Raw genomic sequence first — 125,164 nt, forward strand, 5'->3', positions numbered from 1 at the left:
TTTAGATGGGGGCAAAATCGTAATTTTAAACTGGGAACCAAATCGTAAATTGGCAGGACTCTAGCTGAGGGCAAGACCATAATTTTATTTTGAACTGGAGGCAAAATTGTATTTTTTAACTGAGGGCAAAATCGTAAATTTAAGCAAGGGGCAAAAACAAAATTTTATTTTGAATCGAGAGCGAAATCGTAATTTTAAACGTGGGATAAAATTGTAATTTGACATCACTTATAAATAACTATTATATAAAAGAAAATCAAAGTGGCGGCAAAAGTGACCAACCACTGTCGAAAACTATTCCCCTGTGACGTAAGAAACTTGTAAATGTAGTAGTTGAAAATAGTTTTAAAGTTACCAAAGGGGTTGTAGCCAAACCAGATGCGGATGGCGCTCTGGCGGTAGTGTAAAATTAGTGTAAATTTTGGAAAAATTTGACGTTTTTTCTATTTCGTTACCGCTTATTTATAAAACGTTATCGTTTAGCGTGAATCCTAAATCCGTCACTGAGCCAAACTAGGGTATGATGAAAAGATGTCTCTCCTTATGAGGTTGAGGGTTCTACGTCTGTAATAAATAAAAAGTGTAGATTTAAGAGTAGAATTAGTAAATGTGAATTAACGGTTATAAAAGAAAACACTAACATTATAATTAACTAGAAATAGGAGAATGCCAAACATCAACCATCTAAATATAAACAACTTGAAAGTTCAAACATTAGTAATACTAAACATAAACCAAGTTATAAAATCATTCTTCAAACATAAAACAAGTTTTTTTTTTCTTAAAAAACAATCCGACCAAGCTAGTTCAATCACAACAAAATCTAAAAACTAGACTAAGCTAGCGTATAGAACTTAAACCAATTAAACAATCCGACCAACGAGTTATTCCACACCACCCAACCTAAAATTTCATTCCTTTTAAGGGGGTAGGGGCGCCCATCACTCACCACACACTCATCACTCACAACATCCAATCAAGTTCCGCCACGTCATCGAGATTTATCCATCACTAGTGGTGAATTTTGGTGGAAATGTCCATCACTCACCACACAAACATCTACCACTGAAAAACAACTCACCACCACAAACATCACCACACGTGCTCACTATCACGCTTATATCATTCCACGAGTTATAAAGGAGGGTGGCGGTGGTGTTCAGGGCCGGCCCAATACTTATAAAAACCTAGGCTCGGGCCTAGGGCCTCCAAACTTTTAGGGCCTCCATTTAATCTAAAAATGATATATAATATATAATTGTTTTGATTATGTAGATCTACTAATTTTGCTAGTGTAGTGGTATTAGTCCTTCCCTAGTCTTGTAAAGACCCCAGCTCAAATCTCATAAGCAAAATATGTTTTTTTTTCCTTTTGGCGCATCCTTCTGGTGACATTAAACGAAAGACTCATAAGTAATATAATTGTTTTTCCTTTTGGCGCATCCTTTTAGTGACATTAAACGAAAGACTGAGATATATTAATTAAATAAAGTTGTGATACTGTAACTATTTCAAGTATTTTTATCAAATACAAAGCAAATTAAAAAATAAATTGGATTATATTATGTAAAAAATAGAAAATAGGGTATTAATGTCTAGGTATCTAAAAATCCGATTTTCTAATACTCGATCATAATACCGAAACACGGTTTGGTTGCCGAAATTGGGTATTAGAAAAACCCGATTTTGCACCTCTAATGTTAGTCAATAACGAAATTGGGCCTCAACATTATAGTTTGCTTAGGGACTCCGAAAACATAGGAACGGCTCTGATGGTATTTCACAGCGTTCCACGCGTAAACAATTCATCACCACAGGATGCAGCGTCCCCCCTAATAATTACTTGCAAATGATAAATTATGATAAATTATTGTAGTTTTCCAAACGTAGCTGAATTTGTTACAACTAGTTAGTTGCTCACGTGCAAGTCCCTTTTTTAATATGTGTTTGTATCTAACTAGTAGATGCCCTGCCCGTGTTGCGGGACGATGGCCGAATAATTCTCAACCAATTAAAAAAAGCCTAATATAATTTTGCTAGGAAAAAAAAAACGATGATAAGACCGTAATTTTGGACTCAGGGCAAAACTGTATTTTTTCAAGACTAATGAGCCAGTGTTAGGCAACTCCTTGACACGAAAAAAAATTAAATCGAGTAAACCAATTAAAAAAAAACTTTTATAGCTTTGAAAAAAAAACTAAAATGATGCGAATAACGTAATTTTTAACTGCGGGCGAAATCATAATTTTAATTCGGGGATAAATCGTAAACTAAGGGGGTGTTTGGGATTGCGTTTTCAACCTGATTATTTGATTATTGTGTTTTGAAATCGCAAAAAATCTATTTTGAGTGTTTGGTAAAAAATTAATAAAAAGTGATTTTTTACGTTTTATAGAGTTCAAAACGTGATAATCCATAAGTAAGTCACCCCTTGCTGCAGGAAAACGTGATAATCCAAAAACTGATTTTTTACGTTTTCACTTATTTATTTTTTTGAAATATATATACTTGCCAAACACTCAAATAGGTTGATTATCTGATTATTGTGATATCAAACAACATAATCAAATCCAAACAATGTTGATTATCTGATTATTGTGATATCAAACAAAATAATCAAATCCAAACACTATCTTTCTGCAGCACGTTTTGTTACAGCTAATTATCTGATTCTGATTATTCAAAACGCATAATTTATTTTCAAAACTCAACCCCAAACACCCCCTAAATGGACCAATGAGGAAGTGTCAGGAAGCTGCCGGCATAACAGTATTTTTACACTGGGGGCTAAATCGTAATTTAACCAGGAAAACAAACAAAAACGATGGAAAAAATGTAAATTTAAGTTGAGGGCAAAATCGTAACCTGGCTGTGAGGAAAAAAAACTAATGGCGAAAGTATCAATTTACGGGGCAAAATGGTAATTATTAGCCGATGGGAAAATTAGAATTTTTAGCCGGGAGTAAAAGCGCAAAATTATTTTTAAGCGTGGGCAAACACATAACTTTGAACTGATGGCAAAATCGTAAATTTAAGGGAAAAAAACTAATGGCAAAATTGTAAATTGAAACGGGTCAAAATCATAATTTTTTACCGGGGGCAAAATTGAAATATTTAGCTGGGAGCATAAGCGTAAATTTATTTTTACACGGGGGCGAAAACATAATTTTTAACTAATGATAAAATCGTAATTTTAAAAAGGGATAAAATCGTAAATTTGTTGGGCCAATAAGGGAATGCCAGGCAGCTGCCTGGCACTATTAAACTGCCGTCCATCTTGCCCAATAAAATGCATGAACTATTAAAATCTTAAGTCATCAACTTAACTTTGTAGTAGTTGATAATAATATGTTAAATACGTATTTAAACACAAATAAAATATTGTAAATGTTTATATCGAAGGTAGCTATTGTAAATAAGGATGGATTTAAGTGCATGTTTGGTCAAAAGTCAAACTTTGAACAATAGAAGTTTGACGTTGAAGATGCAAGTGCAATCAAGATCAACCGTTGAAAAAAACCTATATTTTGTCACAAAGTATATGCCTTGTACCTTTTATATATACACACCCAGAGAGAGATAAAGTTAAAGTTAGATTAACAACTCAATAATATTGTGTGGGTAATTAATTAATGGCACAACAAGGATGATGATCAATCTAATGCCAATGGTCTGATTTTGTATGATTGTGTGGTGTGTCTTTGTGAAGTAGAACAAGAAGACAGTGGGTCCAAAAGGCTCATCAACTGTGAGCATGGAGTCCAGTTTCATGATGGGTGCATTGAGTCATGGTTAAAAGACCACCCCACATGTCCCTTGTGTCGGAGTCATGTTCCACGACCAGTTTGTCTCCGGCTAAAGGCCTATTTGTTTAAGGTTAGAGATGATATGGTCTCTTACTGCAACAATGCTCTTGACAATGTGACTAGCTCCTTTGGAGATTGCGACGACTCATAAACATGGTTATTCCCTTAACCATCGACACGCTTATTGGTGTTTGATCAATTCTAAAAATCACATGCCTCTTAAAGAGGAGGTTTCAATATTTCATGTTCAGACAATGATTTAGAATTATTGGTGTAATAGTAGAGCTGTAGAGTAGGAGTAACATTTGTCATTAAAAAATATATATTACTTAGTTCCATATAATTAAGCGTATAATTTCATTTACTAGAGTTATTGTCGGTCGGTCTGTTGGATGACTAACAAGGTTGTTTAATGTCGGGTCATAGAAGATCCAGTCTTAATATCTGATGTGACAGGTTATTAACACACAACTAATAACAGAAAGGTAAATAATGTTGCGTAAATATAGTCTTTGTTTGTGTCGTGAATTATGATGATTTGGTTTAACATCTTTAAATTTGTTTTGAAAATGACGAGGGGTTTGTTTTATTATTTGAGAGTTATCGTTAATTTATATGGCATAATAATCTTATTAATGCATATTATAAAATTTTCACATATCATGTAACTATATCTTTTGCCTATATTCATTAGATATAATCATACCTATTATTTATGTAGTATATGTTAACTTAAAGAGTTAAGAAGGGTGTTTTTAGTAATGTATTTTCTAAACACTAGCCCATGAATAATTTTTTTTTATAAAGTCTGTATTTGGGCCTTGTCTATTGATTAAAAAAAGCCCAAAACCTTTATCTTGAATACGAATGTCGATTGATTTGGACTGAAAAGAGAAGCAAAAAACCAAGGATAAAAGAAACAAAAACTAAGGATATTACAGTCTTTTTCATTAAAATATACAAGATAAAATTTATAAAGTCAAAAATACAAAATATACTGACACCCATATGTTAGACTGAGGGGCTGTTTGTTTAAGACCCCTAATCTGAATTGGTCAGACATTTGTCTCTAAACGGTTAAACATTATATAGGCTCTTAATGGTTCATACATCTTACTGGTTCAGCACTTAATGGTTCAGACCTCTTACCGGTTCAGCACTTAACCATTCAAATGTTACCAAACAACCCCTGATAATCGTCCTTTAGGTTATTTAACAATCTTATGTGTTGTTAAAAGCTCGATTTCTAGTATCGATTCAAACTAATAACTAATAACAAATCTATCAACAATGATTTTTCAAAACACATGTACTTATTTTCCATACAAACTTTATATTGCAAAAATAACTCATACATCTACAATTAATAACAATAACTAATAACAAAGATAATAAATAACTCTTCTTCTTCTTCATCTAGTTCTGGATTTCCCGCAATTTAAATAACTCAACTGCTTTTTTATAGTCAATGTTCTTCATTGCCCTTCTCCCGTGCGAGAGAAAATTTACATCCCTCAATCGCATCTTTAATAGATAGAAAAACACGCTCTTTCCCAATTTTGTCTATAAAGTTTGTAACAATCAACTTCTCCATGACCTCGAGTCTTGGATTTACTATGACAACCTGTATAAGTATATAAATTAAACACTTGTTACTAAAAGTGTTGTGTTATTTTGAAAGGAGAATATGCATCATGAGTTGAGACTTGTTACTCACCTTGATTTCTTGAACTTCTAAACATCTACGAATTTCAACTAGAGTTTCGACACCGGTTATATCAATAGATGTAACACCTGAATATATCAACATATCAAGCGTTATCACGCAAAACATGGCTAAAGTTTAAGTATGTCGTAACACTATAAAAATACGTGTTTATTAAACATTGGATTCTTAAAGATTTAATTGATAACTTGTAAAACACTGGGTTGGATGAACCTTTTTAAATGGGTGTTAATAAAGTCACACCTAAGAATTTTATTTTCACAACCTTTATACAGGTCGTACAGGGTTATACGACCCATATAGAATAATCTGACTATTTTCACAACCTTTTTACAGGTTGTACCGGGTTATACGACTCGTATAGAATAATCTGACATGACAAATATTGTGTCGCATAATGTTATACGACTCGTATAATGTTATACGTCTCGTATAGATGGATAAAATATTACGTTGTATAACATTCTATTAGGATCGTATAACATTATATGGGTCATATAATGTTATACGGCTCGTATACATGGAGACAAAAAAAACATTCTCTGACATTGTTTTGTGCAACATTCTCCTATACGGCCCGTATAACTCTATACAGGTCATATAGATATAGTGGTGTGAAAATAAGATTTTAGGGGTGTTGGAATAGTGGGAGCCCTTTAAAAACATAACTTGGTAACATTTATTCAAGAACCTTTGAATCATACCTCCTAAATCTAGTAGAACATACTCAACATCATCTCCATGAGAATCTTTATTAGCCTTTTCATCTCTAACCCATCTCAAAACCCTTCAAAGATCCCAAAACCAAAAAAAAATATAGTTAGATATATAAATCATATTAATGTCAATTTTTAAACGTTCATATTATTTATAAAATGGGAATCAAGATTTATACCTTTCCCTAATGTAACCAGAATTTGCAAAGTAAATTGGGGAACCAAGTTGCAAAACTAGAGTCTTGGGAATGCTTATTGCACCGGGGTATTGCTCTACATCGCGATACAAACCCGTATCCGCTATATTACCAAGCTTGGAACTTGATGGTCTAGCTACATACAAAAGTGCTCTAATCAAAGCTAATCCCACCTAGATACAAAAGATAAAAACTTTTTATTTATAAACATATATAAAACATAACAACGAAATAGTTAAATACTTGTAAGAAGGAAAATTACCGACAACATGAGGCCAACATCCATGCTAATGAAGGCAACGCCAAGGAAAGCCGCCATGCAAATTACAAAATCAAATTTATCGGTTTTGAAAAGATGGTAGGCTTTGTCATATTCAATAAGACCAAGCATCGCTGACATAATAATCGCGGAAAGAGCAACAAGGGGAGTGTAACTAAAGAGGGGTGCCAAGAAGAACAATGTTAACATCATACATACTGCCATCACTACATTGGACATTTGTGATTTACACCCCGCGTTGTAATTCACTGCGGTTTTTGAAAACGGGCCTGCAAAGTGAGTTAAGGAACATGTTTTTATTTAGTCAATTTTTTTTATAAATTTTTTAGAAAATACTTTGTGGTTATGAAAAAAGTTAAGAAAGGAAAAAGGAACCTGTAGTTAAATAGCAAGAGGTTAAAGATCCAACAATGTTCATGAGACCAAAAGCAATCATCTCCTTGTTACCATCAATTTGTTGATTTACCATCAATGCAAAACTTCTTCCAATTGCTATTCCTTCCTACAATTATTAATCCCAAATTATCTTCAAATTAGTATCAATTCAAAATGATATGATCATTCGCTTGTAAGCTTTCCAACGGCTTGCTGGCTCTTTATATATAGATATAAAGTGGTTTGCCGTTAAAAAAAATGATATGATCATATGATCGACCGATAACACCACATATAAAAACGTCTAAATGAATCATAAAATGTATCATTTTGGTCACTTGATTTTAACTTGTTAAAAAAAACTTTAAAACAATAGTACAATATTGAAACTTGAATAGTAATTGACTTTGACAAGTGGTCTGCCAGTGATCCAAATTTGCCGTTAAAAAAATTGACTTTAATAAAAGAATAGTGTAGTTACCGCAAGTGCAATCAAGGCTGTTATGACTCCTGCTTCAATAGGTGCTGATATATACTTGGGATCAAAATCCAAATTTTTCAGAGAGGGGGGATTAATTCCTTTTTTCAAGGGACCCACCTAAACATTCCAATTAGATTAGCATTAATCTCTTAGATTAGCAAACTTAAGTTTTAACAGATTAATTTTTCAATTTTAATGCATTTTCTTGTAATGATTCCAAATTAACAAATAGTATTGATATTTAACAAGTATCATTAGCGGTTAGATTATTTTAAAGGAAAACTCTTTTCTTTGGATTACTAATATATCGAAATTTTGTAACATCGAGTGGGATAGTTGGTTTGATTTTAATGTCCATGATGTAATCCTTTAACTGTCGGGTCTCAGCTTCTTGCTGGCCTGCTTTCTATATTTTATATACAATTTTCGCCGTTCAAAAAAAGGCTAGATCATTTAATTTTGTTTTGTAACTCTCATAAACACAAAACCTTAAAGAAATTGCGAACAAAAAAACTTACTATCGCGATGCCATGTTCCTCTGCGTTTACTACAAATGCAAAGATGCATCCAACTGCGACAGCCACCATTGGAGCTATTGCAGATACCCAAAATAGCTTCGGTTTCCTTTGTTTCTGAAATACCATTTCACATTCATATATTATTATTAATTAATTAATTAATCATATATGCATTTGTTGCAACCATGACATATTCTTGTAGTAAATCCTCATAATTCATCTTTCTAATTATAAAATAAGTTTTTTTTTAAACAATTACAAGGATAAGTAGAATGATATATCATGTCACGTTACAAAAGGGGTGTTTGGCATTGAGTTTTAAGACAAGACGTGACTATTTGTTATAAAATAAACAAGATGTCACAAACTAAAAAAGAATTCAATGTTATCTTTTAGGAGCATGTCATATCATTAGCATTACTAGTTTAATGGGTCATATTGTCTGCCACTAAAAAGTGTCACAAACGATAAGCCACGTCTCTATAAAATTGTTGCATTGCGTAAACAGTTTAGCGACAATAAACCGCGACAAAATTGAGTGTTACTTACCACTTTTTTTGCAAGCTGGAGAAAGATCAAAAAGATTATACCAACAAGTGTACATTCCCATCTTATCTGTGAAACAAAATAAATAAAACTAGTATCAATGACCCGCATTTTGCAACATCACTGTTAAGCCGAACAAAAAGTACACGTAAAAATGATGAATTATGCACACGCGTTACAGCGTATTAACTCGCAAAAAATAGACCGAAAAGGTAAAACATAGAAAAAAATAACTAAGTCGGGTTAGGACCCATGAGTTTCGACGGAGCTGTTAAACCCTAAATAAAATAGACGTAAAGACGTTGAACCACATCCGCGCGTTGTAGCATGTTAACTCACAATTAACTCGAAATTTTTTATAACGAATTGTAAAACGATAAATTTGTAAAAGATGTAAAGTATAGGGACCAAAATTGAAAGTGGAAAAATGTTGAGGTTTAAAATAGAAAATGTTTGTGACAAATATGTAAAAGATGAAAACTATGAGGTTAAAAGTGTAAAATATGAAAACTATAAGAGTTATGTAAAAGATAAAAACTATTGGAGTTAAAAGTGTAAAAGATTAAAAAAAAAAGTGTTAAAAGTAAATAAAACTTAAAAGTGTAAAAAAAGTCGAACAAAACTGAATATTGTTTGTGTGAGAGGAGGTTTTTTTTTTTTTTTTTTTTTTTTGGCAAATTAATATATAAGTAATTTAAAACTTGTTTTCTACGCCAAGAACAAGCATACCAAAAATTATTTCATCAGACAAAAAAACAAACGAGAGAGTGTATGGGGCACCTGTGTGCCCCCATCTCTATCCATGTTTATTTTATTTTTTTGTCTGATGAAATAATTTAATATGTGTTGGGTGGTGGGGGGCGGGGGGATATTCTACGGTCCTCTCAACCGTCGAGGTGATCCCACCTCGCAGACCGCCACCCAGCAAGCCTGAGTCTGGGGGTAAATCCGCTACCGTAGGGATATTGGGAACGAGCAAGACTCCAACCCGCCACCTCCGGGTTAGAATGCGGGCTGGTGGCCATTGGACTGACACCCAATGCGGGCTGTTGGGTGTTATACCTCATGTTTGTATTTAAAGATTGCGCTTGTAACAGATACAACATCAGTATGTGTAGTAAAATGCTTTAAACCGAAAATGCCCTTCAGTTGTTGTAGGCAGATGATTGTTGCTGTCCCTCCCATAAAGCCAGTGATTGTAGAATGTGACAAAAAATCTACCAAAATTCCTAGCCTGTTTATATTGAAAAAAAAATTAGTTAGTTATAGAACATGAAAATAAATTTTGTTTGTTGATGAGCTCACCGGAAAACTCCGAGAATCAACTGAATTACGCCGGATATGAGTGTAGCGGTGAAGATTAGATTAAGATAGAGTTGTGGATTATCGGCTTCGTGCACTTTCTTTTCTATGGCGTCAGCTATGATCAACGAGCTTGAAGCTACCGTTCCGACTGCTAGATGCTTCGAGTTCCCAAAAATTGCGTAGATCAAAGGGGGAACGAAGCTCGAATCTGCATGTAAAATTTTAATTAAGCAATAGATATTGATGACGTATGTCTAGATCAAGTCAGAACTGTCCCCGAAAACTCTCAAAAAAAACTTAAGCCTCGGGCCACAAAAAAATTGGGCCCAAAATTGTGGTTAAGGGGAAATGAATTAACAAGATAAAACCTTGGTGGTGGAGCCGACTTAAACGTGACACCTTTATGTTACCTTTAGAAGGTTTTCCGCTCTACCACCAACATTTTTTGCATAATAAATGGATGCATATATTAAATATATAATTTAGTATATATATAAAAGCTTAAACCTTTCGGACCATTTGAAAATTTTGGCCCCGGACAACGACACTCGTTGGCCGGCCTAAGAGCCGGCCCTGTCAGGCTTAATATTTGAGCTTACGCCAAATGTGACAAGGCCCGTAAGCAGAACTAGAACTTCTTTATCAGAGGGGTCATAAAAGGGCAATCCTTTTTAACAGCTACAACTAAAGTGTCCAAATCATGTTTTTTTTTCTAGAAAAATCTCAGATTTTATGTACAAAAATCCAATGAATTTCCCTGATCGAGGGGTCAGCGGGCCCTCTGGTCCACCCCAGGGCCCATTGACCTAACCTAGCCCAGACACATCTCTACGTATAAAAGGCCTAACCGTCTAATAAGAGTGCAATACTACAAAACTGACATATTTCCAACAAAAGTTTTCTACACATGCATTTTGGTAGGAAAAAAAAAATCCAGTTTTGGTAGTAGTAATGGCTTCACTTCTACCACTTATACATTCTCTATACATGCATGAAAACTTGTTATACACTTATATATACATCGTCTCTGACCCCGTCTAACGTGTTTCTTTTATGTCGTGGTTCTAGATAAGAACCAGGAAGTGCGACAACAACCGACGCTTCAACAGATATGATTTCAATCAATATAACGCTAAATTTGGATCGAAAAAAAAAAATCAAACAATGTGGATCGAAAAAACTTACATAAACCGATAACCGGAGGAATATTAGCAAGCTTAGCATAACTAATCCCTTGAGGAATTGCAAGGCTAGCAATGGTGATCCCAGCAAGAAGATCATACATAAACAGCTTCCGGTTATAAACCGGAAGCCATTGAAAAACCGGTACAAAATATTGTACCGCCTTTTTCGCCTTCACGGGCAATGTCTTGCCCGTGAAGTCATGAAATGGGTCATCAGGAAACAAAGTTTCCTTCAAATCCGACTTGAAGGCGGTCGCAAAAGGCCTTGGGGCCGCAAAGTTCACCTTTCCGGCGTCGGCTTCTTCTCCTTTAGATGGCTCCATTGGGATCATATAATGTTGTGAATAGAGAGAGATGTGTTGTGTGTGAGTTTGTTTGTTGTGGATGTGGAAAATAGTGGATGAAAGGGAGTTAGGGAGGGGGGTATTTATAGAATGTTGGTAAAAGAAGGCGTAAAAAATGGTAAGAGTTTGGATAAAGAAGTGATTTTAGTTAGTTTGTAAGTTGAGAATAAAGGGCTAATTTTGACAGATTCAGACTGAGTTCTATATATAGTATTTATCCAAATTAGATAAATGGATAAATACAGATTTAATGGTAGATAGATAATATGAGAGAAAATAATATTTATTTAAAATAACGTTATTTTGTTAATATTAACCGGTAAATCATGAATGTGTTTACTAAAAACTAGGCCAGGATTAGTGGGTTGTAAATTGTAAGAGAATCCGTAGTAGGGTGGTATTTAAAAAAAATGAAAAAAAAAACGCCCGGAAACACCCCCACCCCCATTACGGTAGGCGTTATTTTTGAAAAAAATCAAAAATTTGATTCTGGCGTTTTAATAATAACGCTGAATATGCAAAGCATGTGGCCAATAGGAATGGCTCCAGGTTTGACTAGCCAATGAGCAACTAGTTTGCTTTTTTTTTGTTTAATGATTGGAAGGGGCATTATTAGGCATTATTCCTACTACGCCACTTTTGCAATAACCCCCCATGCTGACTGGGATAACATGTGTCGGATAATGCCCCATGGTGGGGGCATTATTTTTCTTAACCACTACGGGTGGTCTAAGCATTTTAAGTTTAAGCACATATTAGCATGTTAGTCTAACCTAGAGGTGCACAAACCGGTTAATTTTAATAATCGGTTCAGTTAACTAATTATATCGGTTAATTTGATTTTTTTGACTTTAACCGGTTTGGTTAATTAACTGGTTATTTCATTTAATAGCCTGTTTTCGTGGTTTTTTTTTACTGTTGTTTTTTGGTTAACAACCGGTTCCTACACTCAGGGCCGGTTTTGGGCCTGTGCGGGAGGTGCCATCGCACAGGGCCCAAAATATCTAGAGGCCCAAAATTGTTTAAAATATATAAATATATATATATATATATATATATATATAATTAATGTAGAAAGTATAAACAAATTCACCATGTGGTTCAGTGGATGCGGTTACTTTCTATTGAATCGGCAATCCAGGGTTCGAATCCCATGCTTGTCACTTTTGTATTCTTATTTTCTTTATGTAATGTTATGTTTTTCTTTGGCCTTAAGCGCTAATTATAAAACAAGGGGAAAGGCCCCATATAGTCACATTTAAATTTGGGCCTCAATAAATTTGTAAACTTCTTCAATTTTTTTCCTTCTCATTTAACCATTTACATAATAAACTTTACATGTTTTCTTGTTTAAATTTGTAGGTTTCTAATTTCTTATTTAACCATCTACAATATAAACTTAGAAGAACTCAATATCTTGCTCGATTTATCTTTTTTTTTTTGTATGAAAAGATTCGTGTTGCCAAATTAGTTTGGATATGTTTACACATATTACAGTTCTTTTTGCGTAAAAGATTCAAGTGTTAGTTATTTTTGCTTATCCGGAGAGTGTTGAAACTAATGTTATGTGTATTAATTTATTTGTAACATAAAACTAGGATTTATTGTTTTTAATCGATGCTAGCGTTCACTCTATGAACATGGATAATTATGGTACGTTGAAATACTTGATCTAGAACTTTACTTTCAAAATGCTAAAAAAGGCTCATGATTCGCTTAAGTAAGTAATTTTGTTCATTTTGCTACACTACTTTTGTTTTGTTTATTTTACAATAATTATCATCGTATTGTGGTTTTTTTTATATATGATCAATGAGTTTATATTATAGGAAAAGGGGCCCAAAGTTTTTGTCTCGCACGAGGCCCAAAAGTTTTTTATCTTTTTCGGAGACGGCCCTGTCACACCCCCAAAATCCCACCTGCGGAGTACTACCGCTTGGAGGCGTGACTGACCAGGATCCAGCCACCAATCATACTGAACAAGCATATAAGTAATTATAAAAGTTTAACCAATACGATTGGTGTTCCAAAACAAATAAGTTTAAGTTGTAAGCGGAAGCATAGGTTTAAAGTTGTAACATAAGTTCCAAAAGTTTCAAGTTTAACATAGTCTTGTAGCAATCCCTGTCCCACAACGATCCTCCTCCATGCAAGCTCCCACTGAGTACCTATGGTCCTGCAAAGCATGTAGTAACGAGTCAACAACTAGTTGAGTGAGTTCACGGGTGGGCGTTCGTTTTAGTTGTTTCGAAAACAGTTTACTTTATCTGGCATCCTGCCGTGGGGGTTACCCCATAGTTTTAAAAACGTGACCAGTTCGTTCCCAGTTACTCCGGCACTCCGGCCGTGGGGGCTACCCCATGTAGTTATCAGGCATTTCGGCCGTGGGGGCTACCCCATGTACATCATCTGGCTCTCCAGCCGTGGGGGCTACCCCATGTGTATACTAGACTCGTTACCGTATCGATTGCTGACTGTAGTCATGTTTATGTGCCCTGAAAACATCAATGTCTATCATCATTGACGTGCCCCAGATCCATTAGTTCACGCCCGTCCTCTGCGGCACGGTGTGAGGCTTGTCAGACCTAAATAGCGCTATCTAACTAATGACCCGCTCGCCATTGGCCCGGCGATTAGTCGATACAAAAAGGAGGGACTTCGTGATAGAGTTTTAGTCTAGTACGTTTATCCGTCCATCCGGACGAGGAATCACATTCCTGAACCACTGACGTCCTGCCCAAGGAGGACGAGGAACCCACGTTCCTTAACCCAGTTCCCAACCCAGGGAATCCCATGCTTTGTAGAGGGTGTGAACTCACCTCGGTTTGCTCGGCAGTTAATCACAGAAAGTCAATCAAGTCGCAAGTAGTCAATAACGTCCTATCACGGTTATCACGTATAATCAGATTCGAACCAAGTAGTGCACAAATGTTCAACACGTATGGCAGACACGTTTAATCAGTAGCAGTTCATAGGTAACAGTTAATCACATGTTCAAAGTCCAAACAGTTGGGCTCGTGATAACAGGCCCAAATAACTCATCAACAGTAGCACAGAAGTTCATAAGTCCGGCCCACTAACTAAGGCCCAAAGTGTGGTCTCGAGTCGCAACCGGACTCGCAAGCATGGTCTCGAGTCATGCTGTGTGTTGATCATGGATGGTTGCGAGTCGCAACCGGTGTCGCAACCGTAGTCTCGGTTCATCATGCTAAGGTCTCGAGTCGCAACGGGACTCGTAACCTGTGGTTTCGGCTTGTCCTGCTATGGTTGCGAGTCGCAACCGCGTGGTCTCGAGTCATCACGCTGTGGTTGCGAGTCGCAACTGCGTGATTGCGAGTCGGTAGCAGTCGTTTTCAAGTTCACGTGTTGATGCAGATGTAGTCAGATTAGTGGTACAATATAATCAGGCCCAAATCCGGAAATAACCAATAGCATTCCACTAACAGTTTTCCTAATCAGGTTATTGGTCAAAGATGGATCAAAATCACAAGGGTTTTCAATCTTCAACTATCATTCAAAGTGTTCTTCACATATTCAAACATGTGTTCATCAAGTTCATAACATATTAATCACTTATTCAACCAACACTATGAACAACAATCAAAATACAATTTACTATCATGCATCCTATATGACAAACATGTTCATTAGCCGATTTGTTTAGTATAAACACCCAACTTTTCGGATCCAAATCCAAGTGCAACCAATATCATCATTCACCTTTTAACATACAATGAACCCATTTTTACATTAAGCATTTATGCATAGTTCCACACATAACAAGAACATTCATGAACCGATTTCTTTTCAAAACATCATGCATAACTAAGTTAACTACCATATTATCACATAATCTCATCATACAAACATAACATGAACATACTAACACTAAGCATTCAACCATAATCTTTAAAAACACTAACCGGTTAATGGGTTTCGAGGGTGTGTGTAAAGCTTCCAACCGGGTGTGTGTGTGTGAGCCGATCCAAGTCCAAAGATCCAAGAATGATGAAGTGTTTGTGTTCTTAGGTTTAGAGAGAGAAGTAGGAGGGTGTGTGTGTGTTCTAATGTTCAACAAATGGTAAAAACTAACTAAGGTGGTGTATATATAGTCAAGTTCCAAGTGTGCACCCTTAGTGGGTTTCGAGTGGGGGTTCACGGCCCAAAGGCCCAACCGGCCACTAGGTTCTCGGCCCAAGTCCACTCGAGACCTCATGGTCTCGAGTCGGGTTCTTTGTTCTCGGGTTGGGTTCTCGGTTCACATAAAACACGTACACATATATATACAAATGCACACATAACAAAGCACTTATCACATAAAAAGGTTCACGTTATCATTTTAACTAGTCACATAACGTACAAGCAAGTTACAACGAAAGGTTCTAGATTTCGAGTTGTCACATCATCCCCAAGTTGAAAGAAATTTCGTCCCGAAATTTGATGGCACTCACTGAGGAAGCTAGTTAGGTTGCAAGGTTTTCCCGGTTTTCCTGGGGTGTCACATCCACCCCCCGTTGATCTGGAATTTCGTCCCGAAATTCCGTAGCTTCAGCCTCAGTAGCGTTTGTACTGTTCTCAAACAGTTGGGGATACTTTTGTTTCATCCGATCTTCGCGCTCCCAGGTAAACTCTGGGCCGCGACGTGAGTTCCAACGAACTCGTACAAGAGGTATTCTAGTGCTCTTGAGGACCTTAACATCCCGGTCCGTGATCTCGACAGGTTCTTCGACGAATTTCAACTGTTCGTCGATCGTAAGTTCCTTCAGAGGAACTACGTGCGTCTCATCTGACAGACACTTCTTCAGATTCGACACATGGAAAACGTTGTGAACTGCACCGAGTTCTGCTGGTAATTTCAGTCTGTAGGCCACCTTGCCTATTTTCTCAAGAATTTCAAAAGGTCCAACGTACCGTGGGTTGAGTTTGCCGCGTTTACCAAAACGAACCACACCCTTCCAGGGTGAGACTTTGAGTAATACCCGCTCCCCAACCTGGAGCTCAAGTGGTTTCCTGCCCTTATCGGCGTAGGCCTTCTGACGGTCACGAGCCGCCGCCATGCGTTGTCGTATTTGAGCAATCCGCTCAGTAGTGTCTACCACATGTTCTGGACCAGTGATCTGACTATCCCCCACTTCTGCCCAACAGAGGGGTGACCGGCATTTACGTCCGTACAATGCCTCAAACGGAGCAGCTTTAATGCTGGTGTGGTAGCTGTTATTATACGAGAATTCCACGAGTGGCAGATGCCTTTCCCAGCTGTTGCCAAAGTCGATTACACAAGCGCGAAGCATGTCTTCTAATGTCTGAATAGTTCGCTCGGACTGCCCGTCCGTCTGTGGGTGATACGCTGTGCTCATATCTAAACGTGAGCCAAAAGACTTGTGCATTGCCTGCCACAGTTCCGAAGTAAAACGTGCATCTCGATCAGAGATAATAGAAGTGGGCACCCCGTGCCTCGAAACAACTTCCTTGAGGTATATTTCCGCTAGAGTGGAGAATTTATCTGTTTCTTTGATTGCCAAGAAGTGTGCGGATTTTGTGAGTCGATCCACGATCACCCAGATAGTATCGTTCCCGCGCTGTGATCTAGGTAAGCCAGTAACGAAATCCATGGAAATTTGCTCCCATTTCCATTGTGGTATCTCTGGTTGCTGAAGTAGGCCTGAAGGTTTCTGATATTCTGTCTTGACTCGCGCACAAGTCAAACACTTGCTGACGTAGGTTGCTATGTGGGCCTTCATGCTAGGCCACCAATACGTAGTTTTAATATCGTGGTACATCTTGTCCGAACCAGGGTGTACCGAGTAGCGAGATTTGTGCGCTTCATCCATCACAAGTTCTCGTAAGTCGCCATAGAGTGGGACCCAACTGCGTCCTGTTACATAATAAGCACCGTCTTCCTTCTGTTCTAAGCGTTGCCTTGACCCGCGTAGAGCTTCAGCTCTAACGTTTTCTGGTTTCAGTGCTTCTATCTGAGCAGCTCGTATTTGCGAAGGTAGACTAGAATGTATCGTGAGTTGTAAAGCTCTTACGCGCTTAGGCGTAGTGTCCTTCCGACTCAGGGCGTCTGCCACAACATTGGCCTTGCCCGGGTGATACCTGATAGAGCACTCGTAGTCATTCAGCAGCTCGACCCATCGTCGCTGCCGCATATTCAGTTCCTTCTGCTTGAATATGTGTTCTAAACTTCTGTGGTCGGTGTAGATGGCGCACTTGGTTCCGTACAGGTAATGCCGCCATAACTTAAGTGCAAAAACAACAGCTCCCAGCTCTAAATCATGCGTAGTGTAGTTCTTCTCGTGAACTTTAAGTTGTCGTGAGGCGTAAGCTATGACTTTATCTCGTTGCATCAATACACAACCAAGACCTTGAATTGATGCATCACAGTAAACCACAAAATCTTCTGTGCCCTCTGGCAGTGAAAGGATAGGTGCACTACAAAGTCTATCCTTTAGATGCTGAAAAGCTAACTCTTGTGCATTTCCCCAATGATAAACAACGCCTTTCTGTGTTAACAACGTGAGGGGCTGCGCGATCTTAGAAAAATCCTTAATGAATCTCCTGTAATAACCTGCCAATCCCAAAAATTGGCGAATTTCCTTTGGTGTGCGAGGCGCAGGCCAGTTCTTAATAGATTCCACTTTGGATGGATCAACGTGAATCCCATCCTTGTTCACCACATGCCCTAGGAAATGGACTTCACGAAGCCAGAAGTCGCATTTCGAGAATTTTGCGTAAAGCTGTTCCTTCCGAAGGAGTTCCAAAATAAGTCGTAGATGTTGTTCGTGCTCTTCTTTGCTCTTAGAATAGATCAGGATGTCGTCGATGAAGACTATAACAAACTTGTCCAGATACGGTTTGCACACTCGATTCATCAAATCCATAAAAACTGCCGGTGCGTTCGTCAGCCCAAACGGCATGACCAGAAACTCATAGTGCCCATATCGAGTCCTAAAGGCCGTCTTAGAGACATCCTCTTCCCGAACTCTCAGCTGGTGATATCCCGATCTCAGATCGATCTTTGAATAGTAGCTCGACCCCTGCAACTGGTCGAACAAGTCGTCAATACGCGGTAGAGGATAACGATTCTTCACAGTCACTTTGTTGAGTTCGCGATAGTCGATACACATTCTGAAGGTACCATCCTTCTTCTTCACAAATAACACTGGAGCTCCCCAAGGCGATGAGCTAGGACGAATGAAACCCTTATCCAAGAGTTCTTGTAGTTGCGTGGAGAGTTCTTCCAACTCTGATGGCGCTAAACGATAAGGTGCACGGGCTACAGGCGCGGCTCCAGGAGCTAGATCAATCTGAAACTCGACTTGGCGATGGGGCGGAAGACCAGGTAATTCCTCAGGGAATACCTCAGGATAGTCGCGTACAACCGGAAAATCCTCTAGCTTCTTCTCCTTCTCTGTGGTATCAGTAACTAGAGCCAAAATCGCAGTGTGGCCCTTTCGTAAGCATTTCTGAGCCTTAAGAAGAGAGATGATGTTCTCAACAGCACTTCTCTTGTCGCCACGAATCATGAGAGGTTCACTACCTAAACCAGGAATACGAACGATCTTCTCGTTGCAAAGAATCTCTGCTCGGTGTTGGGATAACCAATCCATCCCAATGACAACGTCGAAACTACCCAAGACAATAGGAATAAGATCGATAGAGAAAGTCTGGTTAGCGAGAATAAGCTGGCAACCCTTGACTACGTGAGAGGCTTCCAAACTCTTACCATTAGCTAGCTCTACAGTGTGCTTGTCGCTCAGGGGTGTAGGAATACGCTTAAGCATCTTACTAACTTCTAGTGACACATAACTAGTATCGGCACCCGAATCAAATAAGACTGTAACATAAAAGTCGTCGAGAAGGAACTTACCCGTCACCACGTTGGGATCATTCCTTGCTTCACCTTGGCCAATCACGAACACACGTCCCCTAGCACCATTGTTGTTGTTCCCATTGTTACCATTCCCCTGATTATTGTTGTTGTTCTGGTTCAGTTGGGGACAATCCTTCTTGAAATGACCTTCAGCTCCACACTGAAAACACCCTTTGTTGTTACCCTGCTGCTGTCGCTGGTTCTGCTGAGGTTGCTGACGATTCTGATTGACGGGATATGCGCTCCTGCAATCTTTTGCAACATGACCAGGCTTGTTGCATCGATGACAGTTGCCCCTGGTGCATGGCCCACTGTGGTGTAGGCTACAACGATTGCACTTGGGGTGATTTCCTTTGTACCCACCATGACTTTGACCACCAGACGATTGCTGACTGGGGCTCTTGTGATCGTCCGTCTTTCTCTGCTGAGACTGAGTTTGCACCGAAGTTGAACCCCTGCTTGAAGTTCCATCCCATTTCCGTTTATCCCCACTAGAAGCACCAGAAGTAGTTGCAGCACCTATGCGCTTCGGTAACTTGTTCTGCTCCACCGCTTGGTCAGTGAGACGGTGAGCCAACTGTACAACCTGCTGGATAGTAGTCAAGTTCGCTGAAGTCACATGACTTTGGATCTCTGGCACCAAGCCCTTGAGATAGAGTTCAATTCGCTTGTAGGGAGGATCCACCATAGTAGGACACAACAAGGCAAGCTCATGCGATCTCTTAGTGTATGCCTCAATCTCCGACCCCGACATCTTGAGATTGTAGAACTCATCTTCCAGTTTGTGAATGTCGTCACGACTGCAGTATTCTTCCCTGATCATTTCCTTGAAAGTTTCCCATGGGGTGGCATTGGCAGCAACCAACCCTAACATCTGCACTTGAGCATTCCACCACGTGAGAGCCAAACCCTCGAGAGTACCAGTAGCATACTTCACCCTGCGCGCTTCAGGGCATTCACACATTTCGAACACAGACTCCAGTTTCTCAAACCAGTGTAGGAGACCTACTGCTCCCTCAGTTCCGCTAAAAGTAGTGGGTCGACAGTCCATAAAGGTCTTAAAAGTGCACACCGGTGCCTGAGCATACTGACCTAAGGTAGGTGAAAGAAAAGACAGAGTTTAACACAAAGGTTGGTTCACGAGAGTAGGATCCAAATGATCCTAGAACAATTTCGGACTGCAGGATATACCTCCTGCGTGTGCAGCTGCGAGCGCTGCGGCAACTCGCTCGTTGATCAAAGCCGTCAACTGGGCTTGTGTCATGTTAACGCGTCCAGACATGGTTCTTCATAATAAAAGCAATACGTGTGAGAGAGGTTCGCGAAAGCACGATAGTAGGACAGAGTAAGTACGCATGTGTTCAAACAACAGTAGTTATACTAGTCAAGCATACCATGAGCAATGTACTACGCAACTAACAAGTAGGCCATATACATACATTATATTACCTAGAACGTCGAGCCTTGCATGAGGAGCGAAGTGTCGTTGTGGACCGTTGAGCACTAAACCGGTTATAGTCTGGTTTTAACAAAAACGTTTCTCCTTTATTAAAACCAAGTTCACTATAACCAATGGCTCTGATACCAATCTGTCACACCCCCAAAATCCCACCTGCGGAGTACTACCGCTTGGAGGCGTGACTGACCAGGATCCAGCCACCAATCATACTGAACAAGCATATAAGTAATTATAAAAGTTTAACCAATACGATTGGTGTTCCAAAACAAATAAGTTTAAGTTGTAAGCGGAAGCATAGGTTTAAAGTTGTAACATAAGTTCCAAAAGTTTCAAGTTTAACATAGTCTTGTAGCAATCCCTGTCCCACAACGATCCTCCTCCATGCAAGCTCCCACTGAGTACCTATGGTCCTGCAAAGCATGTAGTAACGAGTCAACAACTAGTTGAGTGAGTTCACGGGTGGGCGTTCGTTTTAGTTGTTTCGAAAACAGTTTACTTTATCTGGCATCCTGCCGTGGGGGTTACCCCATAGTTTTAAAAACGTGACCAGTTCGTTCCCAGTTACTCCGGCACTCCGGCCGTGGGGGCTACCCCATGTAGTTATCAGGCATTTCGGCCGTGGGGGCTACCCCATGTACATCATCTGGCTCTCCAGCCGTGGGGGCTACCCCATGTGTATACTAGACTCGTTACCGTATCGATTGCTGACTGTAGTCATGTTTATGTGCCCTGAAAACATCAATGTCTATCATCATTGACGTGCCCCAGATCCATTAGTTCACGCCCGTCCTCTGCGGCACGGTGTGAGGCTTGTCAGACCTAAATAGCGCTATCTAACTAATGACCCGCTCGCCATTGGCCCGGCGATTAGTCGATACAAAAAGGAGGGACTTCGTGATAGAGTTTTAGTCTAGTACGTTTATCCGTCCATCCGGACGAGGAATCACATTCCTGAACCACTGACGTCCTGCCCAAGGAGGACGAGGAACCCACGTTCCTTAACCCAGTTCCCAACCCAGGGAATCCCATGCTTTGTAGAGGGTGTGAACTCACCTCGGTTTGCTCGGCAGTTAATCACAGAAAGTCAATCAAGTCGCAAGTAGTCAATAACGTCCTATCACGGTTATCACGTATAATCAGATTCGAACCAAGTAGTGCACAAATGTTCAACACGTATGGCAGACACGTTTAATCAGTAGCAGTTCATAGGTAACAGTTAATCACATGTTCAAAGTCCAAACAGTTGGGCTCGTGATAACAGGCCCAAATAACTCATCAACAGTAGCACAGAAGTTCATAAGTCCGGCCCACTAACTAAGGCCCAAAGTGTGGTCTCGAGTCGCAACCGGACTCGCAAGCATGGTCTCGAGTCATGCTGTGTGTTGATCATGGATGGTTGCGAGTCGCAACCGGTGTCGCAACCGTAGTCTCGGTTCATCATGCTAAGGTCTCGAGTCGCAACGGGACTCGTAACCTGTGGTTTCGGCTTGTCCTGCTATGGTTGCGAGTCGCAACCGCGTGGTCTCGAGTCATCACGCTGTGGTTGCGAGTCGCAACTGCGTGATTGCGAGTCGGTAGCAGTCGTTTTCAAGTTCACGTGTTGATGCAGATGTAGTCAGATTAGTGGTACAATATAATCAGGCCCAAATCCGGAAATAACCAATAGCATTCCACTAACAGTTTTCCTAATCAGGTTATTGGTCAAAGATGGATCAAAATCACAAGGGTTTTCAATCTTCAACTATCATTCAAAGTGTTCTTCACATATTCAAACATGTGTTCATCAAGTTCATAACATATTAATCACTTATTCAACCAACACTATGAACAACAATCAAAATACAATTTACTATCATGCATCCTATATGACAAACATGTTCATTAGCCGATTTGTTTAGTATAAACACCCAACTTTTCGGATCCAAATCCAAGTGCAACCAATATCATCATTCACCTTTTAACATACAATGAACCCATTTTTACATTAAGCATTTATGCATAGTTCCACACATAACAAGAACATTCATGAACCGATTTCTTTTCAAAACATCATGCATAACTAAGTTAACTACCATATTATCACATAATCTCATCATACAAACATAACATGAACATACTAACACTAAGCATTCAACCATAATCTTTAAAAACGCTAACCGGTTAATGGGTTTCGAGGGTGTGTGTAAAGCTTCCAACCGGGTGTGTGTGTGTGAGCCGATCCAAGTCCAAAGATCCAAGAATGATGAAGTGTTTGTGTTCTTAGGTTTAGAGAGAGAAGTAGGAGGGTGTGTGTGTGTTCTAATGTTCAACAAATGGTAAAAACTAACTAAGGTGGTGTATATATAGTCAAGTTCCAAGTGTGCACCCTTAGTGGGTTTCGAGTGGGGGTTCACGGCCCAAAGGCCCAACCGGCCACTAGGTTCTCGGCCCAAGTCCACTCGAGACCTCATGGTCTCGAGTCGGGTTCTTTGTTCTCGGGTTGGGTTCTCGGTTCACATAAAACACGTACACATATATATACAAATGCACACATAACAAAGCACTTATCACATAAAAAGGTTCACGTTATCATTTTAACTAGTCACATAACGTACAAGCAAGTTACAACGAAAGGTTCTAGATTTCGAGTTGTCACAGGCCCTGTCTACACTGAATATCAAATCATATATTCTAATTATGATAGAGAACGTTTGATATAATCTAGAAAAAAAAAACGATTTTTTTATGATAGAGAACATATAATCTAGAAAAAAAAAACAATTTTTCTTACTCGTTGTCCCTGGCATTATATGTATTGTGTTTCATGAAGGCATACGACAATGATGGATCTAAGGCCATAGCGGTAGCAACAAGAGACGCAATAGTAAAAACTATGGTGACGAGCTTCAATTGTTGTCAAAATAAACAAAACTTAATCAATATATTTGTATAATGCGTCCTACGAACATGACAAGCATGCGAATAAAAGAAACAAACTAATCACACGAGGATTGAAGAAAATTGGCGACTATTATTTATAGCAAAGATGTGTGAAGTGAAGAAGCGAAGAAGGTAGACACTAACCAGATAAAATAATAAAAACTTATAAGGTGTTATTTATAGTTGTGTAAGAAATCTAATTAAAAATATTTTCTAACTATCGGCTTGTATGATTACAAACATATAGTTTCCAGGGGCACAACATAGTGGGTGCGGTCGACCCTCCGAATTTTTCTTATATGCATAACATGTTGTGGGCCTCAACCAGATAAACAATCATATCGTTTGATCCATGACAAAAACCAATTCTATTATATGCATTAAATCTATTAAAATTACAAATTTTCTTCCAAACTTCAAATGATTAAATTATAACTTATTATTTTTTATAAATGTTACTTCATAATATTTTATGTTTTTTGAAAGAGCTGGTTGCACCTATATAAGAGACATTTTCATATCTATACATAGTATTTGTTTTGTCTTTGGGTTCATAACAATTACTGTCGCATTATAATCTATAGACTTTTTACACATGAGTTATTGACGTTATATTCTAGGGGCCCGAATTTTTTTTTCGCCCTGGCCCAAAATTTTTTCGAGAATTTCGAAGACAGCCCTAAATATACGTTTTCGACCCCCGTTAAGAAATCTCCAGTTTCGCCACCGATCGTTTCTATTCTCAATTGAGTGAAATGATGTTTTATAGCAAGTATGATGATTGGAATAAATTTTTAATCTTATGAAATTTTAAACACATGTAAATATCATCATCTAGTTTTTATAACCTTCTTTTTGTCATTAGAAGATTCTCATTACACCCAACATATATTGGCTTCATCAAAGATATCCAACTTATGGTTATATGATTTTAAATGCCTTGTTATTGGTATATGCTTATAGCCAAGGAGAATTATGAACCGGTGTGACAACTGATTTAACTTGAAGATACTTGTACAACGCCTCCATCCCGAATTCTCGTCCGAACCCGCTCATTTTATAGCCTCCGTAAGGGCAATCCGCATCGAACGCCAAGTAACAGTTAATCCAAACTATGCCTGCACGAATTGATCTCGAAACAGTGTTTGCTATGTTCAAGTCCTTGGTCACTATCCCCGCGGCTAAACCATAACGTGTTGAATTCGCCCTCGCAATCGCCTCCTCGATCGTCCTACAAATTTTGTACATAAAAAAAATAATTTTGTATTTAGGGATTTTTTTTAAGAGTGAAATTCAAGGATTGTCGAGTTTTGTCCTTTATGTTTTCATATCATACACGTTTTGTCCTTTAGGCCTAACCCAGTTAGTTTTTTCAGTTAAATTTAGTCATATGCTTTGTACATGAGAGCATTTTTGTCAATTTAAAGGTAAGTTTAGCGGCAGATTTACAGCTCAAAGCTTCTGCAACCTTTGAATTGACAAAAATGCCCTCATGTGCAAAGCACATGACCAAATTTAACTGAAAAACTAACTGGGTTAGGCCTAAAGGACAAAACGTGTATGATATGAAAACGTAAAGGACAAAATTCGTCAATTGCGCCTGAAAATAGGTATAAAGATAAAGGACAATCCTTGAAATTCACTCTTTTTTTAATTTATTTAGTTTTGAATTTGAGCTTACTTGAACTTGATGACACACATAACGGGGCCAAAGATTTCATCGGTTGCGATAAGCATGTCGTCCTGAAAACATAGAGGAAAATGTATGAAAACCGCTAATACAAGTACACTTACGCACATTTTGTAACGTGACTTAAGTTAGTTTACCTTAACATCGGTGAAGATTGTTGGCTCGATATAATATCCCTTTTCGCGACAAGGGTTTCCACCGGTTAACAATGTAGCACCTTGTCGTTTTCCGTGTTCGATATACGAAAGTACTTTCTCATATTGTGCCTTATCAGCCTACAAGTTAAAGTGTTAGCCTTGCAAGAGGTAACATAAGTTTAAAATATAATTTGGATTCAATGGAAGTTTTTAGTTACTTGTGGTCCTTGAACTGTTGAGGGCTCAAAAGGGTCACCAACAGTTAGCCCTTTCGAGTTTCTAGCAATCTTGGTCACAAACTCATCGTATATCCCTTCTTGAACGAAGATTCGCGAGCTACACACGCAAAATTCGCCCTAAAAGTGACAAATTTATCAATGTAATGCAATTTCGGCCCATTTACTTATCGACAAGTCTATGCATGTTGTTAGCGAAACCATAAAAACATTAGACATAAAAAGAAGAGTAAAATGCCATTTTCAGCCCTGACCCTGAGGTTTGGCCAGTTTTGTAACTTTCATCCAAAGGTTTGTTTTTCCGCATCTGAATCCAAAAGGTTTGAAATCTTGTCATTTTCATCCAGCTCGTTAACTTCATCCATTTTTCTCCGTTAAGCCAGGGATATTTCCGACTTTTTTGCTAACTTAAAGGGCGATTCGGTCTTTTTCACTTAATGTAAAAAGACCGAATACCCCTGAAAAAGACCAAATTGCCCTTTAAGTTAGCAAAACATACGGAAATATCCCTGACTTAACGGGGAAAATGGATGGAGTTAACGAGCCGGATGAAAATGGCAAGATTTCAAACCTTTTGGATCCAGATGCGGAAAAACAAACCTTTGGACGAAAGTCGCAAAACTGAACAAACCTTAGGGACGAAAATGGCATTTTACTCTAGATTTCATATACCTTGTTAGCGAAACCGCCCATAAGAGCAAGATTAACAGCCGAATCAACATCCACGTCATCAAAAACTATGAGGGGTGATTTGCCTCCGAGCTCAAGAGACACTGATTTCAAATTACTGGTAGCGGCGGCTTGCATTATGAGCCGCCCCACTTCACTCGACCCCGTGAAACTCACGCAGTCAATATCCATATGAGAGCTTATGGCGGCTCCAGCCGTCGTTCCATATCCCGTAACCACATTAATCACCCCATCCGGAACACCCGCCTAATTAATAACCAAAATCAGACTCACTCCATCCAAACAAAACAATTTTATTATGTAAACTCAAATACTCTCAAAGTCATACCAGTTTAGCTAAATGAGCACAATATAGAGCCGAAAGGGGCGACTGCTCGGCTGGTTTGACCACCATGGTGCACCCTGCAGCCATTGACGGGCCGACTTTGAAAAGGAACATCCCGACAGGGAAGTTCCATGGGATAATATGGCCAACAACGCCGATAGGTTCATATAACGTGTAGCCTTGCAGTTGGTTTGACAGTTTTAACGTCTTTCCGTAGATTTTATCAGCCGCGCCTGCATAATATCTGATAAACTACGGAGTAAGATCATCGTTTTCGAAAGTAAAATCATCAATAGAAGTTACAACCCTGAATATAGACCTGAGTACGCTGATTCCGAAAGGAACTTCTCTAGCCTTCCCTTGCGATAAAACTTTGCCGACATCAAGAGCGTCGAGTGCTGCTATTTCATCAAGGTGTTGTTCGACTAAATCCACAAATTTCATCATTATCCTTCCTCTCTCCTGTTATAAAACAAGTTAAACGCGCCAAGTTTGTTCAGTTTACTAAAATACGAGTAGAACAGGCCAATTGCGAGAACAACATGATGATGCACTTGTTACTTTTGCTTCAAGTGTAATACAGAAGACGGCATAGTTGTTAATAGCGACCATAGCGGTCGCTATAGCGCGCTTTATGGCGATGCGACTATGTGTCGCTAAGTTGGTCATGGCGATGAATAGCGATTTTAGCGACAGTTATTATTTTTTTTTAGAGAAAAATGTCCGGATAGTCCCTGCGGTTTCACATTTTTTCACCTATAGTCCCCAACTTTCTAAAACTACCTGAATAGTCCCCAACTTTTCATTTTTTGTTCCCGGATAGTCCCTGGGTCTAACTTCAGTTTGTTTTCTCTGTTAAGTGGGTGTGAAATGACAAAAATACCCTTTCCTTTAAAAGGCCAAACCACAGGGACTATCCGGGCATCTTCTACATTTTTAGAGAAAAACCCCACCACCACATTTTCCGGCGAACTTTTCCGGCGAAATTAATTTCCGGCGACTTTAAATCTTGAACGCGAGTTATTCCGGCACCGCCGCCTTTCCGCATGATGGTCGTTGTTATCGTAATAACATGTTATCGTAACGCAAATTGTTGCCGGAATCAACAACTCCGGCGTTAGGTTGAAACAGTACGAAATCCAAGGACACATCCTTAGGGTTTCGCTCGAACACGAAGAACGGATACGCGTTTATTAAAAACGGCGAACACGTTTTCGCCAGAGAAAATCCAAAACAGGAGACATTACTCCGTTTAAATCCGTCCGGAACGTTCCAGAAGACGGAGGATATGACGTTTCCATGACGGAAAGTGAGTGTGTTGTTGCAACGGTTATCTTCTGGTCTAGGTTAAACTTAACCAGAGCAGAATGAATGTTCTCCATCGCCGGAAGTAAGCAGCCGGAAAGTGACGTGTCATTTGACGTCAGCATTTCGTTTCCGATGGCAACGGAGGTGATTTTAGTCGCCGGAAGATAGGGTTTAACGTTGCATTGGATCCAGTTTTCAGCAGCGGATGGATCTTGTAGTTTTGTAAGGTATTCGTTGCCGATGACGAGGGTGAAAGCGATGCCAGTTTTGGCGAATGCTTTGAGGACGGTAGGGTTTGCATCGTAGAGTTTGAGTTTGTTTGCACCGGTGGATTTGACTAAGGGGACTGCTTGCTGTGGTGAGGGGAGGTTGTTGGCGATTTGGCCGTAGTTGATGCCGATTGCGGTTGCGAAGAGTGGTGAGATGGTGAGGAGGAGGAGGGCGGAGATGTGGAGGAGAAGGGTGGTGAAATGGTGGTGTTGTTCCATGAGTGATAAGTTTAGATAAGTTGAGTGTCACCGACTGGAAGTGAAAGTGATGATGGACCAGTTGAGTGTCACCAGTTTTTTTTATTCCCTTTGAGTTCGTTGTTCTCCTTTCATTCTACCACTGGTTCACTTATTTAAACCACTATTTGATTTAAAAGAACCATGATGCTGAAGATTTACAAATGTTTGAAATCGAAGTCTGACAAATGTTAGTTTCCAAGTTCCAACCATCATGCGGAAAGGCGGCGGTGCCGGAATAATTCGCGTTCAAGATTTAAAGTCGCCGGAAATTAATTTCGCCGGAAAAGTTCGCCGGAAAGTGTGGTGGTGGAGTTTTTCTCTAAAAATGTAGAAGATGCCCGGATAGTCCCTGTGGTTTGGCCTTTTAAAGGAAAGGGTATTTTTGTCATTTCACACCCACTTAACAGAGAAAACAAACTGAAGTTAGACCCAGGGACTATCCGGGAACAAAAAATGAAAAGTTGGGGACCATTCAAGTAGTTTTAGAAAGTTGGGGACTATAGGTGAAAAAATGCGAAACCACAGGGACTATCCGGGCATTTTTCTCTTTTTTTTATTTTTTTTTAAATTTTTTTAATGTTATAAAGGGTTATAGCTATAAAATAGCTAGATTTATAGGTTTTTGTTAAATATACATGTAAAATAGCATATATACAAGGGTATTTTGATGTAATATACATATAAAAATTTTCAAAATTCTTTTTCTAGTGTAATCGCTATTTATAAAATTGCCGTCGCTGTTCGCTACGTAGCCTAGCCATGCCTTGTCGCTATTCGCTATCGACAACTATGGAGACGGTTATGTAACCGCTTACCCACATAAAAGGTATTTAAAAAGTATGATGCATGTGTAAATCTACTGTAATGCATGGTAACATGTATGAACAATACAAAGCCTCATATATAGGCTGAAGGAAAGAAAAATTTACACAATGTCTAACAAACTGTAACAAACTCTATATACAAAAAGACTTAAATACCCTTTACACATTTGGTAACCTGTCTAATACCACTATCTCATTAAATTAAAGAGTAAACTTCCGTTTTGCTCCCTGTGGTTTGGTCACTTTAACGGTTTTGCCTCAAACCTTTAAAAATAGCCATTTTACTCCCTGATGTTTTGGTTTTGTTGCCAGTTTGCTCCCTGCGGGGAGCAAAATGGAAACACAAACAATTTGGAAAGAGTTATAGGCGGGGAGCAAACTGGCAAAAAAAAACCGAAACATCATGGAGCAAAATGGCTATTTTTAAAGGTTTGGAGCAAAACCGTTAAAGTGACCAAACCACAGGGAGCAAAAGGGAAGTTTACTCTAAATTAAATAAGACGTATAATTAAGTGTTTTATGCGGTTCTCACAATTCTGAAATAATAACGGTTTAAAAAGCGCGTCCCTGGGTATAAGTTTGATTTCGTAAATCTTCAATAAACCAAATCTGCTTGTGTTAGTAGACAGTTTAGTCCAATTTGAGTTTATTTTATTCAATTTTTACCAAAAATACGCAAAACCATTCATGTGCCTATAACATGTCATCATCTTCTAAAAGATTGGAGTAACAAACTCTAACAGACTATATGCAAAAAAGACTAAAATACCCTCTGCACATATGGTATCAGAATCTATCTTCTTTTTTTTTCAAAGCAACTTCAGAATCTATCTAATACCACTATCTCACTAAATTGTACCCTACATATTGGGGTGTTCATCGGGTTTTTTCTTAGGGTTTTTCTCTTGGAAAAATTGACCCGATAACCAACCCATTTTAAAGTTCGGGTTAGTCGGGTTTGTGTTATTTGGGTTCGGGTTACTTCGGGTCGGGTTATTTGGTTTTCGGGTTTAGATGTAAAATGAAAATAAATGTTTTTTTTAAATATCATCAAAATTCATATTTTTTACTTTAAAAATATCATTAAAGTTCAAAGATTAGTTGACAACATGCTATTATAATATTTAAAAGTCCTAAAACTTAGTGTTCCATCTTTAAAGAATCCAAATCTAAACACTTTTATAAGAAAAAAAAAAGTAAATCTTCGGGTTTTCTTTTTCGGGTTTCGGGTTTTTCCGGTCAGGCTGTTCGGGTTTTTGGCCTGGAAAAAGTGACCCGATAAGCGAACCATTTAAAGTTCGGGTTGGTCGGGTTCGGCTTTTTCAGGTATTCGCTAATTCGGGTTCGGGTGGCTTTGAATTCGGGTCGGGTTCTCAACATCTACCAAAAAAAGCGCATAAATATATAAGTTGAGTTTCATAAATCTTCAGTACGAAACACATCGTCGATCATGGTCAGATTGGAGCATATTCTATTCAATTTTATAAAAACACAAAATCATTCATGTGCATATAACAAAAAAGTAAATGTAAGACGTACGGAACCGGACATGCGAGGCCAGGGACCATGATCAAAAGCAGCACGTGCAGCTTCAACAGCCAAATCAACATCATCTTTATCTCCTTCAGCAATATCCGCTATCTTTTCTTCCGTTCTTGGATCAATCGTCTCGAACGTTTTCCCTTTTTCATCATAAACAAAACCAATATCTTATATATATATAAAACAAACAGAGATGCAACAATTAATCTGAAAAACATGCGGAACTAACAGCAACAAGTGTACCTGAAACAGAATCGACGAACTGGCCATTGATGAAGAGCTTAGTGAAGTGTATTTTGGGTGTGGTGAGTGAAGAGATTGAGTTGCCATTGGTGTGAATTTGAGCCATAGTGTTGTTGGTTTTTTTTGTGAGTGAGGATAATAATGGATATGATGGAAGTTTATAAAGGTGGATTAAGGGTTGAGGTTTTTCTGGTAGATGATTCCATCGGCCGTTCGATCATGATGCTCGTTTTTATCTTTTTTGTCGCCGAGTTATTTGGCAACAATGTCTTTTTAAAATATGGTTAACTTATTTTTTATGTTATTAAGATACTAAGATTAAAGGGCTCTTTGGAATGTAATATTAAGAGACTACCTGTTAATGGAATCATTTTTGAATTTTATCAATGAAAAGCTAGAAGAATGTGACATGTGATAATTTACCATTCAGACGTTACCTCTTAACCATTCAGACTTGAGGTTACCTCTTATTTATTCAGATGTTTTAAACTATTAAGAGGTAGCATCTGAATGGTCATTAAAAGGCTACCAAACAGCCTCTGAGATTAGTAAGACCACGCGCGGTGTGGGCGTGGAAATCTGGTGTGGAGGTCGGTTCACGCTCATCAAACCACCCGATGCTTGGCGTTATGAGTGGGGCGGGGATTCTTCACCGGCATGGGGGACAATTTGGTTGGTGATGTGTTAGGAGATTTGTGATTGGTAATTTTTTTAAACACTAGGTGCAGTGGCGAAGCTTGAGATTTCTGACCGGGGGGTCGAAAACGTATATACCCAAAAATTTCTATATAACCGGGGGGTCAAAATGTATATACCCAAAAATTTCTATACGAAAACTACATACTCTCCACTACTGAGCGGAAAGTTCGGGGGGTCGGTCGCCCCCTCCCGCCCCCACTATGCTACGCCTCTGACTAGGTGAGGCCCTTTCTATGCCCAACAACACCTTGTGTGTTTTTACCACGTCCATTTGCTTACGTGGCTACCATATGGTGTTTAATGCCCCCTTTAAGCCCCTTCACACCGTACAGTCTAAGTATTTTAAATCATTTTATAAGTTTATTAATACAATATTTCACACAGGGTAAGGTTCATGCGAGAACCACCTTTATTGCGAGAACCGTGAAAACCAATGTGAACACAACCAAAAATACCTAAGAAAACCTACCCCCCCCCCCCCAAAGCTAAAATGCTAAAAACTAAACCCTCAAAAAACCTAAAAAAATCTTTAAAAAATAATATTTTTCACATTAAAATCGTTACTAAAAGTAGCGAATTTTTTATAAAAAAAGATTTTTGTGTGTTTTTTAGGTATTTTTGGTTGTGTTCACATTGGTTCTCGCGGTTCTCACAATAAAGGATGGTTCCTAACAGATCCTTCACCTATATATATATATAGACTATGTGTAGTGGGCGTTAAGAAACTGTAGTGGGCGTTAAGAAAGTGACAGTTCACCCACATGGGGCGACAAACACCAGGTGTGTCACTATTAACGTGGGTGCCAAAGGAAGAGGGGTTATAGGTTTAACTAGCGTTAAAGGCAATTAAAACCACACCTGCCTAAGTATCAAATTTTAGGATATGCGTAGGGCTATTTCAATACAGAAACAACTTTAAGAAATGAATTAAGAGAACCAAAATAAACACTTTTATGTATTGCTAAGCATATATTGTGTCAATACCGAAACAACTTTAAGAAGTGAATTACGAGAACCAAAATAAACACTTCTATGTATTGCTAAGCATATATTGCGAGTGAGAGACAGATTAATGGTTTGGTGGTTACATAATCGCTTTATATATCATATTTAATAACGAACTATATGCGGTTATGTGTTTTTCACATTTATTTACTGAAGATTGATTGTGTATTGAATGTGACTATATATGTGTATAGATCAACCAAATAACTTCTTTACTAAATTATATATACATACAAATTTAAAGAGAATGTACAGTAACATAATTAATGTTATTGGTTAGTGTTATGGTAGCTTCTTTTTATGGTTTTTTGTTTTCTTTTTCTTTATATAGCTACATTGGTTGGTTTTTTGTTATTATAAATTATTTTTACATGCATCATTATGGTTTAGACCCTAGAGTTTCACCTAAAAAATACAATTCATGATATAAATATATCACTTATATTGCAACTAAAAGAAATAAAAAAATATATCAGTTATATATTATCAGGGGCGCAGTTTAAGTACGGCGGGAGGGGACGGCCGACCCCCCGAACTTTTTTTAAGCATAATGAACCGAACCAATACCATCCAAACAACACTATTACCGGCACCATATACTCTTTTGGAATTTTCTCGGCGTGACGATATATATAAGTTATAGCAAGCGTCGGTACGATAATAGTAGCGTGACGAATCGAATTGATACAGACCAAACAACATCAATTTGGTTTTCGTTTTATGGTTTTCGGTCAATATATAACACGTGTCGATATCCTCTTGGGCATATATCTTTTGGTTGCTATACCGAGTGTCGTTACCGTACTTAGTACTATAACAAACCAAACTGATACAGACCGGTAGCCCGCTGCGAAGCGCGGGAATTCCACTAGTTATTACCCAAATGATAACAAAGCCTAGAGTCGCCACAATTGCGGAATTTGCTCCTTGCAAATTTTTATTTGTTCGAGTATGCAAATAAATTGCGAATACGATCCAAGTAATAAAGGCCCAAGTTTCTTTTGGATCCCAACTCCAATATGATCCCCATGCTTCATTAGCCCATACTGCTCTTCAGTGGCGGATCTAGGATTCCGACCAAGGGGTAACGTTTTATAAATAAGCCGTAACGAAATAAAAAAAACGTCAAATTTTTCCAAAATTTACACTAATTTTTTCAATTTTTTTTCAGACCAAGGGGTGGCGGAAAGATATAGGTCCGCCCCTGCTGCTCTTGAAAGAATACCTATGGTTAAAAAGATAAATCCTCACGCGGGAGGGTGAGACTCTCTTATTAGCTACTAACTTGACAGATTCCTGGTCGAAGCGGGCTAAGCTGCTATAAAGAGCGAGAACCAGCTAAGTTGAAGATGATGGGAATTTTCCAATTCGATTGGGTACTTATCGCGGACCCTGGAGAATCTTCGTATTCTGTCTACATCATATGTATCTAGTAAAGGATTGAAAAACTGGGGTCTACCCTTCTCCCCTACGTACTGATTGAAGAGGAGGGGCCTTTTGGAATAAAACATAAGGAGCATAAAAAAAGGATAGCCTGATTCACGAGCTCAGGTAAAACAACATTCTAAAACCTCAAACAAACACAGCTGAGTTTATGAAAAAATATATATATAATTTCCATGTGTGTTTATTAAGATCTATAGCTATAATTATTTTTAAAAAAATAGAACTTATTTTCAAACTTTCACTACTATAGTTAATATTTTTTTTCCCACATGTGTGTGAGTGTGACTAAAGGAAGAATGGGTGAAAATACAATTAAGTGTGCGGCAATTATGTGAAGGTTAAAAGAACTAATTATAATAACCCGTGAATTTTAAAATACCTAAAGTAGATACAAATAAGCATAATCTCATAGTTTTACAAGAAACACAGGGGTATATCCAAATGGGCAAATGGCCGTTCTCTATGTTAAAGAAAGATTATTTCGGTTAATTATCTTATTGGCATCTTATAATTGGTATCAAAAGACATAAAAAACAAAGAACTATTAAACTTGTAAACATGTTTATAAACGTTTCTAGTTGTTGCTACAAATTTTAGTGGATTGAGCCTTGCGATGGTGTTGCATGAGTGTTAGCATTTTTAAGTTCGGATTGAAGCTATAACGTTTAAATAAACTCGATAGAAGGTATCTTCAATGCTAGAGCCGTGGAAGATACTTTCAATGGTTAAATTTGTATCAAGGGCATGTTTGGGTAAGCTTATTGAAACAACTTATTGACTTATTGGCTTCTTGGAAAAGTCAAGATTTTGTGACTTATTGACTTATTGGCTTTTCCCCCTCACATACACTCTCTTTGCCAAACATCATTTTAGAGCTTATGACTTTTCAAAAAGCCAATAAGTCATTAAGTTGTTTCAAAAAGCTTACCCAAACATGCCCTAAGTTTAAAAAGTAGATATCTTGTGTGCAATATATATTAGGAGAATAAAGTAAACGGTTGTCACTCTCTTATGTACAAATGGTAAAAGGCCTAACATTGTGGGACGAACCGGAGTGAATTGGAATAAAAAAAAAAGGTCCGACCTAGATACAGGTTATATCTCTCATCCAGTATAACCGGTCGAATTAAAATACAAGTAACGCAATGATAAATTTTTCTTGTATGTAAATAGTAAAAAGGTTTTTTCTTACTAAGAACGATTTGATGTTGGTTAGACCTATGTTTTAGTCTTCCGTTTCATTCAAACCATTATTTCTAAGAAAATAGTATCTATATTTTCTATAAAATGAGAAAACCAAGTGACATAAGAAAAGCTGAGGTGACAGCTATAGAGGTTGTTCAACAGTGTTTTTCTTATGTCATTATTGTATCATAAGTCTTAATTTAAAATACATTTAATTCAAACCTTTGTCCTTCATTTAAAAGTCAAAGTCTACATTTCATTCAAAATTAAAACCTCTGCTCTTCAGACTTTGTTCAAATCTCTGCTCTTCATAAGAAAAGCAGACCTTTGGCCAGATTCAAAATTCTGGCTCCAAATTTAAAATTCAAACCATATATAAAAAAAATTCAAACCATATATTCGAACCCTATAAATAACATATATGAATCTGGCTCCACATTCAAATTTCAATTCATTTCTCTTACTCATATTTGCGAGCATATCTCTCTCTCTCAAATGCATAGCTCTCATGATTCAGCCGGTTAATCTCCGATTACAGTTCTTTGTTCGAACATTTGTTGATTCTGTTTACACAATATCGTTCCAATATCATTGTTCCAACATCGTCGTTTCAATGAAGCTTTGTTTCACACATCAACGTTTCAACATCGATGTTGCGATATCATTGTTGCAACATCGCGAAAAGTTGCATGATCTACCTTCTTTGATGGGAGAGTTGAATTGTTCCAACATCGTTAAATGCCAATGAAGCTTTTCTTATGTCACTTGGTTTTCTTTTTTATAGAAAGTATAGATTGTTGCAACATCGTGAAAGTTATATGTGTTACTTTCTTTGATGGGAGAATTGCATTTTAGGTTTGTGGTTTATTTTTATTAAGTGTAGTTATACTAATTTAATTTGATGTGTGAAGAAACAAGTGTTGATAATGTTGATAGTTTTTATTAACAGTCACATTTTAAAGTATGTTAATATCTATATTGATATATTGATAGTATCTAATTAAATGCATATACATAAAAAGATATAAATGCAAAAACTATTTCTATAATCTCATGTCACCAAAATACGATTCTATTATAAGAGTTTCATGAACTTTTTTTATTCTTTCTTATTGTGAAATATTGGTTTTAGAATGAAACCTAAAGGTAATTATCCGGAACTGGTATAACATTAACAGGTTAGTGGTTAATTTTAAATGTCGATTTGTAACCGGTTATAAATGTTTAGTAGAGTAAATTGTCAAAATCGTCCATGAGGTTTGGGCATGTTTTTCAATTTCAACCAAAATAACTTTTTCGCACCATATTTTCCTTCACTTTTATGATTTTTTGCCATTTTCATTCAAGCATCAACTTTTTTTTTTTTGCCAAAATTGTCCCTAAGATTTGAGATTTTTTGTCATTTTCATCCAAATATTTGACAGAAAAAATAAAACAAATTAGAAGTTTGGATGAAAATGACAAAAAATCTCAAAAGTGAATGACTATTTAGTACAAAAAAGTTGTTTTGGATTAAACTGGCACACATACAAAACTAATGGACGATTTTGGCAATTTACTCTATTTAGTATAAGAACCAGTTATGAACCGGTTTCTTAATCGGTAAACCAAAAACAATCAAAAAGAAAAAGGCAAAAAATACGGTTAATTAACCAAACCGGTTAAAAAATTAACTAGACTAGTTAAAAAATAAACGGTTAACTTCAAAAAGTAAAATTAACCAATATAGTTGATTAACCGAATCGGTTATTGAAATTAACCAGTTTGCGCCTCTAAGGCTCTAACAGAATGATGATGAGCAGTTAAAATAAAGTGGTATTTGAGGCTGATTTATTTTAGCCCAATTATGAGGTGGAGGGCGTGGCCCAAGTTTGACAATATTTGAGCTATGTTTAGCCCAATTATAACCTAGAGCAATAGGCCTCATAATATGTTAATGAGAAAAAGAAATCAAATTCCCCTTTGCTCAATGCTCATTATGTCGTTCGAAGATTATCAATTATATTAGTGGGTGCTTAAAAATCGAAGAATAAGGTGTCTAATTAATATATTTATGAAAGATTAGAATAGACATGTTTTTAGAACTGTTTTGTTCAGATATGAAAATGCAATAATATTTCTAGATGAATTTGTTTCTCTTCTCTTCTCTGATGAGGCTAATTTTATTCTCATAGTACCATATAGAGAGTGAGGGTTCTTCAGGAGCCGAACCAAGCGGACCTTTGTTCATTGCTTGGCTCGTTTACAAACCAAACCAAACCGAGCCAATTGCTTCGTTTACAACCGAGCGAGCATTTTTTTGAGCGAGCGGCGTGCGATTTTGACAACCATAAATTTGGGATACTTCCTTCGATGTTTCCATTGTCGGGTGACAACCAAGACTGTCTTAGGATGAGGCTCAGGCTGAGGCCGGCGAGGCGATGAGCATACTGTAGAAAACAATTGTCTTTTTGTGGTGTAGGGTGCTAGCGGGAAACGATTGACGACGAGCGACTAATGAGAGAAAGAAAGCAAGACTGTCCGTTGCACGACTTAGGGTTGAAGAGATAATCATAATCCAGAAAGTTAATATGGGTTAAAGATAATTCAAGTTAGTTAGAGATAAAATTAGTTTGAATTATTTGTTTATTAGATAGGTTTATTTAAATTAGAGTTTGAGTTGGACTAGAAATAGTTTATGTTTAGTATAAATATAGGGTTATGTATTCAGTTTTATTTCTCGAGTTCAGTTTAATAATATAAAGAGTATGAGACGTGTTAGTCTCCAAATCGTTTGTGTTTGGTTTTGTGTGTTCGTTATTGGAAGCCTGGACCAACATTTACTATTAAACTTAGTGTTAATTTTTTATTGGGTTGATTGGGTTAGTTGAGGATAAATATAATTATATATATGCATATATTGGGCTAGACCTAATTGAGTGGTATGCATAATGTATATATATTGGGGCATTGGGCTAAATCTAATAGAGTGGTATGCATAAACGATAAATATAATTGTAATTTGTGTGTATAGATAAAATTATATATATAATAAATTATTTCGAGCCGAGCGCACGGACCCTCATTTGTGCTTGGCTCGTTTACAAACAGAAACAAACTGATCGGCTCGTTTACAACCGAATGGAAAATCGAACAAGTATTTTTTAAGCGAGTTGCAACTGATTTGAAGAACCCTATGTAGAGTATGCATGGAGTCTGTTAAACGAGAAGGTTTCTTTTGGTGTAATATTTCTTTTCTTCTTTTTTTTGGCCGTAGAACAAAATTTTTATATAAAAATATATCGTTACTTCATTGTTAAATATTGATAAAAATTAAAACTAACTTTTTAATATGTAAATGAAAGTTAATTATAAATCTCTTTTATTTAGTTTTAACTTTTTTAAAAGTGGTTTTAAGTAAACAATTATTTAACTAGTTTAATACCCGTCCGGTGGACGGGGTTTTTAATGTCATAGTAACACCAAGTATTCTTTTCTTTGCATTCACCCTAGACAAAACATTATATGTTTCAAATAGTGCGTTGGTATGAAAGACTGAAAGTAATTCAAACATCAATTCAAGCCAACCATTGACACATAACTAAAAATGATTCGTCTCAAACTAAACTATTTGACCCGTTGACAAACCCACCAAATCAACTATACTGTTATACTCTAAACCCATCAAAGATATGAAAGTCAAACCCAAAACTGAGACAACTGAATTCACACGATTTTCATCAACAAAGCTCTCTTCTTTAACCTTTAACTTAAATTATACTTATTATAAATAACATTCCTTACAATTATGTGAATCTCTCTTCGTCTTGCTCTTTTATGTAATACATATATTTGGCAGAAATTCCCATTATGTCCTCACTCGTTTCTTGAAATGCAGTTTAGTCTTGTATTTTGTAACTAAAGAATATATGTTTAGTTTTCATTAACTGTCTGACGACTCCTGTCACATTGCTAATTTCCATCACTGTTAGTTGTAACTTTTTTACTTCATCTCCGTTCACCCAACATGAGTGGCCGAATTTTGGTCATATGATGTACCCACTTGGCCGAATTTTGGCTAATGAAGCACTGGTGGGTAGCAGGGCCATTTTGAGTGTTGTTCCGTGGTGTTCCACAAACCTAACAAAATTAAAGTCATGACAATTCCTTTAAAGCTAACAATAAAACACATATTGTAAAGGAAAATGAATTGTTTTCATGCTTACCAGTAGGTTGTCCTTCACTAATATATATGTAGTTATAACTAATAGCTTTTTAGTTTTTCATGTAAATTAAATAAAAAGATAAAAAACCTTGCAGCAGCAACAACCAAAGGGATGGTCATCTAAATATGACCCAATCCCATAAGGCATAATTCCCGTGGTCAAAGCTGTTGACATGGTGTTATGAACACTCATCCAGGCCCAACTTATACTCATAAGACTAATGTTGGCCCAACTGGTAGCCTAGTTAAAGAGAAGAAATAGGCCCAACTAAGAATGAACTGCATAAGCAACCGATATAAGGCGTGGAAAGAAGAAAATAGGGCAGGTATGATTCTATGAATCTATGTGTGAAGTTCTAGTTTCCCATCTCCATTAATCTCTCTCTGTAATAAGTTTCTATTCCCATCTCATTCTGTAACCAATTTCTTAAGAAGTTAATGAAAATCTTAGTCGATTACTTAATAGTTTTGTGTTGGTTTGCATAGTTTTATTGAATCACTTCACATGGTTTTCTCAAACCCAACACAGTCAAAGCTAATTTCCCCCTCTCACCCGTGACTTTGTGTATCTTTTATATTTCCTCACCTATAAATAACTACATTGAAATAATATTTATATCATAACAAAAAGTCTTGAATTGTTGATTGTATGATAAGTGTTTTTTTTGGTAAAGTAATGCTGTACATAAGAAAAACATGGAACACACAACAATCGTAATGCTTTAAAACAAAAATACAACATAAACCAGTACTAAAAGCATCTCACTTTATATTTTTTTGTTGTTTTTTTTTTGTTTATGTGGATCTCACTTTATATTTTTTTGGTCTATGTGGAGATATTAGTCTCAATAAAAATAAACCCTTACGAGGGGGCTCTTTTTTAACATAGACGAATATACAATATACAATTAATATAACAAAAATAATTATAAAATGACATAACTATAACAATAGTATCGATACAATAATTTATGGCATTAGGGGCGACATGCTATATGTCTTCGCTAATGCTCCAGTTTATTGTAGTGACAGCCCCGAAGTGCCATCAAATCCAGCATAAAAGCTATATGATTGCTTCAAAGAGGCTTCAATGTTTGATAATCCAACATTATGTAGGTTAAATACACATTAGCAATTTAAATAGTATTAACATATCTTATTCAACTGTTTTAGATACGAAGCATAACAAATAAATAATTAAATTACATGAAGAAACGATAATGTACTTACAGAGCTTCGACTAATAACATACTGGGAAAGCTTTCCTTCACTTCCAGAATTTGTAAGTTGCATTTGTAACATCCAAATCGATAAGTTATAAGTCAAAACTTAAAAAATTTACCTGGTTTTTTTGGTGATGGAAATGGTGTATTTGCTACAGCCAAAAGGAGAAAAACATGAAATTCAAGCCAATATTTGGGAGTATAATCAGTGCTAATTGAACCAAGGTATAAATTATAAAAGAAATAATATGAAAAAAAATATTCGTCCTTGTTTTTAAATTTGATTTTTAAAACAAATCCAACTTAAGGTGAATTAATGGTAGCAACGGTAAAAAAAACATAACTGTGCTGATATTCGAACTTGAGTTTTCAAGGTGAACTTGACCTTATTTTTTTCTTTTAAAATCCCAGAAAACGAAATTCGACTTCTAGAGATGTAATAACTATGATAACTATCAAATAACCAGTGGCGATTGTTACCTTGAATCGCGATTAACATATAATCAATCGGTACTGGTTGCTTCGACGGAAATCGTGGCCCTTGTTCCATCCAGAACTCATTTTGTAGAAGCCTGTGATGGCGGTTGTTTAACAAACAGGAGGGACGATTTAACAGTATGCCTTCTAGCATGGAAACCATCGATGGCACCACTTGAGTCCAGAAAAGAAGATTATAGTGGAACGCGAATATATAATGAAACTGTTAGCATGAAAACAGGAGAGTGGGGATCCGAAAGAAGAGGCGGTTTTGACGAGTGGATTCAAATGAGGTAATTGTAGGCCACGTGGGGAAGGTAACCGCTGATAACATGGAGTGTGTAGGAACCCATTAACCCAGTTTTGTAGGGACGTGGACAGGAAAACATGCTAGCAAACAAAAAAAAAAAAAAAACCGTCCAAAACCACCGAAATAGCAGTTAAAATTCAGAGTTTAAATGGTTGAGATTTAATCTCAGCCTGATCTAATGGATGATATTGATTTAAAAGTTGGTTAGACTTAATGGGAACCATATATATATATAATTTAAAACATGTAATTGAAACCAAACATCCCCAACAACAACAAATAGTATTCCATGGCGGACAACACCATTCACAAGTAACCAAACCTTAGGTGCACTACCTAAAATAGAAATAGTACCCCACAATGACACGACACAAAACAATCCTCAATAATCATGTAAAGAAAGCATCATTTACCAAAAATCATTAATTTTGTAGGGTAAAGTTCTTGTACAAATAATCTTAACATACTAAACATATAAATTGAAGGAAAACTCAAAAAGACAAGGTGGCATTTTTGTAATTATCAATAACTATCAAAGTTACCCTACAAATATACCTAAAAAAACCTAACCACTCCCCCCACCCCAAAAAAAAAACCTAAACCCCCCACCCCCCAAAAACCTAAAAAAACCTACCCCCCCCCCAAAAAAAAAACCTAAAAAAAACCTAACCCCCCCCACCCCCAAAAACCTAGAAAAAACCTAACCCCCCCCCCCCCCCTCAAGCTAAAATGCTAAAAACTAAACCCCCAAAAAAACCTAAAAAAATCTAAAAAATAAAAAAAAACACACAAATTATTTTATTTTATTTTTTTAACATTTTTTATTAAAAAATTGCTACTTTTAGTAGCAGCAAAAAAAAAAATTTTTTTTTTTTTTGCTATTTTTTTTTTTTTGCTAACGAAATGTAGCGATTTTTTAATAAAAAATGTTAAAAAAAAAATTTGTGTTTTTTTAGGTATTTTTGGTTGTAACTTTGATAGTTGGTGGTAATTACAAAAGTGTCACCTTGTCTTTTTGGGTTTTCCTTCAATTTGTATGTTTAGTATGTTAAGATTATTTGTATTTGATCTTTTGCCTAATTTTGTAAACGGGTTTGATTTGGATTATATTTATCTTTAACATGTTGAAACCGGATGAAGCTTTTTTTAAATGTAACTTATAATCAACAAGGTAGAATTTATAATCAACATTTCAGAAATAAAATGTTTGATCCAACCCAACCTTATTCGACTATGCTAGAAGAATTACGCCTTTTACCTATCACCCAACATGCGCACAACGTCTACCCGTTTTGCCACCCAGTCATACATCTAATGTAACTCATTAAGCGGGTTGCTAAATATATGGGTCGTATTTGAACTGGGGCGGACCCACATTGAGTAGATCGGGGTCCACAGACCCCAATCTTTTTTAAAAAATTAGTAGATTCGGTATATTAATTTTTGTATGAACCCCATAAAAATATTAAGTTGGACCCCATAGTATCAAAAGCAAAGCTGTTGTGGTGGTTAATCCCTTGTTTGCTAACATATAGGTCATCGGTTCAAGTCTAATACCAGCTGATTTTTTGTTAAAATACACTTTTAAAATGTTAAAATGAATGAAAATTTACTCAATTTATGTCTTTGTGCTTAGACATGTGTTGTTTTGTTATTTATTTATCTTTTTTTAAAGGTTCCAAGCTCAATAAATCACCCCGACCCGACCCAAACGACGACCGACCCGAAAATTCTATCGTTTGGGTGTAAAAAATCCAAGTATCGAAAAAACTGGACCCCATTGAAAAAAAATCCTGGGTCCACCATTTTGAAGGTTGGTGGGTTAAGCCTGACATAAACTCAAAAATCATGTTATAGTTACACTATCACACACATGAGCCCGAACATGACACGCGCATTCGGTAGTTGACACGAACACAACCAATTTAACATCAAAACTTTCGTGTTAGATTTGAATTTTGTCACAATTCACACCCTTAAGCTTTGGACAACATTGTGATTATAATTTGTTACTCCCGGATACATTTTTGATATGTGCCCACTACTTCATGTTCATGCAAGCCACGATTTCCATTATAGTTCATGTTTTGTTTGTTTACTTTTGCAAGTGTCTGAATAATAGTGTTAGTGGGGTTTAACCATTTAGTCCGTGTTTTATTAATTCACTTTGTAATTAAGCCTATAAAAAGGCATATGTGTTAGTGTTTGATTATGAATGAAAAATTTAGAGAATTATCTCAAGTCTTGTTTCTTGCTAATTTCTTTTGAGCTTGATCCACTCAACGAATTATCTATCTATCAACCGATTGGTACATATCAATTTTTTGATAATCTTCATCACGAAAATTATTAAGATCAATTAGGATCTTCATTAGTTAGAATTGATTGTGCATTAACAAATTTCGCATGTAATTTAGGCATGATTAGCTACTTTGTGACCATGAGGTTACGGGTTCAAGCCACAGAAACATCCTCTTCCATTAAAATAGTAAGATAAGATCGCCTACATCAGATTGTGAAGCGATCTAGCCCTTCCCCGAACCCTGTGCAAACGCAAAACCCTAATGCACCGGGTAAGCGCCTTCCATTATATTGACCTTACGTCTATTAATCATATGTCACCGTATAGGACTTGCGACACCTTATTACTACTCATGAAATCTAAGGATTCAACTAGTGGGCCACCACAAAACAATGTCAATCTTGAATGTTTTTTTCATGAGATTTGGGCAATTAAGTGAGCTGTGCATGACTCATATTTCTCATTTCTTACCAATCATGATCAACTTTCACTCATAAAGCAAGAATTTGTTCTAAAGCCTTATATATCTTTATACAAAACTTTACTCACCCAACTTTCTTTCCTCCCATTGGTATGCTATATAAATAACACAACATATTCTTTTCTTCAAATTAATTTCACAACTTTTTCACCTAGAAAAAAAATGTGTTACCATAGTTTTTACTATTCCGGTGTGGAGAATCTTATCAAAACAAGGTGGTACATATCTCAACCACCAAGGACCGTGGCGGCAGAAGATGACGGCGGTGGTGGTGAACCTCAACCGACGTTGAAGCGGTGCTTGTGCTCTCCAACTCATCATCCAGGTTCGTTTCGATGCAGAAATCATCATGATGAATATGTTTGGGGTGGCCGTGTGATACGAGTTACCACAAGATCATGAAGTTGACATCACCTTTCGGGTGGGGCGAGGGAGGAATAAGTTTGGATTATTTCTGGTATGCGATATTTGCATTCGATTTCGATATGTTTTAAATCACATGGTATGTCTTCTCTAATGGGGCTGTGAACTTAAGCTTAAATTGAATAATTATTTATTATCACTTTCATATGTTATGTTATAAGTTTTATATTTCATTTCTAGACATTTATGTTTGGACAAATTGTATAAAAACCTAACATGGGTTTCTATTTCATGTAACAAGTCACATGCCTAGAACCCACTAATTAGTTAAGGGTTTTTTTTTTCTAATCAACATTCATAAACATTTTACCCAGTGACGGCCTTATAGTATTAATAGGGGTAGCACGGGCTACCCCTCAACCCCGTCTCCTTAGTGTAAAAATACCCTTTAACTCCATTTTCGTAGTGTAAAAATACCTCTCAACTACGTTTCTGTTATATAAAGGATACCCCTAATCCTAAAAAAAAATTAAGATACCCCTAACTTTTTGGGCTAGTTCCGCCACTGATTTTACCGGAAGGTGATTAGAGATTATGTAATTATGTTTAGCTCGAGGTGATATTATGTAAATATAGTTAGAGGTAACGGTGTTAATGTTGTTAATTAGTATATAACCTCTCCTCATTTTAAAACCCCAATTACAAGCAACACAAACAATTACAAATTACAATTACACACGCTTAACCATGTAATTAGCTTAGGTTAACCAACATATGAATATATAATCATTGTGTTCGGACATAACTTTTCGCTCAGTAATATATGTGGTTTCGTATAGAAATTTTTGGGTATATACGTTTTCGACCCCCCGTCGGAAATCTTAAGCTTCGCCACTAGTATGATAAATTACAAATCAATAATTTCATGAATCCTTATTGTTTACTACGAGTCGTCTTCTATTCAGTGGGTCATGGTTATGTACTTAGTGATATATTTTTCGCCACTTTTGGTTCAAGTTTTGTTTATTCAAACCGTAACACCTCGAATTTTCAAAACCTAAACTATAATATATAATACATTTTTTTATTTAAGTTTCATATTTTATTTTAGAGTAAAATACATGAATGTCTCTGTATTTATCAAAATTTTGGATTTAGTCCGTAGCTTTTCAAAAGCAAACGTATGTTCCCTGTGGTTTGCACTTCGTAATGCCTTTAGTCCCTATATTTTTCCAAAAAATACATAAACAAACTAACTTTGAACCCTCAAGTTGCATTTATATAAAAACTAGTTTCAGACTTTTTAAACTTACTTCAAGTTTAGCAAGAATTATAAAAAATACCAATAGCACAATTCTTCACTTTTTTAAACTCAATACGAAAATATGTATAATTTTTTGGGCAATAAACTTGGTAGGAGCTCGGAATTTTTAGGCTAAATAATTGGTTGGGACTGGCCTATATAATTTAGAAATTTCGAACAAAAAATAAAAAAATTACACCGCTAACAGAAACATTGACGGGGACGGATGCACCCCTTGCCCCTTAAAAGCTCCCCGTTGAAGGTAAATGAATAATTTTTTTAGTTTATTTCAAATATTGTAAAGTATTACTAATGGAATATTGTTCTGATTTCCCTAAGTGACATATAAGCTCTAGTCTGGTTGAGGTGTTACACAAAGGATGTTACAGCCATTAATAAAATCAAAATAGACTTTTGAGTTTCCAACTATTTTTATATTTATAAAAATTAAAATTCTTGCCTAACAAGAGTATAAATATATTCAATAAATAAATAATATTTGGCTTTTTCAGCTAAACAACCGTTAAGAGTGGTCCTTGTCGACAATGAGTCAGCATGGAATCGGAACATTGAATAAAGGAATTGGTCCTTGTTGACAATGAGTCGGCCTCTAATCTTCAAAGATTTATGTTCAAGATAACATGCAATACCACAAAAGTAGTAAAGTGGGTACCCTACCCGCGGGCTCACACCTGCGCCGGTCATGCGGCTAGTGTCTAGCGGGTAGGGTGGGTTTGAGTACTTACCGCATGTTGTTTTTTTGTTTGAATATTGGTACTGTTTTTCGGATTTTTTAAACCTATTTAACCCCTATAAATACATACACAATTCACACCAAATTTATAGAAATCAACCACACATTCTCACATACTCTTATCTCTATACACTCGTAAAAAATGGCATGAAAAGTGTGGACCGAAGATGAAGACATAACTTTGATCAATTTTTGGTTGGACGTGTTCGAAAACAGACGAGGAGCTGTTGCATTTAAAACAGTCTTATTTAAAGAATTTTGCCAGCATGTAGGTGAAACCAATCGTTCTTCGCAAGAAACTTTCTCAAGGTTTCATGGTATGTTCAGATAGGCTTGCAAATTTCATCAACTCTTCAACATCATGATGGCTCACGATGACGGTGTAACGGAGGCATAAGCGATTGCCTAGACTGTCGTAAATACCAAACTGATGAAACAATGGTTAACCGGGCAGGGTTAACACACTAGTCTCGTCAAGAAGGGTTAATCCCTTCCTCTCGAGGATCGCTGGCTGGGTCACCGGTGGATGATCTCCTGCACAAGGAAACAAACCGTGACTCGTAACAAGGAGGATGGGGTGGGGGGTGCTCCTTGTTACCACTCTCCGGCGTGAGAATCAGTAGTTTGCATGGGAAGCAAAGTAAGATAGTAGTAGTAGTGAGAGAGTTGTGAAGAGATACCTCTTACCTCGTTTGGGGTCGGTATTTATAGCCGAGGAGTGAAGGAGGAGATTGATGGATGGACTGACGACGAGCTGCACCCTTGCAGGTGTGTCAGACTTGTCGGTTGTGGAGGTTACGCCACGTCAGTCCATTGCTTACGTAGCTCTGACAGGGGACTGTCGCTGGTGCCACTTGCACCGTGGTCTCAGCCACTTGCACTGTGGTGTCAGTCCCACTTGTTGAATGCGTAGGATGCGGTGCAAGCCGCATCGCTGCATGCGGTAACGTCTGAGGTTACCGCGTCTCCTACTTGTGATCAAGAAATAAGCGAGATGCGGTATTGGCCGCATCGTCGTCTGCGGAGACTATTTGCCTGCATCCCTTGTCGTGACGAAAATGCCCATATGGTGCGGTGCCAGCCGCATCGATATGTTCATCTTCTTCTATGCTTAAGGTAAGGCTACTCATCCTCTGACCGATTGGATTCAAAGGATGTGACCGCACGGGTGCGGTTTATTTACTGGCGGGGGTTTGTTTGATGCGGGTGATGGTCGATTTGGGACCATACCCCTTCAAGTCCCCCCAGTCTAGTGTTGCTGCCTTGTGCAAGTTGCACGTGGGAGGAGCACTGGACTTATAGTGAGGGAAGGTAGTTGGCAGTCTGGAGAAAATTCTAGGCCAGATCAGGCTGGTAATCTGGTAGAGTCCTGTGACGCCTCTTCCGTACCGGTGAAAGAATTTCGTCTGATGCGAAATTCTCAGCCGTTTTATGTCACCAGGTGGGTTGCCACCTGTTGTTGTGTTGGAAGTCTCTTGGGGACCTTGTTAGTAATGCTGCACAAACTTGGAACCAACCTCTGAGACGGTGGTTCGAAGGTTTGCACATTCTTCCAACCTCTGAGAGGTGGTCCTTTCTTCAAACCATTCATGGAAATGGTGCATGAAGAAGAAAAGAAAAACTTTGAACCAAACTTGGAAGAAAGGACCACCTCTCAGAGGTTGGAAGAATGTGCAAACCTTCGAACCACCGTCTCAGAGGTTGGTTCGAAGTTTGTGCAGCATTACTAACAAGGTCCCCAAGAGACTTCCAACACAACAACAGGTGGCAACCCACCTGGTGACATAAAACGGCTGAGAATTTCGCATCAGACGAAATTCTTTCACCGGTACGGAAGAGGCGTCACAGGACTCTACCAGATCACCAGCCTGATCTGGCCTAGAATTTTCTCCAGACTGCCAACTACCTTCCCTCACTATAAGTCCAGTGCTCCTCCCACGTGCAACTTGCACAAGGCAGCAACACTAGACTGGGGGACTTGAAGGGGTATGGTCCCAAATCGACCATCACCCGCATCAAACAAACCCCCGCCAGTAAATAAACCGCACCCGTGCGGTCACATCCTTTGAATCCAATCGGTCAGAGGATGAGTAGCCTTACCTTAAGCATAGAAGAAGATGAACATATCGATGCGGCTGGCACCGCACCATATGGGCATTTTCGTCACGACAAGGGATGCAGGCAAATAGTCTCCGCAGACGACGATGCGGCCAATACCGCATCTCGCTTATTTCTTGATCACAAGTAGGAGACGCGGTAACCTCAGACGTTACCGCATGCAGCGATGCGGCTTGCACCGCATCCTACGCATTCAACAAGTGGGACTGACACCACAGTGCAAGTGGCTGAGACCACGGTGCAAGTGGCACCAGCGACAGTCCCCTGTCAGAGCTACGTAAGCAATGGACTGACGTGGCGTAACCTCCACAACCGACAAGTCTGACACACCTGCAAGGGTGCAGCTCGTCGTCAGTCCATCCATCAATCTCCTCCTTCACTCCTCGGCTATAAATACCGACCCCAAACGAGGTAAGAGGTATCTCTTCACAACTCTCTCACTACTACTACTATCTTACTTTGCTTCCCAAGCAAACTACTGATTCTCACGCCGGAGAGTGGTAACAAGGAGCACCCCCCACCCCATCCTCCTTGTTACGAGTCACGGTTTGTTTCCTTGTGCAGGAGATCATCCACCGGTGACCCAGCCAGCGATCCTCGAGAGGAAGGGATTAACCCTTCTTGACGAGACCAGTGTGTTAACCCTGCCCTGTTAACCATTGTTTCATCACAAACTAAAAGAAATGGAACATTTACTCATATTGTGTCTTGATAATTACTAACAAACCCATACGAAGGAAACCTCTAGAGTCCAACCTAGCAATGGTTAGGAACCAACCGAGTCCAAGATGGACGAAATTAATCAAGTTACTGGAGTACTCCACAGTTAGCAAAATAATAATTGCTCACTTACGACAACGTGGTTAAAAAGGAAGGTAATCGTGAATTCCTTCTTGGACCCAGTAACTAACCAAGGTAAATGACGGCAGTGGCGGACTCAGGAATTTTTTTCTGGGAGTGCGGATGAAGGATTCAACCATATTTTCAGTGGGCGCGATCGGGTTTTGCCTAAAAAATACACTAATTTTTTTTTCAAGAGGTGCGCCCGCCCACCCATTCGTAAAGGTAGGTCCGCCAATGAATGACGGCCATGTCCCTTAAAGACGCCTAGAAAAAGCGAAAGGGTATCCTTGCATTAAATTGTAAGATCCCACATTTAATGGATATGACCAAGAAGTCTCTTTAGGCCATCCGTAGTGTGAGGGTTTTTTCGCGTTTTTCCAAAAAAAAGGCCCCAAAACAACGTAGACTGTCCCCTGTACGTTTTTTTTTCAAAAAAATGCTTTTGGTGTTCTTTTTTCCACGCCTTGCTTCAATGGATTTGGCCAATGTTTTAAAAACTGGTTTTTAAATCAAATCGGATTAGCCTAAAAAATTGTTCAGCCGGTTGAACCAGGTTGTACGGGACGGTTCAACCGGGTTGACGAGCTAACTCTATAATTTCATAAATTACAACATCAACTCAAAAGTTAATCAAAAAATGCAGGATTACATATTAAAAGATGTTTCAAAAGTAAATCCATAATAAAAAAAAATACTACAAAAGATAATAGAAAATTATTCAATTTTTCAACAAGCTCTTTAAAATGAAAATGTGAGATATGTTTATGTCATTTGAGTGTTGAATACATCAACTATTTTCGTTTCATACAATATTAAATAAAAATTTTTAGTTACGAATAATCATAATATATAAAAATTACGTGATATAAGTAATAAAAATATAGTAACAATCCAAACTAAAATAACATTGGGCCGGTACCGGATTTTACCGCCGGTACAAACCTTATGTCGTTTCACTTATTTACCTGGGTGTTTCGTACCGGATTTACATTTGGAAACGGTAATACCGGTATAACCGGCCGGTATTGATGTATTGCAAAATACATCGGTATTCGCGTCAGTTTTAGTCGTTAGTTCATTAGTTTTAGTGTCGGTTTTAGGTAGGATGTATATACTTTTGATTTGTTTCGTGTTTTCCAGGTTTTTGCAGCAAAAGGAACAGATACGAGGTAAAATCTGGGCAGGAGAAGGTTTGGCACATAAACCGAGGAGGCGGGAGCTGAAACGGAGCGAAAAATACATTCCTGGAGCTTCCAGGCGGCCCGCGTGGGCTTTGAAACATTTCCAGGCGGCCCGCATCACCTTAAAATGGGAAAAGCTGAATTATTTAAGTTCAGGCGGCCCGCCTGAACTTAAGGTTACCACAAAGCGGGCCGCGAGCCATGTGTGATTGCATTCTGGTATTAAACCCTAGGGCGGCCCGCGTTATCTCTTCACTTTATCTCAAGCGGGCCGCATGAAGTCTCTATGTCGGCACAGAAGTTGCGTGCATGAAAATTTAGGGTTGTGAGGTTATATATTGATGGCTAAACGTCCACAGCTGAATGATTGACGAAGTTTGGACATCTTTGGACGATCATAGAGGCTGATTGAAGACGTTTGAAGGCACGGAACTGCTGGGAATCATTATTGAAGCGCAGAAGCATTCAGGATTGGAGTTCACGGGTTTTATAACCTTGTTTCTTTCGTTTTCGTTTGTTTCTTGTTATTTGATGATGAATTCTGTTTTTACCATGATTAATACTATGTTTTTCGACATGATTATTGGCTAAATTTCTGTTACTACCTAGACATGGTTGAATGATTGCTTAAGTTTGATTATTTTTGGATTTATGGAAGCTATGGATTGTTTATAAACTATAAACGGTTTGTTCTATCAATTAGATGTGTTTGCATGCTTGATATTGTTTAATGATTGATTATTGCTTCGCATGAATCTTGGTGACGGTCTTTATCACATAATAGAATCGTGCTAGGTTTTAGGTTTTGGTGACTGTCTATATCACGTAATAAATCTAGAATCTTTAGGGTTAAATCGGCCGATAAACCTTAGAAGTAATAATTGGTAATTTTATAAAATCAAGTGTTCTACTAATCATCAATAGCTGTAAGGTGCGAGATTATTGCTAGGTCTAAGTGATTAAACCGTGAGGTGGGTCTTTCTTAGGAAGTTAACCTTTTGGCTGCTGTCTAGCAAGTCTAGCTGAGAAAACAAACCTATCCTAGGTTTAGGTCTCGTAAGGGAGTGAGCCTCGTAGGATACTTTTATAAACCCAATTAGATGTCTTGTAAAGGAGTCTAATAACCGGTAAATTAACAACCTTTAGGGGATCTTAGCGCGCTCTTGAGAAGGATTAGGGGTCCTTTGATTTCCCGAGGGGTGAGAATCCCAAGATCCCGGTTCCATAGCAGACAACTTCCATTTATAATCAACACTAAAAGCAATCAGGATTCCTGTCTAGGTAGTTCCTTCATCATCTCTGAGTTCGGCTTTCGTGTGAGTTCGTGCTTTGTCTGTCCGTTCGTCTAGTTAATTTAGTTTAATTTTAATTACAATTTTAGGATTTTTAGAAACCCCCCCCCCCCCCAAAATTAATAAATAATTTAGTATGTCGTGTCAGTCTCAGTCTAGATAGAGTCGTAGCGTAATCAGTAGAGTCTCGTGGGTTCGATACTCGGACTTACTTTAGCTTTGCTACATCGATCGGTTTACTTGCCGGTTGCGTGTTTTAGGGTTTAGGTCGAGTCTTAGTTTTATAAATTTAAAGCTTAGAGAGTCTAGAATTAGGGTAATTTAGTTAGTTTTATTTGACCCATTTTCAGCACATCAGGTATTTACCGGTTTTTAAAACATTGGTTTTGGCCAATCACCGGTTTCTACGCTGGGGTTTGTCCAATAATATTTTTTTATAGTTTTTTATTTAATTCTATTACAGGTCTTTTAACATAGTGTCCTACAATACCTACATCCGCAATACACACATTTTAGAAAAACGTGTCATAATGCCCCGTTGCTGACTGGACTGCCACATGACGTAAAACGCCCAAGAATGGAGGCATTATTTATGTCTTCCACTACACATGGTCTTAGTACACTTGACCACCAAGTGACGGGTTAGGATCCTTTGGATGAAGGAACAACTGTGACTGGCAAACACCGTCGTTAACAACATTTATTTACTGCTTATACAAAAACCAAGTGGGGGAATAGTGCCAGGCAGCTGCCTGGCACTCCCCCATTGGACCAACACGTTATTGTTTTATATTCATTTTAAAATTACGTTTTTGCCCCCAGCTCAAAATAAAATTACGCTCTTTGTCCCCAACTCAAAATTACCATCTTGCCCCCAATTCAAAATTACGACTTTGCCTGGCACTCTCCCATTGGACCAACCAGTTTATTATTTTATATCCATTCTAAAATAACGTTTTTTCCCTCTTTAAAATTACGGTTTTGCCCCTAGCTCAAAATAAACTTACGCTTTTGTTCACAGCTCAAAATTACGATTTTTCCCTCCATTCAAAATAAAATTGTGGTTTTGCCCTCAGCTCAGAATTACCTTTTCGTCCCCAGTTTAAAATTAAATTTTGATTTTGCCCCCACTTAAAAATTACGATTTTTTCCTCTGTTCAAAAATGTGATTTTCCCAGTTTAAAAATTGTGATTTCGCCCTGAATTCAAAATTACGTTTTTTCCTTAGTTCAAAATAAAATTATGTTTTTGCCCCCAACTCAAAATTACGATTTTGCGCTCGTTCAAAATAAAATTGTGCTTTTGCCTCAAGCTTAAAATTATGATTGTGCCCTTAGTTCAAAATTATATTACGTTGTTACCTCAAATTAAAAATTATGAATTTGCCCCTGTGAAAATTTACAATTTTGCCCCAGGTTCAAATTTACAGTACTGCCATTACTTTAGCTTTTGTCAAATTACGATTTTACTCTAGTCAAAAAATACAACTTTCCCTCGGTTAAAAATTACAATATTGCCATTGTTTTAGTTTTTTTTATCAAAACTATAAAAGTGTTTTGTTTTAATTGGTTGACTCGATTTAATTGTTTTTCGTGTCAATCAGCTGAGTAACACTCGCTCATTATTCGACCATCGCCCCGCAACGCGGGCGGGGCATCAACTAGTTAAATACATGAGGAGCAAGACCGAGTATAAAAAAGGTACGAGGATATATTCTTTTTAAAAACGTACATGTGAAATATATTAGTTATTTATTTATTATAAAAGTAGTATTGTAATTACCGAACTTGTTTTACCGAACAGGAGACAGAAGGCATCACATGGAGAAGGCCAGTAATTTTTGTTTTGGTTTCCTGAACAAGACAAGAAACCTGTTTCACTTTTACATACTTTTTAAAAATTTATTTATCTTTTACTTTATGAACCTGAAAAGGTGTCTATATCTGAAAAATAGATTGGTCAAATTTAATGCTCTTCATCATCTTTTGAGAGACTGAAAAATATAAATAACTTTAATTCTAAATTTTCCATTCTGGATATGGTACTTAAATTTCCATTCTGCATTTGGTACTTAATTACTCCACCTAAATATATAAATTTAAGTTCGTTAATCAAGAATGTAAGATTACAAAAAAGAAAAAAACAGTTAGGAAGACAAAAATTAAATAAAATCCATATAAGATGAAGTTATTGGTTGTTTAAATTATTACCAGAGCATCAATTATTGCATATATATTAACTAATGAATATTAAATGGATCGTCTAGAACACGACACGATTATAACTATGTCTAGCGTAAAGGTTGATCTCTAAGCTCCTATTTACACCCCTATAATTTATTTCAAATCGTCATAATTATTTTTAAATAATCTATGGAATGATACATTGTGCATTTTACAAAAAAAAAAAAAAAAAAAAAGATTGTTGAAACAATTTCATATATATACGCATGACATGGGCCGGTGGTATAATTTCGAAGAAAAAAACTACAAATCATGACTTGATCTAGTGGTTAGTCACTTGGTTTTTCTCATTGAGGTCTCAAGTTCAATTTTCACTAGCATCAGTTTATAGGACAATGGTGGTGGCAATGAAGTTTAGAACTAGGCCTGTTTGGAGGTCGCCAGTTTGAAACCGAACCAAACCGGGTTTTACCGTAGTGGGCCTTAGCTATGGTTGTAAAAGTCGCTAGGCGGCTCCCTAGTCGGTCAACCGGGGAGTTGAGAGTATTCGGCCTAGGCGGAGAGTACACGGGGAGTACTCGGAGATGACAAATTATAAAAAAAATAGTTTTCGGAAATGAAATATAAGTCAAATAACATAAATTTACTAATATTTATAACAAAATACGTGAAATTGATATTCATTCTTTAATATGATAAGCATAGAAATTATGTTTTATTTAATTTGAAGTCAAACTCGGCCCGAATTGACCTAGTATATCCGATTTTGGTCAATGTTTATTGCATTTGATCGATTCCGAGTAATTAGTCGGAGTTGAAGAAAGTCGTCTCGGCAGCCTACCTTGTAGCGACTACTCGGGGAGTATTCGGTCTTGGAGACCTTGTTTTACAACCATGGCCTTAGGTCGGGTTTTCCCCGAAACTGGTGGCTCAGGTACGCATCCAACTTTGACAGTTATGGAAAAGGGGATGCATTTGCTTGATTGAGGGCATCCCAAAATACTTATCTGATGATTTAGTTAACCGTTAAAAAAATTGTAAATGAGAGATTTGGTTGTGATTTTTTACCAATCGAAGTAAAAAAGAAAAGGGAAATGGATGCGAAAACCTATCTATTCACTTCTTGATTCGTTTTCTAAATAAGCAAATGTTACTCAAATAATAATAGAAACAATCACAATTCACACTAAATATCTTCATCAAATTTAATCTAACACTCTAAACGGGTCGTGTTCACGGGTTGATGGGTCTAACCTGATCCGAACCCGAAAATTTTACACTAACCCAAACTCGACCCGAAAATCATGTCGAACACCTAAACCCGAACACGACCCGAATATTAATGGGTTGACCTGAACTTTTTTATTTTCTTTTGCATATTAATATATTAAAATTAAATTTTATAACAAAAAATACAAATGTATAAAAAATAATTACATTTTATTTAAAGAATCTTATATTAAGCTCTCTTTTAAGTTAGGTCGGTGGGTATGGGGGGCGTCATCGTCCACACCGTCACGGGTAAAGGGGGGCGCCATGGCCCTTCTGCTAGCACGTTAACGAGGACATTTGAGGTTTTTCAAAGTTGATGGGGGCGCTACGTTTAAAACAGGGGCTTTAAACCACACCATGAAAGTTAAAGGAAGTGGCTTGTGTGACGTGGCGCTGAGGTGGCGTGATAAAACCCCTAGAGGCTTTATACCGCACCCTCCAGCCTTATAGTTATCGCATAAAATACCCAGCTAATTTAACTTATAACATAAAAATACATTCTGAAAAATAAAATATAATATAAGTTGGTTAAACGGGTCAACCCGTCAACCCGATGGGTTTGACCTGAACCTGACCCTTTTAGCTAAACGGGTTCGTGGGTTCAACCTGAAACTAACCCGAACCCAATTAGACTAAACTCAAACCCACGAATTTCATGTTAGGTTCGTGTCAGGTTTTCGGATCGTGTCAGAGATTCACGCCCAAAGACCTAGGTTTAGACGTCTCGGGTTTAAATGACACACTCATACACACGAGGCGACGAGACGACAGGAATAAAAGAAATTCTCTCGGTTATAAAAAAAGAAGTTCATTCACAATGAAGGAGAAGTACAAGGAGTCGTTAAGGAACAAGAAGAAGAAACTCCATTCGTATCACTCCCTGATATCCCCAACAACCCAACATCTTTCACACAAACCTTCTTCTTCTCCATCATCGTACCAACAACATTCGACGACACTTCTTCTTTCTCATCATCACCAGACGAAGAACAATCCTCGGTTTCCAACCGAGAAGGCGAGCTGTCAGGTGTCTCAAACGGCGTCCCATTCCCATCACCTTCATAGATCGGATTCGAAATATAAATCAGTGAGCATCCGTTAACGGAATCCGTTAAACCACAACCCTTTTGGACGGTTTGTTGAGTCTCCGGCAAAGACTGATCAGGGAGGAGTTGTTTTTCTGTGTCATGTAAGGGATCTGAAACATGAGTGTGTTGAGGAGAGTTTGTTAAGGAGTTGTTTCCGGTGGTGGTGGTGGTGGGAGGAGTGAGTTGACGGCGGCGGTGGCGGTGGCGGTGGATGAGGGGGGAACAGTAGAGTTCAGCTAAGAGAAGTAAGACTAAGGCTAAGACCATGGCTAGAATGAGGACTAGAAAGATAGTTAACCACATTATGATGTATGAAGTGTTCTTCATGTTTGTGACCTTAGTGTGTGTGTGTGTGGGTGATTTGAAGGGAAAGAATGTGGTACTATCTATCTATGCAAGAATATATTAATGTGTGTTTGTGTTTGTTGTTTTTATTTTGGCGGGAAAGAGGGGACCATTGTGATGTTAGTTCTGGTTGATTCATGTCCTTATCATTTAGTTCTGGTTGCACCTGGTGATTTATGGTGACTAAGCGAGTAAGCGATGATAGCTAATTCGATCTTTGAATTGAGCAGGTTTTAAATTACCGCATAGTCGTACTTTTGGACGAGTGTTCATTGGATTTGGCCCTAGGTGAGGGTTTTTCCCGGTTCGGATGCGAGTTTATCCTGATATTTCAATTAGCTCATTTGAAGAATTCGTTGCACGTTAAAGAAACTGAGGTGTGTTAACTTATTGAATGGAACGGGAATTAGAGGGTTAATTTACATAATTTATTGTGAATTAAAAAAAAGGAAACATTTTTTAAAAGTAGTTTGAAAAGTGTGATATTGGTAGATTTGGCATACAAAATAATTGTGTTTGATTTGTAATATTTTCTTGCCATAATTTCGTTGTAAACTTAATCTATGTATCTGATGATATGTTTAAGAAACCTAACTCGTAAAAGAAAAAACAGAAGTAAATTCTCATTTTAGTCCCTGAGGTTTGATCAAAATTGTTAGTTTAGTTCAATTTAGTCCCTGAGGTTTGATCAAAATTGTCAGTTTAGTTCAAATAGTTTTTTTTCTTGCCATTTTAGTCAAAATAGTTTTGTTTTCTGCAATTTTAGTCCCTGACTTTTGTTTTTTTTTTTTTTGCCATTTTCATTCAACCCACTAACTCTGTTCAAAAAAATTTAGTTAACCAAGGTGAATTTTGGTCAAACCACATTTTTCATTCTTTTTATACAGATGCGGTGGTATGGGGATAGTGTTGTGCCGGTTTACAGTGAAGATGATCGCGGTGGTTGTTGGTTTTACGATGATGGCGGTGGTGTTGGTTGATGACGTGGGTGATGAAAAAGTGGCCGGTGGTGGTGGAAATGGTGGGTGGTGATGGTGGTAGGGTGGGGTGGGTGTGTGGTGACGGTGTAGGCAGGTGGTGGGGATGATAGAAGATTGTGATGGGGTAGGTGGTGGTGGTGGTTGTTGAAAATGGTAAAAAATGAAAAAAGTCAGGGACTAAAATGGAAGAAAACAAAACTATTTGAACTAAAATGACAAGAAAAAAAAAACTATTTGGACTAAAGTGACAATTTTGGTCAAACCTCCTCATAGACTAAAATTGCAATTTACTCGAGAAAAAACTTCATCTTTAGTCGTTCACCTTTGAAAACATAGTCAATTTCGAATTCATTATTCATACAACACTAGATTGAACTAAGTTTATACACTTCACGCTATTCAACATCAAAGCTACGTGTATGATACTACTCATTATTTTGTAACGTAACATATTTAACCGTTCATTTCACCTATCCGTGACATAGAATACTAAAGAAAAGAAAGAAACAAAACTAAGGTGCTTGAAAGTGTTGTCCACCATAAACATCTCAAGAAGTTAACAATAAAACTAAAGAAAGGGTTGTCATCAAAAAACACACCATGATGAACCAACCTTTCAAGAATGGTATATTGAGGAAGAATACCGCTACGGTAGAGCATGGTTGTCACCGACGCCGCTGGATCTTCCACAAGCACCGCCACTAGCCTGAATAACGATTGCGCCATCCAAATTGTTATAGACTGTCCGGTGCAATATATCTAAGGTCAGATATTAGTTAGAAGCATTTTGGAACAAAAGAAAAACACAAATTATGGAAAACGTACCATATTTGAAACTACAATCAAATGAACAAGATCAAAAAGTTTGTTTCTTTTTAATTGTTTTGGAGTTGGGCGGTTTTGGTGGAGTGGTTGAGTTGGTACATAATATGTCCACTAGAACTTCAAACCATATGTTTTTTTATGTGTCACATATCATAAGGTAATAATAAGTTTACACTTTGGCACCTCATACTTTAGCTGAATTTGTGAAATAAAATAAGATTGTTAAAAGATTTGCAAATAAGATACAAAGGTGTTCGTTAGTCGAAATGAACCAAGTCATTGATTCGAATTCGAACTATATAAGTAATATAACTTTTATTGTTATAAGAAAAAAAACATATATTTATTATTGTTAAAATGCCGACATGATTTGGTTAGGGATGTCTTTTTTGACATATTAAGGTGCACTGGTATTTCTGCGAAGAAAGAGGCACCCGTTAATTTCTTAACTGACCTATTGGAAGAGAGATCTACCCTTCGACCAGTCGACATTCTGGTCTTTGGATGGGTATGAAGAAAACATGTCTGTGTGGATCTAACATGGGTTTCCCCGCTTGTGGGCTTAGAGGGTAGTGCTTTCACGGTGGGTCAGGCTGCTATAAAAGTTGCTTCGGGTAAAGTGACCAAATACGAGAAAGCGTGCCTTGACAACCAGCACGTGTTTATCCCGTTTGCTTTTGATACTTTTGGTTTTCTGGCGCCAGAGACCGTGGACCTACTCAGTCGAGTTCAAAGGGTTATGCATAGTAATGTTACGACCTCGAAATCTATGGACGTAGTTTTTAAAAGACTTAGTTTTGCTATTCAAAAAGGGGTAGTGGCCTAGCTTGTTGCTCGTTTACCAACTAACTCGATGTAAATTCATGTTACTATTGTTGCTAAAAAAATGTTTTAAAAAAACTATTTTTAATATTTAATTAATTGTTTTTTCCCATAATACTCATATTTCAATTCTAAAGTTTTCAAATTTAAACAACCCAAAACTAGCCGTCAGTTGTAATAATCACTTGATACTTTATATATGCATAACACATATAGGATTTGTAAACGAATTGAATGAACACATAACACATATGACTACTTTTAACTTTAGTTTTGTTACAAAACAAATAACTGTAACTTCCGTTTACCAGCAAAGCCAAAGGAATCTATGAAAATGAAATGGGCCAAAAAAGATGTGCTTGAAAAGGGACCAAACGTTTGAATCTTGTAAAAGATTTGTACTGAAAGCCTTCTTTACTTTCATTCTTTCCCGCCACTTGGTACAAAAAAAAATAGTAATAGAAACTCTGTGCCGAAACCACATCTCTAGTGAAGCAAGGCACCAGGCAAAACAAATACAACCAAACAGATTACAATAGGCAATCTAAATTTTTAAGACAGGTTACAATATATATAATCCACAAAAAGGTTGTCGCTTTTATAACAGCAGCATCGCGCTCTTCTTCTTGCCCGAAAACACACTCATTCCTCATTTTCCATATGTCCGATGATCATGGGCGAAGGATAGTGGGGGCGGGAGGGGGCGGCCGACCCCCCGAACTTTTCGCTCAGTAGTGGAGAGTATGTAGTTTTCGTATAGAAATTTTTAGGTATATACATTTTCGACCCCCCGTTTTATAGAAATTTTTGGGTATGTACCTTTTCAACCCCTTGGTCGGAAATCTCAAGCTTCGCCACTGTCGATGATTCCATGTAGAGCTTCTCCTTTATGCCGATCCAGGTTGTACACCTTGTCAATCTCAAGAAAATCTTTCTCAACAAAGACGTATATTGGATTCTATCTACCATTTTTCAGTGTGTTCGGTACCGGTACCACCTTTCCCCAATTTTGGAGCCGGTTCGGTACCGAACGAGGACTGTGCTTATGCAATGACAGAAAACGTATTAAACGGTATAAACATCTGAGATAGTTATGGAACATGGGCAATTGTAAATTTAGAGACATTACTGAATATATTCCACATTTTGGTTTAACATTTAATCATTTAGTCACGCCAACATCTGAAATTCATTCAACTATATTCTTTTGCCAACCATCAAATGTCTGATAACCAGGGCATACATCTTAGAACAGCACGTAACTTATCCACGGTACTCAAATCAATAGCAGCTGGGCCGGCCGGACCTACAGCATTATTAGACTGGTGGGTATGGTTTGATGCTGCTAGGGGGCTTTATAGTGTCGCGTATGCACCACGCAAGTAAGAGCTTTATTAAACAAAATATAAAAAAAAGTGAGAAAATTTTGATTGGGTGAAAACAATGGACCTCACCTACAGACCACCTACTAGGGCCTCCACTTAAAAAATAATATGCTACCTATTAGGGTGAAGGGGGTGCTCACCTAATAGGTGAGTCCCCTCTCTTACGTCAAACCAATCCACGTGTGCCACGTCAACTCCCCTCTTAAACTCCCCTAACACCCCCATTTGATGGCGCCACTCCCCTCTTAACTCCCCTTATTTTTTTATTCAAAAAAAAAAAAAAAAAACAAAGAAAAGCTTTGGTTGGTTGAAAGTGGGCTGGCCCCACCACCTTTCCCCTCTCCTCCTTCGGTGAGCCGCCACCGGTTTCATCCCTCTCTCTCACTCACCGATTGAACGGCGCCACCCTACCGCTCGGCAAAACCAGTCCCCGAAATGGGTTGCCGCTTACGCCCCGTCCCCCCTTAACATTAGTGCAAATTATTGTTTTAGATTTGTAGCTTCACAGTAGGAAAATCTTTCACCAACAGTTAAATATAGAAAAAAAGGGACTCAGTTTATGGGTGGTGATATAACAGAATGGTCGTCAAGGTTAAAACATTAATTCTCACCATTACGACGAACGAGACCTTATCACACATTGTCATCATTATCCCACATTCTTTTCAATAAAATAATAAGAGTTAATTACTGTTTTCGTCCCTATGATTTGTCAAAAATCACTATCTCAATCCATTAGTTTAAAAATTGTGATTTCAGTCCCTGTGGTTTCAGTTTTGTAACCATTTCAGTCACTGGTTTCACTTTCATAACAATTTCAATCCATTATTTTGTTAAGTACAGGGACTGAAATGGTTACGAGGTGGACTGCAATGGTTACGAAAGTGAAACTACAGGGACTGAAATCGTAATTTTTAAACTAATGGACTAAAATAGTGATTTTTGACAAAACCCAGACGAAAACAGTAATTAACTCAAATAATAATGAATAATTAAAAAATGGCATAAAAAAAATAAAAGAAAATAACCAAGAGTTCATCAGACAATAATGAAAGAATACGAATGTTTATAATCACTCAACGATTGTCATTCGAACCATGAAAATAATTAGCATCATTTGAATCTCTCAGTTATCAAAACAACAGAACAAATCCAATAACAAAAACAGAAACAAAAAGCTCATCAGATAGGAGCGAAAGACTAATAAAAGATTTATAATCACGATAAATTGTCATTTGAACTATGCAATTCATCATCACTTGAGCTTATCAGATCTAATTTAGAAATTAAATCAAAAACTAAAAGACTAAAATCATCAAAACGAAAATCAATGGCCTCATAGAGAAGATTAGATTTAACAACACAGTATGATTCAGACATATGCTTGTCAATTATTTTGAATTTAATCATCGGCCAAACAAATCGAACAGATAAAAACCTAAATCGGAATTAGTACTCAGATCCGTTCGATTTAAAACAAAAACGATCGAAAAAGCCTTCGATTGAAACGAAAGAAAAAGATAAACCCTAAAAGTTTGTTGGGTTGAGATTTCTACAGACTGTGCGTTTGTATTTATAAGGGGAGGTTGTAGAGCTAGGGTTTTTATCTAGTGGTTAAGTTTACACCAAACAAGCCAAGCTCGAGGTCAATTAACTTATGAGAGCTCCAGTTTGATTCGAGCTTTATTTTCAAAGCTCGAACTCGGCTCATTGGTATTTTCTTAAGCTCAAGTTCGGCTCGTTTATAATCTATTAATATATATATTAAATAAAAAATTGAAAATAACAGACTTTTTAGGCTCGCGAGCTCGATAAGTGAAGCTCGGGCCCGTTTACTAAATAAGCTTATTTTTAAGTTCGGGCCGGCTCGTAAACAAGTTTAAATAAGCTCGGCTCGGCTCGCATTAAGGCTCTATAAGGCTCGACAAGTCTGACGAGCTTCAGATGCCAGACTCGAGCTTGAGCTTGATAAACAAACGAGTTTTTATTTTAGACTCAAGCTCGGCTCATTTCAAACTTTTTCTCAAGCCAATCTCGAGTAGTCCGCGAGCCGCTCGGCTCGTTTGCACCCCTGGTTATTATGATGATTCATTAAGCTAAAAAATTAGACCGTTAGAAAAGAAAACGGTTTTCCTTAATTTATTTTTTTAAATTGAAAATATTATGGTTCTGATGATTCGAAATCACACAATTTCAGTTTTACAAGAAAATATAATTCATAAATATTTTCAAGATTTGATTTAACATGTAGAGTGATTGTAAGAACTGAATAAAGATTTACGTATGTTAGATTTTTTACATCTTATGCAGTAAAATGTTTGGATAGTCCTATAATTTGCTAAAATTTCATATTAATCTCATTTTTTTATTAAATTACATGTAAGTTTCATGTGATTTGGCAAATTGTTACTCGATAGTACCTAACGTGGATGGTAGGGGTGTAAACGAGCCAAGACCAAGCCAGACTAAGCTCACGCTCGGCTCGTCACGCTTTTATAAAGCTCGAGCTTGGCTCGGTTTGAGCCTAGTATTTTGAGATCGAGCTCGGCTTAAAAGTAAAACCCAAGAGTTCGAGTTTGGCTTGCCACGAGATAATTTAAAAGCAATTTTGAACGAGCTAAAAGTTCAGCTTGGCTCAAGCCTACTATTTTTAGATCGAGCTCGGCTTGAAAGTAAAACCAAGAGTCGGATATCGCCTTGGCTCAAGATGATTTAAAAACAATTTTAAACGAGCTAAAAGCTTGGCTCGAGCTCGCTTTGATAGCTTCAACAAGTCAAAACTCGGATAGAGCTCCGTCAACCAAAGTTAAATAGTAGGTTCAATGTGTAGAGAAAAATCAATATAAAATTTGTTAGGGCTTGTTTAGGCTCGTGATTCTAATCAAGCTTTGTATGTAAAGCTTGAGCTCGATAACTAAATGAGTTATATTTCAGGCTCGTTCGTGCTTTTTAACGATCTGATCCCGAGTAGCTCTCGAGTCGCTTGGGATGAAAATTGCATCGATCACACCGTGGATGGTGTAGACGGATGTTTTGGGGCGTGATTGGGCCACTTCACACCCCAATATGTATGGTCTTATGGTTAAGGGATATATTTCTAGCAACCCACAAGTGAATTTCAATGTCTTCGGGGGGTTCGACAAGGTGATCCCTTGTCTCCTTTTATTTTTAATTTAGATTAGATACGGAGGCGCTTTCAAGCTTCTTGATTAGTGCCTCAAACGCTGGGATTATCAAAGGAATTAAACTACGAAATGGGGGCCCAAATTTAACACATCTTGTCTTTGCGGATGATGTTATGATTTTGAGGGAATGCTCGGTACAAAATGTTTCAAATATTAGACGACTAATGAGATGTTTCTATCCCGTTTCGAGTTTGAAAAACAATTTACAAAAATCACCTCTTTTGGGGGTTGGGACATCATCCAATGAAATTGCTCAAATGGCAAATCTTCTTAATTGCAAACATGGATCGCTACCATTCATTTATCTTGGGCTAAAAGTTGGGGCAAATATGAATATTGTAAATAACTGGGCACCAGTAATTGAAACTTTCACCTCGAGACTCTCACTTTGGAAAGCATCCACGCTTTCTATAGGTGGGAGAACAACACTTATAAAATCGGTTGTGGATTCACCACCCCTATATTACTTTTCATTATTTCAAGCTCCATGTTCGGTTATAAATAAACTTGAAAAACTTAGAAGGGATTTTCTTTGGGGTGGGAACGAAACAAGAAATAAAATGCATTAAGTTCGTTGGGACAAAGTCATTGAGCCAGTCGCAAACGGAGGTTTGGGTATGGGCTCGTTAAAAGATATGAATAGCGGGTTACTAGCAAAATGGGCATGGAGATACAAAGTGGAAGTGGGAATGCTATGGAGAAAGGTTATCTCCTGTATACACTTTGATCCAAACACATGGCAATTTCCTTCCTTCTAAGCGGGGTCTATCATGTGTCTGGAACAACATCATTAGAAAGGAGGCGTCACTTAGAAAAGATAATATCCCTCTTAATCGCCTCATTAAGGGTTCGGTGGGTAACAGGAGGGATGTTCAATTCTGGACCGACACTTGGGCTTCCAATCTCCCATTTCAATACCTTTTTCCGGCTTTGTTCTCACTTGAAAAATTCAAAGGATGCGTGGTTATTGACAGGATTAACTCTCTGGGTCAGATTACCAATATCGATTGGTGCGGGCATAGGCTTCCCACGTCAAATATGGAATTTACGGAGTTTAATGGTATCAACGTGATCCTGTCACAAATACATGTCACTAACCATGACGATTGTTGGGTATGGCAAGCGGATGACTTGGGGACTTTCACGGTCAAATCGCTTCGGAAGATCATCACATGTATTAATCTAACCCCAAGTGATTTTGTCTTTGAATGGAACAGGTGGATACCACGCAAGGTGAACATATTTGGTTGGAGGATGTCTCTGGACCGTCTACCCACTAGTGGCGCTGGAAAGAAGACACAAATCTATGTCCACGACCCTATATCCCTTATGCAATGAATCGGTTGAGACGGTGGACCACCTGTTTACATCATGTCTCATTAGCTCAATTGAATGGCAGATGGTCTCAACTTGGCTTTCAATCCCACCGCTTATGAATCGGTTGAGACGGTGGACCACCTGTGATCTACTCGGCTTGCACAATAGTATAACTGGGCAACAACCAAAGAAGAAGATGACACAAGCTATTTTGTTGATATCATGTTGGAGCATTTGGAAACTCCGCAATGAGGTTGTCTTCTCAAGCCGCAGGATCGATATTGCGAGGCTTTTAACGGACATAAAGGCTACGAGTTATATGTGGATAAAAAATAGAGCTAAATTGTATTCGGTAGAACGGGCTAATTGGCTTGCCTTTTTTTTTTTTTTTTTTTTTTTTTAATTATTGCTCATTATTCATTTCTCAATACGATTACAAACTAATGGTAGGTAGACGAGCAACAAGCTTGCCTTTGATTTCTTGTAAGTTGTTTGTTGTTGTAATATTGTTGGTTGCGTTTTCTAATAAAATTTACCGTTAAAAAAAAGCGACCCGTTTCATCTCGTGAATCCAACCAATAACAAGATGCCAACTCATTTGAATTTATTCCTTCTCATTTCAATATGTTGTGTTCCCGAGTTTCATTTAATGAAGGAAAAGAAAGAATTTGAAAGGATGTAAAAAATTGTGTTTCAGAGTTTTTTTTAAGGAATGAAATGGAGTTAAATGGAATGAAACTTAGGGGCATTTGGTTTGTGAAATATTTTGTATAGGAATTGGAATTAGAACGGATTTCTTTAAAAATTCTTAAAATGTTTGGTTTGGAATCTTAAAAAAACCTAATTGACAAAATTACCCCCAAAACCTCAAACCATAGAAAATCTTGGAATGCATTATCGTCTTTGATCACCATCCCTAGATTCATCCCCCATACTATCATTGTTGTAGTTACTATTTGGTAATTGGTTCGATTTTTATATTTCATTTATGTTTATACTCGATGTTTTTATATTATGTTTTGATTTGAATTTTTGAAAAAATCTTTTTGATATCTGTGCTCGTAAAGAATTAATGGAACATATGAGCAAAAGAATTAATTTGATTAAAAACCTATTCAATCATGATTTAAAATAAGAATTTGATTGTTCGTCTGAAACATTTTTTGGTTAAGAAAATATTAGTTTTTTCCCAAAAGGGTGTTGGTGGAAAATTTATTTACCAAAATAGGTGATGTGAAAAATAATTACCAAAATGGGGTTTTTTTCTATATTTCTTTATTTTTTTAACTAATCTATTATAATTCTTCTATTTTTATTTAATCAACCTATCACATTTATATTCTTTTCTTCCATCTAACTCATTATATAGATTTTTTTAACTAACTTATTAATTATTATATATATTTTTTTCATATGAAACCCATGTTAAAACAAACTGAGTGCTAATACCTCTCATCTACTGTTTTTTTTTTTTTTTGAGATTAATTTTTCATTTACTATTGTTCGTGTAGTTGAGTAACAATTCAAATGAAAACCCTTAATATAGTATTTCCTAAAGTTACATAAATTTTATTAACAATGGCTTGATGTAAACATGAACACATGCCTCGTTTACAAAAAAAGATAACCATGTTTGTGTTTTATTGTTTGTTCGATTAACGTTAAATAAATGAACATGAACTTGCTACTGTAGTGATTGTTTATATCTCTAAAATTAGAATGATTTAGCTCACATAAATGTAAAAGGAAATAAAAGAAAAAATGTTATGAAAAAAGAATTATATTTTGGTTGGTTAAAAAGTAAATACAATATAAAGAGTAATTGTTTGGAGAAAATAGATTAAAAACATACTAGGTTAATTGAAAAAAAAAAAGAAAAAATATAATAGATTAGTTAATAATAAAGAAATAAGAAATAACACTTATTTTAATAATTTTTTTAAAAATCACCCAGTTTGGTAAATATTTTTTCCACCCTCACCGATTTGGGAAAAAAATCATTGCAAAACATCTATTTTGGTAATTATTTTTCAAATCACTCATTTTGGTAAATAATTTTTCCATCTACACTCTTTTGGGAAAAAACTCAAGAAAATATGATTAGTTTGATTTTATTTAAGGGACATTAATGTCATTTTTCTAACATTCCATTGGAATTAAAACTTTCCTTAGGTAGGTTGAAGGATTCTTAATTTTGTATAAAGGAATTTGATAGAATTCTTTCCATTTAAAGGTCTAACCAAACAAGATTTTTGATGGAATCATCTCCGATTCCAATTCAGTTTCATAGAATTCGGCAAACCAAACAGACCCTTATATTTTTCCTTCATTTTAAATCCTTCCAAATTGAAGAGATTTAGAACAAAAAGTTTTTTAATACATAAAATCCTTGTTTTTTCATTTCCTTCAAATTCGAAAACACGATAGTTAATTAAAATTTTCTTTTCTACTTCTTTTTTTTCATTCCTTAATTCATTTTCTCTTCTTTTCTTTTGTTTATTGAACTCGGGAACACAACGAATAAAAATGGGACACCCATCTAGTTGAACTCACTCCATAACGTACAAAAATGGGACACCCATCTAGTTGAACTCATTCCACGTGTTGTTGTAGTCATTTAGGGTCGTTTTGATAATATCCGCATCTTAACATCCACTTTGCCATTTGCGTGTCTATAAAGAGCTTAAAATCAATAATTAATAAATTAAAACTGAAATGAAATATTAATACTACCATTTGAATGTAGCTTGTGTTGAATTAACCATTTTTTTTATTTAAATCAGTCCACTTCGAATTGAGTTGATCCTTTGTTCGTGTGGTTCCACCTAGTGGAGAAGTTTGATCTTTCCGACCGTGGAGTCGAAAACATATATACCAAAAATTTCTATAAAACCGGGGGGTCAAAACCGTGGGGTCGGCCGCCCCCTCCCGCCCTTGGTTCCACCAAGTTAGTGTTACAGTTTTCAAGAATTTGTCGCCAAAGCGATTTGGACTTTTGTTGATTTTCGACCCTTTTGTATTCGACACCAAGCCTTGCATAAGGCCACTTCCTCCGCCTCAACTTATTGTTTTCGCGGTGCTCGCTTCGTGTATACGACACCCGCTCTCAATCTCGTCATGAGTAGTGGCAGATCCAACCCTATTTTGTGGGTTCACATAAACCCACTCGGTTTGGAAAAAAAATTAGTAAGAACTTTGTATGATTTGAAAAAAATAGTGAGAATTTACCAAAACGAACCCACTGAAAGAAGTTTATGGATCCGCCACTGGTCATGAGACCGTTCCACTTTGAAGTTGTGGGTTTTTTACTTGATCCCTCCACTTTCTATGATATGATTGTGTAAACTTGTTCAAATACCATCTCAACACATATTAGTTTCATTTCACATCTTATGTGTCACATTATTTCATCATACATGTTACGTGTCGAACTTTTTTTTAAATAACAAAAGGTGTGTAATTTACACACAAAAAACGACAATCACAAGTCATGGGTGTCAAGTTGATAACAACTAACAATATGGGTATATGAATGTTATTATGGAAAACAACAAAACATGTCACCATACATAGTTTACCACACGCATTATAGACTAGTGGTATCTTAGGAGTGGGATAAGACTTATGACCATTAGGTCATGGGTTCGATTCCCATAAAGGGGTTTTCCCATATTTATTGAGTTTCCTCCTGAATTGGTGTATATGCATTATTGCCTAGTGGAGATGGATATGATCGGGTGGTTCTGCTGGTGGCACGATGATTCTCCAGTGGTCCGTCAGTGATCCAAATTTGCCGTTCAAAAAAAAATAAAATGTAGTGGACCCTTTCAATATCATCAACTACAACTTTCATGTTTCTTAAAGGAGAAAGAAGTTTTTGGCCTCTAATTTCTAATCAACATTCACACCCATTTTCAAAATTCTTTTTTTTTTTTTTGATGAGTTACTATATATATATATATATAGAATCTTGATTACAAGAGTATAATCAAGAAACTATATGTACAAAGAAAGAATCTTGATTTTTAACTCTTAAGGGTGTAACCAAGAAACTTTAAGAGGGAGATAACATGTTGGAAGGGAAAGCATATGTGAAGGATACAGATATGCCATTGAAGATGCAGGTTCATGCTATGGATTCTGCATCTCAAGCTCTTGATCTTTATGATGTTGTTGAATGTACCACCATTGCTGCATATATCAAGAAGGTAGCTTTTTTTTTTTTTTTTTTTTTTTGCTTACATGTGTACTTTTTGTGTCCAAAGGGACAGTGCTATAGCAGTATCCCGGTGACTTTCTTTAGAGAAGGTCGCTGGTTGGAGTCTCGTTCGTGACAAAATGTCATGTGCGAGTCAGGAGTTTTATCATAGTGGCCATTCGAGCGGTGGGTTTCCTCTGGAATTGCTGACAGGCCGGGTCACCAGCCTATCTGCAATCACGGGCGTGTGGCCTTTTGCCAATGGGTGTACCCGGGTGTAAGGATGACTGATGAGCATTTGGTACCCGTACCGTACCGTACCGTACATATCATTTTCGGTACTGGTACCGGTACCCATTTTTTCCGTTTTTCGGGACTCGCACCGGTATTTTGGTTGGTTTACCGGTTACTACCAGTAAATACCGGTACCGAATCGTACCGATTATTTTCCGTACTGGTACCTACTTTTCCCATTTTTCAGTACCAGTCTGGTACCATGCTTATCCCTACCTGGGTGGCCAGCCTTTGTTGAACGTTAAAAAAATTACTTTTTTTTGTGATTCCCATGTTTTTTTTTTTGTGCTGAATTTTGAGAAATAATGTGTGGATTTGATGAACTACAGGAATTTGATAGTGTTTATGGTGGTGGATGGCAATGTGTTGTGGGTACAAATTTTAGTAGCTTCTTCACTCACTCAAAGGGCTCATTCATCTATTTCTCATTGGAGACTCTCAACTTTCTCATCTTCAAAGGTGCTACATATTGATTTATCCAATCAAGAATTAGTGTGTTTATAGATTATTCCAAACAAATTGTAGAATTTTACTTTTGTACCATGTTTAAGTAACCATAACCTTCATTTCAGTTCGGTAGAAACAAACCTTTATCCAATATCTCATTCTTAAAAGGATAACTTTCTATAATTTGCACTTCTTTTAAATTACTTAAAGAGATTAGTTTGTGATAGATAAAATACAAGGCGCTATAACATGACCGTGTCAGTCTGTCAGGTTCGAATCCAGCTTCCTCTAGTTTTTGGCTTCAAGACATATGCCTTGCGCATAGTGGCGGAGCTTGAAAGAAAATCAGTGGCGGTTGGACACTCAAAATCCAAATCAGTGGGAGTGGGGGTCAGACTCTTTAATTTTAAATTCAGATTTTTTGGTAAAATTAACACTACGAGCGAAAAATCGAGAGGGGTTTGCGCCCCTGCTTGCGCAAGCTGCATTTTAAAAGACCGTATTGGTTAGCATGTACTGGTGGGTTCCGTGACTTTTCCGATAACAGGTCTCACAGTTAATAAAAAACAGGGAAATTGGTCTGTAATAATCTCACCTAGACCTTATTGCCACCAATAATCCCACCTCTGAATATTTTCCCCACCAGTCCCACCTTTCACCTATTTTTCCTACAATGGTCCCCCGTTAAAAAAACTTAATGGAGTTAAGCTTTTTTTCCAAATTACAAACAAATTTTTTAGGGCTTTTGATCAGAACGATAATTCGAGTCTATTGATGTAAAACTTACTTCGAAATGGTGCTCCAAGTGACTTAATTTTGGTTAATTGGAAATTTAAACACCCAAATTGAAGCGTCGTTTTCATCGTTTGGAGCACCGTTTCGAGGCAAGTTTTACATCAATGGACTCGTATCGTCGTTCTAATCAAAAACCCTAAAAAATCTGTTTGTAATTTGGAAAAAAAGTATAACTCCGTTAACTTTTTTTAACGGGGGACCATTGTAGGAAAAATAAGTGAAAGGTGAGACTGGTGGGGGGAATATTCTGAGGTGGGTTTATTAATGGCCAATAAGGTCTAGGTGAGATTATTACAGACCAATTTCCCTAAAAAACATGATCATGCCGGTTATTGCCATTTTAGCATGCTGAAAACACTACCTTGAACTAAAATTAGAATTTATCTACTGAACTTTTATACATCTACTAGGATTAAATATCATATAATCATATTACTGATGCACCACAACAACAATAACTTATCATTTTATATATGCTGCAAACACTATAATCATTTTCTCTTCATAACATCAATGTACATATCCTGTTTGTTTTCTACACAAGTTCCATAACCAAATCATCAATTAATCCACTCAAAACCATCTTCTCCATATCTAAAACAATTTCTTCAACTTCATTTACAGTACAACCATCTTTACAACCAGTAGTACCCCACGCTCCGCCGATACACAACCTCAAATCCCTTTCCAACAACCCGGAAACCGTATCTGCACCACAACTTTTCGTTGAAAACTTACTGTAACTTCTTAAACGTTCAAACCGTTTCAGAATCTCCCTCGTCGTCTCGTCCTCAGAAACGCAAACTCTTGATGGTAAAATGGTTTTTGGAGTCAATGGATTTTGTCTTTCGTTTTCGTGCTCCAAGAACTCGGTTATACAGTCCTGAAAAAGCTCGAAACTGGCTGGCTCGGGATTTTGTAAAGTTGTTATAGTTTTCAAGATTCTTGCGTTACGTTCGTTAGTGTCGAAAACGCCTTCATGTTCTTGATTGTTTCTAGTTTCAGATTGATCTATACGTGTAGTATCGTCTCTTGCAGCTTCACAGAGAGATTCTTGTCTCACATTGTCAATTTCTGTACAAGAACATACATCAAAATTTATGAATGGGGGCCTATTCATCGAATAACGAATTTTCGAATTACTCAAATCGAATTTTTCGAATAATTTTTGTTTTTGCTTGAATTCGATTAAGAAATGGTCAATTCGATTCGAATTCGTATTTGAATTAAAACGCATTCGAATCGAATTCAAATAAATCGTTTTCATTCAAACTCATTTAAAAATGTAAATTCGTTATGGGCTGTTTGGGCTTGGTAACGTGCTATTTTAGGATTTAGATTAAATTTATAGACTATTTATACAATAGCCCGAATTAAAGTTATACTAGTTCTTTTTCGTCGCGCGTTGCGGCGAAACCGAGCAAATGTTAATGTAAAACAAACATGTTGTTTAGAAAGCTAAACCATTAGAACGGTTTAGTTTATCATCGTACTGTTTTATGATACCAAATAAAGACCTTATTATAAGTACAATTTCGTTTTTAACAAAAACTTATAACGGAATGTCCGGGAAAAAATCAATCATAACTACGTACTTAAGTTTTAAGAAAAAGTTATAAACGTATAATATTAAAGAAGTATCAAATTAATCGATAATATATGTTCTAAAAAAGAAAACAGAATTATTAAAAAACGGTATAGGAAATATATGGTTTTAAAAAAGGAAAAATAATTAAAAATAGGTTATTAAAAGAAAAAATAATAAAAAACTATATATTATTATAAAATTAAAATTACTATTCATCATCCTTCACTAACAATATATATATAATATATATAATGTGTGTATTATATATAAATGTAATAAATAAAATATGTATAATTTAAATTCAAATTTCAAATCAAATCGAATTTAAACTCATAAATTCTACTCGGTTACTGGACTCAAATGCGAATTCTTGATAATCTAATATAATTCTTGGTGATCAAATCGAATTCAGTTGAATTTCGAATTTTTCGAATCCAAATTGAATTCTGAACACTAATTGGGGGGGGGGGGGGGGGTACCCTTCAACTACAAAACTAATATAGTATAAATCTTTAAGGTTATGTATGTGATATACCTTTAACTGTAACTTCAAAATCTTTAGTTTGTTCTTGATTGGGCGAATCGATTTGCAAAGCTTCATGAATCTACAAAGACATGTATCAAAGTTAGGATCAAATTTTACTTTTGAAACATTGTTTCTGGTATGCAAAGTTCGAAAGGACTCACTATGATCGGTTTTTCAATCTTTGTATTCTTCTTTTGGTTATTTGACTTGATGGTTGTTCGTTTTGAAACTTGATTCGGTTGAGCACTTATCTGAGGCTTCAAAGAACTGTTTTTCGACATTGAGTTTGTCGATTTTGCATTATCTACTGATTTTTTCATATTTTGTGATGCCATATTTTGAATCTTGTCTACTTTCTTCTCGACTTCTTGGTTTCTCTGCGGTTTTGTGGCAACAGGAACAGAAGCTTTCCGCTTAGTAGAAGGCGAATCCAGCTTTGATTTCGATGTCTTTCTGTTTTTGACACTTTTAGCTTCGGTTTTCGCCTTTTCTTGATGTAGCTTTCGGATTGGATTTTCATGAAATTTAACTTTCGGGTGATCGGGATATGACCCAACACGTTGGGGTCTCATTAAAACAATCGGCGATGCATCATCTTCAAATCTTTTACTAGTTCGTTTCATTTCGCGCTTGTTTCTTCTCAAAAGTCCTTTAGATTGCATCATTTTGACGATTTCATCTAACGGCATATGTTCTCGATCTGATTTCTGAACGAAAAGCTGTGGTTTCTTTGCATTTGGCAAATCTACATCGTAAACGGGCCTCATTTTGCTAGTAATATCCAACTGCTTTCCTGGTGGCTTTGCAGGAAACTCTTCTAGACCCATAAGTTTTGCGATCACGTTTGACCCTTTTGACTTTTCGTCTGTAGCGCGTGATGAAAAAGAGTCGAAAGAAGTGAATTCGTGAGTCGAATGCACCATTGAAGACGACGTGCTTGAGCTTGTTGAAGCGATGTCCGGAGACAACTGTGGTTTCCTTGTACCTGCAGAGCCAGAAAATCGATAAAACGGGCCGAAAAAAAAATGTTTTACTTATGATATTTTAAAAGAAGACCACACCTTCTTTGTTTGTGCTTGAAAAAGAACTTTCTTGATAAGACTTGTTTGGTGGCAAAAGATTTTGTTTCGAAAGGCCTTCGATAATCACTTCTCGAAGTTCTGCGAAACAATCTCGTGATGACCCATTTGCCAATTTTCGTTCTTTTTCATAACCCGAATCGTAAATTTCGAAACTTTCAAACCGATCCGAACCAATTCTGCTAAAAGGTTCTTCACTTGGTTTTTCTTGTTTCCTCTTGAAATTTGCCATGCATGAAACTTCTTGCAATTTCCCAAGCATCATGAGAGATTCTTGAAGATCAAGAGCCCCTTTTAGCAAATCTTTCGCGATATCTTTCGGTTGAGTTTTGAAACTAACCCCTTTCGACCACAAATCAATCGCTTCGTGTAGATTTTGCGCTCCGTTTTTCACCTCAACAAGAGACATCTTTTCTTTTTCTTTTTCGGTTCTTCGAGTGCTCATATTTGTAGGGCCGGTTTTCGAAATTCGGATTGTTTTGCCTTCAACTACACCTCTTGGATCTTCACAAGTGACAAATGATTTGTACACAACTGATCTCAGGCTTTCTTGAGGCATATTCTATCACTGGATTGAGAAAGTCAGAGACTTTATCAAAAATTATTAAAAATTATTAAAAATTATGAAAATTCCCATTTGGGTTACATTTGTCACTTAGAATTTTCAACCAAAAAAAAAGACAAAATTCAAAGAATTCAAACATTTTGTCCGGCTTAATCCCAAACAAGACAAAAGCTAAATTAAAGTACCATCAAATCATCAATTGCCGCCATTACAGAAACAAGAATCTAAATATACAAACAGTGACAGATCTAAACAAGAATCCAAAAGAAAACTTTAAACAAATTAAGTTAAATAAGCATATGGTCCAAGATTCCAAGAAGAACAATAAGTGTACCTTTTTGAGTGTTGTTTTGCTACCAGACAGCAGTAATCACCATCTAAATGTCATAAAGATTGCTAATTTGAAACACCCAGATGAAAAAGATTTGAAATTTATGGAAAAAAACACCATTAATGAACAAAAGATTAAGTTTTTACACATACCCAGATGAAAAAGATTTGAAATTTATGGGAAAAAACACCATTAATGAACAAAAGATTAAGTTTTTACACATGGGTACCTGTAAAAATCTTGAATCTTGAAATCAAGATTGAAGAGTATGCAGAATTATGGAACTAAAAAGGTTATATAAGTGTGTTAAGTTGGAGTGAAGAAATAAAAACTGAATCTTTAGAGGTGCCCATGAATCAAGATGATGTTAAGTGCATATTTGCAGGTGAAGCAAGCAACATATAATAAAAGGGGGGCAAAATATGAATATGAATATGAATATTAGGTGTGTTGAGTAATAATTGGGGTATTAAGGTAATGTTCTCATGAGTATCATCATGAATTCAGAGCCCTTACTTTCATGGGTATCCCAAGATATTATTCTTCTTTTTTAAAAGATATAAAAAAATGTTCAATCATCACTAGATCAAGTCATCAAGTGGTGGAAGGCTTGTATTTCTCTTAAAAGATGCAGTTTCAACTCTCATTCGATGTAGAGTGAGGTACTGGTGAGCAAGGATAGGAGACCCAGGGAAAACCTTGGTTTGATCCTTGAGGCAAACGGGTTTTACCGGTAATTTCATCGTCGTGCCTACAGGCAGGTGGGTTATCGGATTTTTCCCAGAATTGGTGGTGGACTCAGGTTCCGTTTGGTCCAATGGGTGTACCGGGGATTGATTCTGTTGGCTGTTCAAAAAGAAAAATATAAAAATGAAAAGATTAGGTAATTTTATAATCATGTTTTCATGTGATAAGATGATTACCGTTTGGCTCCTTGCATGTGATTGTAGAGGCCCTCTAGACATTATTAACGTAATTGTTCGGAAATCTAAAGGGATATTAATATATAGTATTGAGAACCCAATTGGCAATTGGGCATGGTCTCAAAACCGTTATAATTGTTTTTTATTTAATATAAAACGTTTAAAAGGTTAGGAAGTAGGAACAATTGGAATATGCACTTAAATTAACATACATTAAGGGGTTAGAGAGAGAGAGAAATAGTTAAAATAGTGTTTTAGTATCATATTTAAAGGAATATGTATTAGTGTTTAATTGTTTATTTAGCTTTTAAAGTTTTCTACTTATATGTATTAAACATCTTTAAAAATTATTTTTTCAATAATAGTTTTCTACTTAAATTTGATTATGTATTAACCATGTTTAAAAATTATATTTTCAATATAACATTTGGATTTTCTCTATTTACCTTCTATAAAATATCTATTGAGATATATCAAAGTTAGTCAAACTTAATCATCATTTTTGCAAACAAAGGATAATAAAATGAAACTAAAGTTGTTTTAAGTGTATAAAGATATAATTAGTGTATTATTGATTTTAATGTAATCATATCAACTTAATACGTTATACGTAGGTGGGTCTTCTTCTATAGCAACTCATAAATATATTAAAAATAATATTTTTTTAAACAAATTATATTAGTTACATTGTTTAACATCATATGATGGAGCAAAAAATAACGACCCAAATTCAAATTATCATCTTACTTTTTTGTAAAAAAAAAAAAGTGTATAAATATTTACCACAACTACGTTATATTTAATTATTTATTAAGCTTAAAAAAAATAAAATGTATATAGTCCAATATTTTATTATAAAATAAATCATGTTAGTAATCTCAAACTCTCAAAGTAATTCACATTTTCTAAGTAAACATAAAATGAAATAATGGTTTTAAATTCGAACAAAATCACAAGAGTCCTGTTTGGCTGGATTTAGCATCTTTTCGGGGTGGAGCTTTAAATGTTATTTAATCCTCGCCAGTCTTTTGTTTGCCTCTTGTCTGCTAGACATAAATTTTAAATCCTACTTCAATTTATGATATATACATTGGGTCCATAAGTTTTGAATTTGAAACTCATTTCGAAACCATCTTGGTACTATGTCACCTATCAATATAGATTAAGATATGTATGCATTTGTTTTGTATACTTGTATTATGTATTTAACAGGTTAGGTTACTATGAAAATAACCTAGTAGTGTTGTGTAATATGGCTTATAGTGGTATGAATAACAAGTTAGATTAAGATGTGTCAAGATTTTATGTGTTGTAACATTGAAGTCGAATAATTTCATGAAATTTTTAACTACCGTCAATTTAATCGATTAAAATCTTTTTTTGTTATATTATTTTTTAATAGTTTTGCATATTTGTAGTTTTAATAGTAAGTTAGGTCACTTACGATCTTATAGTTAAAGCATTGAAGTCGAATAATTTCATGAAATTCTATGTTGGATCACCATTAGCATAAGGCTAAGGGGTATGGGGGTCGTGAATATCCACATAGTACTATTATACATGCACTACACCGTCTCCTCAATGATTCACGGTTATTTCGCGTGGTTTAGTATGCGGCAACCACGTATGAGCCAAACCCTTTTTCTTTTTTATTTTTTGTTTTACCACTCTCTCTCTCTCTCCCCCTCTCTCTTTATATATATATTTATGGCTTTTTTCACATTTTATTTTTGTAGATTTCATTTTGAGAGGGAGCCATGGATTTTTAATAGGTTCAAACGAAAAAGAGGAAGGGAAAGAAGAAGATAAGGGATTTTGCAATTAGACCCTCTAAAATATGGTGTTTGACCCTTTTTTTTCATAAGTTTTTTCTTCAATAATACCTCTAAAATTGTATTTACATTTGTTATTTCTTTTTGTCATTAAATAATTCAAATTAATTACAACAATTTAATGTTTAACAAGAAAAAATTAATTGCTAAAAAATAAAATAAATAAAAAGTGGATGGTGGTTTGGGTCATGATCACACCCTTAGAGTAGTGGTTTTGGATGATGGATTAGAGGTGGGTGATATGACGTTAACATGGCGGGTCATGACTACACCCTATAGCAGTATAGCCTAAGAAAAATGTTATTTTCTGAAAATGGAAGGGGAATGGGAAGGATTGGCGACGCAAAGGTGTGTGGCGGTCGTAGGGTGGTTGGTGGTGGTGGGTACAACTAGCGGGGTCGGGAACGGTGGTTGGCAATCAATGGAGGTGTGTGTAGGGTGGCCGGGTGGGATGCTTTGACTACTATAGGAGTAAAGTTTATGTCTCTTTATAATATTAAATTAAAAATCGTATAATAATTAACTAACTTTTAAAATAAAAATATACTCATTGTATTGTGTACTCTTCTGGCTAATAATTTTTTTTTAAACTTAAAGTAGTCAAAGACTAAAAAGGATAGGTCCCATTATGAAATTTCATATCACGTAGACAACCAACCTAAGCCCATAAAATAAGTAAGATGAGTTATTTACGCAATTGCAAATTTTAGCATGGGCCATAAGCTAGTTGTTATATTTAAGTGGGCCAGATAAAGTTTCTTGTGGGTCCAAAAATAGAATTTATATTTTTTACACTCCACCTTTTATGGTAAAGCCCATATCACTGACGGTGACTTTTGTTGTAATTTTATATTTATCGGCTCATTGTATTTAACTATTTAGCACCTTAACGCTCCGGACGTAATTATATTTATCGGCTCATTGTATTTAACTATTTAGCCTTGAGGTGTACCTTAACGGTCCGGACGTTAAAGATCACATGATATCTTAATAGGTCATAGATACAAAACACTCCTTTTGGTGTTAAGGGACTGAATGGGTATGGTCCCAGATCTTCCACTAGTATGGCTGTGAGTGACCATTACCCTTATCAAAAACCTCCACCAGCAAGAACTTATCTGTGTCCGTGCGAGGACGCGCGAACACAGCGGTCGAATCCAATCTGTCAAGGGATAAGAAGACTTACCTTGTGTATGAAAATGGGTGTTGCACATAGCAATGCGGCTGGCACCGCATCCTATGAACATTTTCGTCACGACAAGGGATCTGGACAACAACAGTCACCACAAGCGGCGATGCGGCACGGCACCACATCCCGCGTATGTCTTGGCCAGAGCGAGACCGCGGGAACAACAGCAGTTACCGCGAACAACGATGCGGCCCAGCATCGCATCCTGTCCACAAGGCAAGTGGGACTGACACCACAGAGCAAGTGGCACCAATAACAGTCTCCTGTCAGCCCACACGTAAGCAACAGAGTGATGCCACAGTAGGACGTGGCATCACCACTGTAACCGACAAGCCTGACACACCTATAAAAGGCGGTGCGTCATCAGTCTAGCTACTCAATTACCCTCCTTCACTCATCGGCTATAAATACCCATCCCGAACCATGTTTGAGGTATCTCTTCACAACTCTCTCACTACTACTACTATCATACACTTTGCCTCACAAGCAAATTACTGATTATCACGCCGGAGAGTGGTAACAAGGAGCACCCCCACCCCATCCTCCTTGTTACGAGTCACGGTTTGTTTCCTTGTGCGGAGATCAACCAGCGGACGATCCAGCCACCGATCCTCAGAAAAAGAGATTAACCCTACTTGACGAGACCAGTAAATTAACCTCCCTTGGTTAACCAATGTTTCATCACTCTTCAGGGACGTTAAAGCCTCCATTCGTTAACATGGTAACATGGAGCAAGGAACATGAATGTTGCTAACTGCAATTTTAAAGCTGTGTATTGATTACTTTTTTTTTTCTTTTTTAACAAGGACTACTAATAAATATGAGATATTGGCCTCTAATAATTTCTACTAGACGTCATTGGTCATTAGCAGTTCACCTTTTTTATTTCCTCTGCTGGTCTCACCTTTCAACTATTTTTTCTCCACCGGTTCTCAGTTAAAAAAACTTTACGGAGTTAAGTTTTTTATCGAATTACAAACTGAAGCTTTAGGGCTTTTGATCAGAATGAGGATACGAGTCTATTGATGTAAAACTTACCTCGAAACAATGCTCCAAACGAATTGAAAGTTTAAACACACGAATTGAAGCATCGTTTTCTTCGTCTGGAGCGCAATTTCAAGGTAAGTTTTACACCATTCGACTCGTATCCTCATTCTGATCAAAAGCCCTAAAACGTCAGTTGTAATTCAGAAAAAAACTTAACTCCGTTATCGCTAGAGTGAACACTAGTGTATTTGCAAACTGAGTGAACAAATCCTAGCTATTGTTTACACACGTGTATGACTAGGATTTCATCATCAAATCGTAAAATACACAAGTGTATTTCTTCATCAAATCTTGTCCATTGATTTACAAACGTGTATGGCCAGGATTAGTTCGCTCAGTTCGCAAATACAATAGTGTTCACTCTTAAACCTAATCATTAAGATAACTTAAAAGTTCCGTTCAGATCCCTATTTAAAAGTAAATAAAAAATACACCCATCGTTCGAAAGCTAAAAAAAACACCAAAAAGGAAGCAAAAAACAACAGTAAAATTCGTTCAGTAAAATTCGTTTTAACCTCTTGTTTGGGCGTAAGAAATTTCACTTTTTTTTTTCTTTCTTTTTCCCTATTTATTTTCATATTAAATAAATTTCCTCATATCATGAGTTCCTGCACTTCCATATTGCAAAAGCAGAAACCATAACAATCAACCAACATTTCAATACCTGTCAAATGGAAACAAACACGACACCGATGGACGACCAAGAACCTGTCGTAAGCGAGAATGATCGCGCTTCGCTTATTAAGGTGAAGCGCCATGGTACGTTTTTTGATCATTTTCGTGTTTCGATCAAAAAACATATGGAGACAATAGAATTTTGTTGTTTATGCAGAGATGGAACAGATGAAAGAAAGATTTGCTAAGCTTCTTTTAGGCGAAGATAACTCCGGTGGTGGCAAAGGCGTTTCATCGGCTTTGGCCTTATCAAATGCCATTACAAATCTTGCTGGTAATCTTGATCCTTAACCAAAATTTTAATGATTTTTGTTCATGAGTAAAATGTCATTTTCGTCCTTGAGGTTTGGCCAGTTTTGCGACTTTCGTCCAAAGGTTTGTTTTTCCGCATCTGGATCCAAAAGGTTTGAAATCTTGCCGTTTTCATCCGGCTCGTTAACTCCATTCATTTTCTCAGTTAAATCAGGGGTATTTCCGTCTTTTTTGTTAACTTAAAGGGCAATTCGGTCTTTTTCATTTTATTTAAAAAGACTGAATACCCATGAAAAAGACCAACCATTTTTCTTCGTTAAGTCAGATGTATTTCGGTCTTTTTTGTTAACTTAAAGGGCAATTCGGTCTTTTTCATTTTATGTAAAAAGACTGAATACCCCTGAAAAAGACCGAATGCCCTTTAAGTTAATAAAAAAGACGGAAATACCCTTGACTTAATGAAGAAAAATGGATGGAGTTAACGAGCCGGATGAAAATAGCAAGATTTCAAACCTTTTGGATCCAGATGCGAAAAAACAAACCTTTGAACAAAAGTCGCAAAACTGGCCATACCTCACGGACGAAAATGACATTTTTCCCTTTGTTCATATATCATGATTTTTGTATTGCATTTCTTAATCTTTAACATAAAAGTTGCTTAATTAAAAGTTATTTTTCTCATTTTTCATGTTTTTTTTTTTGGATTGAATTTGCAGCTTCTGCATTTGGAGAGCAACATAAACTTGCTCCAATGCCAGAAGACAGGAAAAGAAGATGGAGAAGAGAAGTCGGTTGGCTTCTTTCGGTTACTGATTACATCGTTGAATTCGTCGCCTCGCAACAAACATCCAAAGGCGGTTCAAATATGGAGGTATGTTTTGTTATGTTTGAATTATCTGATTCAGATAATTCAATGTCAAACCACTTTCTTGCAGGTTATGATGACAAAACAAAGAACCGATTTGAGGATGAACATCCCGGCTTTAAAGAAGCTAGACGCGATGCTCATTGTAATGATCGAATCCCATTTAGTCATTTACCACACAATTTTAATAGTTTTTTTTTTTTTTTTTTTTTTTTTTTTTTTGATAATGAAGATGATGAATAGAACATATGATTCAGGGTTGTCTAGACAACTTCAAGGGTCAGAATCAATTCTGGTATGTATCTAAAGACGCGAATGAATCAGAAAAAGGCGTCCAAAGAAGCGATAAATGGTGGTTACCGACGGTTAAAGTTCCACCAGAAGGGCTCTCTGAAGAATCAAGAAAATGGATGCAGTATCAAAAGGATTGTGTTAATCAAGTTTTGAAAGCTTCCATGGCTATAAATGCAGAAATACTTGCGGAAATGGAGATCCCTGAAGATTATATCGACGATCTCCCTAAGGTAATTCTACAGTTGGTTAGGGAGTCAAGATGGACATGTCGGCAAACCAGGGACTAAACATGTAAATAAGCAAAGTTAACTAACGAACAAAAAAAACTTTATTAAAGTCGAGGGACTAAACACGTATATTAAAAAAGTTAAAGCAGAGGGACCGTACGGTAGATATGGAATAAAGCAGCGGACGCAATTAGAAAGTTGCACTAAAAGACAAACCCTTAGCATTGTAGCTAAGACCATGTGTAGTGGTGAACAAACATAATGCCCCCACCATGGGGCATTATCCGACACGTGGCATCCTAGTCAGCGTTGGGGCATTATAGCAAAAGTGGCGTAGTGGGACATTATGCCAATAACCCCCATTCAATCATTTCACAATTATTTTTTTTTAACTTTAAATACTTCATTAGATAAAAAAAATAACCAGAAATAAAAAAAAATATCCGATTAAATTAAAAAAAAACAAAAAAAACACTAGTTTTCGTTTGGTTGTGTTTGTGTGTGTGTGTGTGTATATATATATATATATATATATGGGAAAAAGGTTTAAAAAAATAAATAAATAAATAAATCAGCTAGCCGTTAACTAGCCGTTGTGGTTGGTGATTGGTTGGTCAACAATGGTACAAGCGTTTTAATTAAAACGCCGGAAACATTTTTTCTCGAAAATAACGCCCCATAACGCCTACCGTAATGGTAGGCGGGGCGTTTTAGAGCGTTATTTTTGAATTTAAAAAAAAAAATGCCCCACTACGGGCGGTCTAAGGGTTGTGTTTTGATATTATTACCATTATTTATTTATTTATTATTATTATTATTATTATTATTTATTGTTATAATTATAATAGATTTTTTTTGTATGGGTCAAAACGGGTCACCTGACACGAAACACATTTGCTATATAGTTAACTAAATAAGAGAAGATGAACGGGTTAGCTAATGGGTCATTTTCAATATGGGTCAAAACAGGTTATCACGTGACCCGTAACACTTTTGCAATGTGATTAGTTAAAGAGGCAAGATGGGTGGGTCGAGTAACGGGTCATTTTCAGTATGGGTCAAGACAGGTCAAGTGGCCCAAAACACTTTTTCGATACTAAATTGCTCTTAAGTTTTTTAAACTCTTTAACAGAATGGAAGAGAAAGCCTTGGAGAAACAATCTACAAGAATATTACAGTTGACTCGTTTGACCCGGGGCAGTTTCTATCAACAATGGATCTCTCAACAGAGCTAACTGTTCTTGATCTTAAGAACAAGATAGAAGCATCTATAGTTATTTGGAAAAGAAAAATGAATCAAAAGGATACGAAATCCGCTTGGAGTTCATCTATTATAAGTTCGGAGAAAAGAGAGCTTTTTGAAGACAGAGCGGAAACTATTTTACTTCTCTTAAAACAACAGTTCCCGGGGCTTCCACAATCGACACTAGAAATTAGCAAAATCGAGTCTAACAAAGTATGAACACGAAACGAAATTCATATTCCGTTAGCTTTTTCTTGATCAACCATTGAAGGTGGTGTTTGGATGCGCGTTTTCTTTTTTAAAACACGCATCCAAACTATTAGACCGTGGGCCCACAGGCTCAGTTATGTTTCTAGAGTTACTTGTAATCTCTGTATATTGTAAGACTATGGGCCCACGGGCTCAGTTACAATATATAGAGATTACGAGTAACCCTATAAACAAACCTAGCTGAGCCAGTGGGCCCGTAATCTGATACATACACCTCTAAAAGAGTAACTTGCTTATGATATTTTGAGGTATGTAGAATGTTGGGCATGCTATCTTGGAGAGCTATTCAAGGGTATTGGAGAGTTTAGCGAACACAGTGATGAACCGCATCGAGGATGTACTCTATGCGGATAAGGTGGCACAAGATCCGTCATTGCTAGCAAAGAAGAGGACGGCATCATCACGAGTTGTGGTGGATGAATCTAATGGTCAAGTAACGGGTCAAACACCTACAGGATCACCTAAGACACTATCGGATTTTATGGGGTGGAGCGTTGAACAAGAAACAACAAGCGGCGCCTCTAGCCCTCAAGTAGAGGATAAAGAGACCGAAAAGTATCAAAGCAAATCAGCTAACATTTTGGCAAGAAAAATATGGAGAAATTAGAGGCGCTTATAAACTAAGAAGCCCAATAACCCGCCATTAATGGGAAATTAGAACTAGGATTAGTATAGATAATATTGTACATAGTTTTCTAAATATAAGTCGAATATAAACATGCCGCGCTTACAAGGAAACCTGAAATGAAAACTGTTTGAACTTTTAACAAGATACTGGTTTACGGCATATCGGTTACAGCAGCATGCATGGCATCTGCAAGACGAGGGACAGTCTTAGAACTCAAACCAGCCATGCTAATTCTCTTGCATACAAGGAAACACTTTTTTAATGAGAAAATTACGAAAATAGCCAAGACCAGGGTTGAATTACGAAAATAGTCACCTCATGCGTCCTTGGAGTGGCGCATCACGGATTCAAATGCGCAGGATGCGTCTGGAAACAATGGGATGCGTCTTTGGAGCGAAACCCAATAGAAAATGGACACGTGGCGACAGACTCCTCGAAGGGGTCAGGCAGACTCTTCCAAGGGGTCAGACAGACTCTTCCAAAGGGTCAGGCAGACTCTTCCAAGGGGTCAGGCCTGACGCCTTGGATCTCACACTCGGAGGAGTTTGCCTGACTCATTGGAGGAGTCTGCCTGACCCCTTGGAAGAGTCTGTCTGACCCCTTGGAGGAGTCTGCCGCCACATGTCCATTTTCTATTGGGTTCCGCTTCAAAGACGCACCCCGTTGTTTCCAGACGCATCCCGCACATTTGAATCTGTGATGCGTCACTCAAAGGACGCATGAGGTGGCTATTTTCGTAAGTCAACCCTGTCTTTGGCTATTTTCGTAATTTTCTCTTTTTTAATTAAGAAAAAAAGAGTGTGACATAACTATGTCTTTATTTATACACACACAGACACACCCTTTTAAAACATTAATAATAATATCATGTTTACTTACCCATCTGAAGTCATGTAGATGTGATATTCTTTAGTCATGAAAGCAACTTGGTCAGCATTCAGCCCCGTAAATGTGAACATTCCGATTTGCTTTATAACAAACCATAGAGAGCATACCTGCTATTTCTAAAAGGTGGGGACTAAACATGAAAAAACGTGAAATCTCAGAGACTATCCGGGTAATTAACTCTAAAAATTTTAACAAAACGTGATTAACTGATCAAGAAAATCATCATCATTAATTACCTTGCACCTACACCCAAGTTCAACTTTGATGGGTCAGAATCTTTGTTTAAAACCCCTAAAATACCCAATCTTAAATTAATAATTACAATTAGTATATTTCGCATAAGTTTTAATGGATAAATTTACCCCTAATATATGATCTTCGGGAGATTTGGGAGAAAACAGAAGTTAAGTGATCATACAGACATTTTTCTTCAAAAGTGGTTCGAGAGTGTGGTTGAAAGATCGTTTGTGGAAAAAAGGCGATTGAGACGATTGTGTTTAATTTTTTATGGTGAATTTGGAAGAAGAAGAAGAAAAAACGAGAGTGTGTTCAAAAACTTCTGAGGATTCTTTTAGAAATAATTATAGAGGATACGTTTCTTTCGGTTAGATATACATTGCCGTATAGTTTGTTAAATTGAGATAGATGGTGTGATTTCCTTATTAGACTGCTCGTATTGGAGCGTGTTTTTTAAAAAAAATTTAATTAAAACGCCCTATAACGCCCCTTATGCCATTACACACGGCGTTATAGGGCGTTATTTTTCAAAAAAAATTCGCCCGGCGTTTTAATTATAACGCTTAAAAAGAGAGGGGACCCACTTTCTTGACCGTTGACAACGGTCATATTATTTAATTTTTTTTTCAATTTAAAATATTCCCACTATAAATATATACCCCACATTCTTACTTTTTTTTATAAAAAATCCACTTTCTCTCCTACTTTCTCTCCCACTTTCTTCTAATTTTTATAAAAAAAAACTCACTTTCTTCTAATTTTTATACAATCATGCATACATACCGCCCCCCTTTTGGTGTCCCCGCAAGACCCACGAACCCGAACACAACCCAACCGCAAACCCCGTACAACCTTCAAGACATGGACCCGAGCTTTTTAACTTACGCGGCTTACTTGAGTGGCGCCCCTCCGTTTGTTCCTCCCACTTTCGGCTATGGTCAAGCCGGCGGGTCTCAACCGTCACAACCCGAAGCCGAACCCGATGTGGAAGTCGTACCAGAGACCCAACCCGAACCGGTGCAAGAAACATCGAAACGCGGCAAAAGGTCGTATAAGAAGAAGGAAAAAGACGCACCACGGCGTACAAAAAATATCATTAAATGGACGAAGGAAGAGGAATTCACGTTGACTCGGGCGTGGCTTGACATTTCGGAGGACGAAGATACCGGTAACCACTTTATATATTATTATTTTTACTTATTTTGTTACTTTATTTTTTAACATACAACTTATATATATATATATATATATATATATATATATATATATATATATATATATATATATATTTCTTTTTGTAGCAAACTTTCAAACGGGCCCGGTTTTTTGGGATAGAGTTCGTGCACTCTTCTTTAGCACGTGGGGTCAAGGCGAACATCGGGACCAAGATTCCATTTCTAGCAAATGGACCGACATCAACAACAAGTGTCATGCGTTCCAAGAAGTCTTCCAAAGAAACTACGATAATCGCCCGAGCGGTGAAGGTGACGTCGGGGTTTTAACGAAGACTTTGGAGGAGTTCGAGAGCACAAAATTTCCTTTCACGTACTATAAGTGTTGAGAGCTACTACGAAAAAGTCCAAAGTGGGCGGTAGTTAATCCAATGACGTCTAGTAGTAGACGTCGGGCTAAAAGGTCAAAAACATCATCCTCCGTTGACCCGTCAACTCCGACATCGGATGCACGCAATGTTAATTTAAATGAGGCGGTGGACGTTGACGAGGGAATTCAAGAAGAGTTGGTCCGACCCATCAGTAGAAGAAAGGGAACCGGGAAAAAAACGGTCGAGTCGTCTTCCGATCTCGAGTTAAAGGAAGATTTTGAGGAGATGAACCGTCGTCTCCAAGACATTCGCGACCTCGGCCACCAACGTTATGAGATTATGAAGGAATGAGTGGCCGAAACCAAAAAATTTAACGAGATGCAAGAGGCGAGGCGAGGCAAATGGAAAAGGACATTGAGTTTTTGTCCAAACCTATCGACCACCTACAAGGCGATGCGTTGATCCTTGCGCAAATGCGTCGCCGAAAAATTAGAGAAAAATATGGACTCTAAATCATGTTATTTTTTTTAAGTTTATTTTTTTTTTGTTTCGTTTATTTTTTTCTGTTTTTTTTTTTATTTTCAGTTTTTTTTTCTGTTTTTTTTATTTTCTGTTTTTTTTTTATTTTTATTTCAAGTAATGTAACTTTTTTTTTAATTAATGAAGTTTTTTATGTTTTAAATTAAAATAAATAATTGTGAAATGATTGAATGGGGGTTATTGGCATAATACTCCACCACGTCACTTTTGCTATAATGCCCCATTGCTGACTAGGACGCCACGTGTCGGATAATGCCCCATGGTGGGGGCATTATACCAAATTACCACTACACATGGTCTTAGTGATGTAATTGTGTAAGTCGTTCCTTGTAGGGATTTCTAGCTTCTTGTTGGTCCTTTCGTTTTCTAATGAAAAAGATGTTAAAGAAAGGCGTAGTGGGGCGTGACCAATATTGTTAGATATTTTAGTGTAATCGGGGATTGAGTTGGTGATCAAAGCGAATAATAATACACATCAAGCAAGTTAGGAGGTGCGGGAGTGCACGCTTGTTTGAGTTATTATTATTCAAAGTGTACGGTCGGAGCCCGTACTCTACGGGGGTTCCAAGGGGGCAAGGCCCCCTTGGCGGGGGTCCGAGGGCAGCGCTCCTGGGAGCAGGGTCCAAGGGGCAGAGCCCCTGGCTAGGGTCGAGCTGTATCAGAAAATTTTATTTTCTGGAAAATTTTTATTTTCATTAAATTGCCTTAATGAAACTGTATCAGAAAATTTTATTTTCTGGAATTTATCACATTTTCGAAATGATAAAAATTGGCAGTTTTAGGCAATTTTTGTCTGAAAAATAGAGGTAACTTCGACAGTTACCTCAAAAATCAAATCTCGTAGACAGTTTTTTAATCATTCTCTTCTGGTTCATACAATTCACGCAAAAACATACCCTGGTTCAAGTTCTCAAAAACCAGAGTTGTATCCGATTGAATTATTCGGGTGAACAACCGAAATAATTTGATCTGAGAGTGATTACACGCCTCTCTGATCAGCCGGCAAACCGAAATTCCCCAATAACAACCAGTACTATATGATCCAAACACATGGTCCTCACCCGAACAACCCGGTTTTCATGAAACACAAACGACCTGAGCAACGTTTTTCAACCCAAACTACTATAACCAAAACAAAGTTTATCGCCCCATACCCCCAAACCAACCGTCACCCGACAATTTCTTGAACATGGAAGAAATAATTCCCAAGACCCAACCGACCACCTCCAAAACGAAGACACGTAAACAACAGTCGGATGCTGAGCATGTTGAAAAAAAAACAACTGAGATGTCGTCTATATAGTATAACGGCAAGATTAAAGGTGATGTGGACGTCGTGAAACAGAATCCAAAGGTCGATGGAGACATTGGCGAAGCTTTAAAGGGGCGGGAGGGGGCGACTGACCCCCCGAACTTTTCGCTCAGTAGTGGAGAGTATGTAGTTTTCGTATAGAAATTTTTTGGTATATACGTTTTCAACCCCACGTTTTATAGAAATTTTTAGGTTCGGTGACTTCCGCCCCCTCAGTCAGAAATCTCAAGCTTCGCCACTGGATGGAGACTACATTAAAACCACAATGTAAACAACACATCCAAAATTTTAATTAAAACCACCAATGCAAAAGAACTATGCTTGAGCTTGACTGAAAAACTTAGGCTATGTGACATAAGGCGCACGATGTACAAGAAGCGCGCTTTTTAGGGTGAAAATCGACCTAAGGCCCAGCTGAGGCGCACGCTTTTTGTACACGGGGTGTTTCTATGCTTCTGAGTGTTGTACAATAGGCTTTTTATGTTGTACATTTATGGTTTTTTTTCTTTTTAAAACATATATATAAAGCTTAATTATAGCTAAATCATAGGTATTGGATGCTAAACACTTATGGGATATATAAAATAAATTATATAATCACTTTGCGCTTTGCGTACGAAAAGCTCACCGCTTTTGCGCTTCGCTTTTTAAAAATCGGTTTTAGACCTCGTCGCTTTTGTGCGCTTCCCGCTTTTTTAAACCAAGCTTCGAGGTCAAACGAAACACGACACAATATTAAGTGTGGGCAACACAACACAACACAAATAAATATATAGGTTGTGTTCAAATTCGCCTATTTAACCCACCAACTCATAAATATATAGGTTGTATTCAAATTCGCCTATTTAACCCACCAACTCGTAATCCTTCAGCCCGCTAACCCGGCATGATTAACACCCCTAAGTTGCATTATGGAACCCGACGATACTGGATATCAAGATGAATCCCAAGTGGTTTCGTGATGGTGCTTGGAGATGACGATTTGAACCCGTTTATGACTAAAATAGCCAATTTAGGTTGTACTTTCATCTCTAACGAATCATGTATAATATTTAAAAAAAAAATAGCTATGATCAAATAATGCATCGGAAACGATATTGTAATGCAAAGAAAAAACAGAGAAGATCTCTTTCAACGCCAACATAAATCACCATACCAGATTTTAACAAAACGATCGACCTTAAAATGAAATTATGAAAAGAACTTGTAGTATTTTATAAGATATTACACAAACCAATTAATCAACAATTCAATACATAAGTTATGAAATAATTGAAAATAATAGGGATATACATAAACCTTTCATGAGTGCATCAACATACTTCTAAACAATCCATTGAGTCAACACGCTTAACATTCGCACCCTGAAGATTTTTGTTGCCGTGCACTAGCCACATCAATGGTATCCGGAAGATAGCTTCACGCCCAACGAAAAGTAGAAATTAGTATGTGTCAAAGTTAAAGACGGGTCAAACGGGCCAAGTTAACCCACAAACACTTTTTGTCCATTTTTTTTAAAAAGATGTGTAGATAATTAATATTCAATAATGAATACAAAAGGTATAGTTAGGGTTGTAAACGAACCAAACGTTCGGCGAACAGTTCGTGAATCGTGCGGCGGGAAGTTCATTTGTTTTCGTTCATTTATTAAACAAACGAACACGAACAAGAAATTTCGTTCGTTTAGTTAAATGAACAAACATGAACAGAGGTCGTGTTCGTTCGTTTATGTTCCTGAACGTTCGGTAACGTGTTCGTTTGTGTTCGATAGTTCATTAGTGTTTTTAGTTTTTATATTTATTTAAATACTTCAAAATTCCGACAAATTAAATATCTAATAAGTTTCGGTGTATTATATATTTTGTTCATGAACGATTGTTTGTGTTCGTTTCTTTCCATTTGTGTTTATGAACATTAATTTGTGCTCATTTGTTTTCGTCAAGGTTCGTTTTTGTTCATTGCCTAAAATTAGCAAACAAACACAAACGAACACGAATAAGTCATTTCCTTAACAAACGAACACGGACATAGAATCTCGTTCGATAAGTGTTCGTGAACAGTTCGCGAACACATATTTCTTAACAATCGAACACGAACAAGGTCTTGTTCGTGTTTGTTCGGTTCGTTTGCAGCCCTAAGTATAATTATTGAATAATTATCTAAAACTTTGAATATGAATGTATATCCTTATTAATCATTCTCTTTTTAGCTAATTTTTTGTTTTGGCCCATTTTAGATAAGACACAACCCGAGTCGACCCATTCATAATTAAACGGGTTGAAACTGACGCATTTACTTATCATTATATAAGATTCTAACATAATGTAAGGTTTAAGTAGTGTTCTAGAATTACGTACGTTTCTTCTTCGGGTTCATTTTTAAGAGCAATTTTGGCTATACACTCGAAAGCAGCTTCAACATTAAACCCTTCTTTAGCCGACGTTTCAAAGTACGGAATATTCCCTTTTGAAGCACACCATGCTTTTGCTTTCTTTTCAGACACCTGCAAAGAAAAAAAACATTAACTTTAATACAAAGGCAAATTGGATTTAAATAATCCCAACTCAGTTATTGGCCGATAATAATCCGAACTGGTCCACTTTTGGCCGATAATAGTCCGCTGTTTTTTTTTTCCGAATTACAAACCGATGTTTTATGGATTTTGATCAGAACGAGGATACGAGTTGATTGATATAAAATTTACCTCGAAATACTGCCCCAAACGACGAAAACGGTGCTTCAATTCGGGTGTTTAAACTTCCAATTAACAAAAATCAAGTCGTTTGAAGCACCGTTTGGAGGTAAGTTTTACATAAGTCGAATCGTATCCTCGTTCTGATCAAAATCCTTAAAACATCGGTTTGTAATTCGGAAAAAAGCTTAACTCTGTTAAGCTATTTTTAACGGCGGACTATTATCGGCCAAAAGTGGACCAGTTCGGATTATTATCGGCCAATAACTGAGTTGGGATTATTATCGGCCAAATTGAGCAAGTTGGGATTATTTAAATCCAAATTGCCTAATACAAAAAGGTTTTGAAAGTTGACAAAAATGAAAAGACCATTTTACCACTCGGCTATTGCCTCCGTCGATATCTATCTTGTTACCCAATACAACAAATGGAAAGTTTTCTGGATCAGCAGGACTAGCCTGAGAAAAATAAAACATCCTCGGTTAACATATTAATTACAGTAATATGGATCGTGTTTGTGGTAATTAATCGGTTGTTACCTGAATTAGGAACTCTTCCCTCCAATTATTAAGGTTATCAAACGATTTCATGACGTTGACATCATGTACAAGAACGCAACAATCGGCACCGCGATAAAATGCCACACCTAAGCTTTGAAATCTTTCTTGTCCAGCTGTGTCCCATATCTGTAAAGGGTCCCGTATAATGCGTTTAGCATTGAGTTTTGAAAGCGATTATCAAGTCATATATAGCCAGTTTATAGCGTTTAGATATAGTAAAACTATAATAACAACTTGAGTAAATTACAAAAATCGTCCTTTATGTATGTCACTTATTGCAAACTGTGTCCTTTGTCTTCAATAATTACAGAAAATGCACTCGATGTTTGCAAACCCTTGCAAGTTATGTCCTTTAGCCCTAACTCAGTTAATTTTTGTGGTTAAATCTGACCAAATGGACCCTCACGTGGGGTCCATTTGGTCAGATTTAACAACAAAAATACCCTCATGTGGGGTCCATTTGGTCAGATTTAACAACAAAAATACCCTCATGTGGGGTCCATTTGGTCAGATTTAACCACAAAAATTAACTGAGTTAGGGCTAAAGGACATAACTTGCAAGGGTTTGCAAACATCGAGTACGTTTTCTGTAATTATTGAAGACAAAGGACACAGTTTGCAATAAGTGACATACATAAAGGACGATTTTTGTAATTTACTCTAACAACTTCAACAAAGCACATCTACGTTAGAGTGGATTCTTGGATCTTAATCATACATAAATTCATAAGATAACCAACATATAAAGAACACGTATACATTTATCGCAATTACACACAACAAGAAGCAAGCATTCACAAATTTACTTTGTAACTATTGAACAGTTCCATATGAATCATAAAGAATCAGACCTGCAATGTGAAAATCCTATCTTCAAATTGTATCTCTTTCGTTAAGAAATCTGCTCCGATAGTCGCTTTATACTGATTACTAAACTTCCGGTTCACATATCTAAAATCACATGAATTAAGCCCAACAAGGCAACAACATTATACAGTATTTTGTTTCTTTCTCTTAAAAAAAAAAAAAAAAAAAAAAAAAAAAACTTGATAACTATTAACCACAAGCTCAATGCAATCTACAATCTTAATATTCTCTAATCCATTTTACAATTTTGACAAAAATATTAGCAAAAAAAAAAATATATTATAACCAGTAACCACAACCTCAATGCAATCTACAATCTTAATATTCTCAAATCCATTTTACAATTTGGACAAAAATATTTGCAAAAAAAAAAAAAAAAAAAAAAAAAAAAAAAAAAAACCTTGATAACTATCAACTACAAGTTCAATGCAATCTACAATCTTGATATTCTCAAAGCCATTTTACAATTTTGACAAAAATGTTAGCAAAAAAAATAACCTTGATAACTATCAACTACAAGCTCAATACAATCTTCATATTCTCAAATCCATTACAATTTTGACAAAAGTATTAACAAAAAAAAAAAAAAAAAAAAAAAAAACCCTTGATAACTGTCAACTAGAAGCTGAATATTCTTCTCAAATCCATTTTACAATTTTGACAAAAATGTTAGCAAAAAAAATAACCTTGATAACTATCAACTACAAGCTCAATACAATCTTCATAATCTCAAATCCATTACAATTTTGACAAAAGTATTAGCACACAAAAAAAAAAAAAAAAAAAAAAAAAAAAAAAAAACCTTGATAACTATCAGCTACAAGCTTAATATTCTGAAATCCATTTTACAATTTTGACAAAAATATTAGAAAATTGAAATTAGGGCAAATTCATGAAATCAAAGGATCTGAAATATTTAAGTAAATTAAGGATACTGATTCATGAGAGATGTCTTTCCAACCCTGTAATCGATCAAAAAACACCAGAAAAACAGTTTAATTGAACTCAAATCAGTAAACTATTGATTATAGATGTGAAAATTGAAGAAATTGAGGAAATGGACCCGCTGTCGCCGAGGATTATGACTTTGAGAAGCATACGACGACGAGACGCCATGGATTCAGAGGTTCAATTTCTCCAATTTGTTGTGTTCGGATGATTGAAATTTGAAAATGAGATTGATAAGGGGATTAGGGTTCTTACCACTTTACAGCAATGTGGGTAGAATATACCCTTATTCTTTTGTTTTTATTTTTTAATGATTAAAAATGTTTTTAACAGATATAACTACCTGTCATTGTGATTTGTGTGGAGAAAATTATTCAAAATATCAAAATTTTTGAATTTTTTTTATGTTATTATATAAGTTTATTAGCGTCACAATTGACCCATGTTTAATTCAAAATTTTGGGTTTTAATTAGTGCTGTTAATGAGTGGAGCTGAGACGAGCCGGCGCAAGCTTGGGCTAGGCTCAATTATAAACCGAGCTGACTTGGTTTGAATTTGAAATCAAGCTGGAAATTTAAGTTCGGGCTCGGCTTGGCTTGGATTGGCTCGATTTAAAAAGAAGATTTAATAGATATCTCCCAAAATTCAGTAGTCTAAAATATTATTTAATATTTCAAATGAACATATGCAAAATAGGTTTAACTTAATACATTACAATGGCCACCAGCCCGCATTCTAACCCGGAGGTGACGAGTTCGAGTCTTGCTCGTTCCCAATGCCCCTACGGTAGCGGATTTACCCCCAAACTCAGGCTTGCTGGGTAACGGTCTGTGAGGTGGGATCACCTCGGCGGTTGGGAGGACCGTGGAATATCCCCCCCCCCCCCCACAAGTCAAAATCAAGTTCAACAACACAAAATAAGTTTTAAACTTCAACGAAATACAATATTAGTTCATTAGCATCGTAATCAACGTTCAAATATGTCACAAATATCAAATTACACTCCTAAACACTTGTAAATAATAATCAGGTTTTTGTAATATAGTATAGTGTGTATAAAAATAATATATATTATAAGTAAAATAATATGAGCTAAGCCAAACCAAGTTACCAAGCGAGTCAAACCGAGCCAATCAGGCTCGTTACGAGCCGAGCTAGGCTCACTTTCTAACCGAGCTAGCTCGGCTTAATTTCAAACCGAAACATTTCGAGCGAACTTCGAGTGGCGAGTTTTTTAGATAGCCCTAGCTGTAATAACCGTAGAACTTTATATATTTGTGGATTATATCATTTATTGTGCATTTGAACCCGTGATCTTAATATATTAATTTTATCCTGCATTTAATAGTTATTATGAAATTAAAATTTATGTAAATAAGCAGGCATCCTAGTCAGTGCAAACGACACCATCATAGTTGTGAATTGTGATCGCCATTTTGTCTTCAATTGGAAAGAAAATAGTGAATTAGTCTAGAGAGGAAAGAGATATAAACCGATCATCGGTCTCCCTAAATTTGTAAAGCCAATGTTTGTTAGTTAACAAAAAATTTGGATTACTTACGGACCACTAAGGGTCATAGATATATAGTATCAGATAGACAGTTTAGCTATAAATACTAAATTAATAATAAAAACCAATTAAAAATATAAGAATAATGATACGAACAAATGCTCTTTCACGTCGTGAGGTCAGATTTGGAGATCAGATATGTTCAGGATGCAGTATTCACAAGGAGACTTCTTAGCACTTGCTTAAGTGTATTCGGGCCAGAATCATTTAGTGGCATATTTTGGTGTGGCTCAAGCTTCCGATGCCGGATTTATTTCAATCTTGCACATTATTCATAACTTCGCCGGATCCAAACAATGGAAAAGGGTCATTGAGGTAATGTTTTTCACTATTTGGTTTGGTGGATCATATGGAAAGCGAGGAATGATAATATTTTTAACAATGGCCATACCAAAGTTGGAAGGATGGTGGAATCTATGAAGGAGATGTGGCTTATTTGGAGAGAACAGATCGAATTTTCATATTTTAAATCGAGACAGGTGGTGTGATTTTAATGTTCATGATGTAACCTTTAAACGTTGTTTGTTTGGGATTTCCAGCTCTTTGCTAGCCCCGTTTTTGCTATGTGTATATATAGTTATCGTTCAAAAAAAATATATTTTTTAAGATTTGAATGTGAAAAACAAGAAAGAAATAGAAGAGAAACTTGTCCCTTGTATTTATTCAACTATAAAATATTAAATGCATACATCATTTGAGTTATTAAGATTTGAAAAAAAAAAAAAAAAAACCCACTATAAAGACGTTACATTATATTGTTTTCAAATGTCAAATGACCCAAAGTCTTCACAACAAAGACATACAAATCATGTTTAATTGTTTTCAAAGTCTTGTAACATGACCCACAATAACGGCCTAACTGAAAGCTACATAATTTCTAACCAACAGTTGTAAGACATTTAGGTGCTTTGTGTTTTTTCAGAGGTAAAACGTCTGCAGTCAACAGACCATATCTGCAGACATCTGCAGCAAAAAATGTGGACCAAACCTCTGCAGTCTGTAAGAAGAAGACAACATAACTCCAAATAAAAGTATAACACCCTCCTTCAAGTCTTTAAATCAAAAAATAAAAGAATTTCTGTTGTATAAAAACAAAACTAAATACAAAATCAAACTCACAACAAATCATAGAAGAAATAATCAAAAATATCAAAATATAGAAGAAATAATCAAAATATCATCAAGAATTAGCAACCACCTTTATACATGAGCCCGTTTTACGATCAAAACCCGTCACCGAAACCCGGGCCATCTCGTTTATACTTGCTCATTTCCATTTCGCGGGTGTTCTGCCCTTCGCTGCTTGACCCAGATGGATACAACCCGTATTCAGTCGTGGGTCGGCTATATTCGCTGCTAGCGTATTCTTGTGTACTTAAAGCCATTTTCCGGAACTTAACCATATCCTCGTTGTACTGTCCTGCGTCGTAGTCTGAGCTTCCGTGCGACCCAAAACTGCTTCCGGGCCGGATTCCTTCGTTTAGGTCGGAGAGTGAAACGTCTCCTTCCAGGGCCCGGACCACTTGGCTCATCCTGGGCCTGCGACGGGCTGAGTGGCGTATGCAGGCTGCGGCACAGGAAATCATACGGGCCATTTCGTCGTGGTTGTATTCTTTTCGTAGACGTGGGTCAACTATGGAGTCGAAGTTTCCATCGTCCATTGCTCGTCTGAGCATCGGTCTTGCCTGTAGATAAAAAGTTTGAAATTTTCTCAACAAAAAATAATATAGTTCGCAATTTCAATCCGTTTTCTTGTAAACGGGTCTCGGGCTGTAAACGAACCGAACGTTCAGCGAATAGTTCGTGAAACATTCGGCAGCCCTCAATGGATCACTTTGATTCGGGTAATATTTTTTTGAGAGTTAACTGCCATTTTCGTCCCTGTGGTTTGGTCACTTTGGCCATTTCAGTCCATTTTTCAAAAATGCGCCATTTTCGTCCCCCACGTTCTGGAAAGGTGCCATTTCAGTCCAAAAATCATAACCCAGTTAAGTCAGTTTGTAAATAAGGACTGATTGTGTAAATTTGTAACATAAAGGACTGATTGTGTAAATTTGAAAAATGGACTGAAATGGCAGTTAACACCACCACCACTAGCCCTGCCACCACCACCACTCCGCTGCCACCACCACCACTCCGCTGCCACCACCGCCACCACCGCCACCACCGCCACCACAGCCACCACCGCCACCACAGCCACTGCCACCACCACCACCGCCGCCGCCGGAATCACCACCATCAACGTCATGGCAAGACCCATATTTTCAAACGTTTGTATGTAATATAAAGTCAGAATTTATTGTATTTAATCCGAAAAGTAAACGAGCAAAACAAAGGAACGAGAACGGTATACCGAAACGAAAAGCTTGCGGGTTACGGGGACGTCTTCGTCTTCTCCGGTCGTCTTCTCCGATTAACTCCGAACTCCGGCGAGTTGCAGAAATGAGCAGGGGTGGAACTAGATGTTTGTGGGGATCTGCGGAACTTCTATAATCCATTCGATTCGACACATAACGACAGATTGTAGTGGGATCGATCCACTTTTAATTTTTATAGTGGATTATAGATAAACTGTGCCTCTTATAGCCTCATGGCAATTTAGTATGAGCAACACTAAGCATGCTGTAATTGCTATTATATAACAATATAGTGACACAGCAAAACTGAATCCCCAGTTTTTTAGGAATGGGAGAATTACCGATATGTCTCTGGTATATGTCATCATGAGCTTCTATTCTGCTTGGTCATACTATACAATTTCTTTATATTTCTTTAGTGAGACAATTCTTCATGCTCATTACAATACATCATCATTTATTGTTTTCTTATGCAGGCTGAGAAATGGGTTAGTAACATGACTAGAACCGATGATAAAGAACCAACTAGAACCGAAGACGTCCCCGTAACCCGCAAGCTTTTCGTTTCGGTATACCGTTCTCGTTCCTTTGTTTTGCTCGTTTACTTTTCGGATTAAATACAATAAATTCTGACTTTATATTACATACAAACGTCAGAAAATATGGGTCTTGCCATGACGTTGATGGTGGTGGTTCCGGCGACGGCGGTGGTGGTGGTGGTGGCAGTGGCTGTGGTGGCGGTGGTGGCTGTGGTGGCGGTGGTGGCGGTGGTGGTGGCAGCGGAGTGGTGGTGGTGGCAGGGCTAGTGGTGGTGGTGTTAACTGTCATTTCAGTCCATTTTTCAAATTTACACAATCAGTCCTTTATGTTACAAATTTACACAATCAGTCCTTATTTACAAACTGACTTAACTGGGTTATGATTTTTGGACTGAAATGGCACCTTTCCAGAACGTGGGGGACGAAAATGGCGCATTTTTGAAAAATGGACTGAAATGGCCAAAGTGACCAAACCACAGGGACGAAAATGGCAGTTAACTCTTTTTTTGAGGTAAAATAATAAAAATAAGCGAACTTACCCAATCTACTAAACTATCATCCATAAATGTTTGAGCGGAATCAACGGGCCTACGCCCAGTGATCAATTCCAAGAGCATGACCCCATACGAGAAAACGTCTGATTTGTCTGTGAGTTTGCCGGAAGATGCATACTCTGGAGCTAGATACCTGTAATACGTGTCAGACGTATGTCCGGTCCGTTAACCAACCCGACCGTAAACCAGATCTAATGTTGAAACTCAAAAAGGAAACGGAAATCTTACCCAAAGGTACCCATCACGCGCGTTGAGACATGTGTCGCAACTTCAGAAGTAATCTTGGCAAGCCCAAAATCGGCAACCTGTGAGGTTAATTGAGGTTAGTAAATGCAAGTTTCAAAGTATTAACATGCATCTCAACGTTATACGAATAATAATAATAATAATAATAGGCTACCATCGCTTCGAAATGGAAATCAAGAAGTATGTTAGCAGCTTTAATATCGCGATGAATGATCTTCGGATGGCCTGCAAACAAAAAGAAGGTTAACAACTGCCAATGCATGATCTTAGATCTTACAACGGCCTGCAAACAAATAAAACGAACTTACAATCCTCGTGGAGATAAGCTAGTCCTTTCGCAGCTCCTAGTGCTATTCGCAATCTTGTCGGGAATTCCATAACGGGACGATTCTTTCCTGAAATTTTGGAGGGAAGATATTATTGTTTATCAGAATATACAGAATTACACCCCCTACCCCTAATTCGTTGTTCTGGAAGCGAGAAACTAACCGTGTAAGTGGTACTCCAATGTGTTATTCGGAACAAACTCGTAAACAAGTAATCTTTGAGTTCCAGTCATACAATATCCAACCAACGAAACAAGATGCTTGTGATGAACTCGGCTAATAATCTCAACCTCCGCCTGAAACTCGCGCTCACCCTGTCCACTACCGGTTTTCAACTGTTTAACCGCCACTTCTTTCCCATTCGGAAGCACCCCTCTATGAACATACCCAAACCCACCTTGTCCAAGAAGATTCGCTTCCGAAAACCCATCCGTCGCCATCGCTAACTCTTCGTAACTAAACGTACTCTTCGAAAATCCTAGCGACATCCCAGGCGACGGCGGAGGGAGTGGTGTCGAACCGCCGGAATAATTCGAATCCGACCCGCCACTACTAAACGGCGGCGGTGGCGGTGGAGGCTGAGGTGTATAAGCTGGCATTGGTGGTGGAGGTTTAGGCTTAGGTTTTGTTGGTGGCATTGTTACAAGATGATCATTTGGTGGTGGTGCATTTTGTTGCCATTGTTGTGGTTGACCACCATAAGAGTCAACTGTAAATCAATCCCCAATTTCAAAACATTACAAATTACAATCTAACATATGAATATATGATCAAGAATTCAAGATCTTGAATAAAGATTAATCTAAACAACAAAAAGATCAATAAAGATTGAAGATTTATGCAAATAACAACATGGGGTTGTGAAAAGGACAAACCTTTAGGTGGTGGTGGTGGTGGTGGAGGAACATAATAACCCACCGGAGTTTGACTTCTTTTTCTTTTCTTTTTACAGCAAAGAAACAAGATAGTCAAAACAGCAAGAATCAAAACCCCACCAATAGCAATCCCAACAACAACCCCAGTTGAAATCGCCGGAGAATTATTCTCCGGCGAAGATGTTGTCGCCGGAGTACGGGTGGAACTGGAACCCCCTCTTGGCGGCGGCGGAGACGGCGGAGATCTGCCCGGAGGAGACGGCGGAGTGTTTCTAGAAGTGGGTGGCGCCGGAGGAGACGGTGGGGTGGGAGAGGTGGTCGGAGGCGGTGAGGCGGTGGACGTGGGTGGCGCCGGTGGGGAAATTGCAGGAGCTGGAGTGTCCGGCGCCGGCGGAGAAGAAACAGGAGAAACAGGGGGGGCAGGGGATGGAGGAGAAGTGGCTGCCGGAGGTGGGGATGCAGGGGTGGTGGGCGGTGGTGATGCGGCGGCGGGTGGTGGTGAAGTGGTGTCAGCCGGTGGTGGTGTTGTGGGCGCCGGAGAAGTCACCGGCGACGGTGATGACATGATTAAAGATTAAAGATTTACTCAAGTTTCTTGATTTTTTTTCAAGAGAGTGAAACGTATGAAGAATGTACGCCGGAAAGTTGAATTTTCCGGCGAGAATGTGGGAATGTGGTGGTTGTGAAATGAGAGAATTTTAATTTTAATAAGAAAAACCTAGTGGCATCTTGGTGGTGGGATAAGGCTTTGGGACCAATAGGTCCTGGGTTCGATTCCCACAAGGGGGGTTTTCCCATGTTTATTGGGTTTCCTCCTGAATTGGTGTGGCATTATGCCTAGTGGAGATGGATATGATCGGATGGTTCCTCTGGTGGCACGATGATACTCCAGTGGTCCGTCAGTGATCCAAATTTGCCGTTCAAAAAAAAAAATAAGAAAAAGTGGATTTGGTTTTGTTCCACATGGAGTAGTGATTTTGAATGCAAACCAGGTTGTACCTAGAAAGATAAAAGGGCCCACATGTAGTAGCTTTTTTGCTTTTTGGGTGATTATTTTATGGTTTTATATTCATTATCTTTTGTAAACTATTTTAACCTTTTTGATTTTTACTTTAAAAATAGTTATGCTCAATGATTTTTACTTTAAAAATAGTTAGGCTCAAGTGGTCTGATTTTGTACCGACTAGCGATTAATTGGAATTAGTAGGGGATTAATTGGATTATGATTTTATATGTAATTTTTAGTTTTATATGTATACACGTACATTTTTATATATATTTTTAAGTAAACATGTATTAACACCTTCTTCGACTCATATTTTTAAGTAGATAGGATTAGTTGCCGGAATTTACAGGTTTCGGTCAATAATCTGGCCGAAATCGCTAGATTGCCGATTTTGGCCAATTTGGACTGGATTTTGCCAATGTTGATTGTCTACTGATTAATTGGCCGACAGTGGCGGACCCAGGAATTTTTTCATGGGGGTGCGAAATATTTTTAAAAATTTTAGGCCCCTAGGTATATAAGTAAAAAAACCGGTTCGTATCGGGTCGGGTCATGTAAAACAAACGAACATCAAGCTAATTTATATAATCATCAAAAACATGTCAAACCTTGTTACAAACATAATTAAAACGTCGACGCCCTACGAGTTTTCATTTTTTAAAATCTATCAAAAACATCATCTAAAATTAAAATTCTTAAGCAATTATTTCTCTATATAACATAAGTTTATCGCTCCATAACATAATGTTTCAAATTTAATTTTAATTTTCAACTATTCAAACCCTAGAAATCATAACGTAAGTTGTAATCACCCTAAAAATATACAAACAACATAATCTAAAAATATATAAACAACATAATCACCCTAAAAATCATCTAAACAACCATAAACAACGTCAAAACATACAAAATTTCAAACCTATTTAACAACTTTATTACCCTTTTTTTCTCCTATAATATCAACCAAAGTCATTAAAATAACAAAAAAACTTACCCGTGTTCGGATTCCGGTTAGATTTGGTGTCAAACGACGGTGGTATGGTGGCTGATTACGGTGGTCGCCGGCTGCTGGACTATTGTCGTTGGGTGATGTTGTTCGTTGTTGGCAGTGCATGGACGCAAGAGAGAGAGAGAGCGGGAGAGAATTTCTAAAGGTTTTGGCCTTTAATTATTTTATTATAGTTTGAAATATTGTTCTTAATAGGCTAACTAGTTAGGAATTATAAGTGGGTAAAGGTATGAGTATTTGGGTTTAGTTAGTTAGGTATTAAAAGTTATATAATTTAGGTAGTATTTTTTTTTTTAAATAGAAGTTTACTAAAAAATATAAAATATAAATTGATAACACTTTTTACCTAAGGGGTGCGGACGAAAAATTCCAAGGGGTGCGGACGGGATTTTCGACGGAAATTATCACTATTTTTTTTTCCCCGGGGGTGCGCCCGCCCACCTTAAGGTGGGCTTGGGTCCGCCCCTGTTGGCCGATTAGATAAAAATTACTCAGTGAACATAAGACTAGCGATTAATTGGCGACTAATCAGAGGCTAGTCGAGAATTTTACAACCATAATTTTTAGTATTACTTTTTCAAATCAAATCTTATCAGTTTCCCCTATTGCTTATTCAAATCAAATCTTTTATTTGTAGTTATCAAACCAGGTTGTAATAACCATTACGCGTTAGTCGGGTGGTGGGAAACTAACTAACAATTAGTTAACTAATTATATTTATCGGATTGGAAGTTTATATCTAATTTTTCAAACTTATCAATTAAATTGGATTAATAAGTAACATTTTTCAAAGATTTTAACCTATTTTAACCGGGTATGAACGATTACCAATTTCAGATCCAACTACATGAAATTTAATCGATAACTATCGATTATCAATTAATCGACGATTAATCCCGATTATACATGATCTAAACAAGAATATCAATATTAGGCATTAGTATGCAATAAATAAGAAAATAATGTGATTTTAATAACATATTTATATTTCCCAAAAAAAAAAAGAAAAAAAATACAACTTTATACTGTATGAAAGAAGCATGACACCAAGAAGGGATGTGTGGCTTCTTTTAAAAGGCAAGATTTGCAGCATCTGGCATCGTTGGCTGATGGTTGGTTGGGTATCTTTTCAATACACATGCGACGTCATAAATCTAGGATTGCCTGTCAGGATTCTATATCCTTTTTTTTTTATAAATATTCCTTTTTGCATTATAATATTAAAGTGATCATAAGAATTTTTTGTTTTAAATGCCACTAATACAAGCCAATTATCTCTAGATCAAGTGGTGGAGGGCTTGCATTTCTCTTGAGAGATGCAAGTTCGACTCCCACTTGGTGCAGAGTGAGGCATTGGTGGTGGACTCGGGAAACTTGGGTTGGATCCTTGAGCCAAACGGGTTTTACCGGTAATTTCACCGTCGTGCCTACGGGCGGGTGGGTTACCGGGTTTTCCCCGGAATTGGTGGTGGACTCGGGTTACTCTCGGAGTACTCCGTTTGTCCAGTGGGTGCCCCGAGAGTACTCGGGATTGAGTTTGTTGGCCGTTCAAAAAAAAAATGCCACTAATACAGTAATACCCGCTGGAACTTCATTTTTTTTAAATACAGTTGGTATTCGTATATTGTTTGAATTAAAACACCTCATTTATTTGGTATAGCTTGAGACGAATCACTGACGGAACCAAAACATTTTAGTCTGTTGACGACTCACCACAACTAAAGGGACCACTCATGTTTTTTATTAGGTAACTCGGATTTTGTAAAAAAAAAAAAATCCTACGAATTCAAGTGACCAATTTGACAGCCTTGATTCTGTCTTTGTCCCGATTGTTGAGTGTTATGTGTCTTATGTCCAAGACTTGATGCAAAACTACTATAGAGTCGGGGGTCTCACTGGAAGCAGTCTCTGTATTACTACGGGGTAGAGGTAAGGTTGTCTACATCTTATCCTCCTTAGACTCTACCTTAACTTTGCTATTGGTGGGATTTACTTAATATGACGACGACGACGACGATGTCGCCCCTAAGGCAATTTAAGTTCCCTGGTTCCGCCCCATAGGCGAATTGAGAATAGAGAAGAGGCTTCAGTTTGTATCCCTAAATTGAAATTGTGGAAGGTTGTGAGATTGTGCAAGGGTTTGTCATTTCTTTTGCTGTGTTTGAATAACTATTATAAGACATAAATAGATAGATATATCTAATTATTATTATTATTTTTTTGAATTTAGCTACATATATACAAAATTATGAAGTTTATAATATTGTATTTTAGGGTTTAAGTCCAAAATATTGTATTATAGGATTATGCACTGGTTTATCCCATTAGTGTTTTTAACCATCAACTTTTAGTGAAAAAATATATAATGTAATACAATCATTATCGACTTTTAATGAAAAATATATAATTATCTCGAACGTTAACTATTTATATGTGTTATATGTTATTATATGACACATCAACAAACCGCTAAATAATTATAACACATTACAATGTAGGTCCAACAAGATTTTCATGTACTACATCAATCAACCACTAAACCCTAAATCCATTGGCGAAGGATAAAAGGGGCGGGGAGGGGCACCCGACCCCCCGAACTTTTCGCTTAGTAGTGTTGTATATGTAGTTTCCATATAGAAATTTTTGGGTATATACGTTTTCGACCCTCCGGTTCTATAGAATTTTTTTGGTATATACGTTTTCAACCCCCCGGTCATTCGGGTCAAGCTTCGCCACTGCCTAAATCTACATTAAATCCAATAAGATCTCAATGGAGATTTCTTTTGTTCATTTAATAACAACCATACATTGCATTTTGCTATCTTTTTAGTTTTTTCTTTACAATAACAAGAGGACCCCTACCAAGAAGCAATGCAGATCATGATACTATACATCAAAAATCCAATGTGGATCAAGAAACTATTTCTTTAGCCAGATGATAATCTTGTAATGATGTGCGATTTAAAGATAAAAGCTTTTTAGGTGCCCGGTAGCGTGGTGGTGCTCGAGAGAATGATAAATGCACAAACTACAGAAAGTGAAAAAACCGAAACCCAAGTGTTTTCTGTGTACATTTCCATAGCGTCTGTGAACGAAAAACGAGTTCGGCTTTCGGCCCAGTTTCTTAACCTATCTGCTTCTGCCGCGTATAATGCTCTTCCCTGAAACAAAATAGCTTTTAATAACTTTCTTGAAAGTTGAAAGCTTGAAAATTTATCTTAAAATAAAGGCTCCCATTATTTACACACCTCTCTAATCTTATTTTGACACCACTAGGTCTATACGACCCATATAGAGTTATACAGGTCATATAGGTGACTGTTGCACAAACTAAGATGTCAGGGAATGTCTTTTTTGTCTTGACCCATACAGGTCGTATAGCATTATACGATTATTATACGACCCAAGACATTATTTTGTTGAAAATTTTTGAGGAAAACATATACGACCCGTATAACATCCTATGGGTCGTATAATTCTTATACAAGGCTAACAAAATGTTGTTTTGACACCCTTTATACGACCTGTATAGAATAATCTGACATGACAAAGGTGTCAGATTATTTTATACGGTATAACCCTATATGACCCGTATACAGGGTGTCAAAACAAGATTTTATGGTGTATCTTTATTAACTCCCAAAATAAAGTGTAAATAAAGTTACCGTACAAAATACTTTACCAACCACAAAAATCAACATTCTTTTACCACAAAAAGGTTGATAAAAAAAGTCAACATCTTGGAGAGTTGACTTTTCACATAACCATCATTCTTCTACCACATGTAATGCCATTTAAATGTGAAAAAGACACTAGTAAGAAGTGTTCTTGACTACCCATTTGAACCAATAACATATCATGACAGTTAAATGTGAAAAAAACATGCTTGTAGTAAAAAAGTTTATACGATTTACCTTGTCATCAAACCATCGTCCTCGTCTTACCCATGCGGTAACCAAAGCAAGTAAAATTCTTGGAGGAGTTAAGTAATTAATCGCTTTTCCGCTTCCTTTTACAACCCTCATTCGTGGTACCAACGTTCGTGCAACTGTCTCCGGTAACTCGCATATTATGTTGAACATTTGCTTGTTCTGAATAGTAGACCCACTGCCCAAACAAGAATGTAAAAACAAATCTTTTTAGTAAAACCTTTTGAATTTAAACAATTACTGATATTAAATTGCACCTATTTTAATATAATTGGGCTTTTTGCATAAAATAACAAGACACTATGCCTCAATTCATAGTTCTAGCAACAAACTCCAAAAATTCTCTATAACAACAACAAACTTCAATTATTTGCTTAGTAATAAGTATTTTGTTATGGAAAAATTACAAGTTTTGTCCTTTATCTTTATACCACTTTTCAGGCGGTGTCTTTTTTAACGAATGTTGACAGGCGGTGTCCTTTACTAGATATTTTGTTGCAAGTTTAGTCCTTTACACCCAACCCAGTTAAAAAACCCTGTTAATTGTTGACGGGCGGTGTCCTTTACTAGGTATTTTGTTTCAAGTTTAGTCCTTTACCTAGGTATTTTGTTGCAAGTTTAGTCCTTTACACCCAACAATTAACAGGGTTTTTTAACTGGGTTGGGTGTAAAGGACTAAACTTGCAACAAAATACATAGTAAAGGACACCGCCTGTCAACATTCGTTAAAAAAGACACCGCCTGAAAAGTGTTATAAAGATAAAGGACAAAACTTGTAATTTTCCTTTTGTTATTTAGTGAAAGTAAAAAGATGAAAAAACAACTTGCTAAACCGGTAATCAAGTAAAAAAGTTTTGCTTTCTTTGCAAAACAGAGTAAATTGTCATTTTCATCCCTGAGGTTTGATCACTTTTGCGACTTTCATCCAAAAGTTTGTTTTTTCGCATATGGGTCCTCGTGGTTTCAAAATCTCACCAGTTTCGTCCCTCGTGTTTGGCAATTTATTGCGACTTTCGCCTCTCGAGTTTTGGCCCGCAGGGACGAAAATGACAAGATTTTGAAACCACGAGGACCCAGATGCGAAAAAGCAAACCTTTGGATGAAAGTCGCAAAAGTGGCCAAACCTCAAGGACGAAAATGACAATTTACTCTTGCAAAATTATAAAACAAATCCGAAATTTTGTTGCTATTTTAGAAAAATATCATAGTTCATTGCTAGAATAAGAGATTTGTACACAAGATAATTGCTATTCTATTTTAAAAATATTTTTTTTGTACCTCAAGAGCAAGTCTGTGAGAACCATGCCTGGAGACGCCGTATGAACTCCAACTTTAGACTTTCTGCACTCTTTTAACAATGAAGATTGAAGTTGTCTAAGACCACATTTTGTTGATCCATACCTGTAATATACAACGTATCAATTAAATAAAACAATCGTCGTCATAAAATAAATGAAAAATGAAAGAAAACGATCCCCTTTACTTATCGATAAGTCGATTAGGGCCGAATTAAAACAAAAATATATACATCTAAAATGGGATTGAGTGGAAATCTTGACACATTTAGATAAAGAACTTACACGGCTGTCAAAGGTGTACTTGATCCACCAGAACCGGCACCATCCATGTTGAAAATATGACCCGCTTTATGTTGGTTACCCATGACGTGCATTGCTTCGCGGGTGCAAAGAATGGACCCCACCAAGTTTGTAGACACAATCTATACAAATCAAGAAAAATAAAGTTGGTTTAAACTTTAAAGTAAGAACAACATTATATGATCAATATGCTTGTTTGAAACTTATGAGAATCACGATAATAAAAATGCTTTCTAACAATGGCGGACCCAGGATTCTCGACCAGGGCATGCACGAGCATACTTTGAAGGCTCTCAAGATGCAGGACAATATGCTTTTTAACGACTAGCTTTCCAAAAGTAAACGGATAGTCCTAGACCCCAGTGGTATGCACTTTGTAACGTAAGGTTTTAGCATGTCCAAGTTAGGGACTAAATGCGTTACAAAGTGCAAACCACAGGGATCATCTGTGTACTTTTGGAAAAAGTTGGGGACTAAATGCGTTACAAAGTGCAAACCACAAGGACCATTTTTGTACTTTTAGAAAGCTAGGGACCAAATTCAAAATTTGGTAAACCACAGGGACCATCCGTGTACTTTACGCTTTTTATTTTGTATTTCCTTTACACGAATAACATGGACAAACACGTACTTGTTGTATTTCTTCGTCGGTAAACTCCAACAATGGTCGGAAACCTTTGTTGGTTCCGGCATTGTTTATCTGTAAAACGAACAATATAATTAGTGATTAATCAATATAGTAATGTAGACTCAACTTTTAATACTCATGAGTCATGAAGCTCTAATGATATATAATTTACATATTTCTCACCCAAATGTCTATCGAACCAAGTTCATTAACGGCAAAATTGGCCAAATTTCTAACGTCGTTAGGATCACAAACATCGCATGAAGTTCCAACCACTTTTGCATTAGCTAGCTTTTTCCTACGTGAGCTTGCTTCGGTTGCCATACCTTCGAGTAAGTTCTCTTCAAGTTCTTTAATAGTCATTTCGACAGATTTTTCGCTGAGAAAAAAAATGTAAAGAAATATAAATACCAATTAGCTTATGTAGACAACTGTCAAAACAGAAACAGGTTTCATCAATTTGAAAAAGGAAATAGCCATTTTCGTCCCTGGGGTTTGGCCACTTTTGCGACTTTTATCCAAATGTTTGTTTTTCGCATATGGGTCCTCGTGGTCTCAAAATCCTGTCATTTTCGTCCCTGAGGGACAAAAATGGCAACCACGAGGACCCAGATGCGAAAAAACAAACCTTTGGATGAAAGTAGCAAAAGTGGCCAAACCTCAGGGACGAAAATGATAATTTACTCATTCGGAAAAGAAAAATTACCTTCGTGAAGCAATAACCACCCGATCTCCAGAAAGTAGGAATTCGCGAGCAAGAGCTTTTCCAAGCCCTCTAGTACTGCAACAAACAATTACGAAGTTGCGATAAACGCTTTGCTATGGTCAAATAATCAGATTTGAACATTTCCAATCAATTAACATGACGCTTGGTCTCAAACCAACTATCATTCTTGCATTAATAAAACTAAAGAACTAAAACTTTATCGATTTAGAGCATAACGAAAAATGGGTACCTTCCGGTAATGACAACATTTCGAGGACCGGCTCGGCTAACTTCATCTAAAACCATGTTTGAACCAATCATGGTTCCGATAATGATACCACCAACCCAACTATACCAAACTAAATCGTTCATTTGACCATCTCCACCTTCAGTCAACGTTTTGGGGGCTAATTAGTTAATCTCGCTTAAAAAGAAAATCTTTAGCAACTTAAAAGTTTTGACCATTAGATTACCTGACAGACTGAATCCGATCAACAAGATCACTCCGGTGCTCATCATGGTCACAATATATCTCCCAACATGAAGAGCAATCTACACATTGACAAATATAAACATCACTAAAAGGGTATTCCATAACAACATCATATATAAATGAACAACATTATATATAAATTTTGCAAAATCCCTAATTATAACACATTCTATGCTCTACTATTTTAACAAAGATTTTCACAAATTACCAAGAAATCAAATTCTAAATTTAGGTTATAACTTATAAGCACAAGTACTTCAGGCTATATAATAATTGAGAATAAAGATTCAAACTTTGGCCATTAGTGAAGTTTACAAACTCCCTGATTATATATATTAAACATAAATGAACAACATTATATAGAATATTAGAAAAATCCCTAATCATAAACACAATATATCCTACTAACTCAAAAAAAAAAAAAAAAAAAAAAAAACTTTAACACGAAACCTAATTCTAAAAATTGGGTTTTAAACACAAAATTTATTTAGAAAACAATTCTAAAATAAAAATTCAAACTTTAACCATTACAAAAGTTCTGCAAAATCCCTGATTATTATATATTAAACATAAATGAACAACATTATATAGAATATTAGAAAAATCCCTAATTATAACACAATCTAATTCTATGCTATTATTTCAACAAAAATATTCATATTATTAGCAAAATCCCTAATTATGACACAATCTATGCTACTATTTCAACAAAAAATATTCATATTTAACAAGAAACATAATTCTAAAAATTGGGTTATTATATCTATAAAACAATTGAATATAAAAACTCAAACTTTGGCCATAAAAAAAGGTTTAAAAAACAAACCCTTGATAAATTCTCTTCCAACTTATCCATTGAATCTTTAGAAACAATCAAAGACTTCACAGTTTCTTGTAACCATTTCTTTATATTCTTCTTATTATTGTTATTATTATTATTATTATCCCCCATCTTCTTCATGGTTCTCTTGTCTTTACCATCCTCTGTTCTAAAAGCCCTGCACGGCTGCACAAACACTCTCCGGCAAGAAAACGGTGGGGTTGGGTCCCACAAGACTGAGCTCCGGCAGAAACCCAGATGGGGGAGTGGCGATTGGGTGGTTCTGTGGTGGAAGTTGGCCAGAATCATGTGAAATTTGGCCGTTGTGGCCATTTTTGTATAAAATAAGTTTGGATAATAAAAAGTGAAGGGAAAAAGTGTAATGGTTCCGATTTTTGTGGGATGTGTGGGGTTTTATTTAGATTTTTTTTATGAAATGAAGAAAATATCTTAAAAGATCGTAAGACAGAAGGATTTTTTTTTTTTTTTTTTATGAACTGAAGAAAATATCTTAAAAAATCGTAAGACAGAAGGAAGGAAGAAAAAAAGATAAGTGTGATGACCACACGTTATAAAATCCTCATCTTTTTGGCAACGTGGATGTTGGATTTTTTTAGCTAGTGAAGTTACCATATTGCCCACAAGGACTTTATAGATCTTTATGATCCATATCCGTGTTGAGTCCTGACATGTTATGGTTTGGATATGCTAACATTGTCGAAATTCGTTGGGTTTCTGCAAGATTGATGTTGTTGATAGTCATTATGCTCTGACTCCAATGGCCGTGTTTGGCGTGGTCATGGTCTAGACGTTCTATGTTGTTATGCACCACTGACCATCTAAGGTTCACTTTCACTGGCTTGTTTGATGTCATTGAGATTTGTTATATTTTGGGCGTATGGAGGTGTCAAACTCAGGTTGCCAACCTCAAGCTGTCAATCATAGGTTCGTTAGATAACGTCCATTATTATTATGATTCAGATGTCCGTTGTAGTCGTATTCTAAATGTACCTGAAACCAGTGGCGGAGCTTGATCAAAAGTTTCGAGGGGGCGTAAAGTGATGGGACTCAAATTTTTTTCCTATCGTTATGTTTCGGGTCGGGTCAGGTCGCCTATTCGATTCAAGTCGGGTTAAATAATATAATTTCCAAATAAAACTAAAAAAAATCACTCATTCAAAGGATCCGTTCTTGCACATATAAAAAATAAATATTGGTTCAAGTCGGGTGAAATGATAATAGTTCCAAACCAATAGTTTTCATATTTCCCATGAATTCCTAACAAAAAGTACTAATAATACATTAATTAATTCATCATCAAGGTATCAAATCCTCTTTATCTATTAAGTATTTTAGAATTTAATCCATAACAATTTTCGCATTGAACCCACAAATGCCTGTATTTTTGAGTTACATATCATTTATGTAATTATGATTCTTATTCGTGAATAAAGATAAATATTAATGCATTCCTAATAACAATAAAAGAATAGAGAATTATACCCAATGCACTCCTAATAACAATAAGAAAAATAAAGAATTGTTACCCTTGGTGGAAAGTAGAAATTGTGAATTGGGAAATCTTGAATTGGAAAACAGAAAAAGTAAAAAGGATAAGGATTGCAACACTCACCAAAAATTGGCCCCAAAAGTCTTTGGCAGAGGGCAGAGCAGAATCACAGAAACATATGAATGTCGGTTGGATCAAGATAATTATATTTGATAGTTAATAATTTGAGTATTAAGTTTATTGTATAGTGGGTAATCTAGGGTTAAACAAATAAAAACAAGAGTTAAAATATATTTACCAAACTACCCATTATTTAGGAAAAATAATCGGGGTGGCGATCCTATATAATTTTAAAATTTTCGGACAAAAATTCGGACCATATACACTTTTAACCGAAATATTGGGGTGGGTGGGTGCACCCCCGAGCACCCATGATCCTTCGCCCCTGCCTGAAACGAATGAAAAGGGTGTTACCCCATCGCGAGGAAAGATTGTTGTAGCGAACCTCATTGGAACCCAAACGAAGAAGCACTGCCCACTGGCCAATGTCGTCCCTTGAGATAACTAGGCCTAGTCTCATGTCGTCAACTAAATCGAATGTTTTTAGCAAACAATACATAACTCATGTTTCTTAGCAGTAATTAGAAGACTGTGGCGGAAGCAGAGGCGAAAATGATTGATCACGTGATGATCAAGGGGTTTACATAGGTGTGTTTACTTAGGAGATAATGTTAGCAACAGGGGCGGACCTACCCACACTCGTGGGTGGACGGCCGCACCCTTTGAAACAATATTTTTTATGTAACACCCCGTGTTTTCCAAAAGTCAAAGTCAAAGTCAAGAGTTGACTGTTATTGGAATTAAAGATTAATAAAGATTAATTTCATTTTAGTTTCATTTTGATTTTCGTATTATTTGGAGTAAGTGTTGTATAATCAAACTAATCGGCCGATAATCGAACTGTGAATCAACGACCGACTGTGAATGATAGGAAGTAACAATGCAATAAAGCTAGTCAATCAATAATCAAGCTAATCAAATCAATCATCGAACTCAAGTATGGATAATTTTAATGCTTTTATACGTGTGTGTGTGCCTTATGTGTTACTTGTGCATGTTTACTTTTATGTTAAAGTGTGTGGTGAATCAATCAAAATCAATCAAGACTCAAAGGTGAATCAAACTCAATGGAAATCGAACCCGAAATGGTTGTAAGGATGCTCGTATGTTAGATATAGTAGTTGAGACTAAAAGTAATTTGATTAGGAATTCTATCATTCTCAAATCATCGTTCATCGAAGTCGAAATATCAAAAATCGTCGCGAAACACTCTAAACCAGGCAAGCCGATCGAACAGGGCAACCTGATCGAACAGGCAAGCCGATCGAACAGGGCAACCTGATCGAACAGGCAAGCCGATCGAACAGGGCAACCTGATCGAACAGGCTAGCCGATCGAACAGGCTGTTCGATCGGGCAGCTGCTCGATCAGGGATGCTGTTCGATCAGCTGACCCTTTCCTCTTTTGGAAGCCTATAAATAGGGCTGTCCTTGTCAAACTTTCCACTTTTGGAAAAGCTCTGACCGACCAGCCTCTTCTTCTCACTAAATCTCAGATTTCTCTCAAACCGGTAAGTATTTCGCTCTAATCCTTGTACGTTTTTGTTCATTAATCGATTCTCCATCTTTCTATCTTTCAAAACTTGGATTTCATCCATGAAATCACCAAGATCTAGGTGTTCTTGGGTGATGTCATCATGTGTTCTTCAAGAACACTAAGTTTTGGCATCATTCCACCATGAATAACTTAGATCTAACCGATTTCCACATAAATAACCTAAAATCTTCCAAAGATCTTAACATTTCACGGTGGAAAAGGATTGGAAGATGGGTTTTCATCTATCTTTCAACTCTTTTACACTCAAAAAGGTGAAAACGAGACTTGAACCGATTTACAAATCAATCTAAACAAACACATGGTTCAAGATTCGGGTTCTACCGAGAGATATACCGATTTCGGGTTAAACGTTAAACTTAGGTTCCAAACCGTCTCTGACCGGGTTTGGGTGATTCCTGCTCGAGTCAGTAGACTAAGTAGGGACTTCAGCTCTGTGGTTCAACTCGTAGTCAAAATATCTCTAAAACATCAACAATTAACGGGAACAACCAAGTGTTAAGTGATAGGTTAACCGAATCGAGAAGCTGGCCGAACGGCTAGGCTGTTCGATCGAACAGCCCAACCGAACGACTATGCCAGCCGATCGACTAGGCTAACCGATCGACTAGCACTTAGTCCCACAAACTCATGAAGTGTAGTATTGACGAGGTACTGTTCGATCGACTACGCCACTCGATTGTAATCATTACTGCTCGAATCATGAGATACTATACTTCAAAACACTTAGACTTTTCGAAACATTGGAATGTCACCCGATCGAACATGCCAACCGATCGAGTGACATATTTGAAAACAATGAAGTGCTAGCCGATCGGTTGGGCTAACCGATCGAACAGCTGTTCGATCGGCCAACTTGAAAGGTAGTACAAACCATCATACACAAACACATCCTTCACATCAAAGGAAGAAACAATCCACTTGAAGGAACCAGCCGATCGATCCAGCCGGCCGATCGAATGGATGTTCGAACGGACTTTCAAACCAATCGAACAGCCCACTCGATCGAACTGCTGTCCGATCGAATGGTCTACTCGATCCAAGTACATTGTTTACTTTTTTCCGCGTTACTCATCGTTGTGTTATCGAACTATTCAGGCTAACCTATTCTCAGTGCTCCTCTCAATCCACGACCAACCACTGTGAGTATACTCGATCCCTTTTTGCTTTCAGCACTTTTGGGTGTTACATACGTAATCTATCAAATTCACGAACAACACAAACTATTTGAACGCTAACCTACTTGCATGTATTACTTGTCTAAATGATTGCTGTTTATTATGTTTACACGTGGAGTGCTATCTGCCTGCTTTAGCAACGTAGTACTATAGTTTGGACTCAGCACCCGTTCACACGGGGGTTGCTAAGGACAATTACTTGCATGGATTACGGTGGTAATCATGTATTGCGAACTGTCTCGGACAGTCAACTTGAAGTCATTGGTATCGATGGTCCCATGTTGATAATTTACATGCGTCGTTTGCCCTTGTGTACGTGCTTGGTTATGCGTAAACTTTTCGAACTTTATATGCTATATCAAACTTGTGTACTCACCTTTACATTATATGTATTGACTTTTATTTTAACGTATGTGACAGGTGTTTAAGCTACTAGCGTGCTAGGGAAGCGAGGCAATAATAAGCTTCTAGGAGCCTGTGACCTTAGGACAGTGTCCACATACCTGCTCCAGGGTCATAATTATCTGTAGATCTTGTACTGGCACCTGTAGTCAGTAAGATCTATAGTTAGCCGTCTAGAAGTCTTAAAACAATATTTTAATTCGGTCTGTAATAATTAAGAATTTGAGTTGTCGGAACAGTTCCCATATTGTTTAATTGATTTCTATGATAACTTGTTATTATTTGGGACACGGTATGGGACGTGTTATATAACTGAATTGTATGATAGTTGTTGTGGAAACTTCTGAACAATCTGTTTCGCTCAGTGCCGCGCCCCGATGATTCCGCCATCGGTTGGGGTGTGACAGATTGGTATCAGAGCCATAACTATAGGGAATTAGGTTAGACACGATCTAGTCCGGATCGCTGTCTTAGAGACCTAGACTATAGTTAGGAACCAAGAGACCAAGATTATGTGCTCATTTTATGTTGTTTCCTTCTATTCTATCATTACATCCGAACTCCGAGCCAAATTTTGTAGTTTGGACGGGATTAGGAGTGAAACCCGCGAATTCCTGCCTAAATTACAAATTTTTGCCAATTATTTTGTGCTAATTTCTATCAACAAACGGGGGAGAATTATACCAAATTAGGGCTGAAACCCGTAATTTGATGAAAACTTTCCTCTAAATTTTTCCTAAAACAAGGAAGAAATTGCTGAGCTAGGGGTGAAACCCTAACCTTGGCAGTTATTCCGACTTTATTTCATCTCGCCAAGGCAATTGACGGACTCCAACGACCTGAACTCACGAGTATGGCCTAGAATGCGCGTGCATAATGCCCAAGAATCGAGGCAGAAACATGTCCTCTAGAGTCGAAAGTGACAACAAGTCAACTGTGAATAGTTAAATTGCCATGGTTAGTCAAAGTCTAGTAGCCGCAGACAATCCATTTTCCGATTTTGAGTGTTGCTTCGTTGATTTTATATGATTTACCTGTTTACGTGTTTTAAGATTCGTTGGTTACTCCATTTGTTATCAATCTGCGTGACTTTTGTTGCTATCCTATCTCGATTCAAATCCCTGTTGATGTGATCTAAACAAAACCAGTGTGCTATGCTACGCTATACGACTAAGTTGGACGATACAATGTGATGCTATCCGATATGCAAAACGAACGGCACTCGACTTGTGGTTATAGGTTTCTGTTTTCTGACCACCTCTGTGATAAAAAAATGCGTACGTGTTTAGGAAATTAAGTGCTCTATTTGCTTAATTGCTTATGTGCTCTAATTGTTTAATTGCTTATGTGCTCTAATTGCTTCTGTGCTTATGTGCCTCTGTGATTATGTGCTTATGTGTTATTATGTGTTACGTGACGTAAGATGCGACGTGATTCTAAGCTTTAGTAAACTAAGACGTGCGAGATTCGAATTCGTTGTGTTGAGCCCTATGGCGATGTCTATTGCAGACCATGTCGTCATCATCGAGAATTCGCCAAAACCTTTCCCGTCAGGAAAAGAGAGACCGACGTCTCGCCAAGCTCATTTCGAGGTCTGTAGCAAAAGCTGTCAGTGAGGTGTACGAAAACACCAGCAAGTCGTCGGAAGAATCCCGAACCCTCACTGAGCCCAGCAAAGCTCCGTTCAGTTTCAAGCAATTTAAGGCGTGTGGACCGAAGGAGTTCACCGGTGAAGAGGGCCCTACAGGCTTATTTCACTGGTTTGACTCAGTGGAAGTTACCCTTCGTCAAAGCGGATGCCCGGATCATCTTCGAACTCTCAATGCTACCGGTGTCTTCCAGTCGCGGGCATTGGACTGGTGGACAGCCGAAAGGAATAAGCGCGGGAACGACGCTGCCTACGAGCTGACGTGGGAGGAACTGAAGGCTATCATGCTGGACGAGTTCTGTCCTCCCCACGAACGCCAAAAGTTGGAGGATGAGTTCTGGACCATCAAGCAGAAGGAGGGCGACAACGCTGGTCTCACCGCCCGTTTCAAACAACTGAGCATTATCTGTCCAGACCAGGTCAAGACTCCCGAGATGACCATCAAGAAATACATCCGTGCTCTTCCGGATTGTGTTGCAGATTATGTGTTCGCCGCCAAACCCGCATCAATCGAGGAAACCTACCTACTCGCTGCCGAGATCAACGACAAGCGAGTTAAGGCTGGTGTCTGGGATAAGCCATCCAAGTCGTTGCATCAAGTTACTACCGCATCAACCGACAACCCTACTGCTCAAGCCTCCAAGTCCTCGAGAAGAAGAAAGAAGAACAAGAGTTGTGCCGCCGCAACCAATGCTGCTCCTCTTCAGTCAGTACCGCCACAACAGCAACAACCACAGCGCACTGCGCCAGTGATCAATGCGCCGCCGGCTAAGCGTGCGTACACCGGCCCCCACCCACTCTGTGCTACATGTTCTTATCATCACCCGGTGGGTGTGGCCTGCCGTTTCTGTGTCCACTGCAACGTTTACGGGCATTTCACTGCGAATTGCCGCTATGGTCCTCGTCAAACGCAAGCTCAAGCCGCTGTTAACCAAGCCCTGCTACCTGCTCCTCAAGCTCCTCAAGCTGCACAGGCCCCGGCAAACAATGTTCGGACCTGCTTTGCATGTGGTGACCCTAACCACTTCGCAAACCGGTGCCCGAACAGAGTGGTGAAACAAGAAGCCCAACAACCCCGGCAACAACAACAGCAGCCTCAACAACAAGCCGCTCACGCCAGAACTTTCAACATCAACGCACGCCAGGCTCAAGCTGATAACAACGTGGTCAATGGTACGTTCCTTGTGAATGGTATATATGCATCATGTTTGTTTGATACTGGAGCCGATAACTGCTTTGTGTCATTTGAATTTGAGAAGCTTCTTAGACGTAAGCGCTCTTATCTTTCGTCACCCTTCGAAGTGGAAGTCGCTACCGGAAGAACCATTGCTGTCAATTCTGTACTCCGTGATTGTACTCTCGAGCTCAACAATCATATATTCCCGATTAATCTCATTCCAATGCAGCTCGGAAGTTTCGATGTCATAGTAGGCATGGACTTTCTTCGTGAAAACCGTGCTGAAGTTGTGTGTTCCGATAAGATGATTCGTTTTGTGCTAGCTAGTGGTGATACTCTATGTGTTTATGGTGAAACTACTGCAAAAGATCTCAAGCTCATGTCCTGTCTTCAAGCTCGCAAATATCTCCGCAAGGAATATCGAGCCTTCTTGGCCAACATTGTTGTAGCAGAGACGGACAAGAAAAGGAAAGTTGAAGTCAAGGATGTTCCTGTTGTCCGAGAATTTCCTCAGGTGTTCCCTGATGATCTTCCTGGATTACCTCCTAGTCGTGATATCGACTTTCGAATCGACCTTATTCCAGGAGCCAACCCAGTGGCCAAAGCTCCGTATCGACTCGCTCCATCTGAGATGCGAGAACTCTCGAACCAACTCCAAGAGTTACTTGAAAAAGGCTTCATTCGCCCGAGCACTTCTCCATGGGGCGCACCAGTCCTTTTCGTCAAAAAGAAGGACGGGTCGTTCCGAATGTGCATCGATTACCGGGAATTGAACAAGCTGACCATCAAGAACCGATACCCCTTACCAAGAATCGATGATCTGTTTGACCAATTACAAGGTGCTCAGTGTTTCTCCAAGATTGATCTACGTTCAGGCTACCATCAGTTGCGGATTCAAGAGGAAGACATACCCAAAACCGCTTTTCGAACCCGATACGGCCACTACGAATTTGTTGTCATGCCTTTTGGTTTGACCAACGCACCCGCGGTCTTCATGGATCTGATGAATCGCGTGTGTAAACCGTTCTTAGACCGTTTCGTCATTGTATTCATCGACGATGTCCTGATCTATTCCAGATCGAGGGCCGAACATGCGCAGCATTTGCGATTGGTTCTCGAGTTGCTTCAGGGAAACCAACTCTACGCCAAATTCTCCAAGTGTGAGTTCTGGTTGGAGGAGGTTCAATTTCTGGGTCACATTGTGAATAGTCGGGGTATACACGTTGATCCTGCAAAGATTGAGGCAGTCAAGGGATGGGTTACGCCAAAGAATCCGTCAGAAGTTCGCTCTTTTCTCGGATTAGCAGGTTACTACCGGCGATTCATCGAAGGATTCTCAAAGATTGCTGTACCGCTTACCTCCCTTACTCATAAAGACAAGCCTTTTGTGTGGGGAACCGCGCAGGAGACTGCTTTCCAAACCCTCAAACACATGCTGTGCCATGCACCAGTTCTTACACTGCCGGACGGAAGCGATGACTTCGTTGTCTATTGTGATGCTTCAAACCTTGGACTTGGCTGTGTTCTCATGCAACGAGACAAGGTTATAGCTTACGCATCTCGACAGCTCAAAATCCACGAGAAGAACTATACAACCCATGACCTTGAGCTAGGCGCAGTTGTCTTTGCCTTAAAGATTTGGCGACACTACCTGTATGGTACAAAGTGTACGATCTTCACCGATCACAAGAGCCTACAACATATCTTTAACCAGAGGGAACTCAATATGCGTCAACGCCGATGGGTAGAACTTCTCAACGATTACGACTGTGAGATCCGTTATCACCCAGGCAAGGCGAATGTAGTTGCAGACGCCCTCAGCAGAAAGAATTACGTGATAGGTGTTCGAAACATCCAGGCTCAGTATAACCTCGAAGCTCTCATCCGCGAAGCACAACACGCTTGCTTTAACAAGCGTACGTTGAAGAAAGAACGAATCTATCACGATGGAACTCAGCTCGTGAGCAAAGCCAACGGGATATTCTATTATCTGGACCGAATCTGGGTTCCGAGGAGGACAGATTTGCGAAAGATCATCATGAACGAAGCCCACAAATCCCGATATTCCATTCATCCCGGTGCGGACAAAATGTACCAGGACCTTCGCTACAAGTACTGGTGGCCTGGGATGAAAAGGGATATTGCTCTATATGTTGGTAGCTGTTTAACTTGTGCAAGAGTCAAGGCTGAACACCAAAGACCTTCAGGCTTACTCGAACAACCGCCGATACCCGTATGGAAGTGGGAAAGCATAGCTATGGATTTCATAACTAAGCTTCCGACCACGCCATCAGGTCACGACAGTATTTGGGTTATAGTCGACCGTCTAACCAAATCAGCCCACTTTCTGCCAATACGAGAAGACTATAAGGTGGCCAAGCTAGCCCAAATCTACACCGACGAGATCATTAAGAATCATGGTACGCCTCGAGACATCATTTCTGATCGCGATGCTCGGTTTACATCGAGATTGTGGGAAACTTTTCAAGCAGCTCTTGGTACGACGCTGAATTTGAGTACCGCATTCCACCCGCAAACCGACGGGCAGACTGAAAGAACGATACGTACTATTGAAGACATGCTCCGTGCGTGTGTTATCGATTTTGGTGGTAGTTGGAGCAAACACCTACCGTTGGTCGAATTTTCGTACAATAATAGCTATCACTCCAGCATCGAAATGGCACCTTTCGAAGCCTTGTATGGTAGGAGATGTCGCTCGCCTATTGTATGGCACGAGGTCGGTCATTCACAATTGACTGGGCCCGAGATTCTGCAAGAAACGACTGACAAGATCCACCAGATAAGGGAAAATTTGGTGAAGGCCCGGGACAGACAAAAGATGTACGCCGATAAACGACGCAGGCCCCGCGAATTTGCAGTTGGCGACTACGTGCTCCTAAAGGTATCGCCTTGGAAGGGAGTAGTCCGATTCGGCAAAAGAGGGAAACTTGCGCCTCGATTTGTTGGACCTTTTAAGATTCTGGAAAGGATCGGTAAAGTTGCCTACAAACTCGAATTACCGGAGGAACTCAGCAATGTCCACCCGACTTTCCATATTTCAAACCTTCGAAAATGCGTAGCCGACCACGACGCAATAATACCACTCGACGATCTTCAGGTCAACGAGACGCTACACTTCGTGGAAAAGCCTGTCGAAATCATGGACCGACAGACCAAGCAACTCAGACGCTCTCGCATTCCTATTGTAAAAGTACGATGGGAAGGCAAACGAGGCGCGGAGTTCACTTGGGAACTCGAAAGTGACATGAAGGCCAAGTACCCGCAGTTGTTCAGTTAGATCTGAAGCATCAAATGGGTAAAATCACACGGCGATGTACGGTTCTCGGCCTAATTTCGGGACGAAATTCCCTAAAGGAGGGGAGACTGTAACACCCCGTGTTTTCCAAAAGTCAAAGTCAAAGTCAAGAGTTGACTGTTATTGAAATTAAAGATTAATAAAGATTAATTTCATTTTAGTTTCATTTTGATTTTCGTATTATTTGGAGTAAGTGTTGTATAATCAAACTAATCGGCCGATAATCGAACTGTGAATCAACGACCGACTGTGAATGATAGGAAGTAACAATGCAATAAAGCTAGTCAATCAATAATCAAGCTAATCAAATCAATCATCGAACTCAAGTATGGATAATTTTAATGCTTTTATACGTGTGTGTGTGCCTTATGTGTTACTTGTGCATGTTTACTTTTATGTTAAAGTGTGTGGTGAATCAATCAAAATCAATCAAGACTCAAAGGTGAATCAAACTCAATGGAAATCGAACCCGAAATGGTTGTAAGGATGCTCGTATGTTAGATATAGTAGTTGAGACTAAAAGTAATTTGATTAGGAATTCTATCATTCTCAAATCATCGTTCATCGAAGTCGAAATATCAAAAATCGTCGCGAAACACTCTAAACCAGGCAAGCCGATCGAACAGGGCAACCTGATCGAACAGGCAAGCCGATCGAACAGGGCAACCTGATCGAACAGGCAAGCCGATCGAACAGGGCAACCTGATCGAACAGGCTAGCCGATCGAACAGGCTGTTCGATCGGGCAGCTGCTCGATCAGGGATGCTGTTCGATCAGCTGGCCCTTTCCTCTTTTGGAAGCCTATAAATAGGGCTGTCCTTGTCAAACTTTCCACTTTTGGAAAAGCTCTGACCGACCAGCCTCTTCTTCTCACTAAATCTCAGATTTCTCTCAAACCGGTAAGTATTTCGCTCTAATCCTTGTACGTTTTTGTTCATTAATCGATTCTCCATCTTTCTATCTTTCAAAACTTGGATTTCATCCATGAAATCACCAAGATCTAGGTGTTCTTGGGTGATGTCATCATGTGTTCTTCAAGAACACTAAGTTTTGGCATCATTCCACCATGAATAACTTAGATCTAACCGATTTCCACATAAATAACCTAAAATCTTCCAAAGATCTTAACATTTCACGGTGGAAAAGGATTGGAAGATGGGTTTTCATCTATCTTTCAACTCTTTTACACTCAAAAAGGTGAAAACGAGACTTGAACCGATTTACAAATCAATCTAAACAAACACATGGTTCAAGATTCGGGTTCTACCGAGAGATATACCGATTTCGGGTTAAACGTTAAACTTAGGTTCCAAACCGTCTCTGACCGGGTTTGGGTGATTCCTGCTCGAGTCAGTAGACTAAGTAGGGACTTCAGCTCTGTGGTTCAACTCGTAGTCAAAATATCTCTAAAACATCAACAATTAACGGGAACAACCAAGTGTTAAGTGATAGGTTAACCGAATCGAGAAGCTGGCCGAACGGCTAGGCTGTTCGATCGAACAGCCCAACCGAACGACTATGCCAGCCGATCGACTAGGCTAACCGATCGACTAGCACTTAGTCCCACAAACTCATGAAGTGTAGTATTGACGAGGTACTGTTCGATCGACTACGCCACTCGATTGTAATCATTACTGCTCGAATCATGAGATACTATACTTCAAAACACTTAGACTTTTCGAAACATTGGAATGTCACCCGATCGAACATGCCAACCGATCGAGTGACATATTTGAAAACAATGAAGTGCTAGCCGATCGGTTGGGCTAACCGATCGAACAGCTGTTCGATCGGCCAACTTGAAAGGTAGTACAAACCATCATACACAAACACATCCTTCACATCAAAGGAAGAAACAATCCACTTGAAGGAACCAGCCGATCGATCCAGCCGGCCGATCGAATGGATGTTCGAACGGACTTTCAAACCAATCGAACAGCCCACTCGATCGAACTGCTGTCCGATCGAATGGTCTACTCGATCCAAGTACATTGTTTACTTTTTCCGCGTTACTCATCGTTGTGTTATCGAACTATTCAGGCTAACCTATTCTCAGTGCTCCTCTCAATCCACGACCAACCACTGTGAGTATACTCGATCCCTTTTTGCTTTCAGCACTTTTGGGTGTTACATACGTAATCTATCAAATTCACGAACAACACAAACTATTTGAACGCTAACCTACTTGCATGTATTACTTGTCTAAATGATTGCTGTTTATTATGTTTACACGTGGAGTGCTATCTGCCTGCTTTAGCAACGTAGTACTATAGTTTGGACTCAGCACCCGTTCACACGGGGGTTGCTAAGGACAATTACTTGCATGGATTACGGTGGTAATCATGTATTGCGAACTGTCTCGGACAGTCAACTTGAAGTCATTGGTATCGATGGTCCCATGTTGATAATTTACATGCGTCGTTTGCCCTTGTGTACGTGCTTGGTTATGCGTAAACTTTTCGAACTTTATATGCTATATCAAACTTGTGTACTCACCTTTACATTATATGTATTGACTTTTATTTTAACGTATGTGACAGGTGTTTAAGCTACTAGCGTGCTAGGGAAGCGAGGCAATAATAAGCTTCTAGGAGCCTGTGACCTTAGGACAGTGTCCACATACCTGCTCCAGGGTCATAATTATCTGTAGATCTTGTACTGGCACCTGTAGTCAGTAAGATCTATAGTTAGCCGTCTAGAAGTCTTAAAACAATATTTTAATTCGGTCTGTAATAATTAAGAATTTGAGTTGTCGGAACAGTTCCCATATTGTTTAGTTGATTTCTATGATAACTTGTTATTATTTGGGACACGGTATGGGACGTGTTATATAACTGAATTGTATGATAGTTGTTGTGGAAACTTCTGAACAATCTGTTTCGCTCAGTGCCGCGCCCCGATGATTCCGCCATCGGTTGGGGTG

The 125,164-nt window shown here is 37.7% G+C and overlaps 9 protein-coding genes, 3 long non-coding RNA genes, 2 other non-coding genes and 1 pseudogene across 20 annotated transcripts; 2 read left to right on the forward strand and 13 right to left on the reverse strand.

Annotated features, from left to right (window-relative positions):
- Positions 1-5,120: 5,120 nt before the first annotated feature.
- On the reverse strand, positions 5,121-11,535 carry LOC110883714 (probable sulfate transporter 3.5). The gene is made up of 12 exons (XM_022131379.2): positions 11,136-11,535; positions 9,951-10,158; positions 9,708-9,879; positions 8,649-8,714; positions 8,100-8,213; positions 7,582-7,698; positions 7,101-7,227; positions 6,708-6,994; positions 6,428-6,618; positions 6,237-6,319; positions 5,524-5,600; positions 5,121-5,430 (listed from the first exon to the last, which is right to left on the reverse strand). The coding sequence occupies exons 1-12, from the start codon at positions 11,464-11,466 to the stop codon at positions 5,272-5,274; spliced, it is 1,932 nt and encodes a 643-aa protein (XP_021987071.1). The 5' UTR covers positions 11,467-11,535; the 3' UTR covers positions 5,121-5,271.
- A 12,975-nt stretch (positions 11,536-24,510) lies between these two features.
- Positions 24,511-31,391, reverse strand: LOC110886875 (aldehyde dehydrogenase family 2 member C4). The gene is made up of 9 exons (XM_022134744.2): positions 31,237-31,391; positions 30,991-31,133; positions 27,130-27,272; positions 26,814-27,054; positions 26,468-26,731; positions 25,778-25,915; positions 25,560-25,697; positions 25,414-25,475; positions 24,511-24,963 (listed from the first exon to the last, which is right to left on the reverse strand). The coding sequence occupies exons 1-9, from the start codon at positions 31,340-31,342 to the stop codon at positions 24,690-24,692; spliced, it is 1,509 nt and encodes a 502-aa protein (XP_021990436.1). The 5' UTR covers positions 31,343-31,391; the 3' UTR covers positions 24,511-24,689.
- LOC110886876 lies at positions 27,645-29,063 on the reverse strand (annotated as a pseudogene).
- Positions 31,392-40,470: 9,079 nt separating the features above from the next.
- LOC110883716 lies at positions 40,471-41,856 on the reverse strand. Its single transcript, XR_002560584.2, has 2 exons — positions 41,479-41,856; positions 40,471-41,150 (listed from the first exon to the last, which is right to left on the reverse strand). It is a non-coding gene; the product is annotated as an uncharacterized LOC110883716 (long non-coding RNA).
- A 14,833-nt stretch (positions 41,857-56,689) lies between these two features.
- Positions 56,690-57,232, reverse strand: LOC110883567. Its single transcript, XM_022131287.1, has one exon. The coding sequence runs from the start codon at positions 57,230-57,232 to the stop codon at positions 56,690-56,692; it is 543 nt and encodes a 180-aa protein (XP_021986979.1).
- Positions 57,233-58,593: 1,361 nt separating this feature from the next.
- On the reverse strand, positions 58,594-59,194 carry LOC110883717. The gene is made up of 2 exons (XR_002560585.2): positions 59,116-59,194; positions 58,594-59,049 (listed from the first exon to the last, which is right to left on the reverse strand). It is a non-coding gene; the product is annotated as an uncharacterized LOC110883717 (long non-coding RNA).
- A 2,676-nt stretch (positions 59,195-61,870) lies between these two features.
- On the reverse strand, positions 61,871-61,977 carry LOC118483620. The gene has a single exon (XR_004870907.1). It is a non-coding gene; the product is annotated as a small nucleolar RNA Z43 (small nucleolar RNA).
- Positions 61,978-62,496: 519 nt separating this feature from the next.
- On the reverse strand, positions 62,497-62,590 carry LOC118483619. The gene has a single exon (XR_004870906.1). It is a non-coding gene; the product is annotated as a small nucleolar RNA snR60/Z15/Z230/Z193/J17 (small nucleolar RNA).
- A 7,162-nt stretch (positions 62,591-69,752) lies between these two features.
- LOC110886879 (dynein light chain LC6, flagellar outer arm) lies at positions 69,753-71,288 on the forward strand. 3 transcript variants are annotated; one of them, XM_035978853.1, is made up of 3 exons: positions 69,753-70,032; positions 70,646-70,775; positions 71,026-71,288. In XM_035978853.1, exons 1-3 carry the CDS (start codon positions 69,895-69,897, stop codon positions 71,271-71,273), a joined length of 516 nt encoding a protein of 171 aa, XP_035834746.1. In that variant the 5' UTR covers positions 69,753-69,894; the 3' UTR covers positions 71,274-71,288. The 3 variants fall into 3 exon arrangements, with proteins under 3 accessions (XP_035834746.1, XP_035834747.1, XP_021990440.1); XM_035978854.1 differs by having other exon boundaries at positions 69,764-70,032; positions 71,034-71,179; XM_022134748.2 differs by lacking the exon at positions 71,026-71,288 and having other exon boundaries at positions 69,774-70,032; positions 70,646-70,938.
- Positions 71,289-72,009: 721 nt separating this feature from the next.
- LOC110886877 lies at positions 72,010-76,800 on the reverse strand. 4 transcript variants are annotated; one of them, XM_035978851.1, is made up of 6 exons: positions 75,877-76,800; positions 75,651-75,712; positions 74,734-75,313; positions 73,834-74,657; positions 73,682-73,751; positions 72,010-72,632 (listed from the first exon to the last, which is right to left on the reverse strand). In XM_035978851.1, exons 3-6 carry the CDS (start codon positions 75,308-75,310, stop codon positions 72,094-72,096), a joined length of 2,010 nt encoding a protein of 669 aa, XP_035834744.1. In that variant the 5' UTR covers positions 75,311-75,313; positions 75,651-75,712; positions 75,877-76,800; the 3' UTR covers positions 72,010-72,093. The 4 variants fall into 4 exon arrangements, with proteins under 4 accessions (XP_035834744.1, XP_035834745.1, XP_021990437.1 ...); XM_035978852.1 differs by having other exon boundaries at positions 74,734-75,319; XM_022134745.2 differs by having other exon boundaries at positions 74,734-75,319; positions 75,651-76,800.
- Positions 76,801-80,801: 4,001 nt separating this feature from the next.
- LOC110886878 (rho guanine nucleotide exchange factor 8) lies at positions 80,802-85,192 on the forward strand. The gene is made up of 7 exons (XM_022134747.2): positions 80,802-81,397; positions 81,471-81,587; positions 82,282-82,436; positions 82,501-82,575; positions 82,688-82,954; positions 84,084-84,407; positions 84,721-85,192. The coding sequence occupies exons 1-7, from the start codon at positions 81,310-81,312 to the stop codon at positions 85,069-85,071; spliced, it is 1,377 nt and encodes a 458-aa protein (XP_021990439.1). The 5' UTR covers positions 80,802-81,309; the 3' UTR covers positions 85,072-85,192.
- LOC110886880 lies at positions 85,144-86,547 on the reverse strand. The gene is made up of 4 exons (XR_002563053.2): positions 86,343-86,547; positions 86,217-86,271; positions 85,972-86,110; positions 85,144-85,278 (listed from the first exon to the last, which is right to left on the reverse strand). It is a non-coding gene; the product is annotated as an uncharacterized LOC110886880 (long non-coding RNA).
- Positions 86,548-90,798: 4,251 nt separating this feature from the next.
- On the reverse strand, positions 90,799-95,032 carry LOC110886882 (ras-related protein Rab7). The gene is made up of 7 exons (XM_022134750.2): positions 94,795-95,032; positions 94,667-94,693; positions 93,716-93,815; positions 92,844-92,990; positions 92,682-92,762; positions 91,970-92,115; positions 90,799-91,029 (listed from the first exon to the last, which is right to left on the reverse strand). Exons 1-7 carry the CDS (start codon positions 94,845-94,847, stop codon positions 90,963-90,965), a joined length of 621 nt encoding a protein of 206 aa, XP_021990442.1. The 5' UTR covers positions 94,848-95,032; the 3' UTR covers positions 90,799-90,962.
- A 2,246-nt stretch (positions 95,033-97,278) lies between these two features.
- On the reverse strand, positions 97,279-101,863 carry LOC110886881 (proline-rich receptor-like protein kinase PERK1). The gene is made up of 7 exons (XM_022134749.2): positions 101,148-101,863; positions 100,436-100,981; positions 100,255-100,341; positions 100,101-100,171; positions 99,929-100,005; positions 99,686-99,833; positions 97,279-97,935 (listed from the first exon to the last, which is right to left on the reverse strand). The coding sequence occupies exons 1-7, from the start codon at positions 101,710-101,712 to the stop codon at positions 97,474-97,476; spliced, it is 1,956 nt and encodes a 651-aa protein (XP_021990441.1). The 5' UTR covers positions 101,713-101,863; the 3' UTR covers positions 97,279-97,473.
- A 4,037-nt stretch (positions 101,864-105,900) lies between these two features.
- On the reverse strand, positions 105,901-111,748 carry LOC110886883 (probable chlorophyll(ide) b reductase NYC1, chloroplastic). 2 transcript variants are annotated; one of them, XM_022134751.2, is made up of 10 exons: positions 111,343-111,746; positions 110,497-110,575; positions 110,274-110,409; positions 110,024-110,098; positions 109,501-109,696; positions 109,321-109,389; positions 108,672-108,811; positions 108,370-108,492; positions 107,077-107,269; positions 105,901-106,323 (listed from the first exon to the last, which is right to left on the reverse strand). In XM_022134751.2, the coding sequence occupies exons 1-10, from the start codon at positions 111,667-111,669 to the stop codon at positions 106,141-106,143; spliced, it is 1,521 nt and encodes a 506-aa protein (XP_021990443.1). In that variant the 5' UTR covers positions 111,670-111,746; the 3' UTR covers positions 105,901-106,140. The 2 variants fall into 2 exon arrangements, with proteins under 2 accessions (XP_021990443.1, XP_035834748.1); XM_035978855.1 differs by lacking the exon at positions 109,321-109,389 and having other exon boundaries at positions 111,343-111,748.
- Positions 111,749-125,164: the final 13,416 nt, after the last annotated feature.

The sequence above is a fragment of the Helianthus annuus genome, chromosome 10, assembly GCF_002127325.2.
Source record: "Helianthus annuus cultivar XRQ/B chromosome 10, HanXRQr2.0-SUNRISE, whole genome shotgun sequence".
NCBI classification, from domain to species: domain Eukaryota; kingdom Viridiplantae; phylum Streptophyta; class Magnoliopsida; order Asterales; family Asteraceae; genus Helianthus; species Helianthus annuus.

Coding starts and splice junctions, on each gene's coding strand:
- LOC110883714 (XM_022131379.2), bottom strand. CDS start 11,466: ATGATCCCAATGGAGCCATCTAAAGGAGAAGAAGCCGACGCCGGAAAG. Junction 8,715..9,707: donor TCTTTAAATACAAACATGAG/GTATAACACCCA, acceptor TTTGTTTCACAG/ATAAGATGGGAATGTACACT. Junction 6,619..6,707: donor ATGTTGGCCTCATGTTGTCG/GTAATTTTCCTT, acceptor TTTTGTATCTAG/GTGGGATTAGCTTTGATTAG.
- LOC110886875 (XM_022134744.2), bottom strand. CDS start 31,342: ATGGCTCAAATTCACACCAATGGCAACTCAATCTCTTCACTCACCACA. Junction 25,698..25,777: donor CAACAGTTCAAGGACCACAA/GTAACTAAAAAC, acceptor TTTAACTTGTAG/GCTGATAAGGCACAATATGA. Junction 25,476..25,559: donor CAATCTTCACCGATGTTAAG/GTAAACTAACTT, acceptor CTATGTTTTCAG/GACGACATGCTTATCGCAAC.
- LOC110883567 (XM_022131287.1), bottom strand. CDS start 57,232: ATGGTCTTAGCCTTAGTCTTACTTCTCTTAGCTGAACTCTACTGTTCC.
- LOC110886879 (XM_035978853.1), top strand. CDS start 69,895: ATGTTGGAAGGGAAAGCATATGTGAAGGATACAGATATGCCATTGAAG. Junction 70,033..70,645: donor TTGCTGCATATATCAAGAAG/GTAGCTTTTTTT, acceptor GATGAACTACAG/GAATTTGATAGTGTTTATGG. Junction 70,776..71,025: donor CAACTTTCTCATCTTCAAAG/GTGCTACATATT, acceptor TGACCGTGTCAG/TCTGTCAGGTTCGAATCCAG.
- LOC110886877 (XM_035978851.1), bottom strand. CDS start 75,310: ATGCCTCAAGAAAGCCTGAGATCAGTTGTGTACAAATCATTTGTCACT. Junction 74,658..74,733: donor TTCAAGCACAAACAAAGAAG/GTGTGGTCTTCT, acceptor CTGGCTCTGCAG/GTACAAGGAAACCACAGTTG. Junction 72,633..73,681: donor TTTTGAAGTTACAGTTAAAG/GTATATCACATA, acceptor GTTCTTGTACAG/AAATTGACAATGTGAGACAA.
- LOC110886878 (XM_022134747.2), top strand. CDS start 81,310: ATGGAAACAAACACGACACCGATGGACGACCAAGAACCTGTCGTAAGC. Junction 81,588..82,281: donor TGCCATTACAAATCTTGCTG/GTAATCTTGATC, acceptor TTGAATTTGCAG/CTTCTGCATTTGGAGAGCAA. Junction 84,408..84,720: donor GCAAAATCGAGTCTAACAAA/GTATGAACACGA, acceptor TGAGGTATGTAG/AATGTTGGGCATGCTATCTT.
- LOC110886882 (XM_022134750.2), bottom strand. CDS start 94,847: ATGGCGTCTCGTCGTCGTATGCTTCTCAAAGTCATAATCCTCGGCGAC. Junction 94,694..94,794: donor ATAATCCTCGGCGACAGCGG/GTCCATTTCCTC, acceptor GATCGATTACAG/GGTTGGAAAGACATCTCTCA. Junction 92,991..93,715: donor ATAGGATTTTCACATTGCAG/GTCTGATTCTTT, acceptor GACCCTTTACAG/ATATGGGACACAGCTGGACA.
- LOC110886881 (XM_022134749.2), bottom strand. CDS start 101,712: ATGTCATCACCGTCGCCGGTGACTTCTCCGGCGCCCACAACACCACCA. Junction 100,172..100,254: donor AGCTTATCTCCACGAGGATT/GTAAGTTCGTTT, acceptor TTTTGTTTGCAG/GCCATCCGAAGATCATTCAT. Junction 99,834..99,928: donor CGCGTGATGGGTACCTTTGG/GTAAGATTTCCG, acceptor CACGTATTACAG/GTATCTAGCTCCAGAGTATG.
- LOC110886883 (XM_022134751.2), bottom strand. CDS start 111,669: ATGGCCACAACGGCCAAATTTCACATGATTCTGGCCAACTTCCACCAC. Junction 110,576..111,342: donor TGGAAGAGAATTTATCAAGG/GTTTGTTTTTTA, acceptor GTCAATGTGTAG/ATTGCTCTTCATGTTGGGAG. Junction 107,270..108,369: donor CTCACAGACTTGCTCTTGAG/GTACAAAAAAAA, acceptor TTGTTTGGGCAG/TGGGTCTACTATTCAGAACA.